The 144179-nt window shown below is 35.8% G+C and overlaps 5 protein-coding genes across 22 annotated transcripts; 4 read left to right on the plus strand and 1 right to left on the minus strand.

Moving 5' to 3' along the window:
* Positions 1 to 4743: 4743 nt before the first annotated feature.
* LOC105216148 (uncharacterized) lies at positions 4744 to 26416 on the plus strand. The gene is made up of 20 exons (XM_029042809.2): positions 4744 to 5406; positions 10133 to 10179; positions 10242 to 10382; positions 10591 to 10766; positions 10824 to 11090; positions 13011 to 13082; positions 13567 to 14347; positions 14420 to 14541; positions 14658 to 16101; positions 16165 to 16609; positions 17352 to 18742; positions 18802 to 19000; positions 19075 to 19223; positions 23715 to 23733; positions 23795 to 23920; positions 24061 to 24473; positions 24544 to 24749; positions 24869 to 25032; positions 25286 to 25427; positions 25706 to 26416. The coding sequence occupies exons 1-20, from the start codon at positions 5382 to 5384 to the stop codon at positions 25755 to 25757; spliced, it is 6381 nt and encodes a 2126-aa protein (XP_028898642.2). The 5' UTR covers positions 4744 to 5381; the 3' UTR covers positions 25758 to 26416.
* A 12451-nt stretch (positions 26417 to 38867) lies between these two features.
* LOC105216138 (protein bowel) lies at positions 38868 to 62904 on the plus strand. 3 transcript variants are annotated; one of them, XM_029042821.2, is made up of 3 exons: positions 38868 to 39013; positions 57147 to 58083; positions 59862 to 62904. In XM_029042821.2, exons 2-3 carry the CDS (start codon positions 57233 to 57235, stop codon positions 61606 to 61608), a joined length of 2598 nt encoding a protein of 865 aa, XP_028898654.2. In that variant the 5' UTR covers positions 38868 to 39013; positions 57147 to 57232; the 3' UTR covers positions 61609 to 62904. The 3 variants fall into 3 exon arrangements, with proteins under 3 accessions (XP_028898654.2, XP_054082739.1, XP_011188787.2); XM_054226764.1 differs by lacking the exon at positions 38868 to 39013 and adding an exon at positions 39061 to 39430; XM_011190485.3 differs by lacking the exon at positions 38868 to 39013 and adding an exon at positions 39062 to 39424.
* A 5174-nt stretch (positions 62905 to 68078) lies between these two features.
* LOC105216137 (protein bark beetle) lies at positions 68079 to 97181 on the plus strand. 6 transcript variants are annotated; one of them, XM_011190477.3, is made up of 13 exons: positions 68079 to 68466; positions 79958 to 80926; positions 85867 to 86045; positions 86109 to 92371; positions 92446 to 92657; positions 92717 to 93072; positions 93275 to 93400; positions 93617 to 93643; positions 93759 to 93856; positions 93915 to 94158; positions 94256 to 94382; positions 94443 to 94664; positions 95479 to 97181. In XM_011190477.3, the coding sequence occupies exons 2-13, from the start codon at positions 80399 to 80401 to the stop codon at positions 96598 to 96600; spliced, it is 9504 nt and encodes a 3167-aa protein (XP_011188779.2). In that variant the 5' UTR covers positions 68079 to 68466; positions 79958 to 80398; the 3' UTR covers positions 96601 to 97181. The 6 variants fall into 6 exon arrangements, with proteins under 6 accessions (XP_011188779.2, XP_028898647.2, XP_028898649.2 ...); XM_029042814.2 differs by having other exon boundaries at positions 68079 to 68337; XM_029042816.2 differs by having other exon boundaries at positions 68079 to 68303.
* A 2547-nt stretch (positions 97182 to 99728) lies between these two features.
* LOC105216136 (uncharacterized) lies at positions 99729 to 120305 on the plus strand. 11 transcript variants are annotated; one of them, XM_054227484.1, is made up of 6 exons: positions 99729 to 99744; positions 100596 to 100967; positions 113556 to 113643; positions 115024 to 115361; positions 115454 to 116041; positions 116114 to 120305. In XM_054227484.1, the coding sequence occupies exons 3-6, from the start codon at positions 113634 to 113636 to the stop codon at positions 116186 to 116188; spliced, it is 1011 nt and encodes a 336-aa protein (XP_054083459.1). In that variant the 5' UTR covers positions 99729 to 99744; positions 100596 to 100967; positions 113556 to 113633; the 3' UTR covers positions 116189 to 120305. The 11 variants fall into 11 exon arrangements, 10 of the variants coding, with proteins under 10 accessions (XP_054083459.1, XP_054083461.1, XP_054083458.1 ...); XM_054227483.1 differs by lacking the exon at positions 99729 to 99744 and adding an exon at positions 99776 to 100355; XR_003752634.2 differs by lacking the exons at positions 99729 to 99744; positions 100596 to 100967 and adding an exon at positions 110778 to 112937 and having other exon boundaries at positions 116114 to 116304; positions 118797 to 120305.
* Positions 120306 to 126246: 5941 nt separating this feature from the next.
* Positions 126247 to 130457, minus strand: LOC105216135 (uncharacterized). The gene is made up of 5 exons (XM_011190467.3): positions 130156 to 130457; positions 129170 to 130105; positions 128614 to 128933; positions 127522 to 128558; positions 126247 to 127453 (listed from the first exon to the last, which is right to left on the minus strand). Exons 1-5 carry the CDS (start codon positions 130213 to 130215, stop codon positions 127323 to 127325), a joined length of 2484 nt encoding a protein of 827 aa, XP_011188769.2. The 5' UTR covers positions 130216 to 130457; the 3' UTR covers positions 126247 to 127322.
* Between the last annotated feature and the right edge of the window lie 13722 nt (positions 130458 to 144179).

Below are 144179 nucleotides of genomic sequence, written 5' to 3' on the forward strand. Positions count from 1 at the left end.
CACGCAACGCGCTTGCTGAAAGCAGCTGTTTGGGCGCGCACACAAACAAACACACGAACGCACTAACACATACATGACTGTAGACACTTCATTGAGTTCGCTGTTTATCTATGCTTTGCCTGGCTGCAGAAACTCTTTTACGCTCTTTGTACGCTGGCCGATGAACTCTGTCTGCCCACAAACTCGGCTGCTGCGTCGCTGCTATTTTTGGACACAGGATGCTGTGCGTGCGTGCCACGCTTGTTGTTGTTGTTGTTTGTGAGTGTGTTTGTGTTGCAGGCTGCTGCTGCTGCTCGCCTGCTGCGGCTATGAATTGAAAGCAACTTTCTTTTCTTTCAGTTCCAGCATCACCGTCATCCAGTGCAGTACTGACTACTACAAAACTAAGCGCGTGCCAGCGTTTCCTTGTCCCCTCACAAGGGCGTATTGACTTTTGTATAAAAAATATTTTTCACACACACACATACAAGCGACATATGCAAATAAATTTAGGAAAAACAGGATAAAAAGCAACTAAATACACAAATAACAAATAAAAAATATCAAATATTATTATAACTGTAAATTGGTGTAGTGAAAATGTTGGTGAAACTGCAGAAAAAAGCGAAAAATTGCAAGCGTTGTGCCAACTACAAGTCATCAACGCATACACGTACACAAAGTGTAGCATACTTTTAGGTGCATGGTGACTACACACAGTGTAAGTTGTAAGTGAAAGAAAGTGCGAAAAAAGTCAAGTGAAAGCAGAATGGGTAAATGCAAAATTTTCGAAAATTTTCAATTTCCGAATTTTGTTTGCTGTTGTTGTTGCTGTTGTATTGTTGTATGAACTCCACCACACGTACTGCTGCAAATGGACTACATGTTGTGTGGTTGTTGTTGTTGGCTTTTTTCCATACTGAGGCCAAGAATATCGATTGGTGGCCTTGCATAAGTCCAGTTTTTAGTGAGTGTGTGCTGGCTGTTAGAAACAGTTACACACAAACACACCTACATATAGACAAACAGACGCCAGCACATGTAAAGGTATGTGTAGAGTTTGTATAAAAATTTATTGCTGCTGACTGTTGGAGCATTGCGATACACAAAACACAGAGATGTACATATTTAAATATGTATTTGTGTGTCTATATGTATATATATATATATAAGCGCGTCTACAAATATTTGTCGAGCGTCAGCTTCTCGGGGAGACTAAAGCACAAGCATTGATTTAAATGCTGCGTTGTTGAATTTTCATTTTCACCGATTTGCAAATCAGCAGAAAATAGCAGCAGCAGCAGCAGCTAACAAAAAAAAAAAATAACACAACAACAACAAAAATATAATGTAATGTAAATTTGCAACAACGACAGCATATAAAGCATATAAAACACAACAATGCTAAGCTGCAAATTGTGGCAGCAACAAACAGTGAAAAGTGGCAAGCCGTAAATAAGTGAACAACAACAACAACAAGCATTAGTTGCGTATACGCCGCGGAGTAGCGTGGAAAAATGGAGATTGACGAACGAAGTAAAAACAGCTGAAACAGCATTGAAGGCATTAATTAATTGAGAAAAGAATAATTTCAAGGCTTGGGGTGCAGCATTAAGAAGAAAATAAATAAATAGCAAAGTGAGAGAAAAACCTTTCTATATAATGTAAAAATAAAAAAAAAAGAAAAAAGTGAAATATGTAAATTTTAGAAGAAAGCTTTGGCATTGAGTTGAAGCAAATAACTGAAGGCCGAGAAGAAATGTGACAAGCAAGGTTTCTTTGCATATAAGTATACTGCAAAAATGTTAAAAATATTAAAAAATACTACCAATGCTTGCTACTGAAGTGATAAAGGCTTTGTAGAATATATCGCTTTTCTGCAAATATTAAAAAAAAACCATTCAGCTGATAAATATATATATATATATATATAAATATATTTTACTGATTTTGAAAATTCGTCGTTCGTATTTACACAAGGTCTTCTGATTAGATGTCTTCTCTTGTTAAAATTATTTCTTGCGACACATTGAATCCTTTGTAATCCGAAAGACCTCAGTTGGATAGTGTATTCGAATCGAGTTTATACAATTTTTCTCATTTAAGCTAACTTTTTCGTTATTTAATATAGTTTAAAATAATATAATTCTACTCAATGAGATTTGAATATTTTTTGTTGTACGGTAACGAGGGAAGGTTCAATGTTTAGGCATTTCTTTGAATGAGATATTTAAGATTACATGAGTATTTTCTTATGAATATTTAAGGCTCAAATTTTGAAAATTTGAAAAAAAATTGTATTGCCTTATTAAATAGTGCAATATGTTTGAAATATTGTCCAAAAATATTAAATCAATCCGAGTAATTTTCTAAGAGATATATCCTTTGGAAGTTCCGCCCATCAGGCCACGTCAGTACGAATGTAAAACTTTAAACGCTTTTATCTCAATACTCAATTTTTCAAGTCGGTGGACACGATTTCACGAAAAGTTATGAATCGATTTTGTTCAAATTCAAATTTCACACATCCTTCCTTGGTATAACATTTTCTAGTTAATGAACGAAGAATTTTTTTATGTTTATTACAACTATTTTTTTATTTTTTATCAAATCAATATATGGCCAAAATCAATTTGACCAAAAAAGTGAGTTTTTTGTTTAAAAATCTGTCAAAAAATCTGTAAATTTTCAATATTTTCTTTTTTCCTTCGTTCATTAACTAGATTTATCTATGTACTATCGAAGTAATTTTGATTTATTGTTTTTGGATAAACTACAAATGAGTTAGGATGTCCACGGCAAGACCTTTTTTTGGGCAGATAATGGGCGATGAGGTGGCAATGGCTGAGTTTTCGTTATTTGTAAATAAATGTTTCACTTAAAAAAAATTGTAAAAACCCCCTTGTTTTAGCCTCCTCAACCCATCTAACCCCTTAAGGCAACTTTTTCCTTATTTAATGCAGTTTAAAATAATAAAATGATTTAATTCTTCTACTCAAATAGATCTGAATCTTTTTGTTAAGCTTTAATGCGGGAAGGTTAAATTTTATATTTTTCTTTTAATAATGAATAGAATGCAATCACCAAAAGAATAAAGCATAGATTACTTTTTTTTTAATTGTCATCTATAACATCTATTCCACTATGATTAATTATTTTCGACATTTTCCTGGTAGAACAATTGATGTGAATTCAATGTGAATGAGTTAAGAAGGAAGTGCTTAGAATGTTCTGTCCCACTTAGATCTTCTAGGTCTTTCACCCTCCACAATTTCGTTCTATTTACACATCCCTTACCTCTTATTTGTCCGACTGTCAAACTGTTGGGGCACGCAATAACTTTTATAATTAAGAATACCAAAACCTAAATCATTTCATGAACACAAAGTTTGATCGCTAAGAAATTTGCTTTTCTTTCCTTCAAATTGTTACCTGAAGTTGGTTAAGATGAGAAATCTTGCGAAGCTGTTTATAATTCAAAATTCAGTTAGTTCTTAGTTAAAAGAAAGGTTTATACTTTGCTTTAAAAATAGTATTATTGAAATTTCGAAGAAATATATTTTTATTATTATTATTTTTTTTTAATAAGTTACTCTCTAAAACTTCGGAGAAGACTTCATAACTTTATATCATTAAACGACTCTATACACAGAATTGACTTTTGGAGAAATCAAAGAGAAAAAGCTTATCAAAAAGCTCCCATTATAATAATGGTTAACAGCATTTTACGCCTATAAGAGTTTTTTTGTTGATATTTTCTTAGTGTTTTCTCGGAAGATCATCAATTTGAGTAAAATTTCTTTTTTCAAGAAATCTATTTTTTTAGAACACAATTAAATTAAGTCTATATTTTCTGGGTGTTATGGTTTAAAAAATAGCCAAAAATTAAAAAAGCAACAATAAAAGCAAGGTCAAGGTCATAAGTGCATACAAAGTATGAGAGTAATAAAAGTGTCAACAAAACAGAAAATAGTCATCCATAAAAATACATACATATGTATGTACAAATGTATATATGTAAATATATAAAATTCGGAAAAGAATCAAGTGAGGAATTGTCAGAAAACGCGAACAAAATTATTTTGTTCGAAGTGATAATAGATTATTGTAATAGTATTTCAGTACATATTAAATACGACAAAAAGAATAATTCCACAAATGTGACAAAATTAAAAATAGCGTTGCCAGATGCGGCAGTGAAATATAAAATTCCTAGAAGAACCTTTGTTGAGCAGTACAACAGCAAAATTTTTAAATAAAAATATATAACAAATTAATAATTGAAAAGAAGTGAATGTGGCGGCAAATATTGAAAATTGCAACAAAAAAATGTTATAACAACAACAACAAAAGCATAAATTCACTATTTATAACAACAAACCACTCAAATTAGCCAAGAAAATAAATCTGACAGATTTAAAAATCAAATAGCGACTAAAGCCTCATAACAATAACAACAAAGCAACAAAAATAGTACTCAAAGCAACCAAAACAACAGCAACAACAACGATTATTAAAACATACACATGTTTATGCGAATACAGCACGCACCAGCGAGCAAACCGACATAAATTGACGACAAAAACAACAACAAACACCGAATTCTATTAAACTAAATGCATATGTAACTGCCAACAATAACAACAACAACAGTAAACACAACCAAACACACACACAATCCAAACACAACGAAAATCTTAGAGAACACACACCGATACAAACAAACATACTAATACCCCTCTAAACATTAATAGAAAGCAAAAGCAGAAAATAACAAAAAAAAAAGCAACAAGAAAAAAAGCAAGACACTTGCAACAACAATGCATATTGTATGAAAAGAAATCAAAAGTTGAAAGCAGAAAGCAGAAGCCAAAAAGATTTATGACCAACAAATATTAAATTTGCCAAACCAACCGACTATGCGACACATTTTTGACATTTACAAATAAGTGAAGAACAACAAAAACTATAACAATAACCATAGAAGTAACATAGCAGCAAGTAGCACAGGCGACAGCGACTAGGTCAGACTTGGCAAGTAGCATTTGAGCGTGCCAATAGGCCAGCGTGCCGCTTAGCTGGCCTGCCTAGCTGAATGCAGGTCGCTTACAGGGGAGGAGGCGCCGTCTGGGGGCAACATTAAATAAATTGCCTATCGCACTATGCTTGTGTACACACTCGTCTGCTCACTTGTTGTATGAGGACATATTTACGTCGCTACATATGGTCCACATAACTCCCGCCGCCGCCGCCGCCAACGCATGAGCGCCAACTGCAATTACAGCACATTATAGAGGCAAACTCACGTCGTCGCAGCCAACGCCACACCAGCTCAGGATTAACAACGACAGGCGCAGGCAGCCAGCCAGGGGAAGCAGTGCGCGGTTTGGGTGTCAAAAAGAATGGCTGTGGCGATGCGACCAAATGGTAAGCATGATATTATTGGGGTTGTTGGATATGGTAGTTTTTTCGAAACTAATTTTTAGCTTATTTTAGAAATTAGTTGGTTTAAAAAAATTGGTTGATGATTTAAAAAAAATTGGGTTTCGAAAATTCGAATAATAAATTGATTTTCGAAATAACTCTTTCTTCGAAAATTCGAATATCTAGTTGATTTTCAAAACACTTTTCTTTGAAAATTTCAATATTCAAATTCAAATTTTTATACATAATTTGTTATTCGAAACGTCGAAGATTGGCTTTATTGAAATTATTGAAGAAACTGCTGGGCTTTACAGAAGATAGGAATTTTAAAAAATTCGAGAGATATGAGAATTGCGTTACAGCCATAATTTAATATTTTTAACCATTAAAAATGTTAAAAGATTTTAAAATTTAACCATTTTAAATTTTTTTGAAATCTTTCATAAGTATGTATCTCAAAAATTACCAAAACCAAAGAAGCATTAAAATATATTTCTAAAATAAATCGAATGGTGAACTAAACGTTTAATTTTTCCAATATTCAAAGAAATTGATGGAACACAATTAGAAACTATCTAAAACTTTTTACTTTCAAAAACACTTAATCTATCATTGAGTCCGTTTTCGTAGTTAATAGCAACAGAAGATTCTTCTATGTTTCAAAAGCATGATCGATTTGACAAAATTTTTTGAAATTGCAAATGTTCGAAATTTCGAACATAAATTCGGTTATGTTCAAAACTTGTAGTAATCTTCCCTTATGCTTCAAAAACATGATTTGATATTATTTTCTGAAATAACGATTGTTCGAAATTTCGAACTCACTTAATCTATCATTGCATTCGTTTTCGTAGTTAATATCAACCGAAGATCCTTCTATGTTTCAAAAGCATGATCGATTTGACAAAAATTTTTGAATTTGCGAATGTTCGAAATTTCGAACATTAATTCGGTTATGTTCAAAACCTGTAGTAATCTTCCCTTATGCTCCAAAAACACGATTTGACATAATTTTCCGAAATAACTATTGTTCGAAATTTCGAACTCACTTAATCTATCATTGAATTCATTTTCGTAGTTAATATCAACCGAAGATCCTTCTATGTTTCAAAAGCATGATCGATTTCACAAAATTTTTTGAATTTCCGAATGTTCGAAATTTCGAACATTAATTCGGTTATGTTCAAAACCTGCAGTAAACTTCCCTTATGCTTCAAAAACACGATTTGACATAATTTTCTGAAATAACTATTGTTCGAAATTTCGAACTCACTTAATCTATCATTGAATCCGTTTTCGTAGTTAATATCAACCGAAGATCCTTCTATGTTTCAAAAGCATGATCGATTTGACAAAATTTTTTGAATTTGCGAATGTTCGAAATTTAGAGCATTACTTCGGTTATGTTTAAAACATGATTTGATATTATTTTCTGAAATAACGATTGTTTGAAATGTCGAACTCAAAATACGTTTATCTTTAGCACTCCTTAGAGTCTGGCTGGCTTGAATTTTTATAAATTTTAATATTTTTCCAAAAAGTCTCAAGCCCTATATGTAATAACCCACTCGAGAAATAATGTTCGATCACTCTAATGCAAAACACGCGCTCCGCATATGCAGAAGCAAATATTTCGCGTGTGCGTTGTCACTTGTCACTTGTAAGTCGGTTCGCAGCAACCAGCAGCCTCATCAACTTTTTCGTTCGTTGCTGCCATATACTTAATCCTCAACTTTTGCTGCGCCACACCGCCGCTGACTGTCGCCGAAAGCCTCATTTACGAAACTTATGAATTTCTCATTTGCGGAGAATGTTACTTTGGCCGAATTTTTATGTTGGGTGGCAGCATGCCACAAACAGTTAGCTGGTAGGTCAGTTGGTTGTTGGCAGTAGTAGTTGTTATTGCTCTTGGTACAAATGTAATTTCGCTGTACGCCATCCGTACTGTTATATTTTTATTCCACGCAATACAAGAAGAAGTCCTGTTACTTTGGACGCCATTGTATGTGCAAACAAAACAACAAATACACTGGCAAACACCCACATATTCATACTTTACACACTTAACTTTCATTATCCTCCTCCGCTGAATACACGCTTACAAAGGTGTTCTGTTCTGGCTTTTATTTTTCTTTACTCGAGGACTCTTCATAGTTTCGGTGTGTGTTTGTGTTTATTTCTCTTTTCTTTTCATTTCATTGCTGCGTAGGTGTTGCCAAATCAGCAATTGTATTCATTTGAGTTTTTCTGTTTTTCTTTTATTTTTGTAACGGTATAAGTGCGTGTGCGAGTGTGATATAATATGTAAGCTTTAAGTAGTTAAGTACGTAATTGTATGGTAGCAAGGTGAACAGCAAGTGGCAGAAAGTAAAAGTTAAAGTTGAAAAAAAGAAAAATAAATAAAACCTGAGACCTTCAAACACAATTACGTGTACATTTTCGCATTTATAACTTAAATATGTGGGTTGGACAATTTGAGAAATTACAGCTGAATGGAAGGCGAACAAGTGCTGGCACAATGGAGAAATTAAGTCAGGAAAACTAAAGTAAATAAATAGAAATTATGTAATGCAGGTGGCAGCCAAACAGTAATGCTACACAGATTGTTCTATTTAAACTGCTTAATCTTGTTGTTGTTGTTTACTTTCTTTTAGTACTTAAATTGCTTTATATTTTTTCGGTCAAGGCAACCACATTTATTTTTTACCTAAAAACGTTGCCTACATGTAGGATTTAGTGAAGTCATACACATACATATAATTGATAGCATACCTGTATCATAAGAGATCCACAACAATTAGAGAGATCTTTTTGTTAAACGTTCTATTAATAAAGCTCAAGACAGAACCATAATTCAAATGGCTTGGGAAGGAGGCCAGTTTTTCGTCCATAAAAGACAGCAAAAATATAATATAAAAACGTTGCCTACATTTAGGATTAAGCGTAGTCGTACACTTGTAGTTGAGAGCAAGTCTCAATCATAGGTATTCAAAGAGAAAATAGAGAGGGCTTCAACATTTTAATAATGAAGATCAAGAAGTCAATACTCAAATGGGTTCGAGGCATGTCTTACGTTCAATCTAAATAGCAATGAAATTATTCGAAAAAAAACTTTGCCTACATTTAGGCGAATTTGTAGGGAAGTTAACCACCTGCAGCAGATCGTCTAATTAGAAGAATCTAAATCGATAGACGAAAGCACTATACCTTGGAAGGTCCAAGATCTTGCTTAATGTTTCGAGTTTCTAAAATAAAATCATTTCAGCAAGATAAAAAATGGGTTTGGTGTTAGATTAATTTTATATAGGAAATTAGAAGTTATGGATGACTCCGATATTGAAGACATGAAGTACTCTCCAATGAACAGACCAATGCAGCAGGCATCAAGATATCAGTAGACATACTGCCCCGAAGCTGCAATCTCCTTCAGAGAGAGGTGTATTCAATCCGGCAGCAGAGCGGCAAATAGTACATGGACGATAAGAGTATGTTCTAAGCTAGTTCTAACATCTTTATCAGTAGTTTCGAACTACTTTGCAGTACGACTTCTGTGGGTACCCGGTGACTGTGGAATCGCTGGAAGCTGCAGAGCGGACCAGCTTGTAAGAGACGATACCCTAGTAAAATTCATGTAGAAGTGGAAGCGGGTGGGTAGTCCGCGGGGCACATTGACTTCGCGTGAGCTAGTTAAGCACTGAGCTCTTCTTGTACCGCATGGACCGAAAACATTCCAACTGCTGTTTCTTAGGTAGGTTCATCTCGCAGCAATCATTAGCCTGCTTACTGATCTTGATTCAAAAGGTGCACATGCGGTGAAATTAGGGATAAAGCCAGATGATTAAATCAAATTGCCAAAGTTGGTTGGAGAACGGCGGATAGGAATCGTGCAAACACGTCAGACTAAGGTTAAAACCTCTCCTAGGCACATCTTTGGCGAACTCACCGAAGTGACTGTAATCAAATTAAGAAGTTTGTAATATAGTCTAAGCGCTTTGTCGAATAATGAGGGTCTTGGCGATCCCTTTGTATTTTTTCTGGATGTCACAAAGGATAGTCGAAGCTGTCTAAGATAGATTGCCTGTAGTTGTGGAGATCCATCCCTTGACCTAACCTAACCTAACTTAGATATATTTGGTAGATATTTTCTAAGACATAGATAATGAGACGGGGGACTTTAGAATAATGATCTAGCACATAGAATAAGCTTCCAAACTGAAATATAACTAGGCATATTTCAACGCAACCTTGAGTAAGTCTTATAAAAACCTCTTTATGGGGTATTAAAACTACCAGAGACCACAGACGTTCAATTTATATCCTTTACATTTACAGCGAACTTTGCCCACATCTCCTGAAAGCTGCTCACTTAACAGCAACATTTGCCATTTGCGCGAATTAGTCGCAGTAATATTTCCAATTAACAACCATTTAATCAGTAATAATTAAAATTTAAACGGTCAGCGTATGCGGCCAGTCAATACGAGTGCGGTGTGCGCCTGCTCATTGCGCGCCGGTCAACAAGTTCGTTGCACTCATTGCCACATAGTGCCGCTGTGCAGCAGACATGTGGTTCCGCACATTAGTTGCAACTAATTTTCTCGTCTTGCTAATTGTTTTCACCATTTGCCATCATCACATACACACACACACACATGCAAATATGCAAAGTTTTCTCACGAATTGCCTACCGTCGTAACTATATCGCTGTGCTTTTGACTTCTACTTGCAGGTTTACATCATGCAGTTTCGTTAGGCACCATAGAGGTGGCGTCTAAGGTAAGTAAGCTGCAAGCCGCCACATGAAAGCCATTAATTATGTTGCGCTTTTGTTGTTGCAGTCGTCAGTGGCTACTAGCCATTACGATCGCAGTTACGACTCCGAAGATGAGAATATGAGCCGACGCCGTTTGCGACACACCTCCTCCACAGAACTGTATCCGCGCCCATCCGTTTACTCCAAAGGCGATATACGCGAACAGGTGAATGCTCTGCGGCAAGCGTGTTAAATGCTTCGGTTTTTTTACTTTGTTCTTTTCTTCTTATTGGTTTGCTTTATGTCTTTCTTCTATTGCTGTCATTTCCTCTACTACTTTTTACTCTTCTCTGTCTCTCTCTCTTTGTGACGCCGTTACATACATTTGGTTACTTTTATGTTTCTTATTGTTGTATTTTTGTCCTTAAGTACAGTACTGCCTAACTGATCGTCAGCTGCATAGCATCGAGCGGCCACGTCGCGATCGCTTCTTCGGCTGTCTCTCGCGTCGCAGCGGTGTGCAGCAATCGTTTCTAGGCGGTTGTGTGGGCCGACGTGTGCCCTCCGATGAGAATTTAGCCGCTTACGCGCCCTTCTACAAGTATCCGCGGTGAGTTACTTTAGTGAAATTAAAAAAAATAAATATAATTCATATTCAATCACACAGCTATCAACGTCCTTTTCCAAATCACGACGACAAATCGCCCGATTCCGATATGGATAGTTCCTATTTTCGTCGCCAACCAGCTTCAATATTGAGCACTGCGAAAACGCAAGACACCGGTAGTGGCCCAGGCACGGGTTCCATTGGTGTGGGTGTCGGCCCTGCCGGACCCATGGGCGGCATGAGTATGCCGCAGAACCAACGCTACTCCTGGATGGGCACTCAAAGCGGTATTGGAAATGAGAATGTCAACTTTACCAATGATCCAAGGTATCTATCCCTAGATTCGTTTCAAACTTTCGCTTAAATCTGTACTTTAAAACATTGTGGCCGGTCATGAACATGAGGCATGTGCTTCAATCTTGTTTGCGAAGTTTTCAGTAGCTTTGCGATTTTCTTGTTACTTTGGCTGTTACAAACTTGTGTTGTTGTAATATTTTTTGTTGGTATTCTTTTAAATTTAGCATTGAAATTATAGTATCAATTCTATTTTTGTGCTTTGGATACATGAAAGCTTTTTTCGTTTATAAAAAGCCCTGGAGTCTAACACTACAAGTTTTGGATCGATCATTTCAAATAGCCGAGACTCGAACGCTCTATTCTGAGCAGCTGACCTTTATAAAAGAGACGAGGGTCTGCCGTAATTAAAAATAATTTTCTCAATTCATTCGCCCTCAAAAGCTTTGTGGCTCAGTTGAAGCAAATATATACCCGTTATGAACATATTTGAGACACTACCAAAGTGAATTAGGGTTTAAATTAGATTTTCATGCATCTTCTTCAAATAGCGAAAGCTTTTGGCTTTGATTTTCATTTAATTTAGTCTTTAAGCTTCATAAACTTTAAAGCGACAGCCTGAAGAATGAAATTCATCAAGTTTTGCTTGTAGAATTTTAAATTCGAGTCGAAAAAAATTGAAAGAATACAATTTTATCCTCATCAACCGACTTATAAGAACATGGGTTTTTGAAAAAGCTTCAAAGCTTTATAAAAGCTTGTCTGCAGTCTTTAAAAGTTTACTAAATTTACAAATTTTCTTCTTAGTAAAGAAATTAGTTAAGAGTAACAATTGTTAGAAAGCTTACATCGTGCTAAAGAGCTTTCCAAAAGCTCTCCAAAAGTTCGGAAACGAAATCTTTTGGATCTGGATTTATTATTTTAGTTTCGAAATATGCTTTTATCACATTTTCTTTCGATCTCTTCATTTGCAAATTAATTCTCACTTATTATCGCTTATAAAAGTTGTGTATTTTTGGTACCCGTAACACATTTTGACGCCTCTCATGCGCATAGAACAACATCATCGACGTCATGCATACTCATACCAAAACGTTTTTTTAAAGTCTAACTGTCTCTATCTTTACACTTATAACTCAACAAAAGCTTGTAATACTATCGCGCTCTTTCTCTTTCTCCTTACACAATTTTGTCAATAATCCCAGTAATTATAGTACTCGTATTTTATATATTTACGAACTGCTTGAACGCTGCATGCATATTTCAACAACTACCTAAATACTTTCCGTACAACTGCAGTCAGTCAAAAAGCTCTCATTGAAATGCGCTCAAAAATCCTTAAAAATTCTACTACATTTTGCGCATGCGCACCAATTCGAAGTGCACAAGCAATATTTATCATAATTATGTAGCAGTTTCAACCATTCAATCACCACCCATTCAATTTGTGCCTTCAAATAAAGCTTGAGCTTAAAGCTCGACTTAAACAAAATGTCAAATGAAAGGCTAAACTAAATACTTGTCTCTATTCCTCTATTTATTATTATCGTTTTTTCGTAAAAAAATTAAATAAAAAATCAAAAACACAACAAAAAATTCTTCAGCGCAAGCCTGACTTGTTGGCTAACACCGACTGATTACCAATATCGGAATATTTATATGACCAACTGTTTTGCACTTTGCGCACAGAATCATTTTCAAAACTTCACACATCCACTCGAAAATGTTTGGTATGTAGAAATTAATAAACAAAAACAAAAATAAAAAACAAAAACCAAAGAAATACGAATATAAAAATAAACCGAAGCATGACGAATAAACGCCGAACGGATTAAACATTGTTTAGAGCCGACAAAAAATATATGATAAATTAAAACTGAACAGAAAAAAACAAAGAAAACGTGTGTGCATGCGTCTGTGTGTGTGAGTAATGCTCGATCCATTTTATTGCAGTTCGTACCACTATCCCACCCATGTCGGACTGCCAGCCGGCCAGCAACTACAAATGGGCGGCACAACACCGAGGTAAAATTAAGCGTTACAGTAAAACAGTTATACAGTTACGCAGAATACACGATTGAGTAGACGAAGGCAAACCGAAAATTCGCACGAAAATTCTATTAATGACGTCACAAAAGCATTGCGCTGAGAGAGAATTGAGTAAGCAAGGGCTGAGCGCCAATAAAAGTTTGTAAGCAACTGCTATTGTGACGTCAGTCAAACAGCTGTGGCTGCCAAATTGAATCCACCAATTCGCTATATACCGTTATTGGCTTAGAAATTGTGTGAGCTCAATCGTGCATACTAAAAGCAAACACCTAGCACCATCTGAGCTTGTTAACTATTGCATCCACACGCCAAAAAAAAAAAAAAACAATCACAACTACTCTCCTTTACTCTTTCTCACTCTCTCTTTATTTCTCTCTCTCTCGTTTCACACGCACCAAAACTCACTTCATGCTTACTCTCTCATTTGGTTTTTGCGCTCCTTCTGCATTCTCATTTACAGAACTAAGCATGTCAGTTTCGCTCGTTCGCATACACTCACCTCCTTCGACGATGTCAATTTGGGGTTCCGTTCCTCCGGTCGCATGACGACCGCACGCAGTCAAGAACGTCTTATTGGCGGCAAGAAACCGATCATTGCCACCGGCGGCTCTATCTACGAGTCGACGCAACTGCCCGCGCATATGGCGCAACAGCAAACGGTTATGCATTCACAGCAGCAACAGCAACAGCAACAACAGCTGTCACATCAGCAGCAGCAGCAGCAGCAACAACATTCACAACCGCCGCCAACTAATTATATAACGACGTTGCCACCCGCACTCGCCATGCATCCACAACATGCACAACAAGCCGTCATACATCAGCATGCGCCACATATTCATCCCTCGCATGGGCATGGCCATTCACATCAACATCATCACGGGCCACCCATCCATATACATCAGTTCGTACCGGCCGGTTATGGTGCTGGTGTCGCCGATCTGGGTGCTCAGGTCCAAACTGAACAACCGATTTCCTTGTTAACCGGTAGGCCTCTCACGCATATGGATGATCTACCACTTGGTGTCGGTGGTGCTGGAGCGTCGTCGCATGGTGGCATGATGCCGACTGGTTTGGGTGTGTTGACATGTGCAACGCAGGTGCTGGCGCCACCCAGTCCCGAGGTGTTGGTGGTGGAGAAGAAATTCCGCAATGCCATGAAGACGCAAGCTACGCAAACTGAGGTGCGGAAAGATGGTTTTCCGCAGGTTTTGGCGTTAAGTCCACGTACCATGCATAAGGTGAGTTATGCGCTGAAGTGAAGAATTGTCAGAGGTTACGGTTATAATTTTGTTTTCTTTACTTGACTACAGGTGAAGGTGGTCTCACAAGGTGCACAGACGAATGGAATGCTGAATGGCAAAAAGCTTGCCAAAAGTTTATCGGAAATGCCGAATGGTAAAGCGTTACCCGGATTGGATGACAGAAAAATTAGGTAAGTGCAATAAGGTCACTTGATTCTGGTCAGAACTCCAACCAAACTTTTCGCGCAGTTTATGAAGGCATAAACTCTTAACTCCAAAGCTCTTCATATATACGTTTACTTTTCAGAAACTTCATCGATCATAACGCCGTGTATCGCACTCAATCAGAGGAACCGCCAAAATCGCCACTGGAACTCGGCGATCCAAACAATATTAATTACTATGAACCACCGCCACCGCTTGATACGATTTCCTACTACAGTCATCGCTCATCGCAACTGCCCTCGGAGGAGAGTATACCATATTTTCCAAAGGACGCGCTCGCTTTCGATTACGAGAGTAACAGTTTGCCACGTCGCGCTTGTACATTCCATCGTGAAAGCAGCTTCAGCTCGAACAGTCTGCCACGTCGTGAACCACTGCACGCACATGAGATTTGTAAACACATAACTGAGTGCACGGAATTGTTGGGGGAACCGAATGGCAGTGTTAATGGTGGCGGTTTACTAGACTTCTCTAAACCGCACTTGCTGCCACCGCCCAGCGAGTACTGTAAAGAAGCCGATGAGCCGCTAACATCCACTTCCACGTTGACAGCAGAGCCCACACACGAACCCGAAGTTGTGGATACGAGTCGACGCAAGTCCATGGTAGCCACACTGCCACCACTGGATGACGATATTACGCCCACACCCTTCAGACGTGATGACCTGCGACGTCAATCAATGCCTATTTATGTAAAGACCGAGAAACTAATTGATGGTTTTGGGCCACGCTCATCGTTCCGCTCGAAAGTCAAACCGAAACCGGTGATAGGTGGTAGTGAAGATATTTCCGGTGATGAGAAAGAGATCTTTATCGACTTCAAACCGAATGTTATGACAAAAGCGACCGCACAATTTCCACAAGCTAAATATCGGTCAACCTATAAGCCACAATTACCGCCAGCAGCAGCACAGCTTGAGGAGTGCAAACAACAAAAAGCTGTTGAAGAATGCGAAAACTGTCGTGCACTACAAGCAGCCGAACCGCGCTCCTCCATCAGCGAGGACGACTACGAAGATGAGGTTGAGCAGGAACATGCCACAGATATAGAAGACGAAAAAGCACAGCAAGAGGAAAGCGATCAACATGATCCGCTCTACGAGAATGTGCCAAGTACACCAAAACCGGCAAGCGCGTCCAGCATGGCGGCCGAACGGCGCGCCAGCATGCGTAAACGCTCAGTGAGTTTGGACGAGCAAAATGTCTCGCCCGATAAAAGTACTGGCATTTCAGCGCCACCAAGTCCCTGCCGCGAGGAATTACTCTTCGCAAATGCATCTACTTACCCATCCTCCGACTCGCTGGCCAACGATGTGACACGCGATCACTCGGATGGCATTTGGAATGAGTCGCAAGTGACAGTCTTAACTGCCGAACCGCCGAAGGAAGGCGGCGAAGCCACCTACACGAATGCGAATATGTTGTTGACACCAACGACGCGTCGGAAAAATTTGCTGCTACAACACCAGCAACGCAGCTCGGTGGATACGGACGCATTGGATTTGGAGGATACACAAGTGGATTTGGTGAGTCTGCCATTGAGTATTCAGAGTTTAAAAAATATTATTGATTTCAAATATGATTTTTAGAGCCCCACCTATGGCATTGCGGTGAGCACTCTACCAACAATGTCCAAGTCCACAAAATCCGGCGCGCTCATCACGCAACAACCGCAAGCACGTGACTCACCCAAATCAACGACACTTACGGTACCACAGAAAATCACCACACCCTCAATTGCGGTCACACCCAGTCTACCGTTGGCCAAAGAGATCTCACCCAAGAAGTCACCCGTCACGAGTAAACGTATCATACAAGAGCTACCGGCCGCGCTAACACGCGATGGACGACGCACTTCGGACGTGCAGCAGACGCGTGCGCCCACCGATTTGATCATCAATACCACAGCTAATTTAAACAACAACAGCGGCAGCAACAATAACAACAAGTTCAATAACACCACAGATGTGTCGGAGTGCAGCACGAATACCGATGAATATGCTACTTGTACTGACACGTCGAAGCGCACGCCAGGTATTAAGACACCACCAACAACAACAAGCTCATCATCAACGACACAAGTACCAGGTTTGAAAGCGACGACAAGTGTCAATTGAACAGTCAATCAATAGATTAGTGTGCCTTGCTGCTTTAAAAAAACACACACACATACAGACACACAAAGAAGACACGAGCAATCGGCTCAGTGCTTTCGAGCCCAGCATCCACTCTATCCATCCCTCATCACCAACCTCAATTATCCATCCACATCGTCAGCATCCGCAGCGTCATCCGTAAAACTAGCTACTTATTCATTATCCATCCATCTTTCAGCGGCTGTCAATCCATCATCGAAAGATTACACAAATAACCAATCCGCACATAATCCTCTGACTTATTTGTTTGCACTTAACACACACACACACTCACATGCACGCAAGCGATTAGACCTCTTAGCTGTGCTCTCCTCATGTGCTCTCTTCACACATACATACAGACATCCTGTCACATATTACATGTTTGTATTGTTGTAAACGTCCTTAGCTGATTGCGTGTATATGCATTTAAGTACTTTCGTATGGTATTTGTTGTTGTTGCTTGATGAACGCTTCTGTAAATTAAACCACATAAAAAACAAGATATATGTCTGTAATACTGCTTAGCTTAGTTGAATGCTCGCTTAGAGTGTAGCAAATCCAAAGTCAATGTATATACTCGTTAATTAAAGAGACGCCACTTTTCTTTCTCTTCTTCTTACTTTTCATACCCCAAACAGTGTCGACACAAAGTTCACAGATTGACCGTACGCAAGGTTCATCCTTTGAGAGCGCCTCCTCACTGTATTCGACGCGCGGCGAGGTGTTGACCGAAGATATACTGCAGCATGATGAGAAACCCACAAAGACGCATAGGCATGAGCGTGATCCACAACAACTCAAGTCACCGGTCCCCACAACCGAGCAAGCGAAACGTTCACCTTCGCATTCGATAAGCAGCACATCGTCGGGTAGTTATAATGTCGCTGGGTTGACAACGCCATCGCCAGCCGCGAAAGATGCGGAGAAGCATTTGGAGACGGCTGAGAAGTTGGCGGCTTCAACTACCAAAGCTGTCAAAAGCGTCGCAACGGCAGCGAGTGGCGGCGAGCCATCCAGCGGACGTGAGAAGCCACGCATCAAACCCGAATCCATATCGGATGATGAACGCAGCGAGGTACGCTATTCATCGTCCGGTTACTATGAGAGTCCACACGATGATGATCACGTGATCAAGTCACGACGTCATCGGCTCGATGAGGAACGTAAACGTCGTAAGACTACAATGAAACTAGACATCGAAAAGGAGAATTTACGCGCGCTCACTAGTCCGATTAAGAAACCAGCGGCGGCGTTGGCGGGCGCACAAGCCACACCTATAGCTGCGGCGGTTGCTGCTGCAGCCACGAAGGAGAAAGTAACGGAGAGCAAGTCCACCACTAGTGGGCACGCCATTGAATCTACAAGTCCGAATCGCATTAAACGTTTCCGTCCAAAGATACGTCGTCAATTCAGACGGAGTTCACGCGATGATAGCACACCGAAGCGTCAAAAGAATATAGTCAATTTGTATGGCATGCCGCCATCCGCGGGTAGCGCAGAGAAGCTCTTGGACTACAGCGTAGGTGTTAAGAAGGAGGAGGAACGCGAGGACTTACATGTAACGGAGTGCAAGACGAGTAAGATCTCAACGCCGCATACAGCCACGGCCACAGCTGTGGCAGCGAAATCTACAAAATCTTCCTCAGAGGTTTGCCAGCTGAAAGCAAAATCGATAGAGTCACTACGTTCCGTCTCGCCCGGTTCTGATTCGGTGTTCTACAGTGAAGCAGATGGTCCCGTGCAGGAGCCACACAGTCACTGCTTGCACTGTGGCAAAGGTACAGAGGGTCAGACTACAAATATAAGCGCACTGGCTGGTGACTCAGTCGAATCACTGCCTTATATCGGGAATGAACATGAACAGGATATTGTAAAACCACCGTCGGATTTCGCCGACTCACCGGTGACTGCAAAGACGACACAACGTCTCTATAAGAAGATGGATAAACGTTTTCGCTCCGAGGAGCGTTATCATGCGGGCGAACGTGGGCGACATTATAAGACACGTCAAGAGAATATACGCGCAAAGGTGGGTTTTAGCTTATAAGTATACTGAGAGTACATTACTAAATATGTTTTATTTTGTAGAGCGAAGAACGCAGTCGCGAGAGCGTACACACACGTAGTCCACAGAGCTTACGTCCAGCCGGTTCGAGTCCATGCGTATTGCCGGATGCAGCGGCCGAGCAGAGTCAGCAGATCATTTATCGTGGTCACTATGATCCAGGGCGTTATTCACGTCTCACCGATGCTGATGTTTGGACGCAGCTGAATCATCAAAGTTTCGGTAAAAGCATTAATAGCTCACAGAGCTTTTGTTGCTCATATTAAACTTAATTTATATTTGTTACTCAAACACAGATCGCCATCGTGATCGCCGTCCCTCAACCGAGTCGGAGCGCAGTTTTCACTCCAAGTATCAAGTCATTTTACATCGTTTGGTCCAGCGTCGTTGTACCTTGGAAATGTACCATCGCCAACGGAACAATAGTTTTCGTAAGTCTAATTATGTATGTCATATAAAATATTAGTTCTTTTGGGGGTGTTTTCAGTGTACGATATATTTTAGACCAGACGTAATACATTGTCTTTCTCAATTTCGCGCCAAAGTTCTTCGTTCATACATAATTCTAAACCGATATATTCAAGATGGAGGGAGAATCCTAGCATTAATCTCACCCAAACGTATAGTAAAGAACATAAGACTTTAGACAAGGTAAAAACTTCCTTGGAGAGAACCTAAGTTAACCAGACTGTTAACTATGAGATCCCAACACTTTTTTAATGAGAGAGAAGGAAAGGCCTTAATAGAAAGTATCAAACCTGGGAAAGTCAATGAACCACCAGTCGCGACGAGAGCCATAAACTTCAGTAAAATTTTGATTAGAAAAATGTAGGTGCATTTCAAAAGTAGTGATGCCATATATTACAAACGATAAACTTCAGGTACATTATAAAGAATCGGAAATAAAAGGTTTTTAAATCTCTTTTAGAACTTAAATAGGTATCTACCCAAAGTATAGTTTTAATGGGAAACAAATACGTCCAAACAAGCTTATAATATGTTAAAACTCACTCACCAGTATCCTTATTATATTCTGTAAAGAGAAGAAAATAATTGAGATTAGTATTTAAAGTATTAAAGCTGTAAAGTAGATTAAAGATAAAGATAGATATTAATCGGATAATAACCACGCCCACCTTCCATACAAAGGTTAGGTTGAAAAATATTGCGGTAACTCACTAACGGAAAACGTTATCACTTGACTAAAAAAAATGGAAAATGGGCTTGGCGTCGTCCGCTAATGGGTTAAAAACCATATCTCAAAAACTACTCGACCGATTCCAATGAAATTCGGTACATAATACTTTTTAGACACCCTGATTACACGGATGGAAAATGAACGAAATCGTATATCTGGTTCCAGTTTACTCATTTCGGTGCCGGTCACCTTATTTCCGGTTTCGACAACACCATATCTGATTACACATATCTGGTTCCTGCCACCAAATATTCGGTTCGACAACATCATTTGCGTTTCCGGTTACCCCATACCCGTTTCCGGTTACCTCACATGATGTTCGGTAACAACATATCCGAATATCACACCTCATATCCCGTGCTTGTAACATAATTTCCGGTTCCGGTTGCCCCATTTCCTGTTCCGGTAACATCATATACGGTTACCACCTATCCGGTTCCGGACTTTTGTTGTTCCACCTTCTGTTTAAAATGCTCTACTGTGTTGTAAGTGGATTTATAGAGCTTACGGGAAAGTTCTTCCCGAAATCCTCAATAATGTTGAGAGAAATAATATTAGACAATTGTGAATGAACCACATTTTTTTAACGTGTGAAATATGCCTCAAATCGTTGTCCTGATATAATGCAAATGTGTCTAATATCTTTAATTTATTCGCATTTCGCTTCAAAGTTAGTTTCAACATGTCCAAATATTGGTTACAATTCCTTTAACCTTCTATAGTATGAATGTTCCCTACTTCTGCACTGAAAAAACCATCCCCACACCATGACTGGACCTCTTCCATGCTTCATAGTAGCCCGAGTGCTATTACGCAAAAACTCAGTATTTGGCTTGTGCCAATTTTGTTTTTTGTTAGGAGTATTTCTTAAAAGTTTCTCACATTTGTAGCAAGGTAATTTTGTAAAAACTTGTTAAATTTGATTATTTATTTTTAGGTAATTGTATAGTAAATATATATAAATATCGTTTCAAGAAAAACGCGGCCGGCCGCTCTTAGAACGCTGTCATTCAAAAACTATTCAAGATATGACCTTGTACGTGATTTTTTTGAAAGTATAAACTATCGAATAATTAAAAAAAGAGATTTTTTGAATTTTTGAAAAAATCAACTCTGCAATATGTTCTCTCTCAATTTTGTATTTTAATCGTAGCTTCGAAATGTGGGCAGTGTTTTATCAATTTTGATAAATATTTTACTTCGGCTTTTCGAAAACTTTTTCTAAAATATATATATATATTCAAATTCAAAAAAAGCTTTGTGTTCGGTTTTCGAAAATTTATAATAAAATTTTTAACAGAGTTTATACAAATCCAGGAAGTCTGTTTCAAAGCTACTATTTTCTTAGATATGCATAGACAAGTCACATACAAATTGAATAATCAATGCTATCACCGAATTATTATTATCGCTCGCCGATTCTGCAATGGATTAGAGCACGCGCCATAAAAAATTTCGCAACATTGTTGCTATCTGTTTTCGAATATCTAATTTTGGAACGGCGTGCATACGAAACACTGAGCAAACGCGAGCGCCAACGAGACGAGCGCCACAAAATACAATTTTCGAGCATTTACGAAAAAACGAAAACTTTATAGAAGAAAATTGCGTGACGTGAATTTAGAAATTTTCGAAATGAGTAATATTCGTGCGCAGCGAGCGTGTAGTAGCGTCTAGCAACTTGTTTTACGTGAACGTGCGTCGCGTAAGCCCATTCTTTTTTTTGGCAAAACTAAAGTGATTGAATTGTATTTAGATATAAACACATGTAATTGCTATTGCTGTTGTGTCTAATGTCGGCATTGTGTTTTAGGGCTGTACACTTTAATTGTGCGTTTTAAAAATAGTCGATAAGATTAATTAGCGCGCCAACCAAGGCACCGAAGCGAGTGAGTGAGTGTGTGAGTTACGCATACACAGCGAGTGGTTGTGCGGTCGAGCGGTCAGTGGTTCATTGACAAAGCCGTAAAGTGTCGAGGAAGGGCAAAATATTTAGAGAATTTTGCGTTTTTTGTGGTGAAATTTAGTGTGAAATTAATAGAAAATACTAGAGTGTTAAAAAAATAACATAAACAAGTGTCTGAATCACTAAATAATGATATAAAAAGTTAATTGAAATTATATAAAATTTGAAATTGTCAAAATCATATAACAGAGAAATAATAGCATGTGAGAAAAACGTATGGAAATTCCATGTTCTTGACCTCTAATTCCAATACAAACAAACAAGGAAGTGAAGCGAGAAAAAATGTGTAGAAATTCCATGTTCTCCATGTTCGGACGCAGTCAACGTGTGAAATATTTTGGTTGAAAATTTCTATTGTAAAAATATATTTAAGTGATTTGAAATCAACGTTCGTTATAAGGCATAATAGTGAAACGATTTTTATCACCTTTTCGTAGCTTTAGCTACATATCTTTCGAATTTTATAAATATATATTGCTAATATCAGACTTTAAGTCAAGCCTTCTAACGCGTATTTATATATAGTTTTTATAAGGGTTGAGTAACGTTCTTAAAGGGTAATTTTCCAGTTTTGGAAACAAATCTCTCTGTGATAAGCGAGCTTTCTCTCATACTTCTTCATCTTCACCTATTTTTCGATATACGACGCATAGGCAGACAATAGTATATCGCTGATCTCTTCCGCAAGATCACTGCATTAAATCTAACATTGAAACCTAATAATATTTGAAATAGATTGAACCTAATATGTATTATTTTTCGGAACTTTCTCGATTATTATTTTATTCAAAATTGGGATTTTGATTATTTTCCGAATTGGAGTATAATAACTTCCGACCATAAAGCCATACAATGACCAACTGCATAGTCGCCATTTTCTTTTCTCAGAAAAATTTAAAATAATTATATGTGACCTGGTCTACGGAAAGGGGGCTTAGGTGTCAAAAAATCAATTTTCACTTTTTAGTTGATTCGGATGGAAGATGAGATGCTTTTTTTTAACAGCTGTTTCCCAGAAAACTAGTTTTCACACGTTAGCTCCCTTTTCACATATAGATAAGAGACATCAAACATAAATTTAACATGTCCGATGTTTTTTCAGAAAAAATCTTGAAATTACGTAATTTTTCAAGGCACTAGAGTGTCTCTTCATTACAGAAATATAGTCCTTTAGGTAACTTCAATCTAGAACATTTAGAGAACTTAGCAATGGCCCGGTTTAGAAAGCCAAGGAAAATGGTCAGACGGACTGACAGACAGAAAACAACACGTTTCTCATCATTCTGATCTTATCGATATACTTCTTATAGAACTATAGAACCATCTAGACTATTTCTCAACTACTGGAACAAAAACATTCTATTTTGTGAAACGGACTGCGAGAGTAAGAAAATAAGAAATAAATATTGAAATCAAAATAATACAATCTGTGAAAAAAATCAGAGAACTTAAAAACCTCTAGAATTGAACAAATTAAAAAGGAAAAGTTTTGAAGAAAAGTTGAACAATTAATCAAACAAAATTTGATATGAAAATTAAGAGAAAAGATCCAAGATAAAATGTATAATTGATAAATGAATAATAGAAAACCACAAATCTAAAGAAAAAAAAAGAAATTCAAAGTTTCTACGTGGAAAATCCGGATTGATACAAAAAAATCTCCTTTTACAAAAAAAAGAAAACAAAAAAGTAATACAAATCGTGAACATTAGTCCAAAAACTAAATTCTAATAACATCAAATAAAAATAAATAAAAAAAACAATCTCGGCAGAATCCTGGAACAATGATTGGTATGCCAAATGGTTTATTTTTAGTTGTCAACTCCTGTAAACCACAAAATTTACTTCACAGAACTAATAACCTCAAACTCGTCGTCGGATTCTTTGCGACGCAAACTGGAAGATCTGCTGAAATTAATGCTCTTAGTAATGGCGCGTGAATCGCATGTGATTTCAAAGATTACCGGGGGAGAAAGGGGTATAGAAGAGTCTCATATACATACAAATATTAAAAATATTATTCGTTTAAAAAAACAACAATAACTTTTTATTAGAACTATACTTTTATGCCACAACACTTTCAAACTATTACTTATTTATCTCTCTCCTCTCCACAAGGCGTCGACAAAACGATTGTGGTCAAAAGTGTGTCTGGTGAATTTGGTTTTCGCATACATGGCTCCAAACCGGTCGTGGTCGCTGCTATTGAACCTGAAACACCGGCTGAGAGTTCCGGTCTTGAAGTGGGCGATATCATCATATCGGTGAACGGCGTTGAGGTGTTGGACAAACATCATACCGAAGTGGTGAAGATCGCACACGATGGTTGTGAGATACTCGAACTGGAGGTGGCGCGTACCATCGGTGTGCTGATGCACGAACAGCAGGAACCGCCCAGTCAACCGATCTATAGCGGCTACTTATGGCGACAAAGCGGTCAGGCGAAGGGCGCACCAAACACCAAGAAATGGGTGCGTCGCTGGTTCTCCTTGCGACCGGACAACTGTCTGTACTACTACAAAACCGAAGATGTGAGTGCGAGTGCTTGCTTTTATTGCGGAAATGTTTTTTTAAATTCACATATTATTTTCTGCGTTGTAGGACAATCAACCCGTTGGCGCTATGATCATGGCCAAGCATACAGTGGATCACTGCCCACCTGAGGTTGGTAAGCCGTACGCCTTCAAAATTGATTCCGGCGAAGGCATACCGTTGTATGTGGCTGCAGACTCGGAGGAACTGTCCAGTCGTTGGATTAAGTTGCTCAAACAAGCGGCCACACAGGGCACACCCTGGTTGGATAATAGGTAGGTTTGCTGATTTTTTTACTCAATTTCATTTCAGAATTACCAGGAAATTCTAATCGCGTTTCGTTTTTTTACCTTTCTGTCTGTCTTCGTGGCACTTTCATTTCGACTGCCTGCAGCGCACACAATCTCTACCAACCGCCGTGCAGCATTACACGCCCGGACTGTTTCGGTTACCTGTTGAAATTGGGCTCCCGCTGGTGCGGCTGGTCGAAGCGCTACTGTGTGCTGAAGGATGCTTGTTTGTATTTCTATCAGGATGCTAATAGTAAAACTGCATTTGGTAAGTATCTTTGCTTGGCGTTAATGTAAAATATTTGTACTCTTTGTCTGCGTGTATTCTTTCCATTTTATGTTCATGTAATTTTCTAGTTCTCTTTGTTTTTGCATTTTGTATTTGTTTGCGCATTAACGCTTACATAAATTCTTGTTTATTTATTTGTTTATTTGTATTCTAACATGCCTCTTATGTTTTTGCTCTCTTTTCTGTGGACCGAATTTAATTTCAACTTCGTTTACTTTTTCTCTTTCTGTAGGTATGGCTTGTCTGCATGGCTATAAGGTATCATCGATGTCGACCAATGCCTCGGGCAAGAAGAATTCCTTTGAGATCATACCACCAGAGACCAAATTGCGACACTATTACTTCTGCACCGAATCTGAAATGGATAAAAAGAGGTGAGTTTGTGTGGTTAAGTGTTGACAGAAGATTTGATGAAGATGAAGATTTATAACTGGCTATAGCTGTCATTAATATCACAAGATCTGCTTAAACTTTATACTATGATAGTAGGTATGATCTATCTAATAAAGGTTCAGAATTTCGAAATTCTAGACCAAAATTTCGAAATCTTAGCTCTATTATGGGAATCCATCTTACGAAATGACTTTCAAAAATTAATATTTCATAAATCTAGATACTATTTCTAAAATGTTCCATTAAATTTTTTTTCCAGATGGATTTCGGCTCTTGAATATTCTATCGATCGTTGGATCAAATCTGGGTAACTAAAGTTGAAAACTATAGGGAGCAAACGCAAGCGTAGTTTCAGCTACTACATTGAGTAAAATACAAAGAACAGAAAGTGGAGAAAGATACTGAAAATCGGAAAACGGTGTGTCAGAGTGTCGAAGAGAACGACTTGGCTGCCAAAAAAAAATATAGAGGATATACAATTTAAAATAAATAATATTGCATAAATGTAATGAAAAAAGTCACTGCAACTGATTACATTTTAAGACAAATTAAGTAGATCTACAAGTAATTTTAAGAAAATCACAACAAAAGAAAACATGTTATATAGAATTGAGAGTAGAAGAACTCTAGCACTAGAACTGAATTACAAGAAATTTGAAGGAAAGCAAAAGAGTAAGCTACAATAAAGAAAGCTAAAACAAGTAATCGGAAAGAACATTTAAGGAAAATGAATTGGAAATGAAAAAAGGAAGATGAAATTAAAGGAAATGTATATTAAAATATATAAATTTTTTAAATTAAGCTGTAAAAACTTGAAACTGAATTCATTAAGCATAACTTAATAGAAAACTGAAAAATATTGTAAAAGCTTATAAATCGATAATTGTAAATAAAAAAGCCAAAGATTAGTGTAATTGAAAATGTTTTTGACTAAATAATATGTAAATACAGTTTGTATGTAGAAATTTCAGCATTTAGACTACAATTATTTACATAGATGTCAAGCAAAATCGTTAATCACATTGACGATCACTACAATTAGCTTTCGTTGAAATACACCACGGATTCAAGATGAAGAATTATAAAATACAAAATATTAGTAATTTAAGGAAAAAGTGAAGAATTGTATAAAATAATGCCAAAAAAATTAGTGTTGATATTGGAAAATAAAAAAACATATTTTTGAGAATTCAATTTTAATTTTTTTTTTTTCATACAATAAAATTTTGAAATTTTTAATGTTAAACAAAATTATTTTTGCTTTAAAATATAATTAATTTTTTGTAGATAAGAAAAAATAAAAATATTGTTTTTGTAATTAAAAATTAAACATTTTGGAAATTATTAAATTAAGATTTTTTTAAAGAATTAGTAAAATAGCAGTTATTTTTTTGTCAAATTAACACTTCTTTTAATTTTTCGAGAGGAATGAAAATATAATTTTCAAAAAATTCCACGAAATATTTTTTCGTAGTCATTTATATTTTGATTTTTTCTTTTAAAAAACATAGAGGCATAAATTTATTAATAATTAAAAAAATTTTATTGAAATATTTTTTTATAGAAATTCTCAAAACGACTGGAATTACATATAAAAAAAGCTTTAATAATTTAAAGTTAAAAAAATAAATGTTTTTTAGAATTTCTTTGTAAGCAATTAAGTTTATAGAAATTTTTGCAATTTTTAGCTTTTTAATTAATTAAAAAATATAAAATAATATTAGATACAAAAATATATAAAACATTTTTTTAATACATTATTTTTTTTTATTTATTTATTATTATTTTTAATTTAATTTTAATTTTTTTATATTAAAGCAAAATTCAACACGTTTTGAAAAAAAAATACTTTAAAAAATAAAATTATTTTTTTTTTAATAAAAATTTAGAAAAAAATAAAATGTAGTTATTTTTTTTATTTAAAATATTTTTTTCACTTTAAGATTGCTTAGACATTTTTCACAAAAAAAAAACATTTTGGGAAGTAATTTTTTTTGAAAGAGTAAATTTCATTTAAAATATATTTTTTAAACATAACAGTAGAAACAAATTTGAAAAGATTTTTAATAAAATTATTTTTTTTTAATTATTTAATTAATCAATTAAATAAATAATAATTGTAAAAAATTATGAATCACAAATAAAAAAAAAATATTTAATAAAAGTATTTTTTTTTTTAATTAGCAAGAAGCAGTTCCGTCTAAATATTTGTATATAGGAACGGAATTAGATAATTTTTTAAGTTTTATTGTTTTAATTAAAAAAATTATAAACAAAATTGGCAAAAAAATTAGCTTTTAAACGCGGCTTATGTAATTTTTTATAAAATATACATATATTTACATTTTTTTGCATTTACTAGAGAATTTTGTGCAAGAGAGTTGGTCCATGGTTTTACTAGGTTTTCATAATACGAAAGCAATTAGTAACACGTATACACGAACATACACACAAACACACACACACAAGTACTGATCACCAAGTCTTATGGTAAATATAGTTTTACATAGGAAATACATATTTAAGTGGCAGATATACATAATAAAGATATATATAAATATAAATGATCATATTGAGAAAAAGGAACCTAGGCGTACAGACGTTTGATTAAAATTATGTAATTGTATTGTGTGTAGTAAAATGAAAAAAAAATGTGAAATTGAAAAAAACTTAAATGTGAATTGGCTTTTAAAAATATATACATACATATATATTAGAGTATGTATTTAACGATAAATATATGTATATAAATGTGTGCGCAAAATGTATTTCGTTTTTTGGAAAATTTGAAAAAAAAAATTTAATAATTAAACAATTATTTAATTAATAAAAAAAATATTAAAAATAATAAAAATCACACGCATAAATAGGGAATACACAAACAAAACAATGTCGTTACTTTAGATGCTGAAGCAAAGAGTTATAAACTGCAATTATTTATAGCAAAAATTTTGATACGTTACGCAAGCGAAGCGGTTGCGGTGCGCTGTGGTAGAGGTTAGGGTGAAACGTTTTGAGGAAGGTGTCTAAAAGGTGTGGCAGTGCGGTCAAATCACTTTGAAAAACATTTGTCGATGTTATTCAATGGTCTTAAGAACACGAGAGATCATCTACTCCAAACCTAACCAACAACTTCTGCTGGAACTAGAACATCATTCTGATCGAAAAAGTGGAGAGATCCTACCGGGAAGCTTTTGATGAACTGAAGTATAAAGATCATTAGAACGCTTGTGAAAATTATGCGCTATAGGGAATCTAAAGAACCCTATCTGGGCGAAGAACTTGAAAGAGTAGGTCATAACTCAAAGAAACCAACTACTTATCGATCATATTCGTGTCACCGTAAGAGATTCAAATAATAATTAAAGCAAGAGAATTTATAGAAGACTTTCTAGACTTTCTCTATAAGTAATGTGATTTCGTTAAATTTTTCGAACTTCGACCTTATTTCAGGTATATCAGATCAATCTGTTTTTGGTCTGAGCGACATTCAGTTAATATTATATGAAATTTTAGAGAGAGGTGTACATACATATATATCCACAATCAAGGCGGTGTAAAAGTAAAATAATCAGGCCCAAGATTATGAAAGATTCAATAAAGTCTGAGATATTTTCAAATCATCTAGACCCCGAATCAGAGGTTCCCTTTTCAGTTCCGTCAGGTTTCTGTTCAGTTAAAAGACCGAAGACCGCGTTCTGCTTCTGATTGAATCTCATTATTGTATCATTAGAACTTAAGATTCTTTCCTTTGATGTTGACAATGAAAACCTCTCATTTGATTTCAAATCTTTCCTCTCATCTTCAAACCTAATGAACTATAAAAAAATAAATTATCACGTGCCATTGTTGAGTCTACTTTGTGTCATCAAATATTTATTTATACAACATGGTTCCAATTTCAATTGTAACCCATGCATACGCTGAGGTTTATTTCCAAGAAATGCTTAAGCTTCTCTTATATTTTTCTGTTAAACGATCCAATTCTTTTTTTTTTAAGTAATTAAGTGCCCTTTCAACAACTTCTAGTTCTTCTAACCTCAGATGACTTGCATTTCTACTTCTACCTGCGTACCCAGCCGTTTATATTTATTTGGTTATAAAAATTTCATTGGGTAAGAAGCTCAAACATTTCTTATCTGAACACATGAAACACATTTAATGTTTGTCTATTTGCCTTCAAATTGGAGATAAATGCCAAGAACAGTGTTGTTAGGTTAGAATATGGTTTGTAAATTGGAGCTGGATGAAGGTGGAATATATTTTGAAGGCAATGGTGATTTTGAAGAAAAGAGATAGAGAGTCTTGAGAGATAGAGGGTATTTTGTGGAACTTGAGTAGAAGTATGTTACTGAACCGTTCTCAAGTATTCTGATTATAAATTATTGTGTAAAAACAGAAATTTTTTTTTAAAAGACCAAAAATTTACTAATATGGATCTTCATAAACATTTTTCTCAATAAGATAAATAATCTCGCGTGTTTCGACCTAAATTTTTTTCGTTGGGCCTTCAAAACCCCTACAAGACGAAATACCATTTTCTTTTGATGTGGATCTAGTTCATCTTGGATGTTCTGTTTTTGATTGATTAGATCATTAACGAACCGAAATGATCATTAACCTCTGAAAAGATACCATTGTTCTTTTCTTTATATGTGGACCTAGTTCATCTTGGATGTTCCGATTGATGAGATCATTAACTAACCGAATGTTCTAACCTCTGAAATGTGGAATTTGACCATTTTCGAACAACTTTCGATCTTATTTCGAAAATAACTCATTCGTTTTAGAACTACTTCAGTACAATCTTCAGCTCTTTTTTGGGTTTTGGTTTAAATTTGATATAATAGAGGCTATCGTCATAACTCAAGGACCTAAGGTCTATTTTATTCGAAATAAAAAATAGAATAAAATATGGGGACCCCGCCCAGGTCAGATACCCTTCGACGTACATATATTCTTATTTAAGGTTCCACTTACTAGTCCACTTTCTCACTTATTGATAGTTTAAAAACTTAATTTTAACCCACTTTTGCTCACACTTGTCCCACTGTGCTCACTACTTGCTGATCCATGACGCGCATTTTTATTTGATTTTTTTTGAAAATTTTCAGCGGCTAACGCATGCAACGTTGCATGCGCCGACTGCCACCGCATTTACTACGATTATCAAGTGCACACACCTACTTACAAACATACATACAGTTGCATTTTTATGTAAGTATGTATGTTAAAGGTAGTTCGAGGAAACTTTATATGCTCGTAAGCGCGTGCATTCAGCTGCCGTGTTGCGCCACCGCTGTCCGTCGTCAGTCGTCAGTTCGCTTGCATTTTTTTGATATGTAAATACATGCACACATCATACATATTTATGTGTGTGTATGTACATGTATATGTATATGTATAAGTATACTATATTAAATGATATAATATTTTGTTTAGAATATTTTTACAAGTAAATAATATATTGACTTAGTTTTAACACCAGCATTTTTTCAAGCAAACACATGTAAAATGTTAACTATGTAAAAGAAAAATAGCAAAAAATTGAAAAAAAAACAAAAAAATCAGTAGATACGTTTACAATAAAAAAAAATATTATTAGTATATTGCTATTATTACACTTTATTGTGAGTAGATAAATTAAAAGTAATTAAAGAAAATGTTTTGATTGAAAATAAAATATGGAAAAAAATAAATGAAATGTGAAATTAGAATTAAATTCGTGTTGGTGAGCTGGTGGTTTGAATGCAGTTGCATATACTACATACTCCTACATAAATGCATACATATATGTACATATATTAATATGAATGCATAAATATTAGGGTGAGTAAAACCTTTTTCAACAGTTTCTAAAATAATTTAGATAAAAATATATTTTTTATATAAGAAGTCTAAAAATTTTAGAAAAATATTTTAAATTTTTTATACTCAAAAATGAAGTTTTTGAACTTAAATGGGTTTATTTACATATTATTTTATATATTTTTTATAATATTTGAAATTTATAAAAAAAACATACTTTGCTAAAAAAATAGTCGTAATATTTAGCATATTTAGTCAATAAAAATATATTTTTGTATAAAAATACGAAAAATACAAACATAAATTATTATTTTTTTTTATCATTTTGAATAATAAACAAAAATTAAATATTTTGTTGTTTATAAAATATAAAAAGTTGCTTATAAAAAATCTAAAAATAACTTCAAATTTTTTAATTATATTATTTTCAAATAAATATATGAAATGTTAAATGTAAATAATGAAAAAATTTAACAAAATTAAACTAAATATTTCTTACAAATTTTTTTTTTTTATAAATATGAAATATTTTTTCTATAAAAAATATTTCTTAATTATTTCAGTTAAACTATTTTTTTTTGTAGTTTAAAAATGAAACTAATGAAATGTTTATTGAAAAATTTTAGAAAATATTTTTAATAAAATTTATATATTTTACATAAAAATAATATTTTTTTTTTTGTATAGTACATACGTATGAAAAATATATTCTAAAAATTAAAATTTTTATTCTAAAAATAAAATTTGAAACGGAATTTTTTTCTTTATGAATATGAAAAAATTTACCTACACATAAAAAATTCTACACAAAAAAAACAACATTTTTACATCATTTAAAATTATTAATTACTTCAGTTAAAATATTTTTTTTTGTGTAGATTAAAAAAGTCTTTGAATTTTAGAAAATGCTTTTAATAAAATTCACATATTTTATATTAAAATATTTTAATTTTTTTGTTGGAAATACGTATGAGCTAAATTCTAAAAAGTAAATTTCGTAAAAATGTGTAAACGTATTTGATTAAACGTAATTTATTTCATTTCAAACGCAAATTTAAATGTTTTTTCTACAAAAAAAATATATTTTTTTTCTATATCATTTAAAATTATTACTTATTTCAGTTAAAATATTTTTTTTTTATTTAATTTCGTAAAAATGTAGAAACGTATTTAAAAAATTTAAATGTGTATTTTTTTTATAAACATGAAATATTTAAAAAAAATATTTTTCCAAAAAAAATATGTTTCTTCTTCAAAAAAAATTTTTATACAAAAAAAAATATTTTTTATATCCTTGAAAATTATTCAGTTAAAATATTTTTTTGTGTAGTTTAAAAATGAGCTTAAAAATTCTTATTAAAAAATTTTAGAAAATGTTTTTAATAAAATTCAAATATTTTATACAAAAATATATATATATTTTTTTTTTTTGTAAATACGTATGAAAAATATTATACAAAATAAATTTCGTAAAATCTTATAAATGTATTTAGAGAATATTAAATATTTGTAAATGTACCCCTTCTTTTTCTATATTATTATTATTTTATATAAATTATTGTTAGTAAAGTAAAATTAAAAGATTCATAAAGCTATATATTTTAATTTTTGTAAAATGTGAGTTTGTGAAATTTCAATTTTCGTATATTTTTTTCAATACTTCAATTTCAATACTTTTTTTTATCAAAAATAATTTTTTATAAATAAAATAAATATTTTTTTCTAAATTATAGTATTATTTTTTTTGATAAAAAATATATATTTTTTTTTAATTTTGGCTATGAGAAACTATACATATATTTTTTATTTTTATATTTTAAAATTTTTTTGTATTCTTTATAAAATTTATTATTATTCAATTAACATATTGATATATTTTTATAAAAAAAAATTAATATAAATCTCTTGTTAAGACAAATACGACTTGCATTTTTTATAAACCCATATTTTTTTAAATTTTGCAATTAATATTAAATAATAAAATATTAAAATAAAAATTGTTGTTGTTATTTTTCTTATTTGAATTTTTTTGGAATTTAAAAATAAATTAACTTTTTGTAAAATATTTTTTAAAAAAATTATTTAAAAAAATTATTTTTTCAGAATTTTATTTTTATTTTTTATATCAAAAAGATTTTTAATATAAATAATATATATTTAAAATTTATTTTTTTAATATTCATTAAAGCTGTTTTATTATAAAAAAATATTTTTTACAATTTTTTTTTATTTTTATAGCAAAAAGATTTTTGATATAAATAAGTAGCATTAATATATTATTTACATATATTGTTATATAATAAATGTATGTACGTATGTATGTTTGTATAAACAACTGTGCTCACACCACCAGCCATTAAACATAATTGTTGTATTTTGTTGTTGTAATTCATCAACTAAATAAAAGCTTTAATTAAATCATAAAAAAAATATTAATTATAATAAATAAATTGTATAAAAAACATAAAAATTAAAGAACTATATAAAGCACTGCATGTCTGTATGTATTTATGTATACACGTGCGTGTTAATAGATAACGAATGAATAAATGAAAACAAAAAACTGCAAATGAAAAAAAAAACGAAAAAAATGTATAAAATATGTATCAGACGTACATATGTATGTCTATAGGCAAGCATGTGTTGGTGTGTGGGTGTTTGCCTTTCAACAATTCTGGTTAAATGATTACACTTTTCATTTATCATTTTTCACCTTTGTGTCTTTGCGTGTATGTTTGTCCGTGTGTATTTGTTACATTTTCTTTTCATTTCAAATGAATGTGTTGTTTGTGTTTTTTTTTTTTTTGTTTTCCATCAAATTAGTTGCACTACTGTTCGACGTCGTCATCGTCATCGCCGACTATTTCTTTTTCGTTTGCTTCGTTTTCTTCCATTTTTCGGTAGTTGATATCCCGCGCGGAAGCGATAAAGAGCGGCTCATAAAGGTGGTAATATGTACAATGGTGGCATTAATTCACTCGCATGTGTGCATATATATTGCTGTCTGTGTGTGTGTGTGTTTGCGTCTAGTTGGAGTAAATAAAAGATTTACTGTCTCTTTAAAATGCCACCGATTACTCGACGGATACCTGGATTGTAGCCAACACAACGCAACCCACACACAAACACACACACACTCTTACAAGCAAACACCTACACTCGAACACTGTCGATCCTCGCTGCTGATCGTGCGATTGCAACTCCAGCGCGGCGGAGTTTAGTGTGGAATTCAGAAATGAGCGAATGAAAAAAAGAAAACACGTAAAATGAAAACGAAGTAAAAAAGAGTTGGCGGCGAGAAAGTGGAAGGAAAGATAATTTCGTTTGCTACTTATTTTTCACACACACACACGCATGAGTATAACTGCAGCGGCTCACAGACAATTTGTATGAAAGTATCTGGTAGATACTCCTATCGGCCGTTCCCCGTTGCTGTCTCAAAAGCCGATAGCAAGCGACATTTGAAGGTGCTGGCATTGCACTGCGTTGTGTGTACATATGTTCGTTGCAGACGAGACGCGAGACGCTCGAACAAACATACGAACGCAATTTTAGAGAACTGTCTGTTAACTGGATAGCCAGTTAGTCGGTAAGGCATATAGATATAGTTGCGCCAGCAAATAAGCATACATATATTTGTTTGTATGGAATTTGTGTATATTTGAAAGGGATTAGATGTTCTTTTGGAAACAAATACAATAAAATGAAAATTTAAATTTTTTTTTTGTTAAAAAAAAAAATAAAAAAATAAAAAAAATTAAAAATTAAAAAAAAAAACAATTAAAATAAAAATTAAAAAATTAAGAAATGAAAATATTATTTTTAATTTTTAACAAATTTTTTCTACAAACTTGGATTTTAAATAATTTCTTTAATTTTTTTATTACTCTCTAATAACAGTTTTTTTTTGTTTATTTCATGTTTTATTTATTTTTCGCATATTTTCCCAAAATTGTATATATTTAAAAAATATTAAAAAAAAATTATAAATAAATATTTTATTTACATGGCAACCCTTAATATTAACAAAATTAGAATTTTTAATACTTTCGAGAGATCTTGAGCTGAGCGTTATAGCTTTTTCGTGAAACAGTTGTTTTTATTATGCCAAAATAATCAATATACGTTTGTGTGACATAAAAGATGTGGAAAAATCAGCTCAAAACCACGCATAATTCCAACATAACCTCAATTTAAACTCCAACAGCTGTTATCGCTACAAAAAATATTCTTCAACCATGAACACATATACCACAAAGAATATTAGCAAATGTAGCTTAACTAGAAGGTGGCAACTCTGGCTCTCAAAAAGGGTGAATCTTGCTTTAATCCTGTTCAAACAAATATAGTTCTCAAAACTGCTGAAATCATAACTCAACGAGAAATTGACCGATCGAGTTAAAATTTAAACTGAGTATTCTTGAATATGTTATACAATGACTTACAATCTTTTTAATTTGTTGAAAATTGTCAATTTAGCCTTAAAAAAGCTACCATATTTTTACCTAAAAAAACAAATTTTTTTCAGAACTACGCCATTTTGTTAATTTTTTGATATTTTTCTAAAATCGTAGGTCATTGTATAGAAAATATCATCAACTTTAATACCCTTTTTGATTTTTTGGTTTCAGCTACGCATTCGGCCGGAATCATGTCAGCAGTTGGTGAACTTTTTTTGGTATCTCCCAAGACTGCACATAACTCTGTTATTTTTCAACATTTTTGTTAAAAAAATTTTAAATGAAGCTTAAAATATACCTTATTTGTCCAACAAACTTCGAAACATTCCATCGAGTACTTTCTTAAAAAAATCGCCTAATTTTTCATGGGTTAAACTAGTATAGCCCCTTAAGGTATAAATCATATATTAAGCCCTCCGACTGCTGTACAAAATGGAAAATGGACCTATGGGCTGCCGACTATTTGTCCACATCGTATATTAAGCAAGGTATACCGTACTAGGTAACCCATTTACCAATAGAAAAGTGAACTCGTTGCCGAAAATGATGCAATTGGTTTAAATTGTCACATAAGAACAACTACTGATTGCATACGCAGTACTTTTACTGACGATTTCTTCAGAAACTACCAAATGTTTCACACCTAAATAAGTCTATAAATCAAAAATCTAACATGTGACCACCTCTCAACCCCTTCACTACTGACAAAATATGATTTTGTGCGAATGTGTTGCCTGTTCGACTCAGAATCAGCCGCAAATATCCGATTTGCAGCACACCTTCGTCGCCGCCACCAACACCCGCACCAATGTCAAGCCAAGGTGACTATATATACACGAGTATAAACTATTACGAACGCAATAATCATCAAACTGAGATATAAATAGTAAATATCTGCCCAGCAAAATGGCAATAAAAGAAACAACAACAAAGCACGTTAATGATAATAGCTACAAAATATGTAGTAATAAGGGAATACGAAAAAAAAGCAACACAACAACAGTAAACGGTAAGTAATAACAGCGCGCACATTGAGTGACAAGCGAACAGTAAGTAGCAGAGGGCGCAGCAGCAGCGGAGGCAGCAATTGGCAATGCGCGAAAACAGCAGCCGCGGTAGGCAAAACAAAAACTACAGCAACAAAAAGAAAACAAGCGGCAGTAACCACAGTCGCTAACAACAACCACACAGCAACAACGACAACAACAATAGTTACAAAAGATAATAACAGACGAAGAAAATGGCAAAAACAAAAGCAAAGCGGAACAATAAAAATACTAGCAATAACAAAAATAATATAAGCAACAAAAACAACAACTCCAACTACAACAACAAAGAGTTGCCGCACAGCAGCCAGCAGTTGGCAGTTGGCAGTCAGCAGCAATAGCCATAAAATGGTAGCAGTATCAAGTTTTATGTACTGGAGGGTAATCCATGCAGTTCCACCAGCAGCGCCCTCCTCAACACCGCCTTCCGCACGGTGCACCAGTCGCACTAGCCATCACCAACCAACGTCGCCCCACCATAGTAATGGCGCGCTGGTTCTCCACTTCTTCGACGAACGCATGGTGGTCGTAGAAAAAAACCAACAAAGCGCACTACAATGGGACGAAACGAGTTCTGATATTGAATGCTGAAGATTTGGTTAGATTTTATGATTTCCCATACATAAAATATGTTGTCTTTTCTCCTAATTTATTGGAGGTCCAGGAGGCTTTTCTTGAAATATTCAGTGAGTATCGCTGGTTCACAATTATCCGTTCCAAGGAACCCGGAGATCAGAGATGGTAGATGTTGATGCAATTGGATCCAGTTTCGGTAGGAGATGTAGAGTTCGAAATATGGCTATATTTTTCTTCCGAAATATCGTAACATATCTTTCAGATACCTCTAGTGATACCCACATTTAAGAAGTTATAGGGTTAGATTTCAATTAATTGTAGTATTTTTCGGCTTTCCAGGGGTCGCATGCTTTGTACGAATGCTTTGTCGATTTAAAAAAAAATCAAAACGGCGGATCCCATATTTTGAAAAATTCACCGAAATCGCTTCAAACTCGTTACTCGGCGGCTCTTGGGGTCACTATTACGAATTTGACGTTAAAAACTCAAAACAGCAAACCAATATGATATATGATAAAATTCGGACATCGGATTCAGATTCACCGACCCCAAAAACATAAGACACATATAGTAAGACCCCCAGGTTATGACACAATTTTTTTTTGTGCGGCTGTGAAATCAAAGATCGGAGATCTAAGCTCTGGAACTCCACATCTATCTTCCAAATCCACTCGAAGCAATATATTTATTTATAAGCAAGATCTTCCAATCCCTTCAATACCCACTGTACAGCAGTGCCCAGTGGTAATATCTCAAAAGTCGTTTCCAGTTGCTGTTACTTTGTATCGTTTTACTTGTTTATGATCTTTTTTCGTATTTTGCTTTCTGTCTTCGTCACATTTCAGCAGCGTACAGGTTTTGTTTTTCTGGTTTCTTTTTTCGACGTTTTGGTGAATATGTGAGCGAGCGTGTGTCTAAGTTTTTTTATTTCATACTTTATACAAAATTCTTCAGGTTTTCAAAGCCGTTTCCACGCTGCTAACGTTGCGTCTATGCGGTTAGACGGTTAAGACTAACAGACAAAACGACAAATGGATTAACGGACGAATGAACAGACATAGAAATAGCGACGGTAAATGTTTAAAGTAAGTCTGACGGACGCAACGACAAAACGACGGATGAACGAACCGAACGACGAACGGAAACACACAAATGAACTCGCAAGCTAAAGAAAACTCGTTTCTCTCTCAGCAGCCAGCCAATTTGAGTTCAACAGTTTGCTCAGAGCGCGCCCGTCGAACAGGTAAGTAACAGGTAAATTACCGATTGGAACAGTGGCGCTCAACGACGAAGCAAATCGGTGCGCAACGAACACAACGCTGCGCCTCACCGACAAGCGCTCCTAGTATGAAAGTTAATGAAAACAAACAAAACAGCATGGAAAACCAGTAGATAATAAAAACAGCAATAGCAACAACAAGAGAATGGTAGTCGCTTGTACTCATTACTCTCGCGGTAGTACGTGTAGTGGCAGTCGGTGGCAGTGGCAACAGCGGCACCGCCAGTAGTCAAGTCAACCCAGTCAATCGGTGGCTCAGTGGCTCGTTGGCTCTTTTGTATAATGCTGCAACTGGTTTTTGGCTAACTTGGTGGCTGACGGTTGTACCGCACGTCTGCTTGGGAGTGTGAGCGCGAGTACTACCCCGCTCTCGGCAAAAGAGTGTAGCGAACGCATAGGTGAAGATCACAGGTGTTGGTGAGCGCCGAGTTGTGTGGAGTTCAGTTTGAGTTGGTACAGCGTAGTGGAGCTCTTGGTCTCTCTTGCGCTCTTTCTCTCTCTCAGCTCACTTCAAATTGGCATTTCCAGCAAAAGGTTTTTAGGCTCGTTGCCCCCAACGGTGCCACGCTCGGATTAGTCTTGAGTAGTTGATCGTCGTAAACACACCTGTAGAAAGTCGTAACGGTCGTAACGTCACGTTGAGCAACCATACGGACGGTTTGGGTTTTGCTCCGTTTTTATTGTTGTTTTTTTTTTTTTTGAATGTGCTACGCTCTTTTTTCTTACAATACGTACGTTTGAATATCGGTTTGTTCAAACACAGACGCGTTCAGCAATACATAAAAGCGACTACAAAATATATATACTGTGTATGTGTAAGAAATTGATAAATAATATAAGATAAAAAAATATATATAAGAAGATTAAAGTGCGCAGTAGCAGTGGTGGCAGAGCATTCGACGTTCGTCGGAAGCGTTAGTGGTGAGAAAAGGCACAAGGCTCGAAACCCAGGGCAAGGTTGCCTCAGCCAGCGGTCGGGCGGGTGGTCGGTCGTACGTAAGGTGGCTGTCTTGTCAGCGCTGAGAGGTTTGACTAGCGCGTCTTAAAGGGATCGTGGTGGGATTTGTTATAAAGCAAGTCGTGGATGTTGTTGGAATTTCTGTCTCCGCGTGTCTTATTTGAACTTACAGCGCAGTGCGCTTCGAGCTAAGTGAGCGCGCGAGAGTTTACTCTTTACTGCTTCGTTTACTGCATCTCGCGCTCTCCGAAGCGTTGAGCTTGGTGTGCCATAGATTTCCCATTCACCACAACTCGTTTACTAGCATCACAGTGTCGGATGCTCTGGCGTTTGGGAAAAATGTGATATCTACAGATATGCACACATACAGTTAGAAATCTGATCTCTTTTATGTATGAGTCTGTGTTCGATGGAGCTTAGAAGGCATATCTTTATGAGTGTCAGTGCGCTGTCTATCTTGCTAGCTCGACATGTTTGTATGTGTATGCTTCCTCTTCTCCGCTATATGTATGTTTGTTCCAAGCGATCACAGTGCGATTTCGACAATTTTCTAGCAACGCTCAGCATTTAACGTCAACAGCGCTGTCGTCTCGTCGTCGTCGTCTTGGCCCATAGTCAACATAGCCAGCATAGTCAAGTCAAGTCGGTCGTGTGGGTAGAGATTGGGACTACTTGAGGAGCGATTTGGTAGCTGCACTGGCTTCAGCTCCTATTTCAAAACAGAATGCAGGAAAAACACATTTCAACTGCTGTTTGGGCCAACAACACCACCACCAAGCGAGTTTGGAGTTGGTTGGCTTAAAACGTTACTTGCTTGGTGTTGTTGTTGTTTTTCGATTTTATTTCAGTTTTTTTTACTTTATTATTTTATGGTGCTGTTAACAGAGGGAGTATGTATGTTTGAGTGTATTCATAGCTAAGCATGTTTGGTAGATGTATTGACTAGGCAACAGGGCGTCACACTGGGCCATGATAGACGACCGCGTAGAGCGATAGAGGTTTATGGGCGTTCATATACATATGTATAGACGGTTGTAGTCTTGAAAGGGGTAAGATAATGGCTTGTAGGTAGAAAATTAATGCAAATGCACGTGTGTGTGTTTAGGTGAGTCTACATATGTATGTGTGTAGAGTAGCTGATGCAACTGCTGGAGTTTATTATGTAGCGACATACAAACATACTTACATATATACAAGTGTGTTAGATTATTGTTAGTTTGGAAGTGGTGAAAAGGGTTGTGGCAGCGTGAGGGAGTTGGAAAATTCCTTAGCAACGAAAAAAAATGTGTAAAAAGAAAGCCGAAAAACCGAAATGTGAGAAAAGTAAAGCTATTGAAAATCTTATTTATGGAAAATATGAGTGAATTGAACAAAATTGATTTGAGAAATTGAAAATAAAGGAAAATGTGAATATATGTAATTGAAAAATATTTATAAAAAAAATGAAAAAAGTGAAAATGAAAAAAACACTAATTTATAGAGTTTAATGAAGACCTTAATATATTTCTAGGCAAAAACAAAAGTCATCATAACAAAAAAACAAATATATTAAATAAAAATAAAATAAAATAAAATTAAAATTAAATTAAATTAAATTAAATAAAATTGAAATAAAATAAAATTAAATTAAATTAAATAAAAATAAAATAAAATAAAGTAAAATAAAATAAAATAAAATTAAAATAAAATTAAAATAAAATAAAATAAAATAAAATAAAATAAAATAAAATAAAATAAAATAAAATAAAATAAAATAAAATAAAATAAAATAAAGTAAAATTAAATTAAATTAAATAAAAATAAAATAAAGTAAAATAAAATAAAATAAAAATAAAACAAAATAATATAAAATAAAATAAAATAAAAATAAAAATAAAATAAAATAAAAATTAAATAAAATAAAATAAAATAAAAAAAAATTAAAATGAAATAAAATAAAATAAAATAAAATAAAATAAAATTAAATAAAAATAAAATAAAATAAAGTAAAATAAAATAAAATAAAATAAAATAAAATCAAGTAAAATCAAGTAAACTAAAATAAAATAAAATAAAATAAATTATTTTAGTAATAAATACGAAGACTAAAAAAAATTTATTTTAAACTTTTCAAATTCTATACTTTTCTAACGTTTAATTATATTTTTATTTTTAAAATTTAATCAAAAAATTTTAATAAAATAAATTATTTGTTTACAAATTGAAATTTGTATTAACAAAATCTGTATAGAATAAAAAAAATATTATTAAATAAATATGTAAATTGTTTGAATAAAAATATACTTAAATTAATTTCTTTTAAATAAAAAATTTTATATATAATAAAAAAATTTAAACAGTTATAAACTGATTGTTTCTCGAAATTCTGTCAGCTTTTCTATTATTTTCAATTTAAGAAGAATCAGATTAGGTGGAAAATATTTTAGAATTTTATGAGTGTTAAATAAATTTTTGATGATAAAGACTTAAAAAATAATAAAGAAAATCATTTAACTCAGCGAAAAAACTAATAAAATAATCAAAATATAAAAACTAATTATATATAAAACAATATATGTGCATATCAAAAAATTATTTAAAAATCAAAAAATATTAAAATTTTTTTGCATAAAACTGTTCTGCAAAACTGGGAAAAATTAAAAATATGTATATATAAAAAACGTGTGTCAAATTAAAAAAAAGATATTACGAATAGTCAAAATTCAAATTTCACTTTAAAAACTATAAAAAACATTTAAAAAAGTGCAGTGAAATTAAAAAATAACTTCAAATACAAATGAAAAGGCAGCAACAACAACTCCAACAAAATGAGACACAAGAAAAAAGAAAAAATATTTCAACACACATGAGCATGCACACATACATATCTCACACGACTGCATGCAGTGAGCAAGCAAGTGAGTGTGTATGTGTATAAGCCTGCTTGCATGTGTTCGTGTATTTTCTAGTGTGTGCGAACAGGTTTTTATTTAAACTACACGTTCGAAAATGAAGTATTGTCTTCGTTGAGTAGAGTTGTGGCCGAAAAGAACGACATCAACGACGGCTGTGGAAAGGTGAAGAAAGGCGCAAGCAAAGAGTGAAGCACAAACACACACACACACACACAACGAACATATGAAGTAAAATTGATAAAACAAAAATGAAAAAAAAATAAGAAAAAAAATCGAAAAACAAAAGCAAATGTATGTGCGGTTGTGTGCCTTTTGGTTTCGTGGAAGTCTATATGCATTTGTATGTGTGTATAAGTATTTGTTTGTGTGAGTTGGTGTGCGCTGGTTACTGTTGGCCATAATTTTCTTCCTCGATCGCCGTTGCAGCTGGACTCGCAGTTAATTTTCGAGTTATTCTTCGTTTTTTTTTTTTTGTCTGTGTTTTCGGTGTTTGTGAAGTCAAAAGTGAAGGCTGCAACGATTTGTGTGTGATTTCGTTAATTTTATGTTATAATTTTTTTTAATGATTTTGGTGTGTTGGCACTGAGTGCTGACACTTTGTGGCATTTAAACTGATTTATGCATAATTCGAAAACAATTTTGTACTAAAAAATTAAAAAATGTGTAAGTTATTAAAGAAATTAAGGCAATGTGAAGCAGTGGCATTTGCAAAAGGAATTTGAATTCTGTATTGAAAAGCAGTGAAAACATAAAAAAAAAAATTATTTATATAGAAAACTGTGCAGTACTTCTAAAGTATAGTAAATTTATATAAACAAAAACTCAAGTGGTTCTATAAATTATAAATAAAAAAATTAAAAACCTTTAAAACAAAACAAAAAAAATTTAAATTAAAAAATATAAAAACAAAAGAAAATAATTAATAAAAATAAATTAACTAAACATAAAAAAATTAAAATTATTGTAAAAAAATTAAATTAATTAATTTAAAAAAAATTAATAGCAAATAAAATAAGGAAAATGAAAATGAATTAAATAAAATGCAATAATAGCTGCGTTATTAATAATATTTCTATTTATTAAAATTATTAAAAACAGCCAAAACAAAAAAAATAATAAATTTTTATATAACAGAAAGTAAAGAATTGGAAATAATATTTGAAAAAATTTATAAACAAAATCCGACTTAATTTTAGTAAAAAAATTAAAAATATTAAAAAAATCTAAAATACCTTACCTACAAAAAAAAAGTTCAATAATCCAGAAGTGTTACGAAAATAGTAGAAATATATACTTTATTTATGTTAACTGTAAGCTTCTTAAACCAATTCTATCACAGCTTCTAATGAAACTAACACTTAATCCTTCACTCGTCCTATCAATCTTCAATCCATAGTTCTCACCTAGCTTATGATAAATATTTTTTTCTCATTTATTTCGAAACATGGTTCATAATTCACGATTTTATTTTTTAAAATGTCCATTCCTACTATAATAATTTATTTCGTCACAAGAGGGTTAATGGACCTATAAGACACTTTTTTGCGGGCAAAAAATCCACTGAAAGGTAGGCGAGGTTCTATTTTAACTATTTTTCTCCGGTTTATGTTAATATTTAGAAGGTATGATCCAAATTGATTTATTTAACCTTTTCAATCATATTTTTTACTAAGACTGGCTCAGAGCTCTCTGACATCTCTGGTGATGTCGTGACAGTACTCCTTCATCAGTCTCTCATGGTTTCGATTTTCGTCTTTTCGAACAAAGCTCTCTGCATACTTTTAAGAGAATATAATTATAATTGATATTTATAATCTTTCAGAATGATCTTATATATTGCTCGATATATATATTTCATTCAGCAATAGTGAATGTATAAGTCTAAATCTGTGAACAGGTCTAAAAAATTATGTCATATATATTTTAACTCGATGTAATAGCTCAATACTTGTTTCACGAAATATCAGGCCACTTTTCTGAAAATGTGCTGCCTAGGGAGCAATCTATCCTAACCAAATCCACTATAAATTATTTGTTGTTTGTAGACACATAATTTTCCTTAATTTTAAGAAGACGCTCGGCGGTTTTTATTTACTTAGCAAGTTTGTAGTGTCTGTTGAAGAACAATGCATTGAATTTTGTATTCTCATTCATGATAAATATTATTTATTTCTGAAATTTTATATCATTTATTCATTTATGGTATGATTTCAATATTCTAGTATTTGCTTTTTGGTACGAATATTCTTGAAAATATGAAATTTTTTCTGTTTTGAGATTCCTCGTGAATAATTTTTACCGAACTGGAATGAATACTTCAAACGCAAACGAAACCACTGGTTTTTAGTTGAATTAAAAATCGGTTATTTGTTCCCATCGCTGGTTGGCACTCCGCTCCGCTCTATTCTTAACCTAATACCCTCATACTTATGTATCTTATCATTTATATCTGTAATGCGCTTTAGAAATATATATTTTTTGTGCTCAACATCGAAGTGCAATGAATTCGAAAGGGTGGCCATATTGGAAATTAAATCATAAAATAAAAAATAAAAAACAATTAACAAAACAAAAGATTAATACACTCCGTTGACCCAAACAAAACGACATTTACATACAAATCGAGTAATAAATTACAATAAACCATTCAAAGCCAATGTAATTTATGCACTGCCGTTAGCGAACTCGCTACTTTTCATAATAAACACAGTAAAATATTAATGCATGCGATTTTTTGTAATTTATTTTTTATCTTTTTTTTGCAAAAAAAAAAAAAACAAAAACAAACAGCGAGCGCATACTCGTAAGGCATTAAGGCAGACAAAATGAAAAACCAATTGAGTTTTTGCATAAAATTTACAATTCAAGCAAAAACCATCGCCACAGACACTAATTAGCTGGCGCAAAACAGCAGAGCGGACGCATTTAGTAGCTAGCGACTAACTGTTGACGCTGCACGCAAACCTCAGAAACAAAAAATCAGCGAAACCGCGCGTTGCGCTCTGATGCGATGCGGTGCGGTGCGGCGCAACAACAATGCGCATGGTTGATATACAATGTATTTATACAAAACTTATACATGCATAGAGCATTCGCGCTGCACGGGAGCCGTTTTTTTACTTCTCGCTTAATTACTTTAAAGTGCTACCAACTTAAATTCAAATTCCAAAGTGTGGCTAATTAATTTCACCTCAGCGCCGCACGTCTCTCGTCGCTATGCTACCAGTTTTCCAGACGACAGCGATGAAACGAGAAACAAGTTATGTGCTGACGATGAGTTGTTCGTATTGTTGCTGCTGCTGTTATTGTTGTTGTTGTTGTTGTTATAGCCATAGCTGGCTGCTGTTACTCAGCTACTCAGTGCTTCTGTTGCTGTCGACCCAAGACGAAGACAAGCAACACCGCGGCCAACAAACAGAAATCGTAAAAAAAGCAACAGAAACAACAACAATGAAGGAAACACAGCGACTATAAGAAAAAATGAAAGATTAACCATGCGCCTTACAAAATGTGCAGAGCGCGCCCGTGTATGTATGGCTGCGCGCGCTCGCCGCTTTACGTTTATATATACACTTGTGTTTGTGCGCGCACTAGTATACGCGCGCGCTTGGTTGTATGTGTGTACAAAATGTGGTCATGGTAGCAAGCGCCGAGTCACAGCGCGCACCTTCACCATAGCGCTTAGTGAGCGCTTCAACGGCTCTACAACGTTTTACCCCAATGATGTTTGTTGCCGCATTTGTTTGTTGGCCAGCGCGCGGCTTGAATGCGCCGCTACTACAAACACCATCACTACCACTACAACAATAACTACTACTACCAAAGCAACAATTGCAGCAGCTGCCACTGTCATTGCCACCGAACACAGTGTGGTGCCACGGCGCGGCGCAACCACAAGTGAAGCGTCAGCGCGGTGTCAGCAAAGGCGTCCACGAGCCGCGCCGCAATATAGCGCTCCGCTTTAACCCATTCGTTGCGCTTGCCGTACAATTGCACTATCAAGCAAGGGAAACGACCAGGCCAGCCAGCCAAGCGCACTCTGCGGTTTAATATATTCACATTCATGGCAAGCGCGCCTCATGCATATATGCAGACTGTGGTTGGTCAGTGTTGTCTTGACTTAGCGTGGCATCTGCAGCACTTTTGAAAATATTTTCCTGTTTCTGCTTTGCTGCGCCGCGCTTAAGTTCAGTTCAGTTGTGCTTTTTTTGCTATCTTGCTTCACTTGCCGCATGGCTGTTCTTTACTCTACATTAGCACTGACGTCTGAATTTTTCCGGCGCTCGGCAGCATAAGCACGTCTTTGCATCTTCATTCGTGTTGTCCTCATAATCTTCAGTGTCAGCCGCGTCATTATAGTATTTTCTTGCATTTCCTTTCACATAGATTAGTGGTTATCGATGCACCGTTCTTTTGTTGATCTGCCTCAATATGCCGCTATTGATCTTCGTTGGCAGAGTTGGCGCATTTTAAGCCCCCCACCCCATTTTCCGTGGGACAAATGCATCATAGCTTGATCGTTTCAATAACGATTGTTCAGCATGAAGAACCACAGGATTGGGGTACAGGTTATTTCATTATTTCAGGCGATGCGATCTTTGCTTCGAAGTCAAAGTCTTTCTAAAGGTACCATTTTTAGATGAGAGATCTCTTCCGGGATTAAAGAACTCCAAAGATAAAAAATTGAAACCGAGCAAGACTGACTCGTCTTTGATTATTCGAATTGCCTTCCCTGTAAACTGTTCCTTTCAAATCCAACTAAACTTAGACTAATCTTTACCAAACCTGTTAAGTAAGAGATCCATCGAGATCTTATTATATGTAGCTTGGCTATGGTCAGCTTTCTAAAATCTTGATAGAGATCACCGCCCTAGTTACTTCATTCCATTAAACCAGAACATAAATTACTAAAAAGTTCGTCTAGAAGAATCAGCATGAGGGCTTTAATGTAGACTAGTTAAATAAAATCGGAACATGTGGACCCGGTAAAACAAAGTTGGCCATTGGTCTACTTCAGAAGCAAGGATCGGGCTTTCGAAATATCTATAGCAAGTCTTTATCCGTCTCCGATCTATATTTGAACCAAGTTCAACCTTTCAGTCCATTTATACCTGCGCCACGAGCACAAAAGCCTACTGCGTACGCTACACTTTCCTATTAACTTACAAACAGCATTACAAACGAATTGAACTGGAACATCTTACACCCAACCATTAAACGTCCAAGCATTCCTGCATTGCCATCGCTGGGCCACCAGCACTTGGCGCATAGAGACTGTCGCGCTTCGCTTGCGATCACCACGAAACGACGTACGCTCAACTAGCGTTCTTCGCTTATGTTTTATCAACGAGAAAAAACTCAATCCGGTTTTCAGCGAACCTCACCGCGCGATCTCAACTCCGCCACTCCATATTGCTCGCTGCCATACTACGAGTTAATCGTTTAGAACGTGGTCGGGGAAACGAGCAATTGCCGCGAGCTTCTGTATCTGAGGTTGCTGCCGTGCTGGCTAACCTGACTGACTCGGTTGGTTGGTTGGCTGCTTGGTGTGGGGCGCGGTGCGGACCACACTCCGTTTTGTTTTTACTTTTTTTTGTTGCTTCGGTGTTTCTTTTTTGTTGGTCTCGGTCTTTTTTCTTTCTTTTTTTGTCTCGATGTTTTTTTCCTACTTTTCTGTTAGCATTGCCGCAAGCCACAGCGGCTTGACTGCCTGCTGTAGCGCCGACCGTCGATCGACGTTCGACGATCACACCGAGTAACTCGCTTGCGTGCCGACTGTTGGACAAACCGGCTGATTGTCTTGCTAGCTCACTGTTTGCTTGTTCTCCAGAGCGTTTGCTTGCTTAGCCATTTGCCGCCTGTCCGTCCGTCCGACTTCTACGCGGCTATTAGCTGTAGCTCGGTGCAGTTGTTGGTAGCATCGGTGGCTGTTCGCTTGTTCGTGTTGGTTGTTGTGTTTGACTGAAGACAGTCTTTGAATTTTGTTTGTCTCCGGCATCCATTGTATGCGCTCGCCACCATGGTGGACGGACATTTACCCGATTTGTTGTTTGTACGTATGTACGTAACGTTGTGCTTAACGTGATTTTTAATTAAAAATCTTTAGACTTCAAGTAGGAAAAAGTGTACCTGCGTGAATGCAGAGCGCGCGTTGCCCGAAGGTTCGGGTCCAACTAAATGGTACACATATGTGTGTATGTTCGTATCTTCAGCGCTGGTAATGATACGTGTACTCGGTGCTTTCGACGGTCCACCGTCATCACCACCACTCCACACTGAGGGAGGCGCACATTTTCGACAGGTTGGCATAAGAGATTCAATTGTGATAACCACTTGTCCGTATGTAGTGCCGCGCACCGTCACAAAACAAGTCACAATCAACGCGCTGAAGAGCGTTCGTGCAGGCCAAGCGCGCTTAGGTTTTTTTGTGATTTTTCGATTTTTTCTGGTTTTAATATGGCCAAGGGATATCGCTTGTTATTCACTTAGAGATATTATCAAAATGCTCCAGTATAAGTTAACAACAAAAATAAATTATAACCACACGATTGGCACTTAGATAAAATATAAATGTAGCCGCACAGCTAATGGCGGAATATTTTAAGCTCGAGTAAAGCATATAATTACAAAGGCATATTACATAGTTGTGTAGTTGTGGAGTCCATGACTATGCGCTGTGACTATGAAACTATTAACTATTAGACACACGTTCTTGTGGCTACATACAAAAGCCTTTAGTAAGCCTTATGGAAGCAATTATCACAAGAGTACAAAGGAAGATTAAATGAAACGCAGTTAATTGTGGATCCTCATGATCATGCCTTCTAGCCAAGTTAGTATTCTAAATGCTTTATATATGTCAGCATTGGTCTGCTATTTCTCAAAGCATACTTTAGCTATCATAACTTTTTGGCTTGAGTGGAACTAGTCGATATCTCCTTACGATAGAAATTAACTGGCTCAACACTCAGTTTCTGTAGGACTTTTCTTCTTCGAAAATGATTTTTAGAATTGATTCCTATCGCTAGATCTATCAGGCTTAGATAGAGTTGCCACTTTAATATAATTTAAGTTTTTATCACGAACATGTACCTAAAGTTTTTATATTTCTTATTGGCCCAAAGCTGGCATCTAACGGTCTTCCTTTTTATAAAGTGAGGCTTCGATTTCCTTAACGCTTACGTTCCTATATTCGTTTTCTTAACAGCCGGTTCTATAATACATAACCCAAATGAACCCACATTCATATCCTACTAAGAGTTGATGATGATGATGATGATCAAAAGTATTGTTTTCTGACTCCGCAACAAAAACCATCCACTATATTTCAGTTGAAAAATGTATCATAAATACTTCGTATTTTCTTTCCGCAGTTTATCTCTGGGTGGAATCACTCAAACCCAGACTGCTGCAGAGCTTACATTAAAAACCAGCCTTAGAAAGGATTTAATCCTACTTTATACGAATCTTATTTTTAATCGGTTCATATATTTGATCTTACGTACAGTCTAAATTCTACAACTTTGGTAAAAGTTAGGAAAATCCACGCAATACAATCAAATTGAACTTAGTCATCAATATTTCAAAGTTCGTTAGGCTTCAGTCACCGCTCACTAATCAAAATGTCTAACCGATCTATGCACTCGAACTATTCCGAGAGCCAATCATGGAGCCAAAGCTCAGCTAGAGAATTCTGATTTCGAGAAACCTTGGAAATTGGAAAGTCCATGCATTGTTTTATGGAAAAAATACAGCCCTTGGGAAACCAATTAAGGCCACATTCAATATAATTACTCAAGTCAAAATACTTCAGAAAGGTCCTATCGAACGTATTCACGTTGTGGTGAAAGGAATAAGAACTCTTTTCCGTTTCATTAGAGATTTTTGGAAACTTTCTGTTAAGTTTTTGTACATGTCAGCTTCACCTAGAGACTTCAGAATCTATTTCACGCTACAATCTTTTAAATTGAGTTTCTATTAGTTCCAGATGTATTTCGCTCTTGATATATTCGTTCTAAACTCAAAGAAACGTTAGTATGCCATCGAGTTTCTCTTAAAAAGCTTAAAAAGCTATGCTTTGTGTTGTTCGGCTAATATCAGTAGAGTAAACGGAGGCGGTGGCGACATTGGACTCCGGTCTTTCATAGTGGATGCTAGTAACAGATTGGAATTTGAAATTCAATTAAGTAGCAAGCAATTAGTGGTTCGCTATAAAATCTTAAGTGATGCAATAACCGCAAGAAATCAATTAATTTTAATTAAAATATATACATTTTATTTATTCATATGTCAGAATCAGTTAATCGCTAGTGAGTACTGTATTGGAATAAAATATGATCCATCTAATGTAGAAAAACCCAGCAATAATGCCCACAAATATTCGTTATTAAGTTAAAACCGTAATATATGCATCTACATATGTCTCTAAGTTTAAATATATATATATGTATGTATGTATAACCAATATATACTTAAGTACTTATTAAGTCTATGCATACGAAATTTCGTATTTGCATTAATATTCAAATAAATTATCTCGCTGTGCTTAATAGCATCTTAAAATAGCAGTACTGTACAACATAGTGGTGGAAAAAAATGTTCAATAAAAAATGGTATTAAAAAACAGAAAAAATAAAAAAAATTATAATTTATTAAAAAATACAGAATTTATATTTTATTTTTGCTGACAAGACTTTGTTGTTATTGCTTTTTGTGATATTTTGTTGTTAGCGCTCGCCACTGCCTTAATGACTCTACTACCGCGCTACTGTTGGACACTTTAAGACAGTTAGGCTTAGACACTTAAGTGAGTGCTTATTGTTGTATCTTCATTTACAAAGTATTCCATATATGAATTCATACATATATACACATTTTAACATTCACAGCGTTAAGCGTGAAGCATTAGTACTAGAATAAGTTGAAGTAGAAAACTCTTTCAAATACCTGTATTATTCTTGGTGTTATTGTAGCTTTGTCATTTATCAGCTAATAAAGCAACTTTAGATATATACACAAAGCGCTGATAATGTGAATTTTTTATATACATCTATATGGAAATATGCGTATCATAAAGTCATAGATTAGCGTCACATCATACGCTCTAATACTGAAAGTTATAGGCATTAAATGAGTTTGTAAAATCATCGTATCGGCAGCGTGCGTTATGTATTGTTATTGTTTGATTTCGAGAGTTGTTAAGCTGTTGTGCAAAGCCGTTTTTATTGCAGTAGCTAATAAGCGTTGAAAGGCCAACTTTTTTTATTAACAAATTTGGTTTTTGAATTTATTTTTTTCGCTTTTTCTTTTTCTGATTTCGAGCGGAATTTTGATAGATTCGAGTATATAGTATAGGTGCTATGCATTTAAAATGGTAATTTCATTGTCAACATTTAATATGCAGACAAATGATTTTCAAACGGTGGCAATTGCTTAACTGAAAAGAAAGACATATTTGTCTTTTTTTCTTCTTGTTGCTTTTGTATGTGATATTAATAGACAATAGTCGAAGTTATGGCAGCGAAACATAAATTTAAATAACAAAAAAAAAAATAATAATAACAAAAAAGAAATATTAGTAATTTAAATATTTATGGGGATTGTGGAAGACAGTCACGGTTAAAGAAGTTGAGACATTTAAAGAAGAGCTAACTTTTTTTCGTTAATAAAAAAATATTAAAATTTCACTGAATTGACTTAATTTTCAAATTAAAAAAAAATATTTTCATTTCCTCTAAAATATATATTTTAATTTTAATTATTTTTATGGATTTGGATATTTAGATATTACCAAAAACCCAGTAATTTTTTCAAATAATTTTTAAAAAAATTTTCCATAAACCATTATATATAGGATAGAGCTTCTTTTAATAAATTTTCAAAAAGTTTCAACTGCAGCGACATCTACCAAGGCCTCTCTGCATTTACATAATACTTCAAAATAAATAAATCATGGATAGAGATATTACTTTCAGCATAACGAGCATCATATTCAAAGATTTATTGTAAGTCCAACATATATATATTCAACGATTTATCATAAATACAGTCATTTTAATAAAAAATAATAATCAAAGTTGGTCTTCAGATAGACAATGGCAGTGAAAGAATTGAAAGAAAGTACAAAACGTAGTTTTGACCATCAAGAACTTGTTAGAATGATCTCTAGAGACATTACTAGATAACGAGGATCGAATACCTCTTACTAACAGAGTTTCAAGAAACCTATTTTTGTAAACGAGTGACAAAAGAACTCTCAACTCACAAAAAAAAAAGATCACTGAAGAAAAGCTGAAACCTTGAAACTACTAATTTCCTTATAGACAGAGATTGTGAGAAGTAGTTAGATCTTAAAAACTGCTTGGTTCTACTATCTTTGACAGGAATAACCCGATCTAATGTAATGATGAAAGTACTTTGGAGAAATCATAAAAAGAAATCCCCTGAAGAAAAGATGAAAACTTAAAACCACTTATTGCCTTATAGAGAGAGATTGTAAGATTTAGTTAGATTTTACGAGCTGTTAGGTTCTACAATTTTTGGCAGGAATAATCCGAACTAACGTAATAATTAAATAAAGGTGATTTGGAGAAATATTTTGGAGCTTTATCAATTGTAGACTTTTTTGACATGAAAGAATTATTTTAAAACCCATTTAGCCCTTTGGAGATAGCTAGGAACGCCAGATGAAGCAGTATTAATAATTAGATCACTTTTACTCTGGTTTATCATGAGATTAGAAACAGATAATCTTGAAAACAGTGATACGGAGAGCTGTAATACAAGTTCAAGCCTTCCCCATTAACTGTGGAAAGCTTTTCATCGTGATTTTGATATAGAAAATTGTTTTAATTGTATTATAAGATTGCTATAATATATATTTCCAGCTTCTGAGGCAGATTAGTAATTTTACCAATTTCAAATTAGTATAATATGAGCAGATTTTATTTAACCTAAGCCTAAACCATAGCGAGTGTCGAATCGAACATACAACTGGTATAGAATTGGTATAAATGCGTTAGGCTAGCATAAATAAATCCATATATAATATCAGGCAAGTGGCGGATCGTACAAACAACTGGTATAAATATGAGAAAAAATGGCAAACGAGTGGCGAATCGAACGAGCTACTGGAATGAATGCAATAAACTGGCATAATATATAGAAAGGAGAGAATTTGAAGCTGTTCTTTTGACTTAAATGAGTTATCCAAATAGTTGCTTGCATAAAGTTCAGCTGGAGTAATTTGTTGTAGCTCGCGTATACATTATCTTGGTAAAAGAGTAGAGCTCTATTAAATAATTGGCGAATCGGAGACCTCTACAAACACTTTTCTGGCACATATTTTGTCTGCTCACTCCAAAACAGCAGTTGTTGACAAAAATAACTCCAGAATTATATGGTTTATACCAACAAATTTGTATACCTATCAGTTATATGTGGTATAAATCAACATCGTTGGCTTAATCCTTCTTACCTAAACGTTGTGCAGACCCACATGATCTCAACCACATACGCTCATATATTATTTATAATTTTTTTCTATACTTGTTTCCTTCAAATATAATTAAAGTGGCTTTTTGTCGACGTTGTCACATTTAAGCTTCCATCTGATAAGCCAGACACACCGCACAAGCGCACTTATTTATTTAAATTCTTTTTTTTTCCGTCCACACATTATACTGATTTTATATCAAAAAATTAACAAAAAAAAAACAAAAAAAAACTGATTATCTAGCATCAGCCAAAGCATTCTGTGCTCGTTTATTTTCTTAGCCAGTTAAGAAAGTATGTTTGTATGTACACATGTGTGTGGTGTTTACTTAAGCCAGCAAAACAGCGTCGTCATCAATGGTATTTGCTGCCTCAAAGGGGTTTAATTTGATTTTATTCTACACTTTTTTCAATTTTTTTCTTGATTTTGTTTGGCCTGGAGGCAGTTTTTTTTATTGATGCTGTGCGCTAAGCATACAAACATACACATATTTTTACTTTTTTTCATCATCAGCATCTCAAAGGTTTCTTTTTTTGGTTGCTTTCTGTCTTAGCCGCTTTGTTGCAACCTTCAGTTGCGGCACTTACGGCATTTATCCGCCGATGTGAAGAAAAAAATGAAAAATATACATATATGTATGTACACACACGCATTTATAAAAATTCCAATGTCCACCAGCCGCTGGCATTTGTGTTTTGAAAATTACAAAAAAAAAAGAAAACAACAACAAGAAAAAAATCAACAAATAAAGGTCCAATATCTGCGCTGTAGCTTAGACTGTGCCAGTGGTGGCGGCCATTAGCCAGCAACCAGCAGCCAACGGCCATCATTTGGACAGCCGCGATGAGCTCACATTTTCAGCTGAGACTGCTGGTGAGGAGGAGGTTAATAATTCGACGGATTTCTTGTAATATTTTTTCCGCTTAAATAAATTATATATAAATATCTGTAAATGATAAGCTACAAGTTGTAACTAAAATTGGTCGAAATGAAGAAAAATCAACTGTAGTCACTTGTCACGTGTCACTAGTCATGCTAATTTTTACCTTCAGTTAATAACTGTTTTAGAAATTCATATATATATTGGTACTACATCAAACCATCTCAAAATTGCGTTTGAAGCAGTTGAGATAGCCATCTGATGATTGTCATGAGACGCGATCTGTCACTTGTCATGGTCAAACAACTGACCTTATTTTTCCCATTTCCTGATCGGATATGAAATGAGAGGATCTTTAGTATAAAATAATCAGAAAATTTTGAGTAATTGCTCGGAGAATGCAGCAATCTGATGATTGTCATGAGAACGGATCTGTCACTAGTCATTGGTCATCCGTCGGTATTGCCTCTGGATATGAAATTAGAGTATCGTTTATATAAAATATTATGTAAATTTTGAGTATCAGCTCAGCGAATCCAATAAAGTTCAATTAAATCAGTTTTTGCTTTTTCACTGCTGAAGGCTTCGCTTCCATTTTTCTCCCCTACAGGGTTTTATTTGACTACTTCAATTTCACATACGTGGATATGTGCGATGCGTGAGAGTTTCAATGAAATGAATGGCTATTTGTTTTACGAACTCTCTATCTGCATTCACTATGTCACAGTCCGTTTGTCTGTCGGACCATTTAGACGGCTTTAAGACGGACGGACGGTCAATTGTGCTGTTTGTTTATTTACCCGTTTGAGTTTATTTTGTTGGCTGTTGTGGAGATGCAAATGCAGTTACAGTTGCGAAAGTGTCCAGGTAGGAATTTTGTAGCTTGACTTTTGGATGAGCTGACCGGAGAACAAGTCATCGGTCTTAGCAAAACTTTGTGGTCTCCGACAGTTTCGGAAGAGAATATGCCTTACTTTAAAAATAATCTTTTTTTCAGTACTCTCTCGAGTTGTAATATTTTAGAAGAGAAAAGACCAAGAGTTCTTCAGTTCACTATATAACCAATAGCGTTTGAGATCAAAGTTCCTCTTTAGAGTTGAGGAACACTATATTAAATAAATATTGAAAATCCTTTCAGAGGTGCAATATTTGACAAAAAAATTCAAATGAGTACAAAAGGTTCCAGACCTTCGGTTCTACGAAGAATGCAGGTCATCTAAACAATTGTGGTACAATATAAAGGTTCTCAAAAGGGTTCAAGCTTACTTTTAAGTTCCATTTCAACTACGATACGAATTCCCAACAGGGTATACGCCTAACTAAGAACACACTTCTTCATATAAGAATCAATATGTGCGCTTGAAACGCTGGTGGTGGTAATATGATAACAATCGACGGCATTATTAACATCATTACGGATAAAGTGAGAATCAAAATGGATAAGAAATAGTGAAGATTCAAGCTTTGATGACTGAGAAAGAGAGAAAGTCATAGTAGAGATCCTTATGGGGTACACAATGAGCAGCTGATTGAGAGCCACGCCGTTAGTTTTGCTGCTGCTATGCGGCAACAATCTGTGCTTGATTAGCTGTGCTCACAATTCTGATGGGGTTTGATTGAGGTCAATGATACGGGGGAAGATGGATGACTGATAAAGTGGGAATGAAAGATGTGATTTTTTGCAGAGATTTTTTCTGATGCGATTCTTGTTTATAATATTGAAAAATATGTAACTTGCTAAGTCAGCGAGAATTGCAAAATGATTTTAAGACTGCGGCGCCTGGGTTAAGCCGACTTGTCAGCTACTTTTCAAGCTCGCAATGCGTAAAGACGCATTAGATTTGCACCGCGCGCCATTTTAGCAATTCGAATAACTGACTGACGTTGCGTTAGTAAGGCTTATTGCGCTGTCGAAGTTCAGCTGACTACTGCATATAGTGTTTGTTATGTATTTAGCATGTTTATCAAAGTCATAAACACCAGCTTATCGCTGCTGTGTTGGAAGTAAAATATTTTTAGTTGTTTTTGCATCACGAATATAAATAACAATCAGCGGTTTATTGCGACATCGTATAGATAAATGATAGAGAGGCGACTTATTTAACAGCATAGGGCCAATAAAGTTGCATATATACTAGGTTTTTATCAGGCTATATATGTGTATGAAGGCGCGGAAAGCCCGTAAACAACAAAAGCGCCGCTTATCAACTGCATTGAACGCCTACTGTTATTACAATTAAATATTAAAAAGAATTTCCCAAACTAATATCAATAATATTAATTGTTTTACTTCTTCTCATTGCAGTAATAACTTGGCCATGTCAATGACGCGACGGTGAGCGCCATAAGGTCAAAAACGCGCGCGAAAGTCAAGTGCTAACCAAATAAAAAATGCCAACCGAAAATACAATGCTAGAGGACCGTCCTGGTGGCGGTGCAATGACTATGTCGCGCCCCAGTCGGCTGGAACAATTCTTGCAAGCGCCAGGCGGCGCGTCGGAGCAACGCAGCGCCTCTAGCGGACGTGTGCCTGGTGGTGCGGCTGCAGCCGCTGCCGCCGCAGCTGCTTATGAAACACAACTCGCCTATCAGCATCACTTAGTGGCAGCTGGCTTAATGGGCGCGGGTGGTGGGGCGGCAAACGCGCAAGCGGCGCATTCCGCCTTCGTGCCAGTGCTGCCATCACGTAACGCAATGCGCGCGCCAGGCGCTGCCGCCATTTATGGTGGCATGCTGGACGCCGAAGTGGCCAAGGAGGCGAGTAAACGACATGGCAGTAATACTAATTTCGAGATCATCTCTATGATGGCGGATAAACGGAAGGAGTTGGCTTTACGTGAGGCTGCCGCGGCGGCAATGCTGATGCAACGACCACCTGGACAGGGCCCACCACCGGGTGTGCCTACTGCTGTTATGTATCCACCACCACCGTACTTGGGCGGACCAGGTCCGTCACCGACTGGCGCCGGCACATTCGCCTTTCCATCGGCAGCCGCAACGGCAGCGTTGTTTCCCGCTGGGCTGCCACCAACTATGCACGCCGGTTTGGATCGCCGTTTGTTGCGCGCACCGGGACGTGCATCACGTCCGAAGAAGCAGTTCATTTGCAAATTCTGTAATCGTCAGTTCACCAAGTCCTACAATCTGCTCATACACGAGCGCACACACACCGATGAGCGGCCGTATTCGTGTGACATATGTGGCAAGGCGTTTCGCCGGCAGGATCATTTGCGCGATCACAGGTGAGTTGGCGCAAATGCGCATATTTTTTATGCGGAGCTTTCGTTACATTGTTATTATTATTATTGCATTTTGCCTTGCGCATCCATCATAAACTGTCAACCGCAGAAAAAATGCGCGCTCTACGTGATTGTCTTGCAAACGACAACGGCGACGCAATCAAATTACTTTCGCACACAAAGAACGAGACGTGTAAATACAAAAGCAAAAAAAAACTAAACAAAAACCCTGAACGCTCATTAAGCGCAATGCGGTTAGTGTGCGCGCGCGGCTTGGAACAGCAAGGGCAAACCGTAAACCCTACGCAACAACCGCGCCTGCGCGCATTCACTGCCAAGTGATCTGCGGCGCGTTGCGTTGAAACGGCGAAAAAATTTGAAAAAAGGATTGAAAAATTAACAGGCAGCCGCGGCATTTATCTTACGTGCACACACAACCAGTAATCAGCCTGCGCGCGGGCGCTACAGCACGTCGTACTGTGTGTTTTCCGCGCGCAGAACCTGTTTTCAGCACAACGCTTAATTTTTTTCCCGTTTATTTGCCGTGCCATTAGACTGTCGGTTGCTGCTTGGACTATTTGGCAAGCAATCACGGCGACAGGCCAGCCATTTTAAGGTGGCTGATGTGTGCCGATTTGCGGCGTTGCTGGCTGATGTGTTGACTTAAGCCATGGCCACGGCTGCCGGCCGTCGAAGTAATTCTATTTATGTAGTAAGCGTAGCTGCTAGTTTATAGAACTGCCGCGCGTCATCCGCTGCAGATAACATTAATCATTCTGTAGCTGTAGTTTTTTGATAAGTTTTACACTGCTTTCTGAGAAATATGTAATTATGTTGTTTCCAAGACCGTACGCTTTCACGCACATGCAAAATATTTCTGAAAATTTTATTTTGAACGTGTGATTTTTCATATTTGGTGGTAAAGTAAAGAAAGTTAACCTTTATGTGCCCTATTAAAAGTAAAAAAAAAAACATACCTGAACTCTTTTCCAAGACTATTCTAATTGTGTACGTAAAAGCTTTGACGATCTTCCAAAATTCAGCGAGCTTTGAGTGAAAGCTCTGAGGGTACCAAATCACGGACATTTTTTCAGCTTCAGGACCAGAACTCAGGATTCAGTATTTAGTTTATTTATTCTCTAAAAAAGACTGATTTTTTGGATAAGCTAGAGATTTGTCTATAAGTTTTATTGGGGTTGGCACCTTAAAAGCTTTGAATTATATTTTAAAGATTATATAGATATCTTGATAACGCAATGAGCAAATGATTTTACACTAGAGGACTTGAGGCAAAAGATTATGCCAGATCCTATAAAGTAGGTTCCAAGTAGGAAATATGAAACCGCACTGTAAGAAACTTGACTCTGAAAACACTACGTTCTTAAAAGAAAGACAGACTTATGAGAATACCAAAAATGTGGACCGCTGTCTAGGGGAAGTCAACAATACCTCAATTCAAGACTACTATTAACAATCCATTAATCTACGCTACTTTTGCGCTTCGTTCGTAGACTCATATATTGTAATTAGTGTAAGCGCCTTTACAGTGCCGCCGCCAATCCACACAAATGCCAACTTAATGAGCACCGCCGCTAAGAATACAAAGAACAAACTGAACACAGTCATTAAAAGCTGCGCGCATTCCCATTAGTTGCCAACTATTTTACACATTTTTTCTATGTTCTGCATCTTATTCATTCATTCTCACTGCTATTTATATTAATCACGCTCTAGGCTAACGAACAAACAACTTAATTCTTACACTTTCATTTTATTCACAGGTACATACACTCCAAGGAGAAGCCATTCAAATGTACCGAATGCGGCAAGGGTTTCTGCCAATCGCGCACACTCGCCGTCCACAAGATCCTACACATGGAAGAGTCGCCGCACAAGTGCCCCGTCTGCAGTCGCAGCTTCAATCAGCGCTCCAATTTGAAAACGCACCTGCTCACGCATACCGATCACAAGCCGTACGAGTGCTCTTCGTGCGGCAAAGTATTCCGTCGTAATTGCGATCTGCGCCGGCATGCGCTCACACATGCGGTCGGTGATGTGCCGTCCGAATATGTGGATGTGGGCGAAGAAGATGAAGGCCGACATTTGAGTGGTGATGAAGAGGACACACTGCTGGAGGTGGATTCACCGCGACAATCGCCGATACACCGCTTACATAGCGGTACGCCAACACGAGAGCTCGGTGGTGCATCGAATGCAGAAAAGGCTGGAGGAGAGGCGCGCGCAGCAGCGCGTATGCGTCTCAAGCGGAAGGCTTGTTATGATGCCGCAGAAATTTCTGATGAATCCGAAGAAGAGTTAGACGAAGATGATGAATTGGATGAGGCCGAGCTAGATGATGCAGAGGCGGAGTTGGGTGAAGATGATGATGAAGACGAAACAGTGCAGCATATGCCAAAAGTTGGTCTACTAGAACCGCGACCAACTGGGCAGGGTGTGACACATTGTCATCACGAAGGCGGTGAAACGTACACAATGCGTCCGACGCATGAAATGCGAGACTTACATGATCCAACGCACGCCAGCGACTCGCCGCACACTTTCAACGCACCGCCAACCGGTTCCGCTTTCATGCCGTCTTCACCGAGCGCACGTTATAATCCAATGCGCGCGCTACCCGGCGCTGGTGAATCCATACATTCGCCATCAACTTCTAATGGACCGGAACCTTATATACCCATGTTACATGTGCGCAGAGATCTCCATCCGAAAGCGTTACTATTGAACGCCGCCGAAATGAAAGGTGCAAATATAATGCCGCCAGGCATATTGGTGGGCGCAACTGGGATACCTACAACAGCACAAGCACCACCAAACGCGCCAACAATCGCAATACCACCAGTTTTAACACAGGCGACACAACCAGCCGGCGTTGCGCCAACAGCGCCACCGCCACCTTTACCGCCGCTCTTAGATACCGGCAAGAATTTACAACAACCGCTGCACTCACCGCTCGAATCGATGCCCAGTTTCCTGGGCTCCATACCGATACGCAAGCGTATAGTGGGACTTGAACAAATGGCCGACGCGCAGCGCGTCTACAACGCGCACACACAAAACGCCAGTCTGATGGCGCTCAATATGACGCGCACGCATGCCGCGTTGAAAGCGGCACCGCCGCCGCAACACACTTTACTGCCGGGTAAAGCATATATGTCTGTGAATCAAGCACCGTTGTTATGTGAGTCTAAATCTATGCTTGCTGGCAGCGGTGGCGGCGGCATGACAGTTAGTAGCGCCACGCTTGCAAATACAGCGACGCTGATGAGTAGAGCGGAGGCAGTGGGGTTAGCGCCATTAACGAGCGCCAGCAGTAGCAGCAGTGAGCGTCATTACTTATTGCCATCTAATGGCGCAGTTAATTTGAATACTCAGGAGCCGTTGAGTGCACGCCCAGTACTATCACCAGGCGCTATGCAACCGCAGCAGCAGCCGCCGCAACAACAACAGCCAGCGCCACCACCTACGCGCCGCACAGGCTTTAGCATAGAGGATATAATGCGGCGCTGAGTCTGAGACATTCCTACATTTCACTTATTATGGTTTCGCTAAGATTTTTAAGATATTTCGCTGTAAAATTTATGTTTAAATAGTTGATAAAAATACATTTAATATCCTCAAGTGCCTTCTCATATGCTATGTACGTATATTCTAGTGCTTCAAAGCCATGCTATGTATACTTAAGTTATCTATACATAATTTAATTAGTGTCTTCGCTTAGCTTAAGTTGCTTATAGCTGTACTTTTATGCAAAACAATTTAGCTTTTTATTTGTAAAATTTTCTTATTTTTTTTCAAATATTATTTTTATAATTACAATTTTATAAACATACACAAACATGATAAATATAGTATATATGTAAAATTGCTTTAAGTTCAGTTTTAAATATCATAAGTTATTAATTTAAATAGTTCAGTTATTTTTATATGTATGTATGTCTTACACAACTTGCCGGGCACTTAGTGCTCTTAAATGAGTTACGTATGTATGTATGCATAAAATATTTTATATATAAGTAATAAGTAATAAGAATACTTAATAAAATGTTAAAAAAAAAGTAATAAAATTGTATAATGTGTGGAGCAGCGCTTTCTTTAAAGATATGTTAGTTTTGCGGTGGATCTTATGTAACTGTTTGAGCTGAGAGTTTTTACTATTAAGGCCGTTAATTTCATTGGAAATATGAGGCAGAATACTTTTTAAAATAATGATAATAAATAGACATACATATATTTGATATAAACTTTGTGCTACCAAACAGGAAAATCAATATACAGTTTTACAAAGCCTGCAACCTCTCTACTAGCGGATCCCTAGTATTCCTTCTTAAGATAAGACGACTCATTTTTTAAGATTAAAACACAATATACATGTCTATAAAATCAATATCTGTAGATTTCATTCAAAAATTGAATTTCGGTACTAATATTGCCAATCCCGAAATTTCGGGATTTTTTCGGGATTATATATTTTTTTTTTCATATTATGTCATATACATGCCTATAAAATCAAATTCTGTAAATTTTATGTAAAATAAAAATTTCGGAATTTTTTCGGGATTCAAATATATTTACATGTCGATTCAAAAAGTTTAAAAATATCAGGGAAACTGTTTTTGTATATGAAATAAAAAGAAAATAGGGACTTGAGATGTCGCAAAAATAATTTAACCTCATAAATTAAGCTCAAAACTTGCAATTTCTTAGTTAGGTAAGATTGCGAATAATGGCTAATAAACAATTTATCAATCGATGGAAAATTAAGATTCTTTCAAAATGCTTCAATATATCTTTATTAGCTGTAAATACACTGAATTTTGTTAAAAATGTTCTGTAGAAATTATTTATTATACAGTATTGAATAATAATATGGGACCATATAATAATTCTTAGAGCTAAAATTTTATATAAAATGAAGACGGTGATATTTAAAAATTAAAAAAAAATATACATATATATAAAAAACAAATAAAATGAAATAAATAAAATGTTGAACAAAAAAAAAAATATATATCTTGAAATATTATTTACAGAAAATTAATTAAAATTCAATGTAATAAAAAAATCAATTTAATTAAAAATCAAATATGAAGTAAAGCAGTTTAAAATACATAAGTTACCACCTGAGAAGAATAATGAATAAAAATTTATGTTTAAAAAATAAATTAAATTAAGCTAAAAAATAAACAAAATAATTTAAAATTTTATAAACAAAAATAATCATTTGAAAAAATATATTATAAAAAATATTATAAAAAAATTAAAAAAAAATATTAAAAAAAAATAAAAATATTATTTAAATAAAAAATTATTTTAAATAAAAATATTTCAGAATTATTAAAGCATAGGCATAGATATTTTTTATAAATACAAATTTATATAAATAATTAAAATTTAAATATATTTAAAATATAAATTAAAGATGCTGACCTACAATTGTATACAAAGCTAGTAGTTTGTATGTGTGTATTTAAAAATAAGTTTCTAAATGCATTTATGAAAATATTTTATATTGTATTAAGCTAAGCATTCCATGTGTCTTCCTTTAACTAAAGTGACTCTTAAGCGTTTCTTTATATGTAATAAATAAATAAATGACAAGAAAATCATTTTCAATGTGAAATCAAAATTAGTGTTTTACTTTGTTTTTGGGAAGAGAAGAGAAAGAAAAAGAGCTGAATAATACAATTTTGAATAATATTAAATCAAGTTATTTAAATATAGAGATACTTAAAAGCTCCCACGAAAAAAGATTTTAAAAATTGAAAATATTTTGGAAAGGGGTTGCCAAAAGATATATGTATTATACATATAAATGTATAAGATACTATAATATTGAAGTTTAAGAAGGCATTGTAATTGAAGACATTTTTTGGAAATATTTTTTTTTGTTTTTTTATTTTATAATTTTTGATATCTACATACTTCTGTAAGAATATTAACCCCGAAATTTCCACACAATTTTTCTTTAAGAATTGCAAAATATTTTCTGTAGTGAGAAAATGAGAATCGATTAAAAATTTTTAAAATATTTATTACAATCCCGAATTTTCGGGATCCCGAAAATTTTAATCCCGAAATATTAGAAAAAAATTTTAAAATAAAATTTTTAAATGGTGGCTGATGTTTTTGAAAACTTAACTTTTGTTGTATTTATTTACCATTTATACTACATTATTGAGGATTGTATGTATGTATAAACTAATACATAAGCATATTTATTATAAATATTTTTTTTATTCGCTAAATGTCACCCATTTATATTCAACACTTAATCACGTACACAGTTTTATGGAGCACACACTTTTAAATCAACATTTTCTCGTTTTACTCACACCCTGCCACATGAAGGCACGTAAAATGCCGTCAACACAATTAAAGTGAATTTAATAAAATAAAGAAAAAAATCAAAAATGCAATGACAAAACTTGTGCTTTTTGAGAAAATCACTTGTACATGATGAATGTACATATATGTATGCCTATCTACAAACAGCCATGTAAACATATAGTCGAGTAGTCAGTCAGTCCTTCAGTCACTTCAGTTATCTGCCCATTTATATATGCTTATTAAAAGGCAAAAAGTATTGTTGTTGTACATTTTTAGTATGAACTTTATTGACGATTTCTCCCGCATCGCAACTATGTAGTATGTAGTAGCAGATAGCATCTGCCACATGCAACACCAAAGCAAATGTCAGCGTACGAGTAATAATCATCAGCCACAATGATAACAGCAACAAACAGCAGCAGCAGCATTGAACTGAAGCGACGTGTCATGCATACAATTAATTGTAGAGTGGCACTTAGCAGTTACAGAGACATGTGTATATATGTATGCATTTATTAATAGATGTACATATGTATGAACAGATGTTAGCCTAGGCTTTCTTGAAACTCGATGAATAATACCGTTTGCAAGCCACTTGCCTCAATAATGCCCCACACTCTAACCACAAAACTTTATAAAGAAAGCATTTTATTAGGAAATATTCAGAAAGAAAACGCTTTGCATATAAAGTGCGTACTAATGAAAAGCACAAGTACTTGGAAGATCATACACACATACTCATACTTATATAAAATACAAAGTTGTAATACTCCTCTATATAAAAAAGTATGAAATATATAGTATATACATATATAAATATAGTAAGATTCTGAATAATCAATATATGTGAATTAAAATATGCTCGTCGACACACTTTTATGTAGTAGTGTAGCCGTAAAGTATACGCCACACGTTCCGGTACTTAACCGTGCAAGTACACTCTGCGGTTAACTCCTTTCATAGATTTCGAAAAATTCCAAGAAAATTTGTATAAAATTTTTGCAAATTTATGCGCGACCTGTTGCACTGAAATCAAAATAATTGGGTTTGCCGTACACGCACTCCATTCAATTATGTGTCATCCGAATTAATAGTAGAGAAATGAGAGAAAAATAAACAAATAATATTAAAAATAAATAATTCGACTATAGCGTATTACAGCTAGGTATTTCCGGTAGCGAATTTGAAATTACACGGCATCAGCAAATAGATTTTTTTGCTTCTTAGGGCTATATGTGTAAACAACATCTTTAAATCACCATTTTAATGACAATTTCTTCCTGGAACCTCTGAAACGAGGATTGAAATCGTGATACTTTCTGGAAAAATTCTAATTAAGTACGCGAAATTGTTGGAGATCTCTCTCTTAAAATGATAGACATTTTTTCCATAAATGTTTCAAAGAAGACCAAGACTATTTTTTGCCTAATGGGACCTATAACTAATGCTAGATCCATGGTTAATTTGAGATGAAAGCACAACTTTTTTTAATAGATTTAAATAACTTTTTCCTGAAATCAAAATTTTTACTATGAGATTAAAGTAAACTTGGCTATGGAGTATCTCTCCCACTACAAATTTTACTTAAAGTTTGTAATCCGCTCTATAATATTTAAGATCAACGTCGTAAAGCACAATTTATTTCTTCTGTGACTAGTCAATCGCACGACAGTCAATCCGGCTTTCGTTTTGATTCGGGTTCAAAAAAATATTCTTAACTAAAAAATATTTTATAATAATTCACTTCACAATACAATTTTTATAGAAGTTATTCTTAACTTGACTTAAGCTATTTTTCTACCAATGATATTTATATGGAATCTCATTCAGTAGAGTCTAAAATTGATAAACAATTTTATATTTGCTCACAAAAAATTATACAAAAATATGTTGCCTACATTTAGGCGCCTGATTTGGTAAAAATTCAAAAATAACGGTCAAAGTATATATGTATAGGTACATCATTCATGTCCAGTCCATATACATATCGCTGGCACTCTATTGCTTTACATAATTCTGATTTGGTTAGCTAAACAGCTTCAATTTCTAATCATTATGCCATGACTACCTATTCTTATACCCTACTAGAATCGTAATCATCTACGTGATTACTCTTACAGATGCTCTAGCAGCTTTTTTCTTTCAAGTTTTCTCTAGCAGCTTTTCATCTTTACTTTTCAAGTAAAGTCTTTGTAAGCTCCCCAACGAATATAATTTTGAAATCCTTCGTTGTATGGGTTCTCAAACCCTACCTAGCGGAATGAAAATTTATTGTTTCAAGGTAATTTAACGGGAAGGAAAGAACTATTTCCAATTAATTTCAGTGAATGTGGGTGAACTTATCTTTATATAATTTTACGAACTAAGTCGTGTTAGATCGTCGAAATAACATCCAAGAGCCTTGTAAAACTCCGATCAATTCCAGTATCGTGGAAAAAGGCGCTATTAAATTAAATTATTGTTGCTTTTGTCATCATATCTACCCAATTATTCTTAGAATGTCTATCATTTACCTCTAGATGCACCAAGGATATTTGAGGAGATTAAAACCGATTATCAAATGAGTGAATTACTGGATTAAGAAGGGTTTGTTCTTAGCTCTCTTGTTATCTTGACTGTCATTCACAAATTTCCCAATTACCCCAGGGAAAGGCTAAACAAATTTGGTTATATTGGAACCCTAACAACAAATTTATGAAATTGTGTGATGGCGTTTATTGAAAAGACTAGAAAAACGGGTGGCCAGGGATCTTCAAAATCAGGAAAAACTATATAATTTTATAAAACCACAGCGATATCAGTACAAAACTCTGCCAATTATGTTGCATATTGTGTATGGAAGTGATAACAGCATAGTCTTTAAGACAACCTTAAGCAGTCTTTTTTTATGAAGTTGTATATTACTCGTGCCGTTGAATCAGAGCTATGGTATTTTCAAGTCTTGATCGAAAGATACGAAACTAATAGGAAAAATTGATAAGCCTTAAATGTCCGGCTCTTCTAGAACTCAATTTTGTATGCAACCTTTTGGTTTGGTTTTGTAGTGACCACTAAATAATATTGCATATTAAATATTATGAAAGGGTTTTTTAACTTATGGTTAGGGCTTTTTTCTACGAAATAGTACCATTCTCTATATAATTCTTCAAACTGTATATAGCTTGTCAAATTAAACGTATGAAAGACCGATCGTAGGGTTATCAAATGAAAGTAAAGTGACAAATGCAAAAGTTTAATGAAAGCGCACACCACTTACGATCATTGAATCTGGCTACGAACCCAAAAAAGCGACAAGTCAGCCCCAAGTCAAAGCACATGAAACACAGCTGGCAAAGCTTAAAGCCAACTCGAGTATTGCCAACAGCAAAGCGCTGCCAAAGAAACAAGTTAATACAACGCAAAGGTAAACAAAACAGATGGAACACCACCGCGCAATAGAAACGCAACAAGTATGTGAGAAGCTAAAGCGAAGCCGTTAACAGTTAACGCGATTCAAAGGCGCACGCATACAAGCGCGCTCGCTTGAAAACTTTCAAAGAGCGCGCCGTTAATAAAGCTCGCTCAAGCTACTTTAAGTTAGTGTGGCGGCACAGTGGTGGCGAATGACTAGCCGTATCGGCTTACCAGGTGTGTGCGCGCGACACTCTCGCAGCGCCAATCAGTTTGATTCTTGGTGCTGAGCGAGTTGGAAGCGTTTGCGTGCTGGTGGAACGACGGTCGGTCGATTGAACGGTACAAGTGTTGTTGCATATAGATTTTTGTGGTCATTTGTGTGGGACCGCGCCTATTTTGTCAAATAAAATCAACTCGAAAGCGTGCGAATTCCGCGCGGGAGGCGCCATAAAAGTGCGCACGCAGTTGAATGAAAGTGAAAAGTGTGTGAAAATCGCGGAATTTATGTGGAAAAAAGTGCGTTTTTAACAAAGAAATGTGTTGAAAAATTGGCCAAAATTTTTTTCTCCATTTTATTTCCCAACATTAGTGAAAAATTGAGCATGTGTGTGTGAAAGCACTTGGTTGCTGTTGGCGGTGGTATTGGTGAGTTGGTTAACATAACTTGCTAGCCAACTGACGTTTCTTACACATACTAAGACAACCGCTGTCAGAGAGCTTATGGCGAAGTCTTACAAAATATGGGAAGACAGTTGGAAAAAAGACGTTAATAGCAACAACAAAAACAATAGCAACAATGTAAAACAACAACAGTAATTTTACGAAATACAAGCAAAACAACAAATGAGGGAAAATATCGAAGTTTAGCGCATATAAATGTGAGAAAACAGTGAAGTTGGTGGAAGTTAAGAATAAGTAGTGGAAGAAGAAGAAGAGAAAGAGCATAAATAGCAGAAAACAACATTTAGGTAATGGGTTAATAATAGTCGTTGACAAAATATTATTCTCTTTTGCATAAAATGCGTATGTGGATTATATGACAACAACAATAGCACACAAATGACAGCAACACCCGCATACTGTGCAAAAAACAAAAACAATGCACGCTGTTTTAATGCATTGCGTTTTCATTAAACACTGATTCATCTGTTGAGATATGCGTTGAAATTAAATAGCGAAAAGCATAAAAACATGCTAATAATAACAAAAACGAGTTTTTATGGTGTGGAGTGCTCGTCAAAAAGTAATAATTAAAAGGGCTGTACATAATAGCAACAAATTTAAGTAGAACAAAATTATTCTGCAGTAAAATTATGTAATGGAATTTAATAAAAAGAAATCAAATGTTAAAAATTATATAAAATAGAATAAAATAAAATAAAATAAATAAAATAAAATAAAATAAAATAAAATAAAATAAAATAAAATAAAATAAAATAAAATAAAATAAAATAAAATAAAATAAAATAAAATAAAATAAAATAAAATAAAATAAAATAAAATAAAATAAAATAAAATAAAATAAAATAAAATAAAATAAAATAAAATAAAATAAAATAAAATAAAATAAAATAAAATGAAATGAAATCAAATCAAATCAAATGAAATGAAATAAAAAAAATAAAATAAAATAGAATAAAATAAAATAAATTAAAAAATAAAATAAAATAAAATAAATTAAAAAATAAAATAAAATAAAAACAAAATAAAATAAAATAAAAAAAATTAAATAACATAAAATAAATTAAAATAAAATAAAATAAAACAAAATAAAATAAAATAAAATTTAAGGTTTTTTTTGTATTATTTTTTTCTTTTTTTGTATCTTAAATAAAAAAATAAATAAATAAAATAAAATAAAATAAAATAAAATAAAATAAAATAAAATAAAATAAAATAAAATAAAATAAAATAAAATAAAATAAAATAAAATAAAATAAAATAAAATAGAATAAAATAAAATAAATTAAAAAATAAAATAAAATAAAATAAATTAAAAAATAAAATAAAATAAAAAAAAAATAAAATAAAATAAAAAAAATTAAATAACATAAAATAAATTAAAATAAAATAAAATAAAACAAAATAAAATAAAATAAAATTTAAGGTTTTTTTTGTATTATTTTTTTCTTTTTTTCTTTTTTTGTATCTTTCTGGCAGCATGCGTGTTCCGTGCAAATGTCGAGAATTCGGATAAAAAGTGACATTTTGACAGTTGAGAATAAGTTTAGGATGCAAACAGATCTCTACAAATACTTTGTTGGGTTAATGTTCAAGATCGATATAAAACGATTTAATCGACCAGTGCTTGACCCTAGAGACATCCCTGCGAATGTCGAGAATTCGGCCCATACAGTGACATTTTCAGTTGAGTATAAGTTTGGGATGCACACAGATCTCTACAAATATTTTGTTGGGTTAATGTTCAAGATCGATATAAAACGATTTAATAGATTTAATCGACCAGTGCTTGACTCTAGAGACATCTATTGGAAAACGGCGTAAGCAGAGTTGAAGACCCAATAACATAAAATAAAATAAAATTAAATTAAAATAAAATAAGAAAAGAAGAAAATTTATATTTAATAAAAAAAAATATATAAATAAATGATTGACTTGGCTGAATAGTTAATTTGGGAGTTATGGGACAATCACACTTACTTACTATTTAATAATAGGAAATACAAATAAATAAAATAACAAGAATGAAAAATATAACTTTTGGCAATTTTTCGTAAACAGGGACGATATAGATAAATACCGTCCACCCATTCCCATATACCGGTCACAAAGTTACGTTTTTTTGATGTTGCGGCGCCAGAAAACATTCCCCAGTAATATTGAAGAACGCTGACAATATGACAGTCCTTGGGCGGTTAAAAATCCGGGCCGATTCCGGTTATGTGGACCCGACAGTCGAGGCAACGGGCTCATAATGCTTCATCTCCTTCTGGTTTAGATCATTCGTTATATCAATGACTAATCTTGTTAAAATTAGATTAGAATTTATTTCAGATTTGACAAAAAAATGTTCAAAAGCTCTAAGGTCCCATATACATACTTAATATTTATAATTCCTTTGCCCCGATAAATTTTATTCTACATATGAAGATCAACTAATCTTCTCTTACTTCTTAAAAACGGTATATTTTATCTAAAAATACATATATGGTACCAAATATAGATGAAGTCGGATCTTATCATACCCTAAATATCATAAAACAAAAAGTTTGATAAAACCATAGCAGAGTATAAAGGTATTGCATCCACTATTCTTGATATAGATAAATCATTTGCAACATGGAAAAATTAATTATGTAAATCAAAGAAAATATATATAATTGAAGAGCTAAGAGCAAAAACAACGAAGAGATTGCAATCACGTTCCGCTTTTCATTCAAAGTCAGTTTCTTTCAAGTCAATGCCTCGATCAAAAGACGCATACGCCGCAGAAGCGCATTTTCCCTACGAGTGGTTTTTGGGCCAAAGGCAACGTAGCGCGAAATGTACCGCAGGCATATCTATAAATATATGTATATACGATTATTCATATTCATATATCCATTTCTATAGCAATGCTTGCAATTACTTAGCTCATAACCAAACCGCTACTGCTGTTGTTAATGCCTATGATTCAGTGAATTTTTCAAGACGCGCTCACATTTCCGCGCGTTCGTTGCGCTTTTGCCACTGCAAACTTCAACGCTGCTAAAAACTAATAATGCACATGGCGACGCGCGTTGAAAGAGCATTGCCATCGCGGCGACAACAAGTGGCTGCACACGCGGCCGTGCGCAACCGCACAAACGGTGCAGCCGTGTGCGTTACTCATGGCGCGTGCAGTTTGGGTGGCGTCGGTGACAAACGCCTGGCGGCGTGTGTAACAGGTGTTTTGCGCGATTTAATTGCGCCCAACTAACTGTAACCAATAAACACAGTCGATGGGGTGGAGAAAATAAAGAGGAATTTATTAGGAAATATTATAAGGAATGAACACCGTTGTACACTCGATGATAGGAAGATGGAAGAGAAAATTATACCTCGAGAAAACCATGGACCTTCACAAGGACTGTCTCATTTTCACTGCCCTTCAGAGAAGAGTGGACAGAGTAGTAGAAATGGAGTATTAGCAGAAATATGGAATATTCTTCATTAAATTGAAATTGTTTGGGAAATTGATCTAGTCATGTATTCTACCAAAAAAGGCTTCATATTTGTAAAACCATATTAGAAGGCACAACATTACACTCTTGTGAGCGCTTTTTTGGTACTCTAGGAAAGTGAAGTTATCCAATTACTATAGATCGTATAATTGCAAAAACCTATATGTAACTTTGAACCTTGTGTCGTCTTATAACTATGTAATCTGTATACTAGAGGATATATTAAAGATGTATTTTCTCGATCCTAAATCTGTTGGTGAGTAAGTTACTTTGGGACTGAGATATATATTAACTGTTCAAAATTGATCCACAAACTCAATATTCTTTATAACGGTATTTTTATAACAGTAACAGTCCCATTTAAAGCCTAAATAACTGTAGTAATCACTTCCAGGTTGACAATTTTAGTGATCTACGGATGTATATTTATCATGGGAGCACTCAGGTCGTTTCTTTTGACATCGGAGAAAAACCGAGTGGGTTGCATTTCTATATACTATATCTAAATTTTTGTCGCTGCAATGTTCCTAGTGATATCTCGTGTAATCACTATTGTTTCTTAATAAAGATTCTTCAATATACATTTAAACGAAAATAAGTTACTTAGATGTGTATGCCTTCTTCAGCTTTTTGAGTGCATTCTTCATTTTATAATTCTTAACGTCTTCTATAGCTTCTTAGCCAGTTGGTCATGCACCAAAAAGCAAATTGCATTATTATTTATGAAGCGCAAATTGTGAAAATGCAGAATAAAGTAGTTAAAATGAACACATAATCAGATTGCGCAGCTAAATGCATTACAAAAAAAAAACAAATATTTGTTATAGAAGGAAAGAAATTAATGGTATATAGGAGAATATATACTTACAAAGCTACATATGAAGTTATGAAACTGGCTTAGTAATCATGGTAGTATTCGTAATTACCTGGAAAAAAGAAAAATAATAAATTACATAAGTGCAAATAACTGTAAATAAACGGAAATAGAATATATAAATATATATATGAACTTATAATTTATAACTAATACATGCTTAACTGTGTATGAGATAATAATATATAACAATGGAAGCAGCTAAAAGCATTCTAAACACTCTATAACAGGTGTAATGCGCTTAATTTATATCAAGGCTATACTTTTTGTTTGTCTGTATGTGTGTGTAGTATCAATGCAATTCTGATTAATCATATCGCAAATAAAATGAATATATATATATATATATATATATATATGTATGTATGTATATAACTATTACTCACACATGCCAATAATTAAATAAATAAAGTGACGACGAAGCAAAGCATCAACTACAGTACTACAACAACAACATAACAAAAGCATAGCAACAATCAACAATAACAACAACACCAACACCAACGGAAGTCAGCAAATCACTCTCACACACAGGTCACACCGGCGACCAGAATGTGTAGAGGAAGTGCAAATTGCTGTGGCAGCTACATCCAGCGGAAGTTGGTTAACAACGAGAGAGCCAAATGGAAGCGCAGTGAAGAAAATAGCTAAAAATAGGCTGATAGAGAAATTTAAAAAGTATTGAAAAATGCATTTGGTCAAATAAAAGAAAATTTTCTATAAATAATTTGGTTTCTTATCAATGTACATACACATTCATATACAATAGCACTTATTGCTGCATTCCAACGCGTATGCAACACACACACATTTATTCTGCGGTCATTCACATAAATAAATAAAGAAACTATCTAAATGCATATTATTTATTAGAAAAGAAAAACAACAAAAAAAAACAACAAAAAAGACAACTAATAGACGTCACCTTAAACAAGAAAGTTTGTGACGCTCGTGTATTGTTGTTGTTGTTGTTGCAGCTTGGCTTAGTCATACTTTTAGTATACGTTTGCTCAACGACGCTTTGGGTGCTTCTTTAGAACTCACAAATGCACTTATAAATGTGGTATCTGTGTATGTATAAATATGTACAAATGTATTTGAGAACTCGTATGGTCTTCAGCGATTACCTCATGTCTCTTCTATGAATGTATGCGAGCGCGCTATCTATTATCTTATACTCGCTTATACTACGTAATGTTTCTTCTTGTTATTGTTGTTGTGTAGTTATCACTGTCATAACGGTATTGTCTACTGACCGTGGCCACACATTCACCTTTTACGCTAATGGCCATAGTAAGCGCATATGAGCAAGCTTAGTGAAATGTGAGTGCCGAACGTGTTAGATATGACAGTACCGAACGGATTTTTCGGGATTCAAGAATATTTTTTTTTAATTTTTAAAAGAGAGTTTTTACGACTTCTATGCTATTAATAACAACTATTGGTATTTAAAATGTAATAAATTCAGCATATAGGACATTAATTACTTAGGAGATTACTTAATTACTTTTTTTCAATTACTTTGATTACTTGATTACATATTTTTTAATGAACTATTAACCAAAAAATATCTTCTTCCCGCTATCAATTCTATTTTAATCCCGAAATTTCGGGGTTACTTAATTACTTATTAAAATTACTTTGATTACTCAATTACTTTATTTTTTTTTAATAAACTATTGACCAAAAAATATCTTCTTCGCGCTATCAATTCTATTTTAATTCCGAATAGATCCCGATATTTGGTTATTACTTAATTACTCACTTCAATTATTTTAATTACTTGATTACTTTTTTTTTAACTACTTTTGACCAAAAAAAATGTTTTTCTTGCTATCAATTTAATTTTAATCCCGAGCTGCAATTCCGAAATTTCGGGATTATTCAATTACTTATGTTTGTGATAAAATATTGACCAAAAAATTTATACTCCCTGCTATTAATTCTATTATAATTCCGGATAAATTTCGGGATTACTTAATTATTTATTTCAATTACTTTCATTACTTGATTACATATTTTTTTAATTAACTATTGATAAAAAAAATCTAAGAATTTTACCTTAATCAAAATATTCTGTCTCAAAACTCAAACCCGAAATTTCGGGATTGACATTGACCGCTATTGTGGGCATCCCTAAAATTCTACTTCGTTATATGCACACAAGTACAACTCGATACTGTCAATAAATTTGTTAAAATATATGTGGTTATTCAATTTTATTTATTGCTTGGATGTGTGCAACGGCTTTTGGGCGGTGTCCGCTGCGGGTCAAATAGGTGCGCACAATATTGGTGATTGTTACAGTGTGACTAATTCATATATGATGTAAGGAAATATTTATTGCTGAACAGTTGCTATTTTCAATTTGAGGACTATCCCTTCAATCTAAGACTTTAACAGATCCAGTTAGAAGTTGGTCACAGTATCTTATCGAAGTACGAAGTAGTTTATTGCTTTATTTTGAGTTATTGGTAGCTCATTTCTCATAAGCTAGACATAGCTAAAGCATTTTTATCGAGGAGTTTCACCTATTTTGGTCCTATATTATCCTGTTTCGCCTTCTAACTAAAAAACGGTTTATAAGAATTTCTTCAAGACAATCATATACTTTAAGACAGTAGTCTGCTTCAGAAGCCGAAAAAAAGCGATTTGTTAGCAATTTTTTTTTTTGAAAGGGAAGGAAATGATTGCGGTAAACGAAATTTTAAGACGATAGTTTACTATATTTAAGGCTTAAAAACAATGTTTATTATAAAAAAATATTGAAATTTTTTCAGTTGTAAGTATTTTTCTGGAGCGCCAGAAATCTGCACTTGCAAATCGGTGCCGGTGATGGAGGTCGTGCGATGCAGCTGAAACAGTCGAACCACTTTGTTTTTTTAATTTTTATAAGTTTCTTTTCTTTATGAACTAAAAAAATACCGAAGAAGCTATAAAATTCCAATTTTTTTTCGAAGTTTGAAAAAAAAAATTACTTTTTGAAGAAAAAAATTGACTTTAAGTTGCAAAACAAGTAGTTTAAATTATACTTTTGTCCAACTTTTTTAGTTCAAATAGAAGATAATTTAATACTGAAGCTAGATCACTTTGGTTTTTTTCGATCGGACATATGTATATTATTTTTGCAATCGCCGGCACCGTTTTCTAACACTTGTGAAAATGAAAACTCGAGACAACGCGGTCTGCCTGAGCATTCGCACCTGCTCGACGTTTGGCCACTAAAACTACTCTAGCTTCGAAAATATGTCGAATTGGCCTCTGGAATTTTAAAGACATATTCTTGGATAGTTTTGGAAGAGATGTAAAACAAAACAAAAAAATTCAATTTTTTGAAGCCTGTAAAGCAGACTACTGCCTTAAGATTTTATTAACTCCTTGAATGTATATATGTATAAATTAAATATATTTTTATTATATGTTAAAATATACTTTTTTTTCTAATAGAAGGAACAAATATATTTTTTCAGTTTTCTCAAACAAACCCACTGTCGCTTACAAAATAATATGACAAAATATTTGAATATGCAACGAACAAATTTATGTTCTGCCTCCGTATGCATTTGCATACAAATCTACAAGCGGACAAGTACACATACCGACACACAAACAAAAAACCGAAACAATAGTGCTACATTGTTGTTGTTATTGTTATGCAATGCGTGCGGCCACAGCAACTGGTCGCGTAGTCCACCGGTCAACCAGCATAGTCTACCGGCATAAAAACGTCACTAACTCTTGCAACCGCTCCCCTTTTACGCTCTCCCCCTCTCTCTCCTTTCTCTACCGCAGTCGCAGTCACTTAGTAGTTGTGTAGAAAAGCAACAACTTTTGTAGAACTTTAGACCGTTGGATATTAACAAAGCCGGCGGTTGGTCATGCAACCCACAACTTTACAGTTATTCAAATGCTGAACAACAACAAACAGTCGCCACAGCAACATCATAAAAATCATAAATTTTAGAAAAAAAACACGAAAAAAGCCTGAAGTAGAGACAGAAAGAAGCGAAGCTTAAGTACCACGTAGAATAGTAACAAAAAAAAGTAGGTGAAAAGCGTAGAAAACTCGCGAGGAAAGTAAGAAGAAAAGCTTCAAAAATAACATTATGAAGCAATTGTGTGTGTTTGTATGTCGACAGAATATAGAAATAGCTTTTTCTGAAAGGTTTTTTTTAATGGAATTTCTTGTTGTTGTATGCAACTGTAGCAATACTCATCGCTCCGGTGTTTGTTGTATCAGTTGTGGAAACAGTTATTTTTTTCCAGTTTTTGCTTTCATCGCTGCGTCATTGAGAGTAAATAAATGCATCTTTATGCGGGTATTCTTCTCATGCATATACTTACATATGTATGTGTGTATGTTTATAGGTGTATATATCTTAGAAGATTTTTAGTTCTCTCTCGACTGTCGTCTTGTAAGTAGTTACATGCAAATGAATGGTAGAAGAATTTTCCTATATTTCACAAAGTACTATGTTTTCTTATTAAAAGAGATACACCGCCAAGTCATACCTTAATAATATGAGCCAATTTATATTTTATGGACCAGAAGATAGTAGTAGATATACCATAAAACATGGCGTACAATTGGGAGCATCGTTTATTAAAGCAGCTAAACTCACCAAAGCCGTTAACCTAATTTGACGACATTAGTGAACTTGTTTTGAGCTACCATTGCTAAATCTGTAGTATACTTCTGTATGACTAATTTTTATTTTTCTAGCTTCCGTTAATTTGGTGATCCGATTCCATATACTATATACAAACTGTATATATTATTTATATGTACATACATATATATAAATAAATATCTTAATGAAGTCTATTCGGGGTTGATTCAAAAGGTTATATCTATGGTTAGATCCATCGGATTTAGTTTTAAATGCCTTGTCGAATTTCGAAAAATCTCGATTTTTGGAAGCGTTTGAAAGGAGATGTCACAATTAACAGATTGTGGTTTTAAGAAAGGAGCGCCCACATATTATCTGTGAATATCTATATATTCTCAGTCGAAAGCTATTTACAAACGTTTTTGAATGTCTTTAGAACACCTTAGGACCAAATAGTATACGTAGTGTTTTCCCAGAATGTTATTGTAGTTCTCTCATCTCTAATTCTGTTGAAGAAACCAATTTCACGATACACACCATTAACATCAATGAGATCCTTTTAAATTTGTCAGTTCTAGAATCCCAGACATTGCTAGAGTTTGATAAAGTCTAAAACCAGGTCGATACTTATTTGTTTTACCTAAAGGGTCAAGAAAAAAAGAGGTAAAAGGTGAAAAGCTAAAGGCTATGCCAAAAACCAAGTTTGAGAAGTGGTTCAACGATTGAAAGCAGCGCTGGCATAAGTGCATATTATCAAATGAGGACCATTTTAAAGACGACAACATTAATATACACAAATGAATAAATACTTTTTTAAAAACAAAAAATTCCCGTTATTTTTTGAACACATCCCATACACCTTCAACCACTATTTTAACAACAACAATAATACAGTCGAAATATTCAACTGAAGCCTATAATCAAAGACATATCTGTCAAAATTCATACACAAGGAAACCTAAACTGAAAGAAAGCTTTTTTAAAGGAATAATTTCAACATTCCAAAAGATATTTCTAAATTTTATGGTAAGGTTATCTAAGGCAAAATAAACCATATTTCAAACAACTGGTGCCCATTTTTAAACACCTCTTCTTGAAAATAAGGTTTTTTTTGAAAGGCTCCCTAACCAAAAATATTTCAACATGACCAGATTTCCAATTTTCATCCTATAAAATGTTAGTACTCCACCTGGTAGATTGAAAATATTGGAGAAAAAGGACTACTGTTGAAAACCTGGTTGTGAAATAAAGGCTTTCTGCTTTTCTCATACTCTAATCTAACCTTAAAATGTTGTATTATCACAATCGGTCGAGCCTTCAACACAATTATTGACAGAATTTTGCTGAAGTTCTGTTTATTATTGTATTTTAGGGTGGTCTGCTATACATTTACAGCATGATGAATACCTTTCGACCCAAAAAGAAAGGAAATTTCAACCACTTTGCTACTGTTATTACTTTCATCATTAAAGGCACTTACTTACATTTAGTTATGATTACGCTATTACTTACTACTCAACTACCGTTATTTTCTGTGTTTGTTATGCCAAAGCCATTAGCAACAAATATGTAAGTTCTAACGAAAATAAAAAACTTGTTGGTCTTCTCGCGAGCAAATGTTACTTCTTTTACGTCTACTGCTTTGAATAGACGATTTGTACCGTTATGGGTGATTGTTGTTGTATTGCTACTTCTTCGAGTTGGAGTTTTGGGGCTCACAACTAGTCAACAATGAAAGTAAATGGGAGCGATTCCCGCGCGCTCTTATTGTAAATATATGTATACTCTCCAAAAGCACACAAGAGTTAAACGCACAAGAAGACACACACACATTTACATATAACAATAACAACAAACATATTATAGTATGGGTCAACGCCAGTTGGGGAGTTAAGTTTAACATTTCATTTCATTGATTGTTGTTGTTGCTGCCGTTGCTTTTGTTGTTGCTCACTCGCTTGTGCAGCGGCGCGCTTGAGTATTTCGTTGAGTTTAGTTGCTCGTAACGGTTCTTTGCGTATAGACGTGTTTTGCTGCCTTTTTGGACCCACTCGCTGACAATACTTGGAGTGTTTAGTTGTTGTTTATTTTACAATAACGTGTGTTGTTGTTACAGTTAATAGTAGCGTGTCGGCGCATGAATGAATGAACGCGTTAGTTTTGTTCAGAGCGGGGAGGGAGTGGAGTGTAAAACAGTTGCTTGGTAATACAGGTAATGTGGAACGCCACTTTGGCATTTCAATGTTTAGTCTACGATGACTAAATCGAACAGCTGATAAGCGCGCTTATCATTTTTACAAAAAAAAAAAACAATAGAAATTGTGTTAAAGAAGTGCTTGTGAGTATGTGATTATGACGAAATTATTTTTGGCCAAGGTTAATAACGAATGATTGTGAAAGGAAAAAATTGATAATTACGTGCCTAAAAATATTAAATTTGTTGCAATTAGAGCAATTAATAATACAAAAAAAAAAATTTGTTGTTACAGAAAAAAATTAATAACTAATTATAAGCAGTGTTGAGCAATAAAAATGGATGAGTAAGCGCGCAACGTGCCAAAAGCTGTGAAATAAAATTTCTAACACGTTTATATGCAAAATTTGTTTGATAAATTGTAATAAAAAAAGTTTATAAAAAATAAAAAAAAAAATTATAAAAACAACAAAAAATGTGCATTCAAGTGAATCATGAAGCCATAAAGAGGACGACGCTAGCAAATATGTGTTTCCAGCAAGTGTAAAAAATTCATAAAAATATTGCAACAATAAAATAACAAGAAGTGAGCGCAAATAAAGTGCAATAAAGCAACAACAAAACACAAGAAAGCCAGTTATAGACAACAAACGAACTACATTTAAATACTACGAAATTTAATAAAAAAAACATAAAGAAATATTTTACAAAAAAAAATACAACAACAACATCAAAAATGTCAGCGCAACACAATGCGCGCCCACCTGGTTACGCGCGCAGACAACACAGTAGACTGCATGCCACACTGCCTACAACCTCACTGACTTCCTGTCGCTACGTCACCACCCTCGCTGCATTTACCATGCTTACACTGCTCCTCAGCGCCACGGCCACACTTGGCGGCGCTTCCAATATGGGTGATGTGAGTAGCGAACTCGAATTCGCCAGTCTCGATGGCGCCGGCACACAACTACTCACGCCCGTGCAGTCAGCGCCGAGCACAGTGGCGCCGCAATGGCCTTTGAAGGTGGTGGATATAATCGAACCTGCGCCAGCGCAACCCGTGATGTCATCGCCCAGTTACACTGAACTGCAGGGTGGTGAAATCACTGGCGAACGTACATTGCGTTACAGTGAGAGTCCTTTTGTGGCGCGTCAACACATCGAGGTGGCGAAGGGTGCACGTTTGATCATCGAACCGGGTGTACGTGTGGAATTCGCTCCAACTGTGGGCATAACTGTGCGTGGGATATTGCATGCAGTGGTGAGTAGAGTTTGGAATTTTTGTTTATTTTCAAAAAAGAAAGTTTAAAATTATAAAAACATAGCAGAAATGGCAAATATTATGCTAGGAACCTAAGAAAGGATAGATTTCATAGAATACTTTTCAATAAATACCTATCCTAGTGCAGTCAATTATATAGCAGACTCTGAAAAAGGCTCAGAAATACATAAGACTGCTGAAAATTTTTAATCAAAAAGTTCAACAAGTTGGAAATAGATCAGACTATTCAGTGAAAACCGATATCCAGAAAAATAGTTTTCGTCCGCTTCAGTAGAGTGTCGTTTAGAATGTATGTTTTTTTTAATATGAATCGTTAATTCGAATGCCTGACCTTTATTCAGATCTGTTTATGACCTCTTTGGACTTATTTTGGCTCCGGTCGACGTCTTTTGACATTTCTAAATGACAAGCTTGTACTAATAGTACTTCAAACATTTGCAAAACCCTCAACTTGGAGAGTTACATCCTGAATCCGAATGGAATTCGGTCCATAATTAGTATCAGATAGTCAGAAATGATCCCTAGTCCACTCAATGTACTGCCATATCTTCAAAAAAGTTCAATCGAATTTATCGAGTTCGATATTGTATAGAGAAACCTCTTAAGGCGAGTATTCTATCTCAAAAAATCATACATTCTCCGTTCCCTATAATTTGAAACAAATTCACCTGTCTTTCCACTTGTTGCTACACAATTTTCATAAAGCTTAACTGTTCAAACACTATTCGATTATTCATAACATGCAAATCCATAATTCCAATGACAACAAAGATATCGATACATACAAAAAAGTGTAGCTAAAGTGCACGCAGTCACCAAATACAAACATTGACAAAGTTGCCTTTGGAAAAATTGCACTCAAACGGGCAAATAATTGATTGAATAATCGCAAAAGCAAGCAAGCAGACGTTATCGCTCATTGCTTATCAGGCGACCGATAAAGCAATATATGTACATATATAAACAAGAAAATATAAAGAACCATTTTAATAACGGTATATAGGCGCTAGTGATATGTGGGTAGGGTAAGTCAAATTTTGGATTGCGATAAAAACTGACAAAATTCAGATAGCGGTGGTCCGAGGAGCCATCACGAAGTGAATAAGAGGTGATATTAACCCTTTTCAATTCACGACTTCTCTCATCGTTATATTACCTCAATACCCCAGCATTTCAGAGGTGTATGACCCTTTTAACCCACTTGCTCTTCCAGCCCTACTTTATTAATCCAGTCTCTGTAACTTCTACAAGTGATTTGTTCGATTCGCTAGTTTCCTAGACTGCAGCAGTGATGTCTTCAAAAATAACTTTAGAAAGCCTTACCAAAATCTAAAAGCTTCAAATGCTCATAGTGCTTAAGTTTTTTAATTTGAAGTTTGCAAAAGTTTTTCTAAAAGCTCACTGGACTTTTTTAATTCAGGCCTCTTTTCTATATGTATTATTATAAGAGCTTTCAGAGTGCCAAATTCTTTTTATATCAACCACTCCTCCTCAAATAGTACTGGATGGATCTTTTTAAATATAATACAGTAAGAAACTGCTAAGAATACCAGGGAGAATGAAATCTATCTGAGTTCGGTATTTCTAGCCTCATTGTACAAATGACGACCGAAATAATTCGCCCATATATGTAATTAGCTAAATTTATTTACACATGATGGGATCTAATCAATTATAAAACAAAACCACTATTATTTTCGTTTAACAGGAGAGCTGAGTTCAACGCTTGAACTGAGTTTGGACTGTGAAGATCTGTTAAGGCAGTAATTTGCTTTAGAAGTCGAAAAAAACGCGTTTTTTTGAAAGGGAAGGAAATGATTGCGGTAAACGGAATTTTAAGACGATAGTGTACTATATTTAAGGCTTAAAAAACAATATTTTTTATTAAAAAATATTGAAATTTTTTCAAAGTTGTAAGTATTTTTCTGGAGCGCCTGGAATCTGCACTTGCAAATCAGTGCCGTGATGGAGGTCGTGCGATGTAGCTAAAACAGTCGAACCTATTTTTTTTTAATTTTTATAAGTTTCTTTTCTTTATGAACTAAAAAAATACCGAAGAAGTTATAAAAAACAATTTTTTTCGAAGTTTGAAAAAAAAAAATCACTCTTTTAAGAACAAAAAAATTGACTTTAAGTTGCAAAACAAGTAGTTTAAATAATACTTTTGTCCAACTTTTTTAGTTCAAATAGAAGATAATTTAATACTGAAGCTAGATCACTTTGGTTTTTTTCGATCGGACATATATTATTTTTGCTATCGCCGGCACCGTTTTCTAACACTTGTGAAAATGAAAACTCGAGAAAACGCGCTTTAAAGGTCTCTGCCTGAGCATTCGCACCTACTCGACGCTCGGCCACTAAAATTGCTCTAGCTTCGAAAATATGTCGAATTGGCCTTTGGAATTTTAAAGACATATTCTTGGATAGTTTTGGAAGAGATTTAAAACAAAACAAAAAAATCGATTTTTGAAGCTCTTAAGGCAGACCCAGTTCCCAGTCTATTGTAGACAAATTGTCATCTCTTCGGCAAATTAAAGATTTTACAAATTTTAAATCGCATCCAAAGGGCTAGGAGGTTAATTTTATAGAGATCCTTTCCGTGACAAAAGCTATCTCAAAGCTTTTGCGAGGGATGACTAACCCCAAAAACCACGTTTATATAAATTTGAAAACACTTCTTTATAGGTCTTAAACCCAAATGAAATGCAACGGCTTTTTAGAGCTTTTTCGGCCCATCTCCATATAAAATTGAACATATTCAATGTATTGCACAAATTCGAAAATCACAAACAGAGTTCCCAACCATATATTATGATATTTATTATCTTTATGGAGAATAAAGATAACACTCCAAATATGGGGTAACTTGTGCCCCGATTGATAATGAAACATGTAAGCAAACAGAACAGGTGCTAGCGATAAAAGCAACACATTAAATACACATAAATAATTCGCACGTACTCGTGTGTGCGATGACGAAAAAGGTAAACAAAGCGTGAGGCATTTCAAAGCGTGTCGCTTGTGGAGCAGCTGTGCGCGCGTTAGGCCTGCGCACTTGCGTACCGCAATGTCAAAAGACCAATTTTTTGGGTGGGGTAGGCCAAATGAAAGCAACACAACACAACAACAACAATAAAATAATAAATAAAATGTGAGCTAAGCTAGCTAGACGAGAACAGACAATTGCTGAAGAGCCCGCTAACCATTAGCGGACAGCCGTGGCTTAGGTTAGGGTCAATGGCTATTTGACGCAAGCGCAATTTTCAGAGTTGTCCAATTAAAAAGTCGCAAATGTCGACTTTGGCTTTGAGTCACGACGGTCAGATGTACAAATGTATTTGCTATTACTGCTTGACCGTCCAACGCACGAACGGAAGTTGCTTTGATTGTCTGCTATGCGATTGTCACTGTTGTTGTTGTTGCTGTGCGGCGGCGTTGGCTGTCGTTATAGCGTTGACTATGACACGCCCCGTTATACGCCGTTCGGTTGCTTTGCAGCGCGCCTATGCTTTATTGCCCATTTCGTGGCCTATTAGTGGGCCTATCTTCTGCTTTAGCTACAAATTTGTGCATTAAATAAATCATTTGATGGTTGTTCCTTATTGTTGTTGGTTATTATTTTTTCATTGTGATTATTACTTCTGTTTCTTGTTGTTATTAGTATTTTTATTTTTTCTTCGCTGTCGCATGTCTTGACAGACGGCTACTGGGTCGCGTTGGGTTAATTAGATTAGTCGGTTGCTTGGTTGTTGGATTTTTGCTTTTGTTGCTGTTGTTGTTTCTTACTTAGTTGTATTTAGTAGGAGTTGGTTGCTGTGTCAAAGTGTTGACGCTTCAATTTAATGAGTGAATGAGTAAATGCCCATGTTTGTAAGTTTTCATGAATGAGTGAAAGTCAAATTAACGGCGACCCTTGCTATTATTGTTTATTGTTATTGTTATTGGTTGTTGCTCATGACACAGTATATGGAAATTTATTTAAATTAGCAAAAATATACGACTTGAATTATATGGCCAGATAATAATAATATTACATTTGGCCAGCAGAAAATGTAAAAAAAAATAAAATCCCGTTAGGTGGCGCTCGATTCAAATTATTACTAATAACCTTATTTATGGCCCTAATATACTCATATTCAAGATATTAATTGTCAAGAGGAAAGGATCTACATTTCAACCAAAATTCCCGCTAGGTGTCGCCAGAGTCGTATCACACCTGAAACTCCTATATTTGTCCTAATATTGTTTTACATAATTATATTGCTCCGAGTAAGAAAGGCGAAAGATACTATACTCGAGCTACTGGAACCATAACTTTTTGACCAAGATTTATAATTCATGGATTTATTTTTCAAAATGTGAAAGATAAGGCTCCTATCCAAGTATCGTTCTAAAACATAACTGTAAAACAGGTTTTAGTCCATATAAGGCCCTTTATAGGAATATCGAGAAGTTAAACGGTTTGGTAGTCTGGTGGATGTAAGGCTTTAGGTCTGGTATTTTCTCTTCTGTCTACTTTTAAAATTCAACAAGAGCATCCTCTCAAACTTATGTTTGATTCGGACGTCAGTCCCCTAAGATTTCTTTACTAGTTCTAACAATTCTCTCATCTTAGACAGTTCCCTGATATATTAACTTCTACTAAACCTACGACTTTATCTATAGTATAGTATATATCATACTTTATAAGAAATACAGTCCTTTATTACTGTTTGGTAAAGACTCATTATCCTCAGATGAAATTAGATGCTTTATAGAAAAATTGTTGATTAGTCAGCTAAAGAGTTCGGAACGATCATGTTAGTTTTGCGTGGCTCTTGAAAAAGGGAGTTAATAACATCAGTAATGAAGGACGTGTGATTTGAGTTCTCTTTTCATATGTCGTCCTCCAATTTTAAACCTTTTCATTTATTTTTCAGGGAACACCTACATCACGCATAACACTAACGGCACAAGGAAAGCCCGTAGCTACCCAGACAGATATAATTGATGCCGAAGTGCGTGGCGCACGCTTAGTTGATGGACCAACACCTTTAGAGGGACGTCTACAGCTCTTTCACAAAGGCTCATGGCGCGACGTTTGTACAAATTCGAGAAAGTGAGTACTTTCAAGACAAACGTCAAAAAGAAATTCACAAATATTTTATTTTAAACGCTCTAGTTGGACACTCGTGGACTATGCGGTCGCTTGTCGTCAAATGGGTTATGCTGGCGGACGGTTTTGGAATTGGGTTGAACGCACACCGGGCTATCATCCACGTTTACTCTACGAGCAGCCGCGTTGCAAAGGTGGCGAGAATTCGCTAGTGAATTGTGCCTGGACTTCACGGCAATTGGGCTCTGGCGTTTGCGACTATCATAATGATATCGGTATACAATGTAGACCGTTGTATAATGCGCCACTCGGTAATTGGCGTGGTCTATATTTCCATAACGCGCCTTCAACAAAAACGCTTGGCAATAACAATATCGTTTACACCGCCTTATCACAATCCACATTACGTTATGTCGACATTAAGTTGGCCGGTGTAGGACGGGACTATAGCGTGAAGTCCGCCTTGGAGGTGATTGGACTGCCACCCGTTATGCAGCACGTAGCAATCACTCATTCGGCTTACACCGGTTTTAATGCGACCTTACCGCAGGGCGGCTTCATCCTGCAGAATGTGACGGTGCAGAAAAATAACGGTATTGGTGTTTTTGTGAACTCCAGTCAGGGTATGGTACAGTTGGATGGTTGTAATATTGTGGAGAACGTAGCGGATGGTGTCAAATATGTAGGGCATGACTTGCGCGTGAACGAGCGTATGGATCGTGCGTCCATCTATGATTTTTGTACATTGCCCACCACCTCCGGTCAGACCTATCCCATCTCATTGTCCTTCACGCAAAAATACTATGCAGGTTCGGATAAAGTTTGCGGTAAATACTTCTTCACACGTACCGGTTATCTACTAACGGTGCACTTTGAGTCGTTTGTGTTGCGCAACAATGAGACCGCCACGGTGGAGATTTTCGATGGTACATCGGAGACCGATCGGGTGCTCTTTGCATGGAAAGCGCGTAACTACACACGTCCACAGAGTGTGACGAGCAATCGTGAGAAGCTTTTCGTGCGTATACGTGCGGACGCGCGTCAGGAGGTGAATGGCTTTATACGAATCACCACTGATGACACGCGTGCCTATGACTTACGTGTTGCGAACTCTGTTGTGGAGGATAATGGTGGACGTGGTATTGCGATCGATAATATACGTTCCAAACTGCATGTGCATGGCAGCTTCGTTTCGGGCAACGGTCATATTTCGGGTGTTCATGTAACCAGCGGTGCTGGAGATGTCAATATCACAAGTAGTAACATTACATTCAATCAGGGTGGCGGCGTTAACATCACCTACTACGGCGGTAATCGTAATATATCACGTAGCGCCATACAAGCGAATAAGGGTTATGGCTTGGCTGTATGGCTGAATGATACAAGCTCACCAGATCGTATCGAATATATACCCTTCAATCAAACGACGACTGTGGAATACTCACAAATTGGCGGTAACTTGGAGACAGGTGTCTTGCATGGTAACTACTGTCAACCGATTTGGGTCAATATTACAGGGAACAGTTTCAACGGCAGTCTACATAACGATGTGCTGGTGGAGTCCTGTTGGCGTTTTACAACCAACAAGCAACCGAATATGCAGTTACAAATCGGACACAACACCTTCGACTACAGCCAGAAAAACTCAATCTTTCTCAGCCCCGCGCTCAATCTACAAGGCAAAATCGAGTTTAATCACTTCCGTCTGGGCTCTTATGGCGCCATTTATATACGCAACGACTACATATTTCAAGAGTTCAATTTCATGCCTGTACGCCTGCTGATACAGAGTAACCACTTTCGTCGTAATAGTGGCGTTTATGTGGTGTCGTTGGGTTTGTCACCTTACAGCTCACACGAGTTGCAATCGCTGCTCTTCACACGCAACTTCGTGCGTGATAACAAGATATCTGAACCCTTTGGACCGCTGATCGAGGGTAGTGAGGGTAGCGATGGCTCGGGACGTCTCAATCCACGTTGTCGTGTCGCTGCGGCAGTTGTAGTGGCCTCCAGTAATGTGGACATCTTCCGCAATATACTACACAACTTGGACTCCGCCTATGAGGTGGGCTCACAACTGAGCGATCAGAGTCAGATTATCAACGCCACCTACAATTGGTTGGGTCACTCAGATGAGAATAAAATATTTCCGCGTCTCTTTCATCGCAACAATCGTTACAATTTGGCTAAGATACAGTATATACCATATCTTTTGCACAGCTCCAATCCGGGTTCGACGACAATGATAACAATGTCTACGCTGGTGCCGCGCTTCTCGCAAGAGGGCTCCGATTTGATTGGCGGTGAAATTGATGGGCAAGAAATACTCTCAGCTGGCACGTATCGTGTAACGAACGACATCAACATACGTCCTGGTGGCAAGTTGACGCTGCAACCCGGTGTTACACTGAAATTTGAGCCCAGCGTCGGCATGATGATCGCTGGCAAATTGGAGGCCCGCGGTCGCCGGCCAGATGATATCTTCTTTACACTGAAGCGTGAAACTGTGATTGCTATGGATAATTCGACGGACGTAGAGCAGTTAGATGTCGATGTTATTGATGTTGAGACTGAGTCGATCATAGAGAAGAACGAGCCACCACGTGTGCCAGTGCGACTCATCGGTGGCGCTGGTGATTACGAAGGACGTTTACAGGTCTACTTGGATGGGCGTTGGGGCACAGTTTGCGATTACGGTTGGACAGTGCTAAATGCGGCGCTTGTGTGTCATCATCTCGGCTATACGCTCAATCCACGTGACTGGCGGCTACATCGCTCACAAATGCCTACAGTAGGCGTGACGGAAGATGTGATTGTCTCGAATGTGCGTTGCACCGAACATGATCTAGATATAACCAAGTGTCGTGCTGAGTACTCAACACGTGGTGAGTTCGAGAACTCATGCACACATGAAAATGATGTGGGTATGCGTTGTTATGAGGGCGCTTGGGCCGGTGTACGTTTTAGCATGTTAGCCGAACGCGCGGACCTACAGTATCTGACTATTGAGAAGGCTGGACTCTTCGATTACACTACGAATATTTTCAAGCCCGCTATACAAATGGATTTTGCGCGCCATAATCTCGAGAATGTGCGTGTGGTAGACAATTTACAAGATGGTTTGGGTATCGTATATGCAGACCTTTATGGTGGCAAGTCGGTGAATAATATTAAGAATTGTGAGTTCATCGGCAATCGTGGTAATGGTATTAGCTTGAAGCAGTTGGATTTACGCATACAGGGTTCAGTTATAAAGAACAATCGTGATAGCGGTATCTCACATGATCCGGTCATTTCGGCCATTGAACAGAATGAGCTTGGTGGTTGGTTCCAAATGGCTGTGGACTTCAACACCTTCGAGGCAGACTACGATCCATATGTGCTGCCACGCGACGAAGGACAAATTGACTTGGACACCTGGCAAAATAAGTATATACGCACAGAACCCGTTCGTGGTGAATCAATCAGCCGCAAAATTGTTGTGCGCTGCCCCGCCGGTTATGTGCTCGGCATACAACTGCTCAATCCCATACAAAATCTCTCCACAGAACATATAACAATTCAAGATTCACAAACGGAGAACAGACGTTCCGCTTTGTGGGTACTCAAACGTGATCTGAATGTATTTCCTACGACAAGCAGCAGTTACGGCATCATCATCTACTACGAGAGCGGTGCGAATGCTTTGGGTGGTGCTGTACTGCGTCTCTCTACTGTCACTGCTCCCGTGCAGAATATACGCAATCGAGTGGTGAGCGGTCCGGTGCCCACGCTTAGCATACGCTCAACTAAGATACAGAAGAACTTTCGTGGCATTGCGGCCTACTACTATAATCGCTATGTGGGCGATAATGGCGAGTATTATTTACGTAAAGCGAATGAGTCCATCAAAATTATGAATTCGGAGATTAGCTCGAACTTCCGTGAGGCCATATTGGTGAAGTCACCATTCTGGGATGTGCAGTACAGCAATATCTCCGAGGTTACTATACACGTGAACAGTACAATGATCACACAGAATGGACATGGCATTAGACAGCTCTCGAAGGACCTGCGTTCATCGAATAATCTCTTCCATTATGTGGTGCAAGATACGACGGTTGAAGATAATGCCTTCGGCGGTTTTCAGGTCGCACTGCCTTATGTTTGGCAGTATAATGAGAATTTCACGCATAGCGTCTACTTCGGTAATAGCACTTGGCAGCGTAATCGAAACTTTTTCATTGACGTCAGTGGACATTATACGGTCTTTAACATAACCTCAAATGTATTTCTGAACAATCAGTGTCCGCGTAGCCTGATTACACTGGACGGCATGGAGAAGCGTATCAAGTTCGATTACAATCGCATCGAGAGTAATAATGCCAAATTCATTATGGAGCTGCGTGCGGACAGTTTGAGCGAGATTTTGGGTGAGGTTCCGGCGATGATCGCTTACAATACCATAAAGGGCAACAGCATTGACTCAATGGCGGGTAACTTCCGTAATGCGCCCATGCGCAATTATCGTCCACGTAAAGTACGTCCACAGAATCGTCTCCCGAGCGCCGTTGTGCGTTTGGATGGCATACAAAATGTGAAGCTGTATCGCAACTTAATCGCAGAGAATCAAATGGACTACAATTTGGTGGCCGGTGTACGTTCCGCACGGTTGAATAACTACTTTTACGCCACGGAGAATTGGTGGGGCTCAAAGGATGCCAAGTATATCGAGTCGAAAATATTTGATTTCGATACGTGGAATGATCACGCGGACGTTATTTACCAACCTTTCCTCATTGAGGACAGTTTCGATGCGAGTGTTTCGCTGATCGATGAGCACGACGAAATTATAGATCTTAATACTTGGTCAGGTGGTCGCATATACAAGGACTTGTCATTACCCAAACGACCCGAACCATATCGCATACTCTCCGACATTACAGTTATGCCTGGCGCCACACTCTCCATACAGCATGGCGTACAACTCGAGTTTGAACCGAATGTGGGTATACTTGTTTTGGGCACACTCTTAGCTACCGGTTATCGAGAGTCGGAAATTAGAATGCGTCCCTTTGTGAATGCCTCGCATGAGTCGTACACTATGATTACGAAGCGTGGCATTGAAGACCTTAGTCAATCGCAAGCATATGACTCCATACGACTGTGCACGAGTGCACAGAATTGCACCACAAATCCACAGATCTCCTTTGGTGGCATCAACGAAGGCTTTCTCGAATATTTCAACCACACCACACTCCAATGGGTGCCGATTTGCGATAGCCGCTTCACCGAACGTAATGCGCAGGTTGTTTGTCGCGAACTCGGCTTTGATCCACTCAATGTATATTATGGACACGATCGACGCATTGAGTATCACACAAACTCATTGACACGTATTTGGACCTGGGTGCAACCTTTGGAGTGTCGTGGCGATGAATTGCGTATGGAAGATTGCGCAGAACGTTTAAATGGACAAGTTTATGGACGTAGACACGAATGTCATTGGGATGATGTATTTGTATTTGTAAGTTGTAACAGCGCGCCGGAAGATCTCGTTTACTGGGGTGGCATACGTTTTGCGAACTCAGACTTTGAGGAGAATCAATATGGTCATCGTTTCCATGATAGTCTCTCACATGGACCGATCAATAATCGGCAGAGTCATTTGGAATACATACGTATTGAGAATGCTGGCATATTGCATAATCAGAAATCGGCTGCAATCCAAGCAATACACAAGAATCCGACAATACGTTCGGTGACGATTCTGAACTCTGCACATCACGGCGTTAATTATATAGCGCCTAGTGGCACAATGAATCTCAATTTCCTGAATATCAGCAACGCTTTTGGTGCCGGCATCAATATACTCTCGCTAACGGGTGAGGGACGTGAAAGTGATGAGTCAAGCTTTACGCCACTCAAAGATTTGGATATTCCGTACAAACTCTTCTCGCTCGTTGATATCTGTGATCCACAAAAGGTGCTCACCGTGGAGGAACGTATTTTAGTCTACTATAAGTACGATAATAACCCCGTGAACTGTGTGAAGATCTTCACCTCCCTATATCGTGCCAAACCGATGGGCTTCCGTTTGCTACAATCGAATTTATTTAATCACTCGAAGGAATATGGACGCACCGATGTGATACGGCTCTTCGATGGCGATATCTACAATGTGACTTCACGTTTCCTCGGCAAAATCGAATGGGACAGCGATAATCAGCGTAAATTCTTCAAGACTGAGAGTCCTACTTTGAGTTTGCAGTTGATTGCGAGTGGCGCACCAGAGTTTCATGGTTTCATAGCGGAAATTGTAACGGTGCCTATATCGACTTTGGGACAATGTGAGTAGAATTTGCGCTTCTAGTTTTGGGTTTACAATTTTAAAGACACTGTTTTATGATATTTTTTCTTGCAGTCCGCGATGCGCAACACAATGTCACCTATACCCACATATCGAACGCTGTTAAAGGTGCTGTGACGTATTCGTCCGCCGGTGAGGTTACACCTACACTCACGCTCACCTCGAATCGTATACAGGGTAATTGTCATCAGCTGTATGGTAATTTCTCCACTTGCAAGTCGGCGCTCAGCATTGATGTGCAAAATATGCATTCGCTTTACTTTATGGTAAGTCACTACTTAGTTTCAGCATTTTAGTCTCTTAATAATAATATTTCTCTTTCTAGAACAACTTAATCAAAGACAATCAGGGCGGTCTAAGCATACGCGCAGACTCACGCGGCTCGGCTACTTCGCTGCGCGGATTTATACATCACAATCTATTCTACGGCAATCGCAATCGTCCAGCACTGTATGTCGAGGGTCGTCAGTCGTCACCATATCAAGAGATCGAATTGTATCGCAATTATTTTGCTCAGAACAAAGCGGGTTTCGAAGATGTTATTAAGTTGCGACAAGTTGTCTCGAATTTCAGTTATAATTTTGTGCATAGCAATGTAGGTGGACGAATTGTGGAGATCTCGGGTTTTGAGAAAGTACGTTTGCCCATCTATCAGACCACATCGCATAATGGTTTTTATAGGTAAGTTATAGAGGAGTTTATAGGCTAAAGCCAACAAAGACGGAGAGTTTATTGGCGCTCTCGATGAGAATAAGAAATGTATAGTCATTGATACTTATATATTCTCAGAGAGTATATTTTGGTGTTCTCTGAGAGTGTAAAATTAAGCTTTCATTGAAATCAAAGGCGCATTACTATAAATGTTTTTTTCTTGAATCCACAGCAATGTTGCCACTAACTGGATGGGTCGTGCTACAATTGTCGCTGGCACAGCGGGTCAACAGTATGTCGACAATATATTTGAGAATCCCGAAAACGATTACGAAATGATAACCGTAAATAACTCAATGTAAGTAAATTCCTCCTCTTACAATATTATTTCTTTTTACTATAAACCTGTCTTTGATTTATTTTTCTAACCCCCAAACAAATAAACTCACTTTAAACTTATCTATTATATTTTTTAACCTCGTTTTTATTAAAACTATCTACTACATATGTACGTGCCTGAACTATGTATGCATGCTACGTTTATATACACACTCACCCGTTACTCTAACTGTAGTTTGAATGTTGATTATGTGATCAATAGGTAAGTGGAAGCAAAAGAAATAATAAAAAATAGCAAAAAACAAAAAATAAAACAAAAAAACAACGATTCAAACAACTTTCTATATATCTCCACATTCTCTCTTTCCACTCATCAGCACCATTGAACTGTGGCGCTCAAAAATCGATGCTAGACACAACTATTGGAGCTACAATAACACGATATCGGTGCAGTCGCGCATACGCGATAAATCAGGTGCGCATATTAAGAGCTATGATGTTTTCAAAAATATGTCAATTTTATATATTTCCAGACGACCCCTTACTGCTCGAAGTGCAAGCTGTACCCTTCCAAATGAACAATCTCACCATACTCGATGGCAAGTGTCCACCCGGTTGGTCGCTGGTACATGATACTTGCTTCATTTATGTGGGCGCACCTTTGACCTTCCATGAGGCACGCGCTTTCTGTCGCAGCGAGAACTCGACGATGCCTTTCATACGCACCGACAGCGCAACGTTGTGGAAATATTTACAAGGACAAATGAGACACTTAAAGTGAGTAAGGAGTATTTTTTCCGAGATCATCTATGTGGTTCTCAAACTACGTATTTTTTAAACAATTTTCTCACTCTCCCAAAAACTTTACTTACAGATACCCCGAAAAGGTGTGGATACAAGATTTCGATCACATCGATCGTTGCACGAGTTTCGCCTTCACCACCACCGAGGTCGAGGACTGCAGCAATGAGATGGGTTTCATTTGTGAAACGGATCCGAAGGTAAGTCTCATTTTTCAATACAATTTTTCCTTCCTTTAAACTTCTCTTTCCCTCTCCCAGGTCATTATCGATCCGCTCTCTTGGCGCGCTGATATATTCGCTATCAGCATCATTTCAGCTTTCATTTTGGCCATCATCTTACTAATTTTGGTCGCCATCTGTTGGTATGCCAAGTCGAAACATCGTCACGTCCAACGTTTACAACGCCGAAATAGCATACGCCAGAGCTTACGCAGTTTGAATAGCATTGATCCACAGGGTTCGCTGCGGCGTCGAAACTTTGTATGATTAGAAGTTTATTAATTTTTATTTTATTTATAATTATTTTTAGAGTTCTTTATCATTTATCTCCATTTAAGTAGTATACAATTTATTTTAAGTTAATTTATTTTTTATTACGTAAAATTAGTTAATTAACTGTATTTTATACCATTAAGTTTTAAGAAACCTCTGTAAGGTGTTTCAGGAAGAAATTTAATTTTGAAAGCCGGATTTAGTAAGAATTTCAAGTGGTTTCTGATGTTATAGATCACATATTTTGAGCTTACAATGTTCTGTAAGGATTTCTACTTATACCATATTGCCTGGAATGGGATCCAAAGATGCTAAATGGTTTGCTTTGAGGTCCAAAATGTCTGATATTATATCCCTTAGCAACTAAAATCTCTGTTCTAATAACTCTTTTCTTGGACAAAAGCATTTCAGGTTAGATGAATATCGTATATACATTACCGGCATTACTCTAATTTTCTCGAAAAAGTGACTGATATTTCCACCTTAAGTGCTCGTACTAGAGTTACTATACCCAGTGATGGGAGTTTCGCATAGTTAATAAAGTTTTCTGAGTACTCGGAGCTCAAGTATTCGAAGAATATTTGATATCGCACCGTTGAAAATAAATTTTATATTTCAGAATTAGAAGTTATTATGTTTGAGGTTAGATAAAACTGAGATAATCAAGATATTATTCTATAGACCTTTTTTGAAACATAATTTTACATCAATTTAAGTATATTATTTTTCCATTATGTTTTTATTTAACCTTTTATTTCCTTCAATTTTATTTTCTTCCCCACCACACTCTTTTTTTCATTAGAATATGTCCACGTCGACGGCCACGCTCTCAAAACCACTTGGACAAGACTACAAGATGATGGGCAACGGCTCAATCGACTCAATGGATAAGAGTGTGCTCAGCTCTGAGGGCAGCTTTGAGGCGTATGAAAATCAAACCGCGCATCCCAGCGAATATCAAAAACCGAATTATAACGAATATGTTAGTCAAAACGCGCTGAAAGGAACTAATAAATCGAATGAACCGTACAAGGTCGCAACAATTGGTTCGATTTCGAAGGCATCCACCGCACGTGGACGACCACGACCGACAGACACATTTGAGCTCTCCTACCGCAATGAGGGTTTCCGCGACAACTCAACTTACGCCAGCACACTGAACAACTCGGTGGCCAATAGTATAGCTGAAGATACGCCTATCATACACCAAACGGATGTCGAGGATGCCAATTCCGATTACTATGGTAATGCCAGTACATTACCGCTACATAGTGGCGCTAATGAGAGTCTCTCATTCTTGCATGAGCTCAAACAAAATCTACCACCGCCCGCATACAATAAACCGAAAGCGCAGGGACACAGTAGCTTCCTGCCAAGCGGCAGTGGGAACGGCAATGGCAAGATGCGTCCCACAAGCAGCTCACAACTCAGCAATGACTCACATATGAGTACGTTGCCGTATGAGCAGAAAATTGATAATTTAAATTTCACACCCACACCGCAAAAGTCGGAGGAAATGCCTTTGTATCGGCATGAAACCGCCGCTGTCAGCGGATTGCCAACACCGCCACCCGACATGCGTCGTCCCGATTCCTATTATACGGCGGTGCGTAGCAGTAAAGCACAGCCACAACTGGGTCGCAATGCAGCAGCGCCGCAGACCACGAGGGCGCAAGTGTTGGGGAAACAGCCAAGTGCGACGACACAGCCATTGGCTGGCAAGAGCCCTGTAACCCAGGGGCACAACCAAAATGGCAAACGTCCAAAGACTGTTTATCAAACTGCCAGTCCGGAGCCGACAGCATACCATCGCTCCCGTTCGGAGGCGCTGTTAGAGACGGATTTCGACGATGAAGCGCCGAGCATGGTGCCGCTAAGTACGAATAGTCGCAGCTATAGTCAGCCACTGGAGACGGCTATGTAGAGAAGGAAAATAGACGGGTAGCGAAGCAGCGACGAAATCGAACGAAGTTTAGTATATAGAGTTAGAAGTAACGCATCATCACAAAGCACACAAACGATAAAATCACACATGACGCACCTCTTTTTTACCGTTATAATAATTTATTCTAAGACATATTTACAGATATAATTTTTGTAAGCGCTTGAGAAAACAAACTAAATATTAACTTTTTATATTATTAGCATAAATATTGCATTAAGCCTTTCGATCTACAGACGTTCAACGACTCTATATGCCTTAAATGCTACTATAGCTAGCCGAATTAATGTTAAGCAAGTGAATAAAATAAGTAAAATAAATATAAAAATGTGAAGAGATTAATATAAAAAAATTAAAAAACATTTAAAAAAATATAAATTAGTTTCATGAGTATATAAAAATTTCAAAAAAATCACCATCGTATTAATCGAAAACTCATTTAAGTTCTTAAGTTACTATTGTTCCATCCATTAGACATATAAGTTGTACTATTTTATGTTCACATGTATTAAATTATATAGATTTCATGTACATACATTAGACACTTGTAATTAATTAAATTTACAAGTTTGTATTAATTTTATATACAAATTTACTGTTGCAAAAATGATAAGCTTAGTATTTTATTTTAAATTACAACAGTGTTCAATAAAATATTTAAATTTGAAAATTTGTATTTTTTATTAATACGCAATTTTATTGAAAGGAAAAAATATGAACCCAACTTCACCATAGAAGAAATTCACCTTTGGGAAAACTGCTTCAAAAGCGATACACTGTTTCTCAAACTGTTAGAAACGTTGTTACAGTGGCGGCAATGTACACTCTCCTACAGAGTGAATGCAGTCGAATCCACTTTAAATAAACTACACCTTGGTCAAAATGAACAATGATAAAGCAGCTAGCAGCTAAATCCAAGGATTAAGCTAAGCTAATGAATAAGGATAACTATACTTTGAAAATAGATGCAGTCTAATGGATAGATAATATTTATTCGTGTGAACTCTTGAATTGAATATGTATTCACAGAAATGTATTAGGTGTTCAGAGGCAACTTGCAGGAACCTCATTTCAAATAAATTTATCCAAAATTAAGAGAAAAGCTATGGGGATTTTAGTAATTCCATCGGCCCGATTTCACACATTATCACTACTTACCTTCACCGACCGTTGAAAAAATGAAAAAAAAATGTTTCTTTTAAAAGGGCACCGTTGGCTGGGAGATATACTTCTAAAGAACTAATTTTTTTTATCCCATGTGTTTCAGATGATTCTACGATCTTATATCCGGGACACCGCAATGTGCGGAATTCCGTTGTGTGCCTACTTCAAGTGGCTGCAACTTCGTTGATTTTCGACATTTTGTAAAACTGATTTTTTGTAAAACATATTTGAAATGTCACTGAATATTCACTACTCAAAAATGTTCAGTAGTTTTCTCAAAAAAAATCTTCCAAAATGCTTTTTTTTTGGCCCGTTATCCCATAATATTTCTAATGTATAATTATCTCTTTAATTTATTAATAATTAAATATTCATTTAAAAACGACATTCTTATAATTAACTTATAATTCATGAAGAATTGTATTTTCAAACAATTTATAGCTAATATTTAAATTATTATAACGGAAACAGACAGTATTTGCTATTCTCAGTATCAGTTTTGGAGCTATAGTACTATTTACATTCATTCCAACCCTGTGTTTCCAAACTGTCAGTTTGAAATACAATCACAATCAACCATACCTAAGTTACCTAAATTATTTTTGGTAGTATATACAGTACAGTAGCATATTCAGTACATAATAATACTCGAAAGTTGCATTATTCACTTGAACTAGTATAATACCGTAGATCCCATAAAAATGCGACGGGATTTATTAAAAGGTGCCCGCATTTAATTAGCGAAAGTTAAGCAAGCTACTTGAAATTACTAGAAGATCTTAAGCATAGCTTAGTGGCTTAGTAATTGCGGTACCCCTCTTAATGTTATACGTTTTATCGATATTTTGAAGAAGAAAAAAAATTACAACTAATACTTTAACTGTAATTGATCTAGAATCGGTTATAAGGTACAGGTTCAACCTAAGTCTTTGAGAGCTCACAATTAATCAGGAATCAAATTTATATCATATGTATAGCCTCTGAAAACCTTCATAGACATATCTCATAACACTGAAAGGAGATATCTCTGCTTATCACTGAAAGCAGAAACCCTGCCAAACTTCTTGATCTGGAATTTCCGTAGGACAGTCTTGAGTTGAGAGTAGGCTAGGATTGGTTGCATTAAATTTCAGCACTCCACCTATCGAAGCTTCCCCATACTGTAAAAAAGCACGGAAAGTGCCTTCAAAGAGAAATATTCCACCATCAAGCTTCCAAAACTCTAGGAATACTTCGACTAACCGAGAAAAATCTGATAAGTCCAATCATTAGAAGCGCCCCTATGACAATGCAATACAAGCCCAGATTTCTCGATAAAAGCATACTGACATGAAAATGAGTTCAAACACATTTCATTACACAATACTAAAAATTGCAATATAATTCTAACGAATGAGAACATCGTTCTGGCAGTATATCCATCCTATCCCATCTATCGAAAGAAATTCAACTTTTTAAAGCCCCTGTATATTTTCCATAGCGCTGCATAAATTACGCTCTCCCTTAAATCAAGAAAATGCAGTTATTTGTTATTTTTTGGATATGTGAGAGAGTTATGACTGCATGCGCCGGGCGTAGAGTAAAAGCTTGACGTAGAGCGGGCAGCACACAATGCAAGGCGCTGAGCTGATGAGCGCCATAAAGCACGCGCCACACGCTGCTGGCGCTGTTTTACAATGAAAGCGTAAAATTCTTGTTGTTGTTTTGTTCATATTATACTCTTCTCCACTTCCTTACCAACGGTTAGTGAGCGCGCTTACATTGTCTGCAAGCGCGCAGCGAAAATCAAATGCTTCAAAAGAGCGCCAGTTTGGCGCTCAATGTGCTTTTTGTTTTATTGCTCTCTGTATTTTCACTTGCGCTGCTGCTAAACGGCTGCTCTATACAATTCAGCGATGTAGTTGGAAAAAAATCGCCAACAATTCAGTGTTTAATCTTCGATTCCGCCGCTGCTAGTCATCGGTAAATATACAAAAAGCCAGCCAATATGTACTTTTACGTGCTAGTAGTAGTAGGACAGTGTCCGTCCGCAGTACTACTACTATTAGCAATACACGTACTACTACTGTGGCAATATATAATTGCTACTAGCGCAGCGCGTTGCTTGTTGACTTGTCCCACTATTTGTCTACCACCCGCGCGCGTTACGAAACTGGAAAATTAGAAACAATAAAACAATAATAAGAGAAAAATAACAGTCAAAATTTCAACGACAGTTAGTCTGCAGCAACGTCGTCGAAAAACAAGTATTCCGGCAGTAGTCTCGCTGCCTATTCGTGGGCATTTATGTACTTAAACTCGGCCCGTAGGCGTTAAAGCAACACACACACAGTGCGCTTGAGTGTTTAGTCCCCCCAAATAGCATGATGTGTAAAACAATTGAGTAATGTATTTACGAGTGTACGCTCGCATGTGTGTGTGTGTGTTCAAACGAAAAGCGATAGTAGTGAGCGCGGCTCCTAGTGAAACCAGAAAGTAGTCAAACCACCAAAAGTTCGAGTAGCCGACAGCAGCAGCAGCAGCGCTACGATTCACTGAATGCTGTTGTGGAAGAGGAACAAATAAAACTAAAAGTAACACAGAAAAAAATCCAAAAATCCAAACAAGAATTACTACAACCGCAGCGCGGCAGTGAAGGCGGCAGCAATATAACCAACAACAATAGCAACAAATTTACGAGTAGTAAGCGTAGTAGTAGCGACAATCACTCGAGCCACAGCAGCCGCGACACCAAAGCGCTAGTACTGTTGCGGCTGTTGTTGAAGGCGGAAGAAGAGCGTGGTATCAATACAGAATTGGTGATGTTTTTTTAGTGAACCGTGTGAGACGCGTCAAAGCGTTGTGTATAGAACGCGCATAGTAAAGTAAAAAAATTTAAAGCTTAAGGCGCAAAGGAAGTGCAATAAAATAGCAGTAAAAATAAAAATAAAATAATATTGCAGTGGCAAGTAAGCGCAATAGAAACGATAAACGCTAGCGTTGACCAAAAAAAAATTAAGCGCGTTGGCAGCGCGGTATATGGTAAGCAAACGTTGTTAGCAAGGAAAACAAAAAGGAAAAATAAAACTAAAAAGACAATAGTATTAAAATACAACAAAAACAATAAAAAAATAGTGAGCGCCAACGCTTTTGTGTAGCGTTAACGTCGATCGCCGCGCTGGAGCAGCGCGCACAGCCAGCAGCGGGTAAGTACAAGTTTAAATCATGTAACGCTGTTGTAAAAGATGACGCGCTGCGGCTCGCTAGGTTATATGACTTGCAGGCGGTACGCGCGTTGTCAGTTTATGTTTATTGCCGCTTACTATATTTTATTTATTTTGGAGCGTTACGTTTTCGGCAGCATCCACCATCTAAGCGCGTCAAGTTTTTTGTGTGCCCATATTTTTTTATATACATACACATGTATATGCGCCTAGGTTTAACACTTTTCTGTTGTAAATATTCGTGGCTGTAGGTTTTAGGCACGCGCCGTGCACAACCAAATGAAGAAAGCGCTAGAAAAATAGCTTAAACTGACGCGGCAGGTCAGCGCTGTTGCTTAGACTTGTTTTATTTGCATAGAAAATGCTAGCGCATATATATTATACTAAGTACTTGCTGGTACGCGTACATATTAATACACATTTATTTGAACTTAATATGGTAAATACACGAAATTTATGAAGCAGCGCTCAGCTCCGTAGTATAGCAGTATAGTAAAGCGCACAGCGCCGCGCGCTTGTGGGGGACGAAGTGTGTGTGTGCGCTTTCTTGGCGCTCATCTTTCCATGTACTGTTTGGTTGTGTTGTTTGTTACCTTCATCTACATCTTCCGCTTTACCATTTTCGTCATTTGCTGTCGCTGCTGCTGACAGCGCTGTCGCTGATTGTTCTTATTGTAAATGTGCGCGCTTCATTCCTTATTCTTATTGTACTGTTGTACATATATATTTTTATACATCTTCTATTTGCAAGCGCTTTGCGATTTTCATATACGCTTTGCCTCCTTATTTGTTATTTCATTTCAATCATTTTTTTCACCCTTTTTTGCTGTGTGTGTGAACTGTGCTGCTCTCAACTTGTCAACGTCTTTGCCATTGTTGCCTTTGTCATCATCATCATTATCAACGGCAGCAGCGCGCGTACTTTGGCAAAACGGCTGAGCAATCAAGTGTGTGGGCACGTACGCGTACATAAATATTCATATGCATGGCTATATATTTAGCCATATATGTATATACATTTATAAATTCAAGCAAGTAGTATATGCTTGTTAAATGAAAGAGCGCACACTTCAATGAGCACTTTGGCGATAGTGAAGAGAGCGCGCGTAGGCCTGTCTGCTGTTCCATCGCTCCATTGGGACGTGTAGCGAGTGACGAGTGGGTGGGTGGCTTTGACAGGGCGCTCTCATATTTTGCTCATACGAGTATAAAAGTATATTAGTCACTTGCTCTCAGCAGGCATTTTGGATGACTGTGCTTGCCAGCTTATTCAAGGGAACATTGATAATCTTTTCTATATTTTTAATCATTCTGAAAACTAAAGTTTTATTCGATAGAACTATTTCATGTGAATATAAATAACGCATTTAAATCAGCTTTAAATTGAAATAAGTATGCACGTGGAAACCCTTCCCAAAGTAATTTTCAACCGTATTTAAAGACTTTGAATTTGGTATTCAAATTAAAATACGGTAAATTAAAATTTTTAAACGGGTGGCAACCATGCTCAAACACATATTCTTTTCTAATTATTCTTGAAATTTTATAAATTTTATTCTTCAAGGTCCAGATTCCTTTTAAATCTTAATATTAGAAGCGTGACGGTATTTTGTTGTGTAACGCAATTTCGTTGCAGTCAAGTCATGTTATGATTTTTAAAATGGGCGCGAATTGGGTTTCTGAGCAGCACACTAGAACGAACTATATTAAATTACTAACCTTTTGAGTTTTAATTTCAATTTAAGCATTAACTTAGATAAATATGGCCTCGGTAAACAACAGATTATTGTAGCTATCCATGTCAAAACAGTCCGTAAAAAGACCGTTCTGGCAAAATAGTAAAGAGACTATATTTAATCGATTTGATCCACAGAAAAATTTATCACACCTTCGGTTTTAACATAATGTCTTACAGGTCTAGTCAGATATAAAATCAAAACACCTAAAACCAGATGAGATTGAAGTCTAGATTACTTCAAATAATTCATCAAAAAGTCTTCCAAAATGATAATTAGATCAAATTTATGGTACATACCACTAAATGTAGGCAACGTTTACATGTCTAGATTATTCACTAGTCTAGATTACTTCAAATAATTCATCAAAAAGTCTTCCAAAATGATAATTAGATCAAATTTATGGTACATACCACTAAATGTAGGCAACGTTTACATGTAATTTTTGAAAAACTAACACAAAACGTTGCCTACATTTAGGCTACTACTTAAAAAGGTAGCTGAATAAGAAACATAATATTATTTCGAACAGGAAAAGCTATGTTGAGAATTGAAATAGGAAAAAATATAATAAAATTCTTCACAAAGGAAAACAATATTATATTTCAAATAATATTTATCATAATAGTAAAAAAAATTTGCGCACGTTTCTAATTTTAGAAAAAAGTATTTGTCTATTAAAACACAAATACAAATATTTTTTAAATCCCACAAAATTCAACAAATCTGGCAACACATTTTGAAAAATGGACAGAATATGCAGAATGTTTAAAACGCCAACCAACAAAAATGCATTAATCTACAACCAAACTTCAACATTTTTGAGAGCAGTTAAGGGACATGTACACTCTCCCAGCAACGCGCTCAACACACTCATGTCGCTCGTGTAGCAAGTTCCACCGACAACTCTTTGCGCAACGTCAGCTTCAACAAAATGTGTGACGCCACGCTGCACTCGTAATTCACTTTTACGCGCTACAACAACACAAACACTACTTTTTTTGTTGTAGCTATTGGCATGCATGGACACCATTCATTCGCTTGGTGGAGCAACGCGTGCAGCCATTGTGGCCAAGCGTTAACAGCGCTGAAGAAGACAACAGCAACAAAGCGCCGACACTGTGTGTACTACAGAAAAGTGTCCAATACTATACATATAAGTCATAAAATATATATGTATAGCGCGGCGTCGTATAAATACGCTGCTACCGCCACTGCTCCAAAACTCATGTGGCTGCTTGGCGCTCACTGCTAACGCTACGCTTTTACTCTGTGACCAGCACCGCGCGCCTTACACTCACCGGGCGCCACACCGCACCGCCTTGGCTTGAACGTTTTTCTTTTTGTTCTTGCTCTGCTTTTGCTTGCGCTAGTGGAGCCAAATCGGTTTTTCAGTTTCAATTTCATTTTCGGTTTCAGTTCCCTTTTGCAGCTTCAACAGGACACATCGAGCGCAGGCTAAAGCGCTGCAGTTGTACAACACGAATTACTACTACTACTATTCATTTACTACATAACACAGCCAGCTCTGCCAATATAAAATTTTATTACATACATACATATATAGTATACATAGATATATGTGAAAATTTATATGCTAACGCGGCGCATAAAGTATCTGACATGGAGCGCTGGGGCTGGCTGTGAGTGATTTGTACTGTGATTTTATGTGCGCCTTCGTCGACGCACCGCGTTGGTCTCCACCACCGTCACCAGTGTAGGGTATAACGCGCGTATGCTTGCATGTGTGTGTGCCGCGGCGTAAGTGCAGTGCAATCTTAACTGTCAGTGCGACCAGTCAGTGAAGTGCAGTGAAGTGCAGTGCAGTGTAGTGCGGTGAAGTGCCATAAGTATAGCCATAACTCTAGGACACGACGGCATCCTAGCTGGATTCAGTGCCACAAACGCTTGTAGACGCAACGCTTTGGTAGCGAGCGTTATCACTGGACGACGGCAGCGCCAATGTCAGTATCGCAAGCAGGATAGTGCCATAAACGCAGAGCCGCAGCCTGTATTTTTGACTGCCTGAAGTAGTAGCCGCAGCAGAGGCAAGCGTTTCGTAAATTGCAGTAAGTGTTCCGAGATATATGGTTGGTTCGACAGATTTTAAAGGGTTTCAGTTACAATTTTACCTTAAGGCAACTTCCACAAATTATTTTCTGTTCCCTTAATATTTTTTTTTTCTATTTCGGAATGTGTGTCTTCATGCGCGTTGCGCGGCGCTTAACACATTTCTGTTGGCCGCAGTGCCGCCGCGCTAGGCAATCATGTAAGTCATATAGTATCACGCTCCATATAAACTAAGGCGCACTCTCGTTTATTTAGTGCGTTGTCGCCAATTTATCCGGTGAGCTTCAGCGCGTCGTCTGTGGACAGAAAAAATACATAGTTGTTTGTAGACGAAACGACAGCGGTTATGTCAGCGCGTCAATTTCTTTTGGACCGCCGCGCTGGCCTTCAACGTCTTCATTGTCGTCGTTGTACGCGTCTGCATTCGCGTCATCGCAAGCGTAGTTGCCTCGCGCCTTGCAGTTATGAGTATGCAGAAAAAAGTACGCGAGCGCGTTATAAAAAATCATGTGTAAAGTGTGAAAGGGTAAAAGAGCGTGGCGTGGCAATGTAGGAAGAGAGCGAGAGAGCAGGCGAGTGTGTGTAAATGTATAAATACGTTAGCGGCCAGAAAATGTGCGAAAAATTTGTGCAAAAGTGCAAAAATTTTTACAAAAATAGAAATAAAAAAAGTGAATAATGAAAAATGGCAAGTAAATAATTGCTGCAAATACATATAGGTCGTGTATGTGTCGTGTCTAAATGGTTTGTGGTAATGAAAAATGAAATTAATTTTTAAACATTTCATTTAATAATAAACACGCTAATGTTCTAAATTGAAAGCGAAATCAATAAAAAGTAATTAATAATAATTGTCAGTAATTAGTTCAGTGATTAATTGACTTAAATGAATTGTGAGTATTAATTAAAAGAGCTCAATAATGTTATAAGTTAAAATTTAAATTGAGAGTCTGATTTGTGTGAAAGGAGGAACTCAATGTGAAGCTAACTATACTAACTTTGATTCAAAACAACTGGCGTATGACCTGAAGATTCCTTCTTAAAAATATTAATTTTTAAACTCCAATTCAAAATTTGAATAATTTAAACTAATCAATGACAAATCAATGATTAACTAATCAATGACAAATTGACTAATCAATGAATTTGAAATTAGAAATCGACTAATTCACTACTAATTTCATTTCATTGAATTTGAAATTAGAAATTAGAAATCGACTAATTCACCACTAATTTCATGACACATAAAATTAAAGATTAATTGAGTGATTAGTCGCATTATCGTGATTAATTAATTAACGATTAATTGGAGATTAGTTCAAGAGGGCTCAACTACTAACAATTTAGCGACAAAAAGCTTGTGTAATCTATTATAATTATAGTTTTACTTAGCAATACAATATTGCCTTCTTAAATCCCACGTAATTAATTAATTTTTCCACTTACTTTACTTTAAGAATGTTATTTAGTTGCAGGAAGTAACTTCATTATGAATAATCAGTTGTTACAGGAATTATTCAGAATTTTAGTCAATAGATTATTTTGACTACAATTGATTAATCGATTAAAATGGACTTAAAATATTTGTATCTTATTTTACTGACTACTATGTAATTAAAGGATAAATTATATAACCAATAACTGACTGAATTAATTCCGATAGTTTGTTTAGCCTTTGGAAGTTGAAAAATTTTTAGTTTAATTTAACAGTTATAAATGTGACGTTGAATATATTTGTTTATTGATTAATATCTCATCCTTTTAATCATTCACTGCAGTCATTGTAGAGAATACTAATGCAATAATCTTCACAACTAAAATATGGTTTCGATTGACCGCAGAAAACAGAAAGTCAGGCAAATAAATGGATATAAACTCTTAAGCTGCCGCAATTAATAAATCACCCATTAATTAGGGGATTAAGACTTAATTCAATTGTATAACTAATCTCACAATTAACGTATTAAGTCTTTAAAAAATTGTTTGATGACTAATTCAATTATAAACTGGTAGAAATGAACTAAAATGCACATAATCTAAACTATTACGTGTGAAACAAACAGCAAGTTAACTAAGTGCCCAAACTTGTTCCCTCTTATCTTGTGAATGAATCACTTATCGACTTTTAAACCGACAGCTTGTTGCAATGAAATTTTTTAACCAAATACAGGTGGTAAGCGAGTGCATTTTCTGAATGACTGAGTGACAGCCAGCGCATGATATACGCACTGCCGCAAAATGACTGTGTGTAAAGTGATTAAAGTGCATAGCACTACATATACGGCCAACTAGTTATACACTAGTCAGCGAAAAATGGTGCGTGTGTGAGCGCAGCAAATATAATAGTTAGTTAGGCGACCAGCCTATAGCTAGTGTGCTAAAATTAGATATATGGTACCATAGAGAAATTCAAAAGAAACAAATGCAATAACAAATACACATACTATACACAAAGTGCAGCCGAGTGCCGCAGAACAACACATTTCTTTCATTACCTAGACACTTCCAGTGCATTGTTGCTGTACGCGCGCTCTTCTTCTTATTGGAATATGGTAGTGTTGTATGTGGCGCTTTGTACTATGCGCTCCGCAAACGCCGCCGCCACCGCCGCACTCAAATATTTGCACAAGCCACAACATATGAATGGCGCAAGAAGTATACGATGATTGTCGTGCGCGTCGTGGACAACGTCTAAGCAGCACAAGTGCACTTTTTCTGTTGCAAATATTAGCAAAAGTGAATCAATAGATACAGAACGCACTGGGCAAAAGCAAGACGTTGCAATGAAGACGCTGCGCAGTGACGCGCTTGTGAAGCGACGAAACGCAGACTTGCATGTAGACAGACAATAAGGCAACTAAGGTGAAAAGTTGCACACTGCGAGCAAAAAGTAGCAAGTCAGCGGCGCTAAACGTAGACTAGTTGTTGGACAAACTGTAATTGTGATTGAGTGCAATGCAAGCAGGCGGCGGCAGAGTTTGAGACCAAGCGCTTGCATTGGTAAAAGGTATGCGTACCATGTCTTTATATCTGCAAGCGGACAATTTACTTTGAAAAGTGAAAAAATATAAGCAGCGCGTTGTAGAAAATCAACGTATAGTGAAAAAGTGTTAATTAAATCAACGCGGCGCGTTAAAATTCTTAACGAAATATAAGTATTTTGCAGCAGCTACTTACGCGCTTACTACGCGCAAAACTTTTACGCCCAACAGCACTTACTATTGCGTGCGTAACGCGCGCTTGCCGCTACATACGCACGCGAGCGTACCCATACCGCGCACACTAATTGTGACATCAACGCCGAAGTGTACGCATATCAATGATTTTTCTGCTTTTGCATTGTGTTTGTTTTTGTATTTACGTTTTTATTGCTATATTTGGTGTAGCGTAAGGTCCTGCGTATTACGCGCTGCATAAAAGTCACACACATACACTCCCGTTGAACTTTGTTTGCCTACGCATGTTGCACGCCTCATCATAAAAGCGAAAACAAATACACGCAATGGAAACGAAACAAAAATTTCACTACCAAACAAGCAAAAATAACAATAGAACAAGCAGTCATGCTTCGGCTTTAAACGACTAAAATGCGCGTTGTGTATACAACTCTTCCGTAATACGAACGCGTGAAGCAAGCTTTTATTACTACTACATACGCCTGGAGCGCTTCACAGCGCGACACTTGTACGCACGAACTGTCAAACGTTGAGTTGTTAAATTTGACAAACGCTTGTTCAGTTGTCACTCTTTGGTGAGCGCTTGCGTCAGCTCGCCTCACCGCAAGGCTGTATGTCAGTCGCAACGCGTCTGCCTGACAGTCGGCGCGTCAGTTCAAAGTCTGCTTTGTCAAGTCTACACAATTTTTGCACACTTCAAACAGCACATACAGAAATGCACTCGAAGCGGAAACTTACAAAGAGCACGCGCGCGCAACATCAATGCCTGGCCGTAAGCAACAAATTCCGCCTGCCTGCTGCTACCTGTACCACACCGCCTCCCACATATTGCGCCTGCCCTCAAACTTTTCCCGTTTGTTGGCTACGCTTTCCCTGTAAACGGTTGTCGCCATCGTATTTCGTTTGCCACTCGTCCACTCGTCCTCGTCACCCAAAGCTCTAGCGCGTATTGTGCACCCTCCGGAAAATGCCCACCTACGCACAACGAGACAAGCCGATTAGTTACGAAGTTCGTTCGTTTTTACACCTTGGCGCGCGTAATTACAGCCTTCTGGCCACTCTCGCACGTTTGCTGGTATGTACTCGTATATTCTCGGCGTTGCGAGTAAGTTGTTGTACGTTACAACAAAAGCCGCCTACACACGCGTACCGTACAAATAGTACTCGTACACCTAAGTGGCTATTGCTTTTACAAGTCTAGGTGCTGTATCGTACTCGTAGTACATACGTTTACTCGTAGGACACGTACTTATACACGCTGGCGAGTGTGTACTCCACAAGCGTACTCGTAATTCCGAGCTTACGTATATACTATACGTTTATCTATATATTTAAATTGGCTGGTTTGTTTGTGTGTAGATTGTATGGTTGAATGTGGTGACTGACAGGGGTTCTTAAATAATTATCACAGGTTATTAAAGTCCTTTTTTACAATTTCCACTTTAAATATTCATCACTTCTTATATAAAAGAAATCAGTTAAATATTCTTGATTATTGCAGAGCAAAAGAGGGAAAGCCAGGTTACTAGTCAGATAATGAATCTCTCCAAGAACAGACCAGTGTGAACTGTATACAGGGTACTAGTTCGTTCTAATCTGTATAGAGCCAAAGTATAGGAATAGTACGAAGAATACTGATCTTTGACGGACTTTCCCTCCAGCAGAAGTAGCTAAATTTCTTCAGAAGTGATTCTTTAGGATAAATAGGGATTGGCTTTAGACTTTTGCGGTATACTAAGTACAAAATTCTCTGAGTCCTGATTGTAATGCCATTGTTTAGGCATCTTTATTATTTTATAAAGACCGAGTCTCCCCTTGACCTCGATTCGAGACTCGGGAAGCTCTTTCTGAGGAATTTATCTCCTATAGCATTTAAACCTTCCTGTAAAGCAAGACGCTATAAACAAGTCCGTCGACCCACTGAACTTTTATGAAATGATTATTTTAAAGAGATTTTCATTTACTCCGACCCTTGAGCGGAAGTATTCCAATTTACCCAATAGATGACGCAGTGAAGTAATATTCATGGAAATCAAGATTGAATGGCCTTAGTTTATTTTGCAAAACAATTAGCTAAATAGAATAATGGTCTCACTCTTCCAGAAACTTTACTTTATTATATATGAGATGTGTTACCTCTCTCTCTAGTTAGTACCCGCTTATAGCGCTCTTCATGGGCCCTATGGTAGCTATTCATCGACCTTATGGACTATGCTCTATTAACAGCTTCATTAGAGGCCTCCGTTGGAACCACTTAAAATACCTCTCATGTAAATAGTATTCTCAGCGATACTCGGACTCGTTATTATCTTTGATCTAAACATATAGCAGAATTACGGTACAGTAAGTTCGGCCTTAGATCAGATATCCGAACAATTTTTATAAAATATTTTTTATTTTTATTCGAAATTTCTAGTTTCATTATTTTAAGAACGCTTCCAATATGGGTTTAAACATTAATTTTAAACAAGCTTCGATAGATTTTAAGGACATTGAAGATGGGCTTAACTAGATTTGGGTAAAAGTGTTACAGAAAAAATGTTCTAAAAACACAAGAATTAAGAAAAACCAAAAATAAATATCCCAAAATTATCCTAAACAGCTCCTCTACCCCCTTCTTAAAACTTCGCACCCCACCACAACTCCAAAGTGCTGAATGGCCATTGTGACCATGCACAACACTTTCGATAATCGATTACCAAAGCATTGTACATACTTCCGGCATTAATGGCTACGCTTGCAAAAACAATCGCTAATCGACGGTGCTGCGCTGCTACGCGAACCTCTACATACATACAAATACATATGTATAATTTTGTTTTTGTGTTTTTCTTACGTTTTTCGCTTTGCTTTGCAAACTTTGAATTGAGCGCCGCAAGACGAAAACAAAATTACATTGACGCATTTCCAGTCTGTTTCCATTCTGTTTTGTTTTCGATGAATTAAAAGCGTAAACCCGGCGCAACACCGACCCGTTAGAAGGCCAACGAGCGAGCGTGTGAGCTGCAACCCGCAACACGTCAAGCGCAAGCATAGCGTGACGTGAGGCGTGAGACACGACAGACAGCAGGCTGGTTGAAACGCTTCAAGTAGCGCGCATGCGTTGGGAGAGCGCGCGCAAGTGAGCGTGAGTGAAGAGTGAGCGTACGCGCCGCTATAGATAGCAGATAGATGCGCGCCGAAGGACCCTTACGTAGAGTTTACGTTACGTTTTTTACTATGTAGGCGTATGTGCGAACGACAGTGGCGGCCATGAGCGTGAATGTCTGCTCGTCTGCCGACGAAGGTGTGCTAGCGCGGGTGGTTGTTTTCGTTGTATTGGTGCGCGCGTATGTGTGTGTGCATTGTATAGTACGCGCGCGCGCGCCTATAAATCGGCAACGTTTCGCTACCATAGACACATAAACGTAGCAAAAATACACACACACACACACATACCTTCATACTCAGACGGGATGCTTGCTGGCTTGCATGCGAGCGCCGCGTTGCATAGTTTTTCCAATTAGTTTGAGAAAGGTGCTTGCCGGCGACAGGCGTTAAGGCAAAGGCGTGCGTGCGTGTTTGTTGATATCTGTTGTATATGTGTGTGCATTGAGTTAAGTGTCTACTGGTTATGCTATTTATACATATACCAGACGACGACGGGCATGAAAAATAAATTTAACATTTTTTGCGAAAACAACAACAATAACTATTTTGTGAAAAAGCGGTAGCTAATGCGGGCGCTACCGTCGCTGCCGCGTCAATTGTAATTTGTGTGCACTCATGTAAAAGAGTACAATAAATTTCGGTGAAAAATATATTTGAAGTGAAAATTTAGTGCTTTTGCTATACTCCAACAACAACAACGTGAAAAAATCGCCCGTTAAATTTGCATGTGTATATTTATTTTATTGGCTTCCGCGTTGCAAAAAGAAACGCACTTGAGAAATGCGTTTGGTAGGAATCGTCGTTAGTCGCCTGTCGTTGTCGTGCACGTCGTAGAAATAAAATCGATATTTCCTTGCTGTATCTTACGGCGAAAGGTGCGCGCAGCAGCAGCGACGACGACAAGCGCTGCAGACGCGGCGTTGGCAGCGACGCGCTAAGGTTCCCTACCGCTCCACACACACATGCAAATAACAACAATTAAGCGTATAACGGTATAAGCAACGTCAAAACGCTGGCGCTAACGACACGCTGCCGGCGCTAACGCTAGCGCCTACGTTGGTGCTGTTGATTGTACATTTACAACAACTACAAAGCTGTATATGCAACACCAACTAGCAATATTTCTGCCACAATGGCGTTGCCGAAGACGACGTCGTTCTTGACTGCTGCGCATTCGTCGTTGTTGACGCGTCCGTGTCTCGTTGCTTCGTGCCGCTCGGCTATAAACACAATCACGACCAATACTAGCAACAACACAACATCACCAACGACTACAACAAGTAATACTACAGCTACTACTACTATGCTAGCATATAGTACATGCGCACCGTTGTTATTGTTGTTGTTGTATTTATCATTATTGTTGCCATCGTCTGCCGTAAAAAATATAAACGTGACTCGTGCGACATTGATGTTGGCGACGCCAACAGCAGCAGCAGCGGCGGCGGCATTTTGAACAGCGGCAGCCTACATACATGTGTGTATGAAAAGTCTCATAAAGCTAGCGAGCCAGTTAGCGGTCAGCGGATAGTGTGTGCGCGTTCAAAAAAAGAAGCAAAAACAAAAAAAAAAACTAAATAGAGTGCGGTTCAGCAAGCAGCGTTTAAAGCGCTTAATTTAATAAAAAAAAAGTTTAACGCGGCGCTTAGCTTAAAGCCGCAACGCGTTAGCGCCTCGTACGCGCCGCAGCAGTCATCATACGCAAAAAAATAGAAAAACACTGAGTTTGTATTGTGTTAAAAATAATAATGATAAAGTTTGTTAGGCAAAAGAGTCGCGAGCATTCAGTTAAAGCATCAAAAAGTTTTTTCAAGAAAAAGGTGAGCGGCCGCCGCACTCTGGCAAGCGGATTTAGCCAGCGAAAAAGTGCTCATACACACACACACCTCAACACATATACACCCATAAAGATGTAGGCGCGCGCCCCCATCCCCACCCTCACATACACACACACCCGCGCACTAACAAGTAAGCGCTATTATCGTTGTTGTCGTAGTCGTGAACGCCGTGCAACCGTCGCCGTTTTCCGTCTCTGCTTATTTGCTTTCTTTTATCTTTTCCTCGCCAATTTTTGCGACTTATTTTTTCGTCTTTATAGTTTTTGCGGCGCTTTTCTCTTTTCTTCATCTTTTTTCTTTATTTCCCCTTCTGCTTCTTCTTCGTCTTCTTATTTAGGGATTGAAATTGTTTTGCGAACGCATCCCTGTCGCTAAAAGTCCGGAAATTCCGTCGCGCACCAATACAATTATAATTGTTAGTTAAGAAAAAAGTAGACGAAACAAAAACAAAAGCAACAACGAAAAAATACAAAATTATACTTGTCAGTGTGTGCGTCTGTGTGCTCTTACAATTTATGTATACTACATGATTTATGTAAATGTAGGTGTATATGTATTGCAAAATCTAACTGTATGTGTTTGTGTTTGTATTGTTTTCAGGGCGAGTCGAATGATTCCGGTACCGAATCTGATGGTGACGTCCTAGATGTTGACAAGCATCACCCTTTAGACTTGGACATGGAAACCAGTGAGTTTTGAAAGACATTTCTTGAGAATTATGAAATGGAATAGTGAAAATTGTATACGTGAGCTCGTGAAGAAGTGGTAACGACGAAGAAAACATAGTAATTGGTTGAAGAGACAGTGTCTGAAGTTTTAAAAACTATGTTAGGTTAGGTTCGGTGAATGGGAAGTATAATGCTCTAAAGCTTCTTCCCTGATAACGCTAATAAGAAAATACGAAAAGGAAGTCAGGGTTCTAATTTCAAAAAGAAGCCGATATGACCTTGACCTTTAACCCATACTAACGATGTTTAAATTATCGGTTATCGGTTATCAGCGGTTTTGAGTTTGACAGAAGCCTTTCATGGACTACCTTTTCTCTCAACTAAGAAAGAGCAAATGTTGTATCAACATTCAATTTTCTAAACAAATAGCTATATTCCTGAACAGTGGTCCCATGATTTCCTTTCCACTGCATTTTTTCACCGATGAGGGCTCAAGAGCAGTGCTTTTAGTTTCTTGCCAACCTCATTTCTTTTCAGTTCCATATAGAATGCGATTGAACAAAGGTTAGCAAACACTTATAACCATCTAAGATGGAGAAAAAATATTAAGTACCACGACTAAATCTGAAAAAACAAATTTCAGATAGGGTCATAGTAAATTGTTCCAAGAGAAAGTTGATAAGGTAATCAATGATCCAAAGATGGCGAAACTCTACTTAAAAAGCCTAAGACAAAGCCAACAGAATAATAAATTATATGCGGTCCGAGACTTCAGATACATAAATTACACTGCATCGAAGTCGCTCAGGTTGTCTCGGGATATACCGCTGAGGTATCGTGAACTATCCATCAAGAGTTGATAGACCTCTAATAAGTTAAATACTCAATAAATCTAAAAGAATTTGAAAATAATTACATGACAGGTGATCTTGCCACAATTCTGTGGTTATTCTTGACGTAAAAGTAATCTTCCACAGGTCTTATAGCAACCCTCTAACACTATCAAGCTTAGAACAAAGTCAAACAAATCTGATCGGTTAACCAACAACGATCTCCAGGTCCCCGCAGTATTTCTAAGAGATAGGCGTTATCTACCATAAAGCTACTCTTTATACTTAAGTGAAATTAAATGATAAGTTTCCAGTTCCTGCTGGCAAGAGGGTCCCCAAAACTGAACTTAGATCTCTCTCTCAAAACATCATTCCGAAGCAGGGGCCTAACTCTCATACTACTAAAGTTTCGAATAAAATAACTAAATTATTGAAGAAAATTTACTTTATTATGAGTTTAGAACCTATTTCTCACGAACTCGCGTTCTCACAATGAATTACTCAATGACGACTTGAAAAATAATGCATAAACACATAATATGTAACCACATTTCTCTACTCTCTCTTTAGGCTTAAGCTCCTGCGCCGATGTGAATTCGCCAACAACAGACACCGCCTGCTCTTCGTCAGCGTCTTCTGCGATGATGTGTCAATCCCACCTTTTATACGATCAACACAGCTCCGAAGAGGAACTGGAAGTGATCAATGGCCCATCATCGGTAGCGGCCGCCGAAGCGGCATCCAATGTATTGGTGGTGCGCGGCACCACCTCATCACTCATATCGGAGCGTGGCTCGTCGTCGTTGGAGCCCGAAGAGCTATTCGGCGAAGCATCGACATCGAAACGTTCCAGCTCAACATTGGTTGAGAATCGCAAAAGATCTCTGGCGCATAGCTCCGATGATGACGTAAGCATGCAATTGAATTGAAATTGAGAATATTTATTGCCGAAATGGTTACTAACTAACTGTTTTTGTGTTTTGTGATTTTGCGCGTTTAGCAGCTGAGAAACTTCTTGGAACCAGTATTGACACCAGTGAATTTTCGCACGTCACCACCATTGGAAGCTTTCAAGCCAAACCGCAGCCACAAATATCGCTCCACAACGCCACTGATACTATCGGAGGCGCGTTGCGGCATCGAAAATATTAAATTATGTGATAATAGTGTTAATGACGAGAATGGAGAGGCTGCTGCTGGCGGTGCGTCGTCATGTGCGGCGTCTGCTGCATCTAGTGGCAATGCCGCACAAGTCGCTGGCGGCAATGGTGGTGGTGGCAGCGGCAACGGTAGTGATCAGAGTTCAACGAGTGTGATTAAGGTGTGCGCGTCATCGCTGAAGATGAGCAACAGCAGCCATCATATCTATCAGCCGCAACCCAAATATAATTTCCACTATAATAGTTCGCGCAGTAGTCCCGCATCAACGACCGGTCTCGATGCGATGGAGGTGCGCTCGGTTAGTCCACCGGCGAAACTCTTCCATTCGGCTAGATCACCACATCGCCGACCGATACGCACACAACACGCCACACAGAGGCTACAGCGACCACATCGGCCGTGTTTAGATTTTGATAAAATGCAGCAAGTAAGTCTCTAATGCAGCGCCAAATCAAAGACTTTTTACTTCTCACTAATTACAAGTAAATGTACCTAAAAGCTCGCATTACCCATAAACGAAAACCATGAACAAAAACAAAGAAACGAAGCGAAGAACACACGAATGGTAGAATGATGATTATTGAGAGAGAGAGGAGAGAGAAGGCCACAAAGAGAGGGATATAATAAAAAATTTCGCTTTGAAAGTGAGCATGCTTTCGTTGAAAATAAAAGTTTATGGCGGTTTTGATGGTAAATATGTATGTAGGTTTTGTACAGCAAAAACAAAAATAAAAAACAAATATACCGCAAATTAATTTTATGTTAAAGAAAGAACCAAAAACAAAAAAACAAAAAAGAAAGCGAGAAATGAGCGCAAAAAGTCAATAACAATGAAAGCTCAATAAGAATGAAAGTTCAGTTGTGGCCATGTGAAAGCTCGCAGTTTTTTAAAGCTTCAGCAAAGCACAATATTTGACAGCGAAATAAACAAACTGAAAGTAAGCCCCAAAAGCAAAAACAATAACTAAATTACAACAGCAACAATAGCCCTAACTTATACAAAGCCCCATAAATTACCGTAAAGAACAGACTTTTAGAAACATAAAATCAAAACCAACAACACTTTAAATAAACATTTACTTATATGTATTCGAAATTGTTCTTTGTAAGTTCGAAAATTGTGGTCCCAGTTTTTTCGTTTATAGATTTTAGTATAACGTTATGTTTTATTGCATTTTCTGTCGAAACATTATTATGTATTATGTACAAGTGTTACAAGTCTGTCAATAACATCACTCCATTACTTCGAACCAATTTGTTCGAAAATATGATCTCGATACTTTTTTTAGCAGGGTTGCCAAATTGCATATATTTAAATTTAAAGACGATTTTACTTGAGATTTGTCGAGGGGAACTTAGAGTCTATAGGTTATAGAAACAATTTATAATAAAGAGTTCCCATTTCTGCAATGGAAGCATTTCAGTCTCAAAACATTATAAAATCCCTTACAAAGGAACTTAAAGCAGGACGCTAGACCACTTTTGATATACAGTGACAATATTAGTCCCGATTCAATAATCCTATGTTGTTAATATCTGACTTTATGACAAATTATCCTAAAATGATCCCAAAATAACTACGGATATGCCTTGATTTTTCGGTTTTCATGTGGATTTCTTGAGGAACGATCAAATATCAAACATTTTTTATTTATAGTGACTAATTATAGAGAACGGTGTAATCATACAGAATTTCAAACCTTTTCTGCAGTTAACTTATATTTCTTACTAAGTTCTTATATCAACATTCTATTCCAAGTCTAATATTCATTATTTCTATTTGGTCAAGCATTAGTTTAACTAGGACCAACTTAAAGATAAAGACTCTTCTTTAAGCTACAAAATTCATAGAATTAGTCATGATATGACATTTAAAGAGATAATTGTACTCGTAGAACCGTCGGTTGAGAATTGCATACATTTTAATGTATTGAATGAAACAATGTTCCGAAAGGGTATAGCGCCTAAAACTGTGCATAGGGAAGAGCTTTTTGTTTACTTACGGAAAATTTAGTTATACGCCTCAGTTATGCTTATCTTGGATCATAGCAAGGAGAAGATCATGAATATGGATAATAGAATCTGTAGCGCAGCACTAATTTTTGTAGGCGTAACTTTCTATATAAAGGTTTCAGAGAGACATATCACAGAGACTTAGAGGACAGATACTAAATTAAAATTATATATATTACCGAAAATATGCAAATAGCCATGTTTTATCGATGCATGGTTGTATACTAGTATAGACAAGCTCTCTTATGAAAAGGCGAACAAAATAATACTAGGTAATGCAACTCGGTTATTTTCTCAAAGCGCGAAGGGAAGAGTGATTAAGTTTTAGAGGTTAGATGCTTAGATAGATACCACTGATGTTAAATACTATCATCAAAGATTTTTAATACGAGTTGTGGATTATTTTATCACTCGATTAGAATATGGCTTATATTAGAACTGAAATTGTGCTTCTGGCAACCTTGCAAACGATTTTTAAGTCATTTAAGAAATTTTCGATAATTCCAATTGAAGAAAAAATAAATATATCTTGCACTTGAAGAAAAGACAGCAGTTTTTATAAAATTATAGCAACTTAAAATTTTGATCTCGTTTATGTTTATAGTCTTTAAATAAGAGTTTACGTTTTTACTGCTTTTTTAATGTTCTATATCCTAAGTAAAAGCCACAAATGCATTAAGCCGTAAAGAATTTGTTGTAGAAAAGCATTTTATTCAAATAATTTAGTATTTCCGTATGCAGACAAACGAAAAAATGAACAATAAATTATATTAAAAGGCAAGAAACGACAGCACAACAACAATAAAAACACTCATAACTAATAAAACTCTACAACAACAAATAAAGCAAAAATAGAAAACCAAAAGACAGCGAAAACAATAAACATAAAACCTAACAGAGGAAACCGAAAAAACAACAACAACAACGCATACAACTAAAAAAAGAAGAAACAAAAATAAAAATAAAAACAGCAGGCAAAATATTATAAAATAAAAGCAGTGGGCGCATGCGCACACACGCTGCATATTAAATCAAATCAAATACAACTAAAATATATTAAAAAACAAAAACAAAAAACAAATATAATAACTACAACAACAATACAAAAAACATTATACATACATACATAGAAACAATAAAAAAAATTTTGAAATACATTTTTGTAATAGGTGAGATAAAGTATACATACATATGAAGAGGTGGATGACAAGGAGGAGGCGAAGAAAAAGCCACAAAGTGGGTGAAAAAGGCATACACAGAAAGGACGTGCAATTATAAAGAAAAGCGAAAGCAACTGGAGCTGTTGGAGTGGGTGCGAGAAAGAGAAAAGTAGAGAGCAAGAACGAGAGAGTATGAAAGACACAACAACGCCAGTTGGAGAGGCCCCCGCCCCGGTAAAATTGTTTAAAATATAAAAAATATATACATACATACAAACAAACAAATAGCAGATGAAGCGTACATATTTTTTCACCATTTTAAATTACAACAAAAGCAGCAACAACAACAAAAAAAACAAAACAAACAATATTAATTACAAACTTAAGCAAATTCATGTAAAGAACAGTGTGAAGACATACATAATTGGAAATAGTAATAATTAAGTAAGAAGCAGAAAATGGTAAAGTGGAAAATGCAAAAATACAAACAAAAAAATAAAGCGGAAATAGAGAAAGAAAGTATACAAAAAATAAAAACAAAACAAAAAACAAGAAACAGTTAATTAAAAGGGCGAAGGAAAACAGAAAAAACAATTAAGGCAAATGGGGACTTTATATTAGAATAAAAGTAAAAAATACAAAAAACAAATAAAAATAAAAACAACAACAAAAAACAAAAACAATTTGTAAATATTGTATTTGTGCAGTAAAAAAAAATAATAGAAATAAAAATAGCATACCGAAAAATAATAACAAAAAAATCAGCAGAAAAAATACAGAAAACAACAATAAAAATGTAAGAAAACTAGTGAAAGAAGAAATAGACATACAAACAAGCAACTCAAAACGAAAAGTAAAATAAAAAGCTGAAGAGAGAAATACAACAAAGCAAAAAGAAATTTAAAAAATAATACAAAAAATTCAAAAATGAAAAAACAACAACAACAAAACTGCAGTTATATATACACAAAAACAAAACAATAACAATTTAGTAACGAAACTCAATGTATTTTAAATAAATGGCATACAAAGAATGAATGGCAATTGTCTTACAACGTCTAATAGCGTAGTAATATGTATGTAATAGTATGAGTAAGGGACAGAGAACAAGAGCAAAAGCAAAAGCAAAAAAAGCAAAAACATACAACAAACAACAAATGAAAGCAGCGAAATAAATTACAAATATTTATAAAAAAAAAACAAGAAAAAATCAGAACAGCAAACAGGTGAGCAAAAATAAATAAAATAACAATTGCTACAAAAACAACAACAAGCAAAAAATTACAAAAAAATATTACAACAAAAAAAAAATAATGCAAAAACAACAACAATAAAAAGGCCCACTAGGACTTTGTACAATTTTATACAGTAAACGAACCTAAGAAAATTTGCAGCCAGAAAAATAGACTAGCATCTCAAGACAGCGAAAACAGCCCACATACGAAAAATTGTCATAAACACACACACAAGCACACACGCAATCATATACGCAAATTGCTATGGACCAACAACAAATACTTGAAATAATTTTTTCTCAGCATAAAAAGTCGCGAAAAATAGCAGTAAAAATATATAGACAGCAAAGAAATCCTATTAGTTTAGTAAATATGCAGGCATTTAACAATAACAGAAATAATAAAAAACAAAGCAGCGAACCAAAAAAACAACTATACTGAAAACGCCAATTTAATAGAAATATAGCGATTTAATAGGTAAATACAACTCTGTTGTGCTAATTAGTGCTAACAATATTAATAAAATAATTTTTTTTAATTAATTTAAAAATATTCAAAACATTTTTTAAAGCATTTATGTACATGGTTCCGATAATAACCAATAATAATAATCAAGCCAGCCATATAGAAATATCGATATTATTGTGCTTTAGCATTGGTAATATAATCAATAATTTTTAACTGGTCGATAAATTATAAATTTAAAAAATATATATCGATAAAAATTAATCGATATACGATATCGATATTTTTGTGTATAAATATCTTTAAAATGTGTTCAATGCAAATTCAATTTAACGATCAAATATCGATACATTTCGATGTCAGTAATATGTAATCGATATACCGATATCGATAACATTCTGTTTAAGTAAAAATTTTCATAGATATTTTTGAACTAACACATTCAGATAGACCTTTAATCCACAAATCTTAATTTTTTACCCTTTCAAAATAACCCTTGCATATCGATATTTTTTATAATCGATACTAAACAATTTATTTCAATATTTTGTTGCAAAACTTCGGTACAAATTATTAAAAAATAAAAACATTCAAATATTTTATATGGTATAACGATAGTCTTTACAATCAAATGTAATCGATATACCAGTATCGATCTTCTTTCTTAAGTAACAATTTCATTGATATTTTTGAACCAACAAATTAAGATAGATGTTCGATCCACAAATCTTAATTTTTACACACTTCCAAGTGATATAATATCGATATTTTTAATTATTCGATTACAAAAAATTTTGTTGCAAAAATATTAAAAAAACAAAAAAATGAAATATTTTATATGGTTTTCGATAGTTCTGAAAATCAATTATCGAATATCGAAAATCTAAGTGTTTTGATTAGTATGATTTATGTCGATATTTATCGATATCAATAATATGTAATTATCGACAACGATAAATTATCGTTTTTTTTGCTTCTTAAATGTCGATAGCTTACCATATTAAACTTCACTTTATTAAAAAAATAGTGAAATAAAACTAGTTAGTTTAACAGAGTTGTATTTACGAAAAATGTACTCCTACTAAAATTCTGAACAGAAATTATCAATATTCTATGAAAAAAAACAAATTAAAATTAAAATAGAGATGAGTTTCTTATAAGCAAATACTAAATTTAATATACTGGAAATTATGTTTACTCTAAGATTTAAATTGCTCGAACAATAAACCAAACTAATATATTATATTAAATTAAGTAACTCGGAAAAGTTAAAAAGGAAGCTTAAGAGAAGCGAGAAAGAGTTCTTTCTGGGATATCAATCAATATATTAAATTCACCTTTAGCAATTAAAGATACTAAGCTACAAATATATATATAGGTTTTGGCGAGCATTTAGTAAGTCGAAAATTATAAATTTAATACATGAATAATAGAAAAAAACGTTTAATTAGTCCTAATACTTTGAAAAAACCAAGTGTACCAACCAGGCACACAACAAATATTCATTCGACCCAATAATTTAGACGCAGCCATCTTAATTTTATACTGAAATGTCACGTTCTCTATGTTTCCCAGACTCTGTTTAAAAACAACAGAAAAGTATCATACGCTTTGGGTTCTCCAAATATCAGAAATTTTTGAGTAAGCGTTTTCGCGTAAGAAAATAATAGGACTCTCTTAGTATCTAAATACTTCAACTTATACCCAAGGTATCCTGATTACAGCTTAATTTTTCACTTCACTATATTTTTATTTTGAAAGAAGTCCTTCAACAATATTCAACGGCCATAGGAAACCTTTCTACAACATTCTTTGAACTATCTCTTCCATTCTACCCCTTCTTTTCTATTTTCTGGCTCACAATGATAAGAGAATTAGCTAGAGAGTAGATAATTAGGCTGCACAGGAGCCTCTTCTATTCGCCACTTCTCTGTTTGAGATCGGATCTCTTATATCTTGTGGTCTAACTGCTTGCTATTCTACCTAATTAATTATACCAGTGTATGTGACGTATACCAGTTGTCTGTTCGATTATGTACTCAACAAAACTTACAGAAAATTTTATTAAATGTCAATTGTCAGTGAAGTTGACTATAACTGTTTTCATTAATAAGAGTGAGTAAACTATTTGTCACCCATTTCTTTAAGATATATGTATGAGTGGCTGAGCAGAATTTGGTAAAAAATAAATAATTAGTTGACTGTCTTTTTATAAGCCGAAATATGTCTCAGTCACTCAGTACTCACAAAAATTCGCTAGTCTGACGTCACTTAAGCGTTTGGGCTCAAAATTTGTATGTTGAGAAGACTAAATTTCGGTGGCTGACGATTTTTTTATGAAATTTTGATTACAAAAAATATTTATATTATTTGTTAAAATTGTTTCAAACTCTCAACGCAGAGAAGAGAAGAGACTATTGATGCTGTATATGTTCTCTTAAGTCATGTGATCGTACTTTTATAATTAATTGTGCAATGCTCTCTGTATTTTATTGTAATATTTTTTATAAATAAAAAAATAAATAATAATTAAAGCTTCCCTAAAACGATTTTAGGCTTGTAATGTCTCACATAATTAGAAATAAAAAAATATGTTAATGGTCAGAAAAAATTATATGTATTATGTTCTATATATGTTTATGCAATAAAAAGCGGCTGAAAAATTAATATTTTTAAATAAAAACAAAAACAAAAAATATATGTATGCAAAATAATTTCGAATAAAAACAAAAAATAAATATTTTACTTATTTGCCCAAATATTGTACTACAACAACAAGCATAAATATGAAATTATTATGATTATGAATATTAAAACAACAAAAACCAATTACAACTACCGCTACTACTACATTACTACATACTACATACAAAGCTCAACCACCCCACCCCCCAAAAATCGCTTAAGAAAAATACAAAAATTTTAATTTAAATGCTAAAAAATTACAACAATAAAAACAAACATTTTAAAAAAATAATGCATCTGAATTTATACAAACATACACACCCCAACATACATACAAACAACGTATCAAAAGCGAAAACAAACGAAAGTGAAGAGAAGAGACCCCCCATAAAACTGTGGATTGAATATTAATTCAAGAAAAATGAAACATTTTACAGTGACAGCAAAAAGTGCACACACATACATATATACAAACAAATTTACAACTGTACACGAAGAAAAAACCGTTAATGGGCATGGTTAAACTGCGAACAGTGACGCACGAAAGTCAGCGGACACGTTGATTCATAAAATAAAATAAAAAACACAAATAAATAAATACAAATTTAAAAAAATATTCAACTTCATGTATATACAATACATACATACAGACGTGACGTCACACGTGCATGTGAGAGAATTTTTAATTTACTTAGGTATTTGAACATTGAATATCATTGACTGAGAAAATACGTATAGTTCGTAAGCATAAGCAGTACTTATACATACAACAACAACACAAAAGAAAAAAAAAAACAAAAAACAATTATTATTATGACTATAAGTATATATATAAATATAAATATAAATAAATATGTATGAAGCAAGACAAATTTCAAATAAAGTCAAGATACAAAAGAGAAAAAAAAACAACAAAAAGAAATGGAAAAAATAAAATACATTCTTAACTAAAAGAAAACTGCTGAAAAACGGTAAATAATTAAATGGGAGCGTGAAAAAAAGCAAAAAATTTGCATAAATGTAAAATCGTAAATAATTCTTAAGACAAATATAAGAAGAACTGCAGTAAAAGTAAAGAAACCAATTACGAATGTAGACAGTTAAGTAATGAATATAATGTAAAACACAAACGAAAAACACATTCTCATCTAAATATTGTACATATAAGTAAGTACAAGTGCAAGAAGATTAAATAAAACAAAAATAAAGAAGATAAATAAAGACAAAAAATTAAAGGATGCTCTGCAAATAGCAATAAGTCCTTGGTATTTTATTTTTATTTTTTGGAAATAGGGGATACAAAGAAATAATTAAAAAAAAATAAAATAAAATTATAAAACAAAAAATAATTGAAAAATTCCGTTTTTGATCTAAAAATAAAAATGAAAAATATAGTGGATTGGAAAATGTGGTAACCCTGACACCGCGAAAAATCTTCGCTATAAGCGGATAGAAAAAAATAATTTAAAAAAATGAAAAAATATTTTTAAAAAAGTTTAAAAATAAAATTTGAAAAAAAAAATCCAAAAAATATTATAAACAATATAATAAAAGGAAATCAGTTCATTTAAGGAATTATATCAGTAGAAAATATAGAATGCATATGATTTACCGATCAAGGACCTAACGAAATAACCTTTCCTAAAAATTATCCGCTTATTTTTATTTCATGATCTCCATAACCATGATTAATGAAGACTTTTGGTACTGAACAAAGGCTTACAAAACTTAATCGTAATCGTGGAGTATCGAAAACGAAACATCTTCTTCACTCTGAGCTGAATGTATATATCTAACGAGGGACTGGCACTTCAGAAACCACCATGAAAGCTATTTAAGGAAGATTTTATCCAGGTGCAACAACAATAACCATACTATAACATTGTACAATACTCGGTTGGATATTGAATCAAACTATTTTTTTCCGAGAGATTGAGTCAGAAGTAACAAAAGTATTTTTTCTCGATTTTCAAAGTTCGAAAGACGGACTGAAGAAAATATTATTAATTACAGGACACTGCTAATAAAAAATCCAAAGTACAGATACAATCAAATTCTTTTCTTAATTCAATGGTGTATAAAACTTTTCATCAAACTTATATTACAGATGTTATAAGGAGTCCAGTATTTTTCGATATAAAAATATTTTATTTTTTCGAAAATCAAACTTTGGCCCTTCATAGCATCTATCGAATAAGCTTCACAAAAAAATTTTATACACCATTGAATTAAGAGGAAAATCTAGATTATATTCATAATAATCATTTGTTAAAAAGTCATTTTTTCCAAACTTCGAATTCAGGTATTTATATTTTTGAGGCTAACTTCGAAAATCGAAGAATACTTTATTTACTTCAGACTCAATCTCCTGGAAAAAAATTAGTTTGGTCAAATACCTAGACAAAAATCGATTTTGCCGTATAGTCTAAAAGATTAAACAAGAAATCTGCAATCTACAATAAAGTTAGATATGTTAGATAGGAAAGGTAGATCTGCTGCTAAAAGTGAGATACCGTCAATAGTTGACTCTGGTCTTCAGAAAGGAATTTGGATGAGAAAAGCTGGAAATGGTGAACCTGAAAATAGACAGCTGAACATTTGAGGAATGCGGCCAGGATTGCTGTTATCCGGTTAAAAATCTGGTTTCGTTCCGTTTATATAGAACGTCATGTGAACGGATTGACATTTGGGGTCTCGTCTAGGACTAGGGATGCAAACGATGTATCGATGTTTTTGATAAATCGATGTTTTTTTTTTTTTTAAGTTTGTCGAATGATTGTGAAACAGAACACTCCTTTGATATTTGGAATCAAAGGAAACATTTGGTCCATCAAAATATGAAATGTAAGCTGTTAAATTTGTCTACAATTACAACGACGGCAGGTTGAAGAGCAAATGTATCTTTGACCAGATGTTACTTCTATCACACAGAATATAATAGAGATGTGGGTTGACATAAAAAGTGTGTTTCCGGTGTTGTATGTACAGAGGATTCTTAGTGTTTACACATTCTGGCCGCTACAGTCCCGAGTGGACGACTGTTTTCTAATGCCAGAGTACCTTTCACACAGATGAAAATTAAAATAATGTTATTTATTGAGTTTTAACAGACAGCTAAAGTTAAGTGTAAATAAAATTTATCTACTTAAGACATACTAACTACTATATTTCATTTATTTATGCTTCTGGTATCCTGGCTATCTCCCTTAGCTTATTCTACTAACATTGAAATAAGTCCAAAAAGTTCAAAAATTTATCGATGTTTTAATGACCGATGTTTTTGATTGCGATGCCTTTTGAAGAAACATCGATACACCGAACCATCACTAAAAAAAATTGAAACAGTCAGGTGGAATATTCCACGAGCGCTGCTTCTACATAAAAGGAAGGAACCTGGTTGTATATCCGGTCAACGACTCGCAAGTCGGTTATATCCTTCAAAATCATTTACAGAATAGTTAAAGAACTTCGAGAATATTCACAATTTTAGTCAACACTTTTCGGTAGTAAAACCCAAACGCCATTTATTATACATAATTTAGCCACAAATAAGCTTTGCAACTGCCTTTACTACTCGTTGAGTTGCGAAGTTTTCAAATACGAAATTATGCTGCTTGAAGACATAATGACTATATAAAATACATTGATGTTTTTTAAACTTAATTGTAAACTACTAGACTGCATATGGACAAATTAATGTACAAAATTATTTACCGTTGTGCGTACATACAACTCGTATATGTTTGTAAGTTTGTAAGGGTTGTTGTTTATAAAATAGCTTTATTTTGTACATTTACGCCTTGAATTGTACAGAGTTTCAACATTGGAACCCAGCACTGCTACTACGCCAAATAATACACTATATACATATGTATGTATGTAAAGTACGACTAAACTACAGAATTGCAAATGCATATGTAACTTACATACAAATTAATTGCAATCTAACATTGTTGGCCGTGTCGCTGGACGCATTGAGTCGATGATGAATCGCAAATGCGTTATATAAATAGCAATGTAATGCAAGTAGTGTCTAATTGTATAAACATAATTATAAATTCCTGCCACTGAGGGTATCTGTGTGTTTATGTTTTGTTCTCTTTCCTCATTTAATACATAATAATATTTGTTTTTCAGTCTATTCTTCTAACTATGTTCCACTTTTCGCACTTTTAGTTGCCTTTTTCGCATCAGCGCGCTGATGTATACGCTCATGACGACGCAAATCGCCGACCATGCGAAAGCGTTTCGAGCAAATCGTGCACTCGTTGGGCTTTTCACCTGAAATTTCACACGATAATTACATTCAAATATTTCTTTAGTAGTATACAAGACTCAAGCCTACTTACCAGTATGAATTTTGCGATGATCCTGTAGATATGTGCTCGCGCGGAATGTCTTATTGCAGAATTCACACTTGAAATTCCGTTCACTCGTGTGTATGCGCCGATGCAACACCAACGAGTATTTTCGTGAGAACGCTTTGCCGCAATATTCACACTGATGACTCTTGTCTTGAGTGTGTTTCGAAACGACGTGGTATTTCAGATCGCCCCATTGGCGAAAATCTCGCTGACAGTACTCACATTTGAATGGCTTATCGCCGGTGTGCGTGCGCGTGTGTGCTTTCAGCGCACTTAAGGCATAGAAGGACTTGTCGCAGGTCTCACATTGATGCGGACGCATCCCGGTATGCGTGCGTAGATGATATTTGAGCGCATTACGCGAATTGAATTTACGATCGCATTTCGTGCAATTGAATTTCTTTTGATTACTCTTGTAGTTGACGAAACGCACTTCGCTCTCCTCATAATCATAAGTGTCGGGTTCCTCCTTGCAGAACACATTTTCCGCCTCTTCCTCTTCCTCATCCTCCTCCACCGCATTGCTGTTAATAACGGTTGTTAGCTGTGTATTTTCCAGTCGCACTTGTGCGTTGGCATTTTCAGGCAAATCAAATTGTGACACATGCAACGGTTCCAGTAAATCGGTGGGTGTTGTCGGCTCGTCGGGGGACTGGCATTGCAATTGCTGTTCATCCGCATCAACACTGGGCAGGTGTATGGGCGGTAATGTATCATTATAGTATGTGGCACGATTGGCTGCTTCGGCAACAACATCATTGCCACCATCAACAACGTCATCATCATCATCATCAACGTCTGGCGGCAGTTGGAGCTCCATTTTTTGTATTCTACCATCAGACTTTTGGTAGGACAGCAGTTTTTCCGCGGGCGGCAACGCGTTTGGTTCCTTTGACGTTTGATTTGCTCTCGTTAAGGCAGCACTGCTCATCATGGGCATCGGTGGTAGTGGTTCCGTGAATGAGACATCGCTGTATGCCTTATTCTTGAAGGTGATGCCATTGAAGTTGTCATTGGTGAACCTAAAAGCAAATCAACTGCACGTTTATTGCATCCGTATACATAACAATACTTTACCATGAGCCACGCATGCCGTTAGATGTCATCAAATCCAGCGCATCGCAGGTGTCTTCTATGGAAACCTTATCCACGACGTTACGTATGCCCTCTAGCATATCCTCGCTGTCGCTGAATTCCACCTCGACGGTGCGTTTTAAAGGTGGCGTTGCGGTTTGTGCCACATAAGTCATATCCGCCGTATTCAAAATTTTCATTTCATTATTGCTCTCCTCCACTGAATTCAAAACATGCCGTATTGGTGACTCGTCGACGCCAGTAAAATCAGGGAAATTTAAGTGCACGTCGTTGAAGACTTGATCGACATTACCGTTAGGGGACTGCGTGAAATTAAAGTATTTTTTAAATAAAACAACAAACACACGATTTAAAAAGCCAGCGTTTTAAAATGTATATGGCAGCGCTGCACAGCATTTGCTCTAAAATTTTGATTATGCCGTTGCATACTTTCAGGCGCTCATATGTTCAGAACAACCTATGCATTCCAATCAAAAATAACCCACAACACCGCCACACACTAACACTGTTCACGACAATAAAATTAACAATTCCTCACTTTCTTATCCTCCGCCAATATTTTTTGCGGCTCCAAGGCTTCCAGTGATGTCTTCATCGCAGCCAATATCGTATCCGGCGTCGTAGGTTCATAATGTTGCTTTAGATGCGCAAAAAACTGCAGTTGCGAATCCGATGTATTGCCACAAATCTCACAACTATACACCGACACATTCAGCCGCCCCTCGTCCTGCATTTTATGCACTTCACCAAGTGGTGGCTCTGTCAACACATTGTCCACGCCACTCAACGATACACGTAACTTGCGTGAAATACGCTTTTTGTGTGGCAGCACTTTGCGCGCATTGGACACATGACGCGCATATAAAACATCACCGCTAGCCGCATTCATTAAATCCGCCGCATCGTCCAAACTCACATTTGCATCGGCCAGCAGGAATTGTTGCACAGCTGCATCATCGCCAGCTTGATTGACGGCCTCCGTCTCAACACAATATTGTTTATTGCCACCATCGTTAAGGAAATCACTATTTAATGTGATATATTGTGTGTGTTTGTTGTGGCTATAGGCGTGGGTGGCGTTGTTGTCTGTTCTACTGGTGCCGGCAGTCAATATCATAGGTATTGGTGCTGTTGTTTGTGTTGGTGTATTCAAGGCGCTTAATGTGGCTTCGGCAACGTTAGACACATTGCTAACAGCCACATCGTTCGGTGTGGGACGATAATGGAAAATTGTATTGGGAAAATGCAGATCCGGCGTGAGTGAGACTGGATCCGAAACTTTCATATTATAACCACCACCACCGCCACTACCGGTTGTTGATACTGCATTAGCTGTGGTGGTCAATACATCTGCATTATTGCCCGACACGTGTTTATTGGGAAACACTAACGGCGTCGATTCCATAAAATCAATCAAGTAGTTGTTGGTATCACGTATGTAAGTGGGTGCTAGGAGCGATTGCAAAGGAAGATCCTGTAAACGTTGCGATTAGAGGAGGTTAAATCCTGTTTCACTTAACTTACATGATCAATGTATTCAGATTCCTTGCGCGATAGCGCTTGCTGTAACGGCGGTTCGTCCATTACCTTGCCGTTTTCTTCCTCCGTCGACCGAGTTTCACTCCTGCTATTAATACGCTGTCACGTCGTTTGCATTGAAACTTATACGCTTTTGTTGGCGTTTTGGAAAACGTTTTTGTTGATTTTAGCACTTTTGCACACAATAAAAGTTGAATTAATATAATTATTAAGAACGGTGTGTATTATTAGAAAAATAAACAGCCGATTTACCAATTGAATGCGAATGAGGAGAGAATAACAAAATGTCAAAAACCGTTTGACATTTCAATATAATGAAACCGAACAGCTGAGAGTGAGAGGAATGCTTATTCCCAGCAGTAAATTGAAGTGGACACAAATGCTTATTGTGGGTTTAGAGTATGCAAAAAAAATATTTTTTGTTTACAGTAGTTTTCCGAAATAACGAATATTCGTTTTAACGAAAACCGCTTATAACGAAAAAGCAAATTTTTTACATTGAGTACCGTAAATAACAAACATCGAGAATTTGTTAGTACTCAGTTTAACGAACAACATGAAGAAGACATATGCAGAAAGGGAAAAAATCAAATAGGATCGAACCAGAATTAAAAATAAAACTGGAAAAAATTCAAAAGAAATGTGCAAATTGAAAAAATGTGAAATTTTATAAATAAACTTAAAATTAATGATCAGCACCAAATAGAAGTATGAGTGTCAGAATTGGTCCATTTTGAAGAATTTATTGGATTTGAATTATTTTGTTATGGTTTTTCATTTTTATAACAAATAATTAATAAAACAGTTTATTAAACTGCAATTTACGGATATATAACTCATTTTTATTGATAAAAATACCTTTAAGTGAGTACTCGAATTAACGAAAAATTCGATATAGCGAACAGGTCTGATTTAGACAAATATACTTATAATGTTATAGTAAATACATAATTTTTTAATTAAATTTAAAGTTAAATTTGGGCATGATGAATTTATATCACATAAATAAATATTTGTACTCTTGCTATAGACAACATTTTAAATAAGTTGGGACTGAATCCAACAGTTTGAAGAGAAGCTCAATACTCAAACTCTAAGTCTCTTTAACGTTTCAGACTTCGGTAGAGAATCTAATTAGCCACCAGAAAATTTTATTATATGCTATGAATCTCATCCTTGCCTCTATCTCTTAATTAAGTCAGATATACATATCTATAAATACAAGTAATTGTTTATTTGTGTGTTTTTAAAAATAGAAAATATTTTCCGGAATGACGTAAGTAAATTTTGAGAATAATGACGCACCTCTATTCAAACTATATTTACGCACTTGCCTTACCAATCATAAACATGTAAACAATAAACAATTAATTATGAAGAAATTTAAACACATGACTATCGATCATAAAATGGTACAGTGGGCATTCAACATATGAGGCAAAAAAATAAATAAAAATTAATAAAAAATCAGAAAAAATCAATTGACATTAAAACGAGTTTTAAAACATTTTATAAACCGTTATTTGTTAAATATTTTAAAAACTGCATTTCCTAGTCATTTTAAAAGTACTCTCACTCATAAAAGTGGCCCCCACTGTACTAATTTATCATAACCCCATTTCCTTTTATGTGCCGTTGTGCCTCAAGTACTTCACACTGCCGGATTAGCTTGTCAAACAAATATCATTTCGCACAGATTTCTGATGTCGGCATGAAGATTTCTATTGGATTCTGTTTAAGTAGGCGTTTTGATCTTGCCGTGCCAGAGTTGAAGGGGAACTTTGATCATAACAAATTAAACACTGCTACTGAGAGAGCACTTGTGGCAATGCGCGTAAATAGATGATTATAAAAGAAGTGTAAATACAAATGTGGCTTCTTCTGATGAAGCTTTATTTATAGGATATTGAGTAATTGGATAATCATAGTGATTGCCACAGATGAGAGCTCTCGGGAGAGTTCAAACCATTAAATTGAAAAGGGTTTTCTTTCGAGAGTCGTACTTCTCGTGAAAATAGATGAGCTTATCTAGACCTGCTCATTAAAATGCCCTGAACTTGATTCAGATCTCAGGAGATCATATTATTCAATGCAGAAACTACAAAAAATTAAAGAGAGCGGTCTTTTCCGTGATCCTCTGATCACTTATTTAGAGTTTACGTAGTATTAGCCAGCGTAAAGCTTAAGAAATGTTTTATTACAGAATCTCAATTAAAACAAAGGTTTTTACTGAAGGAGCCCTTAAATTTGCATGTACCCTTAGTTAAGGATTCATGATTCAGAATGTGACCTGGCGACCTAACATTAGGTCCAAAAATTAGAAAAGATGTATGCCTCTTTGTATTTGACATCAAGAACAGAGTGGACCTCTCTAGTCTCCTTGAAAAGTGGGATACATCAAGATTCAAAAAACTTCTGGTCTTGTATGGAAATCTGGATGTTACTTCGCGAATTGCTAAAATTTTTGTTCACCCAAAATAAAGCTGTATCCGGACGTCACACATCTTTCGATTACGATCTCCTTAGTTCCTCTACAAGAAAATATCCACATATATATTTATTTCCTGCCTAACCCACTAATTACAAATTAACCCACAGTCAACAAATCATTTTCAAAAGTCGAACTCATTCGCTTCGACTATTATTTTTCAATACTGCTGTTGACAGCTACATCTAGCCCATAAACTTCTTTTCATATATTTTATTTTGCCCCAAAAGCTGCCTACATACTCCATATGGTCACAAGCATCGTTATGCAGCCGCTAATCGCTCCACTAATCCGCGTGAGCTGTATGTTGCATCTGCAATCAAATAATTTCCTAAACGTTCTGGGTGAACGATGCTTCAGCGTCAAGGTTGGATTAACGCCACAATCGAGTGTGAACATAAATACACACAAACAACGTGGCTAAGCATCCACCCGCAATTCCTACACTCCATATGGACCTAATACACAAACAACAGGAGAGCCATAACCACAACAGCCACCACAAACACCACAGTTGTTGTACGGTTGGTGTGAGTAACAGCTCGTAAATTGTATTTTAAAGACTCGCTAAGTGGTTCACTGAATTGAACATTTGGGCAATTCGGGAGCACTACTCGCTGCCATACTAACGGCAGAGCCTATTACAAATCGCTGATAAATAAATTTCTCTTGCGTTTTTATGGAGTACACTCTGTCACTTTTCCTTGTCATTAATAACTTGCTGCCGCGCCGGATCTATCCCCCCTCTCCATTTCGAGTTCCGAGTTTTCTTCGCAATTGCGCTCGTTTCCCTTTCTGTTTGTCGGGTATTAGTCGCATTTATGCTGATTCGGCAGCGGCACAGTCGTTCAAACAATTCGATAATGTTTAATAAACAATTATTATGGCTTCATAAAACTTGAAAGTGGCTGTCATAAGGAAACCATAGTAGTAATTCAAGTGGCTGACGGGATTAGAAACATACAAATTACGAGCAGTAGACTCATTTACATGAGTAATAATCGCGTTTATGGGCATATATTTATTTGTATACACATGCATAAGTACATATATATTGTACAATGTGGAAATATACAAGAAAATTCTTTATTTGGTGTGTAGACCAGCAGAAGATTGCTCTCGTGTGAAGGAAAATATGTTTTTTCGGCATATTATATTTAGCTGACAATTTTAACTTATAAATGATAATTATCACAATTAATTACTTATTAATTATTAATATCAAAGCAACAACTATAACTTGAAATGTGCATATAACGAGAATAAAAGCATGTAAGGAAAGATAACACACAATTTGACCCATATATTCGGCATAAAGTCCAATAGTATATGAGGGCTATAAGGTTACCGATATTTTCGTTGAAAAATTATCCTTAGGCATTGAGTTCTTCATTTTCGATATCCATGGCATTGAAAATTTATAGTCCCACTTCGACAATTTTTCCACGGCTCAAATACAGTATTTGTGTAAAGATTTATTCCGCTATCTTCATTGGTTCCTAATGTGTTATAAATTGTATTATAAAGTGAACGAACTCATATAATCAGAGTGCCAAGAAAATATACCGAATTTCATAGAAATCCGTCGAGTAGTACCCGAGATAGGGTATTTGACCCGTAAGTGGGCGACGCCACGCTCATTTTTCATTCTGCAGCTTCCTTCTGTAATTTCTTCTCTAAAATTTAGTGTTTCTGGTGTTTTCCGTTAGTTTCGAGTTTCGTCAAGATATCTTAATTATTACTCAAGTAATCCGTTGCACGGATTGCCTGCGTACCGCTGCAGCCGAAACAATTGGTTTTCGGCAACGACAAAAAAAAAGCTGGTACGATGAGGAGTGCCGTCTCGCAGCGGAGAGAAAACAGACTGCCTACCTCGCAACATTGCAAACGACCACAACACGTGCGGGATGGGATAGATACCGAGAGCTGAAGAGGGAAGCGAGACGCATTTGCAGACAAAAAAAGAAAGAGGCCGAAATGCGTGAGTACGAAGAGCTTGAGAAGCTGGCAGACAGAGGGAATGCTCGAAAATTTTATGAAAAAATGAAGCGACTTAACGAAGGTTTCAAGACCGGAGCATCCTCATGTAGAGACCAAGGTGGTAATCTGGTAACCGATGTCCAGGGCATACTGGGATTATGGAGGGAACACTTCTCCGACCTGCTGAATGGCAGTGAGAGTACAACACCAGGAGATGACGAACCCGATCTCCCAATCGATGACGATGGAACAGATGTTCCATTACCCGACCATGAAGAAATTCGAATAGCAATTACCCGCTTGAAGAACAACAAAGCAGCGGGGGCCGATAGATTACCGGCAGAACTATTCAAATACGGCGGCGAAGAACTGATAAGGTGCATGCATCAGCTTCTTTGCAGAATATGGTCGGAAGAAAGCATGCCTGACGATTGGAATCTCAGTGTGCTCTGCCCAATCCATAAAAAGGGAGATCCCACAATCTGCGCCAATTACCGTGGGATCAGCCTCCTAAATATCGCATACAAGGTTCTATCGAGCGTATTGTGTGAAAGACTAAAGCCCACCGTCAACAAACTGATTGGACCTTATCAGTGTGGCTTTAGACCTGGAAAATCGACAACTGACCAGATATTCACCATGCGCCAAATCTTGGAAAAGACCCGAGAAAAGAGGATCGACACACACCACCTTTTTGTCGATTTTAAAGCTGCTTTCGACAGCACGAAAAGGAGTTGCCTTTACGCCGCGATGTCTGAATTTGGTATCCCCGCAAAACTAATACGGCTGTGTAAATTGACGTTGAGCAACACCAAAAGCTCCGTCATGATTGGGAAGGACCTCTCCGAGCCGTTCGATACCAAACGAGGTTTCAGACAAGGTGACTCACTATCGTGCGACTTCTTTAACCTGATGCTGGAAAAAATTATAAGAGCTGCAGAGCTAAACCGAGAAGGTACAATCTTCTACAAGAGTGTACAGCTCCTGGCGTACGCCGATGATATTGATATCATCGGAAGCAACAACCGCGCCGTTTGTTCTGCTTTTTCCCGCATGGATAAGGAGGCGAAGCGAATGGGTCTGGAGGTGAATGAGGACAAGACGAAATATCTCCTGTCATCAAACAAACAGTAGGCGCATTCGCGTCTTGGCTCCCACGTCACTGTTGACAGTCATAACTTCGAGGTCGTAGATAATTTCGTATACCTGGGAACCAGCATCAACAACACGAACAATGTCAGCCTCGAAATCCAGCGCAGAATAACTCTTGCCAACAGGTGCTACTTTGGACTGAGTAGGCAATTGAACAGTAAAGTCCTCTCTCGACGAACCAAAATCAAGCTCTACAAGTCGCTTATCATTCCCGTCCTGCTTTACGGTGCAGAAGCTTGGACGATGTCAACATCAGATGAGACGACACTAGGAGTTTTCGAGAGGAAAATTTTGCGCAAGATTTATGGTCCTCAGAACATTGGCAACGGCGAATACCGCAGACGATGGAACGATGAGCTGTACGAGTTATACGACGACATTGACATAGTTCAGCGAATAAAAAGACAGTGGCTACGCTGGCTAGGTCATGTTGTCCGAATGGACGAAAACACTCCAGCCCTGAAAGTGTTCGATGCAGTACCCGCCGGAGGAAGCCGAGGAAGGGGAAGGCCTCCACTCCGTTGGAGGGACCAGGTGGAGAGCGACCTGGTTACACTTGGGATCTCCAACTGGCGCCGAACTGCGAAGGAGAGAGACAGGTGGCGCACTATCGTCGATTCGGCTATAACCGGCTAAACGGTTGCAACGCCAATCACATACATACAATCCGTTGCACGGACGGACGGACGGACATTTTGATATATATAACCCTAGATCTAACTCGTTTAGTTTTATAACTTACAAACAACCGTTATGTGAAAAAACTATAATACTAACTTTGCAGCGAGAGTATAACAAGAAGATATACATACATCTTTGGAAACTTTGTGAAAGATATTTAGAGTCTCTCAAGAAATAGTAGGGATCAAAAAGACCAAAGGCAAAATATCTTTAAAAAAAGATAGGAGTTTAGAAAAATGTTGATATTGACGTTAGATATTTGCAGCATTTAGCTGGAAAAATGTCCCTCAAAATTTTGAAAAATAAAATTCGAGTGCAAATAACCAAAATATGGTTGAGTTGTAGATCTTTAAGACAAACATCAATATGTAGGAAGAAACCTATACTTAAATAAATATTCATACATCGTTTACAATCAACATTTCCTCACCGATTTCCCTTTATTTACTGTTTGTATACCCAAATCACCAAATCGAAAACATACAATTAATGCTAAGCAAATATGCCACGCCTACGCCTCTTCTGCGTACATGAAAAATGCACACTCATTCCTCCGCCAAACAAAACAACAACTCATTAAAAATCTATATTATTTTATTTATTTCAACAATGAACGCCAAATATTTGCAAACTTTACGCTTTTTCTGTTTGCTTTTCAGCATTTCTCTCCAAATTTTCAAATCATATTTATTTTTCTTGAATTTATTAAAGAAAATAAACACAATTTGATAGTAAAATGCGAGAACAAAAACCGGCAAAGAAGGAAAGGCAACACACGTGAATAGCCAATTTGTGTATGAATGTGGCAAGCAACCGCAGCTGTTGTGCCACAAATTGATTTCCACTATCTCTCTACTTTGGCTACGCAAACATTTCGTTAACCAATTTGATCCTTTCGCATTCGGCATTGTCGTTGGTCAAAAGCAAATATTTTCTTTTAATTTGAAATTTTACTTGCACAAAAATATGCATACAAAAACAAATAAATAAATAAGTAAATAAATAAATATGTGCAATGTGCAGCAGCCACACAGTTACCTACAAGTATGCTACCCGCTACCTGCCACTGCAGTTGCATGCCGCACAATTGCAAACTCACGCATAGGCTGGCACATCCTTTTATCATAGATTTCAATCATATCTATCAACTTTATGCACGCAGCTCAAAATTAATTATGTGAATTCGTTACAGTGGATTTACAAATTGAAAAAAAATCAAATATTTGTTGAAAAAATTACGAATATTGAAATTTTGGAGATCGTTTTTGTAGAGCTTGAAACAATTTAGGGATTATATTTAATTTTATGTTTGTTTTTTTTTTGGAATGAAAATTATTACAGATATGTCTTCATAATCTTAAAAAGGAATCTAATTTTGTAGATCATGTCCAATTTATTCACATGAATTCAAGTTACCATACCTACTAAGCTCAAAAACCTCTCGATATAAGCTAAGATGCCATATAAAGTCACTAAAGGGCCTTACAGAAATGATTTGGAAGCATTCTCCCTCATAAGTACACTTTTAGGCTTCTATCACATTACACCAATATATTTATTGTTTTACTACTATATTAGACCTCATATTCAAGTTAAACTACCACAATAACTTGAAAATTCTTTAGTCTTTTGAGATCTTGCTATTGAAATAAGTTCCTGACGACCCTAATGACTTGACACTTTCTCATAGTTCGTCCTTAATATAACAAAATTAATTCGGAATATATATTTATATAATTCGGAATATATATATATATTATTCGATTCACTGACCACAGTAATTTCTCTCGAAAAGAACAGATAAATGAGAAAGCCAACCCAAGCTAGTTTGGATCGATCCCGGACTTAATCACTACCAAAAGTTCCTTGACAAGATCGAAAGTAAAATTATATCATAAAAGCAAAAAGATGTACAACTGTAAATTAACAAAACCAATGAGCTGCAAATCTCTAAAAAGCCTAAACAAGTTAAGTAAAGATAGTATTTATGCTCACAGCCTCTAGTCAACGATATTGGCCTTTGGACGGACATGTGAAACAATTGAGATATAGTTAAGATTAAGGAAATTTTGGATTACAATGACATAATACCAACTTGAAATCAAAGAATTTTTTCAACCAGTAACAAAAATTAAATCTTCAAGGATTATTTTAAGATAAAAAAGTTTCACCAAAAACTCATGAACCAGTACCCACTCAGAAATTTCATCTAACACAAAGAAAAACTAGAAAAAGGCAGCCTATTCTAGCCTTGACCTCTGATAATGGTCCCACCTGTCATATTACAGACCCTCCGGCGCCTCCTCACACGTTTACTCTAGGATACCAATACATTAGTATACTCAAGTTTGTTATTTCTGTCAACACAACAACCTTACGGGCAATAGTTATTATGATTTTGTTAAGCTTTCTCGATTGCTTTTACTGTTTGTGTTTTTGTTTTCGATTTTTTATAACACAACCGCTGACGAAAGTGGATATTTCCGCCCCCAATAACGCACACTCGCCCTCTTCATATCTCATTAGAAAGTTGCACAACAAAAGGCTGTGAAAATTACTTACAAAAATAACAAGAAAAACAAAGAAAAAGAGCTTGTAACAAAAAAAAAACGAAAAAAAAATCTATGAAAAAAACACAAACTTTCAACTCAGCTAAAAAGTGGCGACAAAGCCACACACATACTGGAAACGGAAAAGGAAATTGTCTGATGACAATACGGTCCATGACAAAAGCAACAATAACTGCAACAAAGTGTTTCCTTTTTATGGCTGACGCAGTGAACGCGAATGCCAAGTGCCTTCTTTTGTTTTTTGTCACGTTTCTGTGGCGACCTCGCACTTTTCCACACACAGGAAATACGCAAATACACACACTCACAAAACTCGTACCCTTGCAGCTGAAAGTAATGCTGTAGTGAGTACTGTGAGTTAAGTTGGCTGCTGCTGTTGAAGTTGCACAGTTCGTGCTACAATTCGAAAAGTGACAACAGCAGTGAAAAAATACAGCAAAAACAACAACTCAACAACAAGCATTATTGCAGTACAAGCAGCAGCAATATGTACAAAACTTGATAATAATATGTTGCAACATTGCAAAAGTGTAGCAGCAACACAAGAAGCTTTCATTCTACATACATATGTATGTATATATATGTAAATATAGAAGTGTATATACAATTTGCTTCTAGAGAGTTGTGCCGCATATTGATTGTATTCAATAGCATAAAACAATTGGTAGAGTGGTGTGGCTCCTGCCATACTGCGAAGTCTCTTCTACTTGCTGCTGCTTTAGGAAACAGGAAGACGCGTGTTCGATGAGGCATCAATGTTTGCCACAAAGTATGGTAGTCGTACGACAAAAATGCGCCACAATGCTTCAGAGTGGTTTTACAAGAGCTTCAAGGAAAAAAGCAAACGAGAAACGTTACTTAAAATGTCATGGGAGAGATTTTGTGAGGAAGCTTGTAATGCAAGAAAGGAATTTGTGAATATCGAAGGTGATGTTAATGTAGCTTTTTTTCATTCCCAACATCCATTTATTAAATATATATTCAGTAGATAATTGTTTTTGACAAAAATGATATGAGTAGTTGCATCATAAATTCCGCTTTTCTAAGAAAAATTAAGCTAATTCTCATCAATAAAGATTTTTTAGACTAAAATAGATCTATCAAAAAATTTGATTATTAGTTCTTGATCAGCTTCACCTTGATAGAAGACCAATATATATAGTATGTTTGATTATTTCGGGTACAAAAGACAATTATTTTTATGCTCGAGACCTTTAAATTTATTCCTGAATCAAAGAGCAAATCTTAAGTTATGAACTCTTCTGGAAAATGAAACTGATTCTCACCCACAAATATTTTTTAGACCAAATAGACCCTTCCATCAACCTTTTTTTGTGCACTACATTGATAGAAGACTAAGAGTTACAGTATTTTGAAGTATTTCGTATATAAAAAAATCAAAAAACTCTAAGCTCAAGATCCAAAACATGATTCCAAAATCAGCGCACAAGCTTAACTAGTAACATAAACCTTCAAAATATAGGCACGTGCTTGTTGTGGCAACTTTCTACGCCAACACACTTCACACCACTATTTATCATATAATCATATTATGGGTACGAGTATTATCGCTATCGCGTTCAAATCGCCCGTCATGTTGTCAACAACATCATTAAATAGCAAACAAACGCAACAGCAGGAACAACCACAAAACGCCAGTATGTATGTAAGTCAACCATATGAAAAACATATGTGTAACTGTAATAAACGCATTTAACGCAATTACGCTCAAGTAAGCATTTTTTGTGCACAGCATTAACTTTGGACCCTTAACGAAGTATTAACAACCTGAATCCCAACAGCCCACCAACCAACCATACCAGCAACATCACGTTCATCTCAGCATCAACCCACAGAGTAGCAGCAGCAACAATAACAACAACAACGATGTCATCAGTCCAAGTGTCGCGTGCACGTGCCAACCATACCCACGCCAACCATTAGGGTACGCTTGCTACATACATCCTCCACCGATCATGAGGCAGGCAAGCGTTCGTGCGTGCCTCAAAGCGTTTGCCTTATTTGTATGTTTGGTCACAAAGCTGTTCAACACTCCGATGGGTTCGTGCCATTTCGAAAAAGCCTTCGGCACTTTAATGCTTTTACTAAATGTTGTTGTTGCTTTTTGTATTATTATTTCAATTGAGGCTATTGGTAAAGCTACTGCTACTGTTGTTGGTTGTTTTGCTGGTGCTACTGTTGTTGTGGCAACATTCGAACAATTCATTGGGAAAAAATACACTAACATTTATATTGTTGTTGTTGGTGACAATGCCACGTTTCAACCCCCAACCATCAGCATCATCATCCTCACTGGTAGTCAGACACCCACCCACCCCCTTGCTACCACCGGCTGCTGTTGTTGCTGTGGAAGGTCGCAGATCTGACTGCTGATACCATCACTAAGTAATTGCTGTTATGCGCAGTTTAGCACCATTTATCCCATTTGTCGCTTATTTATGCCAAATTGACAGATTTTATTATTTTCTAGTGGCGCAGATGTGGTTACAAGGTAAATGTGATAAGGTGAGTTTGATTGAATTGATAAAGTGTGATATGCAAATTAATTGCATTTTATATGTATATTTTGGGGTTTAATGATTGATTAAGTGTAGAGGCTTTAATAAAATAACTGAAAAAAAGTATCCAAAGGTTTTAAAAACATTTTTAGAGATTAAGACTTATGAGGATGCACCAAATGGGTTCCGAATTTTTTTATATAAAATTACAGTGGATTATAATTAAAAATAACAAATTTAATAAGAAATTAAACCACTTTAGGGTAATTTTGCATTAGTTTTATATTGAATAATTTGATTAATAAATTGTATTAAATAAACAAATAAATTATATTTTTTAATTGATATAAATTTATTATATGAGAATAATTTTTAAAAACACTCACCACTTATTTGCAGCATGGATATTCCACCAGCATTTATTTCAAAAAGTTTTTTTTAATAGTTTTACACTTTTATTTTTATATTTTATTGTTTAATTTTTATTATTTTTTTTTTGCTTTTTAAATTTGCTTTTTATTTCTTATTTTTAGTTTTATACTTTTTATTCATTGCTTTTTACTTTGCTACCCAAACAAATAACACACATACACACTCTTCTCATAGCACACTATAGTTATTGCATTATTAAACCACGCAATTTTCTACTGGGATAGTTGACCGCATTGCTTGCTAAATTTTATTGCTCGCTATTTTCACAGATACGACTATTCAATTAACGATGCTGGATGCCAACAAGCATAAATGCACTTTAATTGTTGTTGTTATTGCAACACGACCGAAAATTACCGAACTTCTTACCTATTACAACGATATTGCTTTTGCCTATTTTACACATCACACACACGAACAAAAACATCGCGCATGCTAGCAGAGCTTGAGCGCTGCCGACGTCGCCCACTGCTGCGCATATTACTTTTTACTTACGAATTATTTAATTAAAAACATTGCCCGAGCTTAAATTTTAACATTAATCGATTAAATTATATTAGTACACTACTTTCATCAACAATTTATATTATTTAACACCAAATTAACCACGAAATTTAATATTTTTCACACTCGACGCGCAACCGACACAAATTTTAACGCTCTCGCAAAAGGAACGGGAACTGAAAAGAAATGTTGGAAGAGGAAATAGGGTTGCATTAGTTTTCAAATTATTTAATAATGGTGAGTTTCCAAAACTTTTAAACTGAGTATAATATAGTATAATCATAAAATATATATTTTAATCTATTATTTAGAATGGAGCGAATGTAACATTTTTTTTTAATATTAGAAAAGCAAACTCGAAGAGAAAACCTACGTGTTATAAATTTAAAATTTTACTTTAAATAAAGCTAGAAAATATTTTTAATCAATTTCGGGTATTTCAATTTAGCTATTTTTTAAATGTGTTGCTTAAAATTGTAGTATAATGTAACAGTTTATATGAAATAATGTTCAAAATAATTTCTTAATGTTTTTATAACATTAATACAATTTTTATTTAAAAAATTCAAAGCAATAACTACAATTCCAATTATTTTCACTCATTGATCTAATTTAATCCAAAGATTAAATTAAATATCATATTAATTTAAAATAATTTATTTAATTCTACTTTTTAAAATTAATTTAAAAAATTAGCACAATTTTTAATAATAATAATATAAACTAAAAACTCTTACCAGCAGCTTTTATTAAGGAATTTATGCATGCACAAACATGCACATGTAGATCACATTATTTTATTATTGAATTTTTAAATGAACAATTCGCGTTGCTGCATATTAGCAACAATATTTCCACTTTATTGTTGTTGCTATTGCATTATACACGAAAATTGCCGAACTTCTGTTCTATTACATTTTTGCTTTTGCTTGTTTTTCACCTCACACACATGCATGCAAATGCACTGCGCACGCTAGCAGAGCTTTGGCGCTGCCGACGTCGCCACTGCTGCGCATATTCTTTTCACTTGCGAATTATTTAAAAGAAAACATTGCCCGTGCTAATTTTTTTACATTAATCGATGTAAATGAATACCGAGAATTGTTTTATACACAAATTATATTATTTAACACCGAATTAACCACTAAATTTCAATATTTTCAAAGAGCACTCGTTACTGGCCAAATTTTTCGCGCTGTCACAAAAGGAACGGGAACTGAAAAGAACTGCTGGCAGGTGAAATAGGGTTGCATTGAACTTTAAATTAGTTAAATCGAAAATTATGCATGTTTGAAATAAAGTTATTTTATATTTATGGAAATTATATTTAAATCATAAAGAAAAATGTATATTGATTAATTTTAATTATGTAAATAAAATGTATTATGTAAAAAGAAAAAGATAGTAAAAATAATTTTTCAAAATAATATTTTTTGTAGAAAACACATATTTTATTTGTTTTAAAGCCAGCAATGGCTATTTCTTTTGATATTATAGGAAATTTATATTTTTAATTCGTATTTGACGAAAATTTATTATATACCAGAGTAACAAAATTCTTAATAATTTTTAGTTAAAAGTATAATTAAAAAAAGCGTATTTAATAATATAAAATTTATTTATTTTTAATTATAAAATTATTTTAATTAGTTTAAAATTCACGATATTGAATTCATGAGATAT

This window comes from Zeugodacus cucurbitae, chromosome 3 (assembly GCF_028554725.1).
Source record: "Zeugodacus cucurbitae isolate PBARC_wt_2022May chromosome 3, idZeuCucr1.2, whole genome shotgun sequence".
NCBI classification, from domain to species: domain Eukaryota; kingdom Metazoa; phylum Arthropoda; class Insecta; order Diptera; family Tephritidae; genus Zeugodacus; species Zeugodacus cucurbitae.

Coding starts and splice junctions, on each gene's coding strand:
- LOC105216135 (XM_011190467.3), bottom strand. CDS start 130,215: ATGGACGAACCGCCGTTACAGCAAGCGCTATCGCGCAAGGAATCTGAA. Junction 130,106..130,155: donor AATCTGAATACATTGATCAT/GTAAGTTAAGTG, acceptor CAACGTTTACAG/GATCTTCCTTTGCAATCGCT. Junction 128,934..129,169: donor TATTGGCGGAGGATAAGAAA/GTGAGGAATTGT, acceptor AATTTCACGCAG/TCCCCTAACGGTAATGTCGA.
- LOC105216136 (XM_011190469.3), top strand. CDS start 112,866: ATGATAAAGTTTGTTAGGCAAAAGAGTCGCGAGCATTCAGTTAAAGCA. Junction 113,644..115,023: donor AGACTTGGACATGGAAACCA/GTGAGTTTTGAA, acceptor CTCTCTCTTTAG/GCTTAAGCTCCTGCGCCGAT. Junction 115,362..115,453: donor CGCATAGCTCCGATGATGAC/GTAAGCATGCAA, acceptor TTGCGCGTTTAG/CAGCTGAGAAACTTCTTGGA.
- LOC105216138 (XM_029042821.2), top strand. CDS start 57,233: ATGCCAACCGAAAATACAATGCTAGAGGACCGTCCTGGTGGCGGTGCA. Junction 58,084..59,861: donor GATCATTTGCGCGATCACAG/GTGAGTTGGCGC, acceptor TTTTATTCACAG/GTACATACACTCCAAGGAGA.
- LOC105216148 (XM_029042809.2), top strand. CDS start 5,382: ATGGCTGTGGCGATGCGACCAAATG. Junction 23,921..24,060: donor GATTACCGGGGGAGAAAGGG/GTATAGAAGAGT, acceptor CCTCTCCACAAG/GCGTCGACAAAACGATTGTG. Junction 24,474..24,543: donor ACTACTACAAAACCGAAGAT/GTGAGTGCGAGT, acceptor TCTGCGTTGTAG/GACAATCAACCCGTTGGCGC.
- LOC105216137 (XM_011190477.3), top strand. CDS start 80,399: ATGTCAGCGCAACACAATGCGCGCCCACCTGGTTACGCGCGCAGACAA. Junction 92,372..92,445: donor TATATCGACTTTGGGACAAT/GTGAGTAGAATT, acceptor TTTTTCTTGCAG/TCCGCGATGCGCAACACAAT. Junction 92,658..92,716: donor TGCATTCGCTTTACTTTATG/GTAAGTCACTAC, acceptor TTCTCTTTCTAG/AACAACTTAATCAAAGACAA.